The sequence below is a fragment of the Equus przewalskii genome, chromosome 1 (genome assembly GCF_037783145.1).
Source record: "Equus przewalskii isolate Varuska chromosome 1, EquPr2, whole genome shotgun sequence".
Classification (NCBI taxonomy): Eukaryota; Metazoa; Chordata; class Mammalia; order Perissodactyla; family Equidae; genus Equus; species Equus przewalskii.
The window spans coordinates 102,558,745-102,702,923 of NC_091831.1; the positions used below are offsets into that span (position 1 = coordinate 102,558,745).

The 144,179-nt window shown below is 38.2% G+C and overlaps 1 long non-coding RNA gene across 1 annotated transcript; it reads left to right on the forward strand.

Annotated features, from left to right (window-relative positions):
* The first annotated feature begins 13,765 nt into the window (after nt 1-13,765).
* On the forward strand, nt 13,766-78,530 carry LOC139076649 (uncharacterized). The gene is made up of 3 exons (XR_011528523.1): nt 13,766-13,981; nt 75,377-75,500; nt 77,113-78,530. It is a non-coding gene; the product is annotated as an uncharacterized lncRNA (long non-coding RNA).
* Nucleotides 78,531-144,179: the final 65,649 nt, after the last annotated feature.

The following is a 144,179-nucleotide window of genomic DNA, read 5'->3' on the forward strand; positions in this document are numbered from 1 at the left end:
AGTGTGTATGAGTATGTCTTTTCCAAAGCTCATTAATTGAAAGCAAATAAATCGTAAACTCATTACAAAGCAGGGTACTTTAATTAAAAATGGGTACGTGTGATATAATAAAAACAAGAGAATGAACTTTACTTAGAATTTGATAACCTTTTATAAAAATAGTTCCTAATCAGTAGCAGAAAGGAGCACAAGAACATTTGATTCTTTTTTGTAAATGTAGATGTCTTTTCAGTAACTGTCTTTATACATGAAGTCACAGAGGGAGATTCGCTCTTGAAGGCTTAGAATTCATGGACTGCATGTGAAAGTTACAGGCTGCATGTGGCATTCCAGCACGGTACTATTCAAGATTCTGAGAATCGAGTGTCTCCAAAGAGGTTTTCATTACTTCACTCAGGACCAACTCGATATCTCATGACACAGATGGTTTCAAATCAGGGGTTTTAAGTGCATCTTCTGATAACTACAGGCAAAGGAGAAATCAGTTGCTTTCCTCCAGCTCATAAAAATAGCACTGATTGTCAGATAAACGTAAAAGGAAGTGATCAGTGAACTTGACTTTGACAAATACGAAAGGTTCTTAAGCAGCACGTCCAACAATGATTACCTGTTACCTTGCATGTGTCTACTTCAATGGAATATTTCACCCACTTGATATTGAGTTCATTTAGTTATAAAACACAAAAAATGCAATTCTCAATGCTCTTTTATCATGAAAAATAGAAAATCAGTAGAGTTCTTTTTTAAAAGACTCATTTATTATTATAGACTTTACTGTTGCTAACAGGTCATGCATACCCTTCTGGATCATTCTGTGTGCACATATTTTTTTCAGCAAAATGAGATCATACTATACACATTGTTTTGCAATTTGCTTCTTCCAGTCAATGATCTACACATTTCTACTTGAGTAAATGTTCATGTAGTGATACTCAGGCTGTGCTTGGATTACACAACTGACCCCAAATATTGCTATATGTATTGCAGGACCACACATTGAACTTGGCTGTTAAGCCACTGAGTCACTTTCAATTTAGCACCTTCCCTTTCCTATGACTGTCACTTGCTAGAGAGAATGGGCCACTTGGTCTGCAGAATGCCCCACCTTTTAGATTTGTCAGCTTGTTTCCAATTCTGCTTTTTTTTTAATCCATGATAATAAGATTCTTCTATTACTTGGATGGTCTATTTTTATTTTTTGGGTAGAAATTGGTAGTTTAATTTAAATGTAACTACAGCAGCTAATAAAATGGTCAGAAGGCGGAGTTAGTTTTCACAGCACGGTTGTCTCTTTCACTTGGCGGCCCTTCTTGTAGAATCATAAACATTCTCCGTTTGGACACTGGATTAAAAAGCAGGCTTATTTCAACATTTCCTTCCCTATTCTCTTGCTTTCAATACTGTATGGATGAATATAAATTTTTATTCATAGCATCCTTTAATAAAAAATTATGAGATTGAAGATTCAGTTCTTAGTGCTTTGCTTTGTTTCCAAATAATGCTTCTGATAAGTGGTCAGCATGAATGTATGCTAATATATGATAATAATTTGAGATCATTTTCACTGTCCCCATTCCTATGGAAAGTTATGAGTTCTTCTTCTGTACTATACCTCTGATAATCGTTCCAAAATAATGATTAAAATGGGTTAGTAATCCAAGTGTCAATCATTTTTCCAGTCTCTCTGATTTTCACATAAGTATTTGCACACAAGTATGTGAAAATCAGAGAGTTTTTTCTGGGACGGAGTTTAATAAGCCTTTTTACCAATTTCAACTGCATATCATGCAATTATAATCATCTAAGAGCTTTAAATCTATGTAAAAATTACGTATTCTTTTAAAAACTAGCAAGAAATCTATATCAACGTTTTTGTCTATGATGGATTTATCAAACAAATATTACTCTCTGGAATTAGATACTTAAATTTACCATAATAAAACAGTAACATTTAAAAATAGAAAACATTTATAGAGTGCTTACTATGGGCTAGACACTGGAATTAGTAATTTGTAAAAATTATTTTATTTAAACTTCATGTAGATCCTTAAGGTATAGATACTATTATTATTATATTCATTTTGCATGTGATACAAAAAATAGAAATGTTAAAATGCATTTTTACTGGGCAGAGACAAATTTAAAAATGTACTGTTGTTAGAAGCAAAAGTAGAAATATGCCTAGTGACCTATACTTTTCAGGCTTGTCTATTTTAGAATAGTCCTCTGGAGAAATTGCCTGCAGTAGTTGTCTGCCATATGTCTGGGTGGAAAATACCTACCTAAGGCAGTAGCATTTTATTCCTCAAATAGGAGGAGCCAGGAAATCAATACCATGTGAGGATCGTGAACTTAGCTTCAGGAAGCATGAGGATAGCATTGTTCTAGCCTGTCACTGAGGATATTGTATATGAAGCAATTTAGATTAGAGGGCCTTTGGAGAGTTTTCATAGTAGACAGTGGTCCAAAGGATCTACACCCCTCAGGATCCCCCCCTAAAAAACCACACTCAACCTTACTTGTATTCGTTATATTGGGTATTTGGATTTACTCTACATATCTGCCTGTGCTAATGATGATGGACTCATTCATATAACAAGAGCGTTTGCTTAGAAAACAGACAGAAAAAGGACATGTAAATAATATTCTTTAAAGACTTTTTGTTTGGTGGTCTACTTTCTTTTTGGAATAAAAAATAATAAATATCTTACAGCAAGTTTAATCAAGTATCCAGAAATTAATAATCTGACTAGAAGAATGAATCTTAATTGTATAGTTTTACCCTTTATTGTGATGCATCCAGTGTTTCAGGGTTAAATGAAATTAATAATGAAAATATATGAATGTTAAATAAAAGAAGAGTTCAGAAAATAAACATTCTCCTTAATTTCTAGAGTAAAATATTGTTGGGCTATACTAATGGCCATAACATGTTGTGACTCAGACTGATTGGTTATATTCCTAGACGGACACTAAGTGTAATCTGGATGGAACAAAAGAGCGATGTTATTTCCAGAGCTCAGATTTGAGAAGGTTTTAATGAGATCTTCAAAGTCAAGAACATCTACTCAAACTCAGTGATCTCAAACAATATGGAAAATATTATTTAACAATGGTTACAGTAATAGTTACCATTACCTGGGCACTCATTTTATGCTGAGCACTTTACCTGAGCTAATTTAATCTTCATGATAATTACTATTATTCCCTGTTTGCAGATGAGGAAACTGAGGATTAGAGAGAGTAGCGTCAGTTCTCCTAACCTCAGGTCTCACAACCAGGACTGGCTATTTCCTGGGTTTCAAAGGAGGTCTGCTCAAAGTCCAAGACTTTGACCCCTACATTATAGTAGCTCCCATACTTTTTAGAGTTCAGCTCAATTTAGTACCAAATATTTGATAAAATGTGTTGAATTGTTGAAAATAGTCATGATGTTTCTACTAAAAGATCCCCCATTGTCATAGAACTGAGATCTAGAGACCATAAACACCATACTCAGCCCTCTATAAACTTCCAGACAAGTAGGGAGAGGTAAGACAATTATTAAGACCAAGTAACTATCGGTATGCATGAAAAGGGTGCATTTCTGATTTTAGCTCCCTTTCATGGAGAAAGGGTGACAATGGGAAGGTGCAAAAGTCACTAGTGTTTAAAGTACAAAAGTAACAAATGCTTCTTATGGGCCAAATGTGTCCCTGTCACGTAGAGAGCAAAATCAACAGAGTCAAATAAAAAAAAAAAGACAGTGCACAATGTCCATTGCACATCACTCTTTCTGGAGCTCTTATTGTGACTGAATGACTGGATTTGTAATATTTGTTTAGCTGCAAGTTTCCTAGATTTTATTTCCTTATTCCGTCATTAAATGGAGTATGCTTTTTTGTACATTGAAATACACATTTACTGCTCCAGCATGGTGATATGCAATTGTACATTTATCAAAATCCAGAGAAAAGGGTGTTAAATGTTATAATCAACATTTAAGACATGAAAAATTATCATTAAACTTTATAGGATAATGAAAAATCATGGGAAGCATTTAATATGTTTAGTGTCTGAAATTATTGCTTGGATAATACAGAAATGCAGCTTCTTTCTATATTATCCATCCCATCAAGTCTCTTCCTTTTGAAAAGTGTTAGCCACTATAATTTTTTCCATGATGATACTTTCTGCACAAATAAAAATCAGGTTCCCTACGACCTTTATTTCTACATAAATTCCTCATTTCTTCCAACATCAGAGGAAACCTCTTAATGGAGCCCAGGAAACCAAGTGATTATCTACCCATGAGCCTAAAATGTGAACGTTGGGGATTATCAAGTAGGTATCATTATGAGAAAACCACCTGCTTCAAGCCAGTTTCTTACTTACCACGTAATTTACCTTAATAGAAATTCTGTGTCAATTAACGCCATCCATACAAAGAGCATTGATGAGAAAATCCCACCATCCAGCATGGTCTCTAACACATAGTAGGTGCTCACCAAACAGTTTTTTTGTTTTTAACAAAAGGATGAATAATAGACATTTGAAAAATCCTAAAGTATACAGCATTACATTTATCATGAATTACATGTATTACTTTAAAAACTTTCTTATCTTGGGATGCTTTATCGTATCAAAAGAGCAAGAAGCACTGCCAAAAGCAAAACTGCTTGAGTTATTCAACTTTCATTTTGTGCTGGATGTTGTTCCAGATGCTGGAAGTTCCGGGGTAGATAACCACAGGGCCTGACTCAGTGAACTTCCAGTCATGCTCCTTTCACCAGGACCTTAAACAGAGCTTGAGCTGGGCTTTGCACTGGTAATCCACTAAATGATAAGACCACAGGATTTTATAGTGCAGATTTACATAGCTAAAATTCTTTCTAGACACTCTATAAACCCAAAGTGTAAGCAGCTACTAACCTGAAGAGAATTGCACTGTCAGTTTATGAAGGGTTGGTCTAACTTTCAAACTGGCCAACATATCAACTTCTGCAGGTTTAAGGTGGCTTTCATTTGGGCTTCCAATGGAACCAACAAAGGTAGATGAGAAAAGAGCCAAAACAAGTGGGAAGACAATTCCTGTACCTCTTTGCTTTCTTATGGATGCAGGCTGAAATTTGCTTGTGGTGTAGTCACCAAACGATGAGGAGCCTTCCAGTTTAGAGGAACCAAGAAAGCAAAGACTCAGCCCTTGCAGGGGCCAGGCCCAGGGCCAGGTCAGTATTGAAGGCTCTACCCTCTACCAGACATGGGAATTCTTTGGTCACACCTTGCTCTGTCCTGCTTCCTTTCCTTCCTTTGTCTTTGGGTCTAGGCATGGATTCTTTCCAGGTTTCTATTACTTCCATGATTCATTGTGTGACAAGATCAAGAAAAGTGGCAAAGAAGAAGATGTACTTCTAATGTAACAAAGATGTACTTCTTTGTTTCCAAAGAACTCTTGCCATGGAACATTCGGGGCGGGGGGTTGGGGGGTGGGGGAGGAACTTAAACTTTCTGTATCTGTAAAACGGAGCTAAAAGTACTTCCTTTCTTGTAAGACTGTTGTAAGAGTCAGAGAACATAATATATGTAAAGGGAGCCAGCAGGTGTGGTAATCAAATATCATTCTTCCTATTTTATAATTAGTCATCCATTGTAACGTGGATTCTGCTCCTCACTGCAACTGTTGACCGAACTTCGATGGCTGGAAGGATGCCTGAGGACTAGCCCAGCGTAACAATCCAGATGGGAGGTTTAGCATTCCATTTTTGTCCAATAGCAGTTGCTAACTGTAGTCTAAATTTTTATGCTATTGATTTCCTCTTCTTCGTTATTGGACTCTTTCAGTGGCTTTTATTAAAATGAACAGAAAAATGAATAGTATTTTATACTGTATGAGGCAGTCTTACATACAGTATCTCATTTCCCCCTCACAACAACCCCTGGCATCTTTATTCTCATTTCATAGATGAAAAACTGAAGCTGAGCGATAACAGGAAATTTACCCCACGTAAGTCGGACAACGGTATTGGACTATAGGCATGTGTTGCTTGACGATAGAGATAAATGTTCTGAAAAATGCATCGTTAGGCAATTTCCTCATTGTGCAAACATCATAGAGTATACCAATGCAAACCTAGTGGTATAGCCTACTATACATCTAGGATATATGGTGCTACTCTCATGAGACCACCATCGTATATGTAGTCTGTTGTTGACCGAAACATCATTACACAGCTTAAGACTGATTTTTCACTACTCCACTGTTTATTGCATCTCTGTCTGTTACATCTTTTGAAGTTGGTTGGTTTTACGTGAAAGCATAAATGAACTTGGGATAATTGACATAAAATGAGTAAGATTTTAGCATGGGAAAAGCGGAATGTGCACATATAATTGTGATCTACAGAAATACTCTCTAGACCCTAAAGGTCTGACTTGGCCTTAAAGTTCAAGGGGGTGTAAGAGCCCTCCTTTTGAATTTGTAACCTATGACGATAGAATTCAAGTTTACCAATTTTTATCCCCAACAGATACATTTCAACTTTTTTAATGATGAGAGCTTTCTTTGAAAATCAGCTAGGGGTCTGACATAGCCCTGTGTAGCCCACGGAAAAGGATAAACCAGAGGCTAGATTACTGCCTCATTCTTCTTTTACCTTCTTGTAATTGATCATACCGGATTAGGCGTCATTTTTCAAAATTCTCCTGACTGGCTAAAGCACTTGAAGGGTTAACACATAATGACCAATTCTTTCATTATAAGCCCAAGAACCACTAAAAAGTGTAGAGGGCCATTTGTCTGTTTTCTTTTTAAAATTTTGAATACATCCTACATCTGAATCCTTACACGTATTATGAAAGCCCTGAAATCAAACAATCATGGTTCATTCCTGGCCTTTGATTTTTATATCCATGCATGTGAAAAAAAAAGAGAGGGAAAACCAAACATGTGTGCTGCCTTTTAATAAAGATCATATTAAAAATTCAATAAATAGCAATATCTCTGATCTCTTAACAAAAGCTTCTGGTGTACAGGAAATTAAATGAAAAAAAAAACCCTGTTAATCCTTTTTGATTTCTGTACATTGTAGCTAGAAGCAGAATTCTTTAACTCACAGATTTCTCCCTTTTTTTCCTTTTTAACATTTTCTTTAAATCTTTTCTTGCACAAACGTTGTCTGGGCAACACAATAAATGCAGCTTGATTCTTGGAAACATTTAAAAATAAAGGGGGTGGGGAAGGGAGCAAGCAGTTGTGTCATTGTCTCATCCCTGTGGCCTTGAGGAGGAATCCACCTCGAACCAGGTGATAACCTGATAGACTTTATCTTGTCTTCTGCCGGCCTCCCTGAAGCCTGCCAACACTTCGGCTGGCTGTTAGGCATTTTAAATATCCCCCCTGAGCCCTAACCTCACCCCCTTTCTCTTCTTGTCAGCTGGAATGTCTCAGAGCTGTCAGAAGCTTGTTGCTTATTGATGTTTCCGTGTGTTTTATGTCTTTTCTGAGATATGACAGGCCCTGACACAGTGCTGATTTCAATCAGGCTGCTTCTGGAGAGGCCTAAGATTTTTAGTTGCACAATCCACGTCTTGAGCATACTTCAGAGGCCTCTGTCTAATGAAAATGTTTCGGGAGGCCGAAATAAAGGCCCTGTGCTCAGCAAACAGCGGCTGAGGAATTCACAAGGCTTGAAAAAAATGCATGTATGTATGTGTGCATGCACACACACACACACACAAATGCACACACCATAGTCCTCCCCCCACCTCCTTTTGTTATAAGAAAAGCAAGAAGAGAAAGTGACCTCGTGAGCCAAAGGTGCTGACACTGAATCAAATCCCTTTAGGCCTGAACTGACAGGCTAGGCCTGGCTTTAGATTACGTTATCACATCTTAGAGCAGGCTTGTAGGTACCTCAGGATTCCCTGCGTGTAAAGAGCTGGCGAGTTTACCCCTGCTGCCTAGTTAAAACCTATCACACAGAGGGCTGGAAGAAAGAGGGGAAAATCAACAACCAGAAATCGAAATAAAATGTGTAGCTGGTGGTGAATTCACTTGTTATTTACAAGGCTGGCCATGGGGAGATTAAGAATATTACAAAATTATTCTTGGTAAACCATATATGATTTCCTAAAACTTATATCAACAACTAATTTTATACCATGTTGGTCATATTTAAGCTGGGCCAATAAAGGGCTCTGGATACCACAGGCATTTTATTTAGCCTACATCATTCCATGTATTTGAAGGCCACCATTAAATCCTTTCCCAGAAACCTGAGCAAGAGCTTAGGACACTTAGTTTTGGGAGTGTGTCTGGCAAGTTGTACAAACTTGATCTGGTCAAATGACCTGACCTCTTTGTGTCTGTTCCTCCAATTTAAAATAGGAATGCTGAAGTCTTTTATTCCTCAGAAGAAGGGCATTTCATTATTGGTCTTTTGGACTTTAAAAGTCAAGCAATTGGCACAAGTTTCTAACAAGGCAATAAGGCGCCAATGATGAGGACCAGATTTAAAAAATTCTCAGTGCCAAGTGTTCTGCTTTCTACTTAACAATGCACCTCTTGCTGACCTGCAATTAATATTTGTGATATGATTAGGGATTTCTAGGGGGAAAAACCCACTTAAATTATAATATGCCAAGAGCATCTAGAATGAAAATGTGTCTTGAAGGAAAACTAGCCAAAATGAAACGGGTGTTAATCAAAGAATCTTAAAAATTTTTTTGGTGGGGATTGGTTTTCTTTGTCCGGTAAGTGTGGAGCAGTAGAGAGAATACATGCTTGAGAGCACAGGCTCCTGAATGTTGGCCCTCAGGTTAGACGTGGGCCACAGCCTGATTCGTTTATGCTCATGTGTAAAAAGTGAGATTTCACATTATAATCTGGATTTTTGGCTTCTTTGGAAAAAAATCAGCCGGTCTAGAAACGGTGACAGTTGGCTGGCTCTGAGCCACAGCAGCCTTCATTAGACGGGCCCAGCATTCTCTGGGGGCCACGGCCGACTCTCTCTTTTTGTCTCCTCTCTATTTAGGGTCTGGCCATGGCAGCCTCTGGTCTACAAATGCTAATTTGGAGTCAGGCTGCCTTGTCTCTGGATGTCAGCTCTGCCACCTACTAGTAGTGTCACTTCAGACAACTTACTTAACCGTTCTTGATTTTCTTAGTTCCAAAATGTGAAGAATAAGTCTACCCTCAGTTGGAATGTTGATTCTTTGACATCGCAAATACAAAACGCTTGGCTCACAAAACATCTTCACTAAGTTGTTGGTTCCATCTCCCATCCCCTCCTTGTAGAGGGTAGAAATGTGATCACTCTTGAACGTGTTCTGTTTCCAAGTCAGGGTCTTTACTGTGCTAAGTTAGAGTTTTAGTGGTTTTAGCTTAAAAAAAAAAAAAGATCCTCTGCCTCTAAGCCACATTGAGTGAAAATTAACACTAAAAAAAGTGTTCCTCCACCTTCATTCCATTTTTAAAATGTTATGATATTTTTAACAATATTAATATAATAACAGTAGCATGCGTTTATTGGGTTAGTCTGTATTTTATGACTTAGTCTCGAATTTATGGCTTGTTTCTACCAGTGCTGTCACTATTAATTTTTGTTCCCATTTTTTTCATGAGCTGGAACATTGTCATAGAACTATTGCCTGCCCATGATAAGCAGCCTCTGCTATTATTATTTCAGGTCTCCTTATCAACAGTCAACACATCTCCCCAAATTATTTTTTTTAGAACAACTATGTTATCAATTTAACCCCTTGGTCACCAAAGAGCCCCTTCCTTCCAGCCACTCATAAAAATTCTGGCATGCTGTGCTGTGAAGTCAGAGAATTAGGAGAGCAGTCAGAAAGAGAGCTGTCACTATGAAAATACCGCAGGGGGTAGGGAATGCCTTCACAGTATGACTTTAAGACAGAAATTTCTAGTGGTCCTGACTCCTGACCCAGCCCAGGCGAACTGCAGCCCGGGAGCCAGAGCTGCTACTGACCCTTGGAAGGGCTGGTTGAGAGAGAAACGCCGGCCGGGAACTCCCAGAGATCACGGGCCTGCCAGGCTCTCTGAAAATGACTGCCAATTTGGCCTAGTCTCAGCTGACTGCATGCCCAGGAGGGAGGGAATGGCAGTAATAAAGCAGTTTAGTGGAGAAAGATATTGCTTCAAGCTCCCAAGGCTTCCAGTCTATTTTATGACAACATTATTCACTCCACACGCATACACACACACACACACACACACACACACACACACCTACACACATGCACAGACGCGTGAACGCTCATATGATCATCAGGATACATATAATATTTTGGGCAGAGAACGATTTATTCCTAAACCAGAAATGCTATAGTTTAAAGCTAAGATAGAAATTATCTCAGGTGTGGTAGACTACTTTCATTTTCCTTCTATAATTAAATAATGAGAAAAAGCTGATATATAACACCAAGAGGCTAGTCTTGGACTGACGACTGACAGTTCTGTTGTCAGCCCCACTACTGATGCCCAGGGCAGTTCTCTGCACTCTAGCTTACCCTTTAATTGGGAGGGGCATTTGGTTCATGCAGATGCCCAGGGTTAGAATTCCAGGAATCCTTTGTAACTCTTCAGAAAGTGACGCGACTCACATAATGCAAGGTCGTATGTATATGAACTTACAATAATGATGTATAATATATATGTACAACCGTCATGTCGGGATGGCATCTTAAAGCTAACTATACTCTACTAAAATTTGCCATTTTAAGATATTCGTGCTTTTCTGAAAAAATAAAATACTACAATTCTGAAAATTCGTAGGAGAGGAAACTGGTAATGGCTAGGGAGAATTTTATATTTTTTATAGTAGCCCCCATTTCAGAAGCAAGTATCAAAACCCCATTTTACTGTTAGAGCGAGAAAGATGCTATGCTTTACAGTGAACATGAAGAACTGAGTTTTACTAGCTGCAGTCAGACCAAGAAATATTTATCAAGTACTTAGAATGTTCATGTGCTTTTTTTTGTGATTCTCACAACCACCCAGAGAGGGAGGGGAATCGCTGTTCCCACTTCATGGAGGACAATACTGAGGTCGGGGAAGTCATCGCCACAGTTAGCATGTGAGAGAGCTAACATTTTAATTCAGACTTTCAGATGTCCCCCTTCTAATTTTACAAAGCTTCGGAAGTTCACTGGATAAACAAACTTCCTAAATGTTGAGGCCCTTTGTAGCAGGATTTTGTTCTGTAAGCACATGGAGAAAACTTAAATATTTTACACATTTCTAGGAGGAGTACAAGTTTTTAAAATAAAAATAATAACGCCAGTTAACAATACGTAGACGAAAATAATAGATTTTATTTTAAAGCTGCCCTGCAGTAACTGCTTGGCATCTAGTCTGTGCGATATAGGTAGAGAAAGTAACGCTAATTCCAATCCGTTTTATGAGCAAAGTCATTCCTCTTCACATTTGCTGTAAATTGAGATTCAGATTTAAAGATCTGATCTAAAAATTTTTAAGGGAGACAAGCCAGTCTTTCCTCTCTTGTGAAAGTAACAGCATCTACGATTGACTAATTACAGGGAGAATTGGGCATTCCATGAAGATTAAGGGCAAGCAGCTAATTACACCCACAAGTGGCTAACAGCAGCTACAATTAGCTGTTTATAGGAGCAATTATTGGTGTAGCCAATTTGGTACCCCAAAATAATTACAGGTGCAAAGTCTCACATGCCGTCACAAGTGTTCTCTTTCAAGACACTGGCCCTGTGGATATAGATTTCTCCATTCACTAACCTAGACAGAAAAATAACCAGAGAGATATAGAACTTGAGATGCCAAAATGCTAACGACTTTAAAACTGTGTTTAAGAAATTTATTTTTATGCTGGAAAAAAATTGCAATTAATTTTACTTCACATGCTCTGTTAATACTTGAAGCATTAGAGAAATATAACATTAGAGAAAGCTTATAGAGAGAAGTTTCCTTTCTACTTTCTGAGGATAATACACTAAATAGTTGATAGGAAAATATGTTTTACAACATGTCTAAACCATGAAGTAAGATCTAGCCACAACATATACGAAAAGTGTTATAGTTCAACTTCTGGGTTTATTCCTTGACCTTGAGTCGAAATTCATTCATGTTCTCAATTAATAAGTGTTTCTGGAATTCCTAATAGATTTCAAGCCTTCAGTCTGGATGTGCATACTGGAAAGGAAAGACACCTGTGGGTGATTCTGAACTTTCCAAACTTCCTGAAATTTATTTCTTTCTCTGGGGAGCCTAGAAATATATGTATGATCAGAGTTATTTTTCAGCTCAGAATTGAAGCCAATAACATAATTATCTTACTATACCTCCCCCCAAAAAACACGTACACCTCCATCCCCACTAAACACAAACTACAGACAAACAATAAGCAGAAGTTCTATCTGGCTTCTAAATCATATGATAATATGATTTTAAAAATGGCTATATTTTTATCTTTTTATATATTGGCAATTTCTCACTAAAAAAATAAAAGTTCTGGTGATCATGTTGTTCCATTGTGGATTATTTCAATCATTATTTTCCTTGACGCCACAGTGCAGGCATCAAACAATCCACTCTGAGTCAGTCACGAGGCATTATTTTTAAGGGATAACGCCCCCTGATTTTGAAAAGCCAAGGTTGGAAGGCAAACATGAGACTTAATGAGATTGTGACCTATTTGTGGCTGTATATTTCCAGAAATGAATCAAATGTATGAAAAATTCCAAATCCTCTTGGTTGAATCATATAGAGACACTATTGCTTAATCAGCAAACAGCATTATTTACAAGTAGAGAAGGGAATTTAGGCTAAGAAAACAGAATGCTTGGTCTTCGCGGAACCACAGAGCTGTGATCTTGACACACACTACAGAACCTTTGCGCTCTGACTGTGCCTTTAATTCGGCTGTCTGACTTTCAGCAAGGTATTCCCAATCAGGAGCAGCAAGATCCTTTTCTGGAGGGACCAGAGATACCTAGCTTTGAAGCCCAACTCCACCACTTACTAGCTCCGTGACCTCATGAAAAATTCTGCAACCTCTTGGAGACACAGCTTCCTCACCATAAAACCCATAAAATAGGGATAATAATTCCCCTCCTCATGGGGTTGCTCTGAGAAATGAAGCAATGTACAGTATGCAGTGGGACTTCAGCTTCTGCCTGCGTTAAATGAGAGAGAGAAACTTCATAATTTCTAACCTTAAAAAAAAAATCAATAAACATCCTAAAGTATTCCTTGACTCACTCTCTCTTTACAAAATATTATTCATGACAGCTAACCCTACTTAGATCACAAAAAAGGACTCTACATTAGTTCGTTCATTAATTTTCCAAACAAATATTTATTTAGTAGAAAAAATATCTAATTTGTATAGCACTTATTGTATGCTAAGCACTCTTTCAAACCCTTTACATATGTTCATCTTTACAACCACCTCCGTGAGATAGGTACTATTATTAGTCTCATTTTGCAGATGTGGAAACTGAGTCACAGGGAAGTTAAGTAACTTCCACACAGCTGGAAAGTGGCAGAGTCAGGGTCTGAAGCCCCTGGTCTGATGCTATGCTATCTACTATGTCCAAATTTCTCAGGGCTGGGTCTAGACATACAAAATCCAAACAATTAGAAGGGCTCTCAGAATCTTTCTCTTTGTTGGAGAGAGGCCACAGCAGTTCTGCCCAATGGGGAGATGTCCTATTGTGAGGCGTGCCTTCCAAGCGTGACACTCATTGCACCGCCTTATTGTTATGACTTGCTTGTTGTCTGTCTTTCCAGACTGTGAGTTCCCTAAGGCTCTTTCTCTGCCTGTTGGCTGCCGCACACCAGTGCCTGGTACATGGTGCTTAATAAGCATGTGGTAAATGATAGAAACCATTCCAAGATGAAAAGCCTTCTTTCCTGCTGCAGAGGCTGGAAAAGTCCCTTGTTCTCGAGCACAGCAAAATGACCCAGCTGCACCGGAGACACAAGCGAGATCTACACGAGTGAGAGGTTTGTAAAATACTCAAACTGCCTTGTTCACTCCAAATAAACTAATTCAATACTTACTTAATTTGAAATATTGCTCACTTTTATGAGGAACTCTGTATGTGATTCATAAAAAAATGTTTCAAACCTGAAGAAAAAGTTCAGTGGGTTCTTTTGCCATAGAAAAACTATGAATGCAAATTGTAGCATCTTCATGAATATTGAAGCAGTCAGTATAGTAATAGACTGATTCCTGAGAAGCCAGGGAATCTGACACGACTCCCTTCATAGCTGGAGCTCCCACGGTGGAATTCAGCATGGCGAGGTCAGGGCTGGCAGGAGTTTCTCACTCCTGCTTTCATGTAATTTGGAACAAGTTTAGCTTATACGTGTCCGCTTCCCCACATTAAACGAACCTCGAAGGTACCAGAAACAGATCACTTTTGAAACCTTTTCTTTGGATGTAAAGTTAAGTAACTTCCAGAATCAGATTTGGGACTTTAGCCAGAAAACACTGGACTGTAAAATCAGAAGGGTCAAGCCATCAAAACAGAATCTAGTTACTAGAAATCCAGGAAACATTCTATTGCCTTTAAAAGAGAGGAATTGTCAAGTGAAGCTGGACACACTTTTAAATTCTAACTTGGATAGTAATCCCCCAAAATACATATCTGACCTAAAGAGAGGTAAGAATGGCAATGAGCTTGTTTAAACTGTGGAGTTCTTTACATAGCCATCTAATTATTACCTCCCTGCAAAATGGTATGTTAATTTGTATAGCAAAACCAGTGTAGGAGCATTAGAACTCAGAAAATACCTCTGCCTGGAAAACTAAATTTCATATTCATCAGTAACATAAAATTTGTACAATCGTATTCAGTCCTTTCTTTCTTTCTTTCTTTCTTTTTTTTTTTGATGAGGAAGATTGGCCCTGAGCTAACATCTGTGCCAATCGTCCTCTATTTTGTGTGTGGGATGCCTCCACAGCATGGCTTGTTGAGCAGTGTGTATGTCCATGCTGGGGATCTGAACCCGTGGACCCCCGGCCACTAAAGCAGAGCACAAGAACTTGACCACTGTGCCACCAGGCCAGCCCTTTGTATCCATTTTTTAAGAATAATATTTTTAAAAATTAGAATAGACATATCTACTGATTTGATCTGAGTTACTATTAGGGATTAGAGATGCTGAGAATTTTCTTTCTTCCTGTCGAATATCTTTTCCAAGAAATGTGGCTTCTGCTCGTTCCCCCTGATGTGCAAGGACCTCTGTTTACAGTTAGCCTTCCCTCCTCAGTAAAGCTAAACCCTGAACCCTCTTACACTCTTCTTTCCTCTCTGGCATCTTGGGAATCTGGGAAATGATGAACCTGGAGCCCTGGGCCACTGTTTGGGGCTCTTCCTCACCCAGAGTAAAGGCTGGCCCTCATTTTGTGATAAGACACGGTTTTGATCTTCAAGAGTGGGGTTCTTTATTAGTGACCATGGACCCCTTTGCCAAGGAGCCCAACAAAATCATGAGTGTTCCTCCCAAATTTTATTCTACTTTTAAAAGCATCCATGACCCACAGAATATGAAGACCCCATTTTAAGAGACTTATCTAAAAATAGGCACTAACCTCACCCTTAAGAGGAAAACACATTGCAATACTGACCTGAATGTGGATTTCAAGATTCTGATGATTTGTGAGATGAATTGGGCCATTTCGCGATGGAATGTGTTTCATGCAACGATGAGCTGCTCCCATTCCTGTGTTCGTTGCTGCTTTTCCATCCTAGCGCCCTGTTAATTTAGTGACTGAATTTCAGCTGATTCTCATTTTAGGCTGATGTATTTCTCTTGTTATGCCATGCTCCCGGTTCACCTCTCCCCACTGCCCGCAGCTGTTGGCCTAGAGAATGTCAACGTGTCACTATTAGCCTAAACCAGAGCAATCAGGAAAATTGTTGCCAAAAATGTATGGGAGTCTTTCCAAACCTTAGCAAAATTGGTTTTACAATTTTTGGTGGCACACGTTTTCATACTCTGGGAGAGGAGAATTTCCATCTAGGATGAGACACTTCCAACTTTTCCTCCAGATAAACAGAAATACAGGTCCCCTAGGTGGAAGGGAGCTCCTTGTTCCAGGCGGCTCTCAGCTGAATTTGACATAGGGGTTCCTATGTGGCTCGGAGTCTCTTTGCAGGGGTTGGTCAGAGCAGGTTTTCACCTTCTTCCTCCAGGAGATCATCCAAAATCTAGACAATCCTACAAGAGATACAATCATGTCACCCACTTGGCTGGTGCTTAAAAAATTTCATGGCTCCCCACTGCCCACACAGTCCATAGGGTGGAATACAAACAAGGTTGTTCTCAATCTTTCCTCTATCCGTGGTCAGCATACACTATCCCTGACCCCTTTTACCCACATCTCTGTCCCCTAGGCTACTTAATTTTCAGTACACAAATTGTATACAGGCGGGGGCCGGCCCTGTGTCCAAGTGGTTAAGTTTGTGCATTCCGCTTTGGTGGCCCTGGGTTCACCAGTTTAGATCCTGGGTGCAGACCTACACACTGCTCATCAAGCCGTGCTGTAGCCACACCCCACATAGAAGAACTAGAATGACCGACAGCGAGGGTATACAACTATGTGCTTGGGCTTTGGGGAGGAAAAAAAAAAGAGGAAGATTGGCAACAGATGTTAGCTCAGGGCCAACCTTCTTCACCAACAAGCATTAAAAAAATTGTATGCAGGACATTTTCTGCATTGCTCATGTTGTTACCACTTGGGTGTTTATAAACCCTCACTACCCACATCTGCTTGACAAATATCTGTTCACTCTGCTTGGCCAATGTTTTAAAAAATTGAGATATAATTTACATATAACATTGTGTAAGTTTAACGTGTACAACGTGTTGGTTTGATATATTTATATATTGCAATATAATTGCCACCATAGCTTTAGCTAAAACTTCTATCATGTCATGTAATTATCATTTCTTTTTTGTGATGAGAACATTGAAGATCTAGTCTCTTAGCAATGTTGAAGTATATAATAGAGTATTATTGACTATAATCACTATGCCATGCATTAGAACTCTGCTTGGCCCATTTTGAATATCCGTCTTTCTCTGTACGTTCTCTGACCTGGCCATTACAGATAAAGGGCATCCCCTCTCCTACAAAGAGAGAGACTAACTTGTTTATACTAGTCTTGCTACTTGGGAGTAGGTGTGTAGCTTAGCTTTACTGCTGTGGTGGAGATTGTCTGCCATCCATCCCAATCCATCCACCCTCCTTTTCCATAAGAGTATGGTTGTAGCTGGACATGCAGTTATTCAAGGAAGAACTGTATTTCTCAGCCCTCTTTGTGACTAGGGGTGCAGCGTGACCAGGTCCTGGGCAATGGCACACGAGTGGGAGTGTTCTGGGATGAGTGAGCCTACATCTGGGACAAGATAGGAAACCTCTCTCATGCCCCTTTCCCTTCACAAGCTTTAACCAAGCAGATGAGCACAGGGGAGGGCAGAGAGGCTGGATGGAAGACCAGGGGATCTGAGTGACCACGTGAAGCAGCAGCCCCCTTGTCTCCCAAGACTACCACCCAAGAGAAAGAAACCTCATTCCTTAAGCTGCTGTTTTGTTAGATTGCTTTCTGTTTCTCTCTTTCCTTCCTGCTGTCATTTTTTTATAACCACTTAACGTTTTACCTACCTGCCATCATCATTTATTGGTTTTGTGACCGTAGACAATTGACTTAACCTGTTTCTGAATCTGCAAAAATGGAGATAATAATGTCATATGGTTTTCTGAGGATTAAATGAATTGATCTATCTAAAGGGCCCTCTTGGTGTCTGGTCCGTAGTTAGTGCTCAATAAATATGAGATGTGATGGTGGTGCTCATTGTTATTAACATCTCCTAAATAATTTTTTTTCCATGAACTGGTCTCCTGGCCTCAGACCTTGCAGGTGGCATGTGACATTTATTTTTGTATTCCCGGTGCATGGGCTATAGCAGAGTCTCCAAAAATAAGTGTGGCATACATGCTTGTTGAATGGCTAATAGGGGACTGGAGTGTCTCCTCTCAAGCTCCTCCCATCCTCTGGGCTCCTGTCCAGACTCATGCAGGCCCTAATTCTCCAGCCTCTCCCTGCACCAGCACCTATTCAGAGGGCTTAGGAAACTCACCGGGTATCTGCCTGATCTGGTCCCCTGGTTCACTCACACCTTTGTGTATCACTTCATTCCTTCAGTGCACATCTATCAAGTGCCCACTATACCTAGCACAGTGCTAAGGGCTGAGGATAAGGCGGTGAACAGCACACATGAGGTCCCTCTTTTAATTACTCTTGTCATTTTTTTGAGGGGAAATAAATGATAAATGAATAACCAAATAAACAGACAAGAAAATGACAGTGGAGGGGAATGCCATTGGGGAAAACAGGGCGATGTGCTAGAAAGACTGAAAGAGGGTATTCCAGGAGGTGATGTCTGATCTGCTACCTGAACCCTGCATGGGGATTAGCCATGAGAAGAGTGTTTTACTCCATCAACTTGGGTTACCTCCTGAGCAGCCCCATGCAGCCCGTTCTCAAGAATGCCCACCTTCACTGCAATGGAAAACTGCTTCCCTCCAGGTCCCACATTTGGCCAGACCACCCACTGACGTGAGTTGCCAGAGTTCATCACTTTCACAAATGTCAAAGGAAGTGAGAATCTGGGAGCTGGAAGAGTGAGCTTGGGTTCTGGAGAGGCACAACAGAGTCAACCAATTTTTTGACTTTTAGTTTGTAAACATCTGGAGATTTTCAGATAGTATACCTTATTCTGTTCAAAATATGACACTAGACGAAATGAAAGATTCTGAGAACTTCTGAACAAAACTTGTCATAATTTTACCTAGAAGGAGAAAAACAAACAAAGATAAACCCCTATTACAACCGTAGTGCCACTGGGGACCAATGCAGGCTCTGATTTGGAGTTGAAGAGGTGGGTTTATTTTGTTCGCAGCCTGAGTTCTCCAGGAGCTACATGACTATGCCAAGGCAGCTTATTAGGTAGCACTTTTTTGTTTCTTGTTTCGTTTCAATCATCACTCTCTCCAAATCTTAACTATGCCTGAGTTGGGAGAGAGGAGGCATCAACCACTATTTACTGAGCACCTTTCCAAGGTGCCCAGCTAGCACAAATAGACTTGGCTGCTTTTGTTCCAACTTCTGTTTGTGGTCCTCCATTCCTTGGTAAGAACAGTCTTCCAACCTGATGTTTATCAATTAATGCAGGCAACTACCTGCAAATTCTAATATAGAAAACATATGAAGAGTGCTTTCTAAATGACTAGCGTTTGCTCCATTCTGCTTTCCATGATAATGGCGGGCGGATGGGGCAATGGGGGAGTTGCTGTTCAGAGAGAGAAAGATATGGCATTTGTTGAACTGAGCTGAGACTCTGCTTAGGTTCCCCTCTCCCTACCCCACCCCCAAAGATTCAAACTAAACCTGTGGATCCTTATATTTAAAACTGATCCCTAGAATAAACATCACTTAAACAAAAGTGCCCTTCTTTGCTATAGCTCAGAATCACCTCTTACCGTCTTACTGTCCAGTCTTTTGTTATTGGAACCTCACTCTGACACTTCAAGATGGCACAGAATTTGATATGATGCGTTGCCATGAGCCCCATTCAGGTGTTTAGCTATTGAGCTGCTTACCAAAAGGGCATCGTCTCAAAGGTGGTCTCACCTGCGAGGCAACCCTTCGGCATGACCTTTGATGTATTGGATAGCAATCTGATAGTGGCTCACAGCCATGGCTGCCCTAATATCCCTGAGGAGGCTTAAATGACCTGGTCAGCCCCAGGGAATTTGATTTCATGGTCTGGAGTGAGCTTGAAACTATTAACATTTCTAAAAATCATCCCAGATTATTCTAATATGCATTAGGTTGAGACTCTCTGCGTGAAGACTTTTTTAAAAACAGAAAGCATTAACAAGGCTTACTCCTCCTAGTCTCAGATTTCAATGACTTAAAATGGCATTTTTTATCAGTCACTGCAGATGAGGACTAGAAAAGGGCCCGTTATCTAATAAATTATTGCGGCAAGCATGCAATGTATAAACATTCGGAAGGGCATGGTAAAAACAATACCTTCCAGATACAATAAGTTGCTAATCTTAGTTGCCTCAAATACTTCTTTTTCCCCTTATTTAAGGCAAGTCTGTCATTTTAGCAGGACTTTGGGGCCTCTAATTCCATAACCTCTCAAATAAGCCAATGAAGAACCACCATTTGCAGTGCGTGCGCCAAAGGTTTTCTGAGATTGTAGACAGTTTACATAGGGCCATTGTAGAGGACACTGTATTTGACTGTCAGGTACATAAAAATCCCTCAGAGGCAGACATGATGCTCTTCTGCATTGGCACTAACAGCTGAACCCCTGGTAGATGTGTCTGTGCTTGTTTATCTAAAGTATCAAATAAAGAACAGTATGCATTTTAATCTCTTATCTATGAAGATTTGGGATTAAATTCAAATCCTACTTAAACACTGCATCACTATTTTCATTTTAAGGCCTGGTGAGTCTTTTTCAATTCTTTGGAAAATGAATTTAGGTGTGTGAAAGGAGATAAGCAACAGTGTGTGAACTTCTCTGCTTGACCAGTGAGCGGACAAACTATGGATAATTGACTATTGCGGGGCAAATTTTCCCATCACAGTATTTTATAAAAGTGTTTGGAGTTGCACAGAAGAGCAAACTGAAGGCATGAAATCCAATTGTTATGGAAGTCCAACCCTGGCCTCTCAATTAAGACAACTAGGTCCATCTAAATAGAAACTCTGAGTTCTACATACGTGGTTTATTTGTGACTCTCAGAGAAACTGCCAAGCATCATTTATTGCTATTGAAGTAGAGTCCCCAGCTTAGAAGGGGCCCCTGAGTAGTTCCTGAAATACATTACTTTCCTTCCCCTAGGATGATGTTCTTTAACTTTCATTCTCAGTTCACCTCATCTGGGGCACTTTTAAAAGCAGATCCTTAAATATATTGGGTTGGACTCTCAGGAGTGAGGCCTGGGGGTCTGCATTCTTAACAGTTGCCTCATCTGAATCTTAAGCAGACTGAAGAGAGAGAAGGACCACATTAGGCGCCATTCACAGGGGAAGTCTGAGACCAGAGGAGAGTCTCTCAACTCCCATGAGAATTGCTAGGACACTTTCCATATTGAGTGGCCTGGATATTTTCCTTAATAAACCTAAATAAAGAGATATGGAAACATCTCTGTCCGCATAAATGAATAAATAATAAGCGGCCAATGGTTTCTCGTTCTGTCCTCCTTTTGGAAGTTGGTCTGATTAGGATCTTGTGATTATTCTCTGAGGATCTCGGTTGTAGCATGCCAAGTGTCATGGTCCTGAAGAAGCTCTGTCATCACTGATCCTTAATTTTGTTGTCTAGAGGAACTACGTGCCTCCAGGAGCACTCATCAGGCTTTTCAACATGAGTGAAATCTTATGAAAAGAAATGCCCGATTTACAAACTCCATGAGTGTGGCAAAGTCCACCAGACCCTGTAATGGGGGAAGGACTTTGCAAAAAAACCCTAACTTAGAAACACCCGGCTCTGGACAAACGAGCCAGACATATAAAGACCGTTCACACCTCCCTCCTCTCCTTGTCCCCAGGCTTTCCCCTGGGGTTGGTGGAGTCACACTGTGGCAACTCTGAACTTTTAGATGATGTGAGAACTCAGAATTACAGGAAAGAAAGGACAAAGAAAAAAATTAGGGGAGGAGTCTCAAATTGGCAGCTAGCAGAGTGTTTTCATTATTGTGAAATTTCACATAAAAATCTGGAGTTCCAGCTTTTCTTGAAGAAGTGAAAAATATGGCAACACTGGGACTGCTCCCACGTGGCAAGAACTGGCCAGAGATGAGCTGGGTTAGGCACTGTCCAATTTGCTGTAAGTCTTTTCAACCCCGAATCCATTGTTCTAGACCAAGCCCACTTTCCTTGCTTCTGTCACCTGCCAGCTCCTCTAGTAATGTATTTTGTGACCCCCTAGCTTAGTGCAAGTTATTCCTACAAATAGCTCCTTCTCCACTCCAAAAATGCAGAAAGGTTTTACTTCGATTCCTGAAATTCCAGCTATCAAGCACATGTTAGTATAAATTACCCTGACCAGATTGCTTTTTTTCAGACCTTTTGAGTGTTGAAGGAATGAGTGTTTTTCTTGGGGCTAATGATCAAGAGAAAATTGAAAAAAGCTTGAATAGGGAGCATGTGAGGAAGGCTGAGATTTTCACGAGGCTGTGGTGAGGCAGACAGTGGCTTTGGAATGGGATGAGGGAAACGTATGTATGGATGGAGGGGTGCTGTGAAGATTTAATTTTACTTGTCAACTTGAGTAGACAACAGTGCCCAGGTGTTTGGTCAAGTATGAGTGTAGATGTTGCTGTGAAGGTATTCTGTGGATGTGATTAACACCTACCATCAGTTGACCTTGTGTAAAGGGGATTGCCCTCTGTAATGTGGGTGGGCCTCATCTAACCATTTCAAGGCCTTAAGAGCAAAGCCTGAGGTTTCCCAGAGAAGAAATTCTGACTCCAGACTGCAACCTAGAAACTCGGCCTAAGTCTCCAGCTCGCTTGTCTGTCCTACAGATTTTGGACTCAGGACTATAACATCAGCCCTTGCCTGTTTTTAGCCTATGGCCGTGCCCTATGGATATCAGATTTGCCAGCCTTACAGTCCTGTGAGCCAATGTCATAAAATAAACACACACACACACACACATACACACATATACACGTATCCTATTGTTTTGTTTCTCTGGAGAACCCTGACTGATATAGGTGTCTATTTTAATATTCGTTCTGGGGTCCTATATGATCAGAAAACAGATCCCTAGATGCACTATGTGGCCAGTCCTCTTAGCATCATGATTCCATAATGTATTCATCCAACAGCTTCCTGTGGTCTGTCCTGGGATCCCAACACATCCCCCACAGGAACAATATTATAAATTATAAACAACGATTTTAAAACCACCATTTGGAAATTATCTGTCCATGAACTGGGGAATGCCCATAAAGAATAAATGATGTGCAGACACAGAAACTAGAACTTCACCACTGCCTCAGGGTGACCCTCAACGCACACCCCTCCAGGGGCTGTGCACTTGCTCCATTGTTCAACACATTCTAAACAGGTATTCTTTCAGCTGTGATTTTGGTTTTCACGTGGTTATGTCATAAGAAAGTTGGCTTTGTTATTTCAAATTCATATTTGATGTTTTTTACTTGACATTATTTTGCCAAGCTTGAATATCAAATACTTATTTTCTAGCCCTGGCAGTAAATTATTTTTGTCTGATTCCAAAAATAAAACTTATCTTTTTACGCACTGATTCCCTGCCCCTGAGGATTTTCTCAGGCAGGTATGAAAGTTGATAACTCAAGAGAAGTTCCAAAATTCTTTAAACTATGCCACTAAGCAAATTAAAACAAAAAATGGTACTGGTTTGTAAGTAGGCGTCTCTGGAGTCTTTTTTATTTATCATCATATGCCCAAGCGCTATCATTATATCACTTTAGAGTTTACAAAGCACTTTACATTTTAAAAGGCAATTTGAGTGTCCTCCATGGGCCAAGAAGTGTGTAAGAAACTGGGCACTATGAAATGTGCAAGAGATATAAAGAAATTATGTATTGGTTGTTACCTTTACGAACACTCTGCTTACCCATCTAGCCATCCATCCATCTAGTTGTCACTCGGCATTATTTCTTAAATGCCTGCTATGTGTCAGAGACTTTGGTTGATGCCAAGAATACAAAAATAAACAAGATAGACATGGTATCATCCCTCCTGGGTTTGATAGTCTAGCAGGGGGAAAGGCAGTTAAAGAAGACATGATAATAACATATGATAAGTATGATGAAAGAGGATGAAGAGAGTCCTAAAGGAGCAAGGAGTAAGGGAACTGAGGCAGGGCTACTGATGTTGGGAGGACATCCTTGGAGACCAGCATCTCTATGCTGAGACCTGAAGTATTTGTAGGGAAAAGTGAGAAGAAACCTAATTACCTAGCAAAATAGAGCATTCGCATTTGATTCAACAAGAAGTAGAAAAGTGACTGAACAGATACATAAGAAAAATTTGGGAAGATAATCAAGGATCTCCCATTTTTAAATAGGTGCCACAGCCAAATGGTTTTTCAGTTGAGGGCAATGTAACTTTTAAAAAGTGTATAATCATGGTGTTATTTACACTAGTACTTTTCAAACTTCAATATACTTACATTCACCTGGGGATCTTGTAAATCTGAAGATTTTAATTCAGCAGTTCTGGGGAAGCATGAGATTTTGCAGTTTTAATAGGTACTCAGATGATGTTAATGCTACTGATCTAAAAACCACACTTTGAGGCACAAGCCTTTAGATTAATCCAAACCAAAGTTTCTCAGTTCAAGTTATGAACCTGGAAGAACCTTAATTTCAAGACCTGGTAAAACAGTGTAATTTTGCTTCAAGTATGAATTAAAAATGTATTAACAAGTTGAATTTGGCAATGTATTATAAAGATAGCATATCATGACTCATAGAAATTCAGAAAAGATTCAATATTTGGACTTTTACCAACATAATTAATTATATCAACAAATATAATCTATTTAATCAGTGGATAAAAAAGACATTTTCAAAAAATTCAGAAGCTATTACTAATAAAATCTTTATAGCAAAATATAACTACATATCATTAAAATCTATATCTCAAAACCAACGATCAACACCATATTAAACAGTGAGATACTGAAATCATTTTATTAAATTCAGATTCAATGCATAATTCTCACTATCATCACTATTATTTAACATTCTTTTGAAGGTTTTAACTAATTAAATAAAGCAGGAATATGTAATAAGTTGAATTACTTATTGAAAAAGAAGAGATAAAATTATATTTATTGGTAGAAGATATGATTGCATACTTGGTAAACCTACACTAAAGAAGCCACTAAAATCTATTAGAATTAATAAGATATTATGGATAATTAGAATTGATAAGGTAATATAGATATTCATAGCCCCTCATGTATAGTAATCATTAGCTGAAAGTGGAAAGAAAAAAAAAGTGCATTTACAATAATGAAATAGAAGGTAAAATTCCAAGAAAAAAGTAACAAGAAGTCATAAGATTTAAGTGAAGAAAATTGCAAAATCTTATTGAGGGTCAAAAACCTGCAACAAATTAGACAGAATAGTGAGTACTATTTTTATTTCACGATATCATAGAATGGCAACATTCTCAAGTTAATATAAAAATTTGATATGATTTTAATTAGGATTCCAATCAGTTTTTTTGAGGATGAGTAAGGAATGTGACAGAAGGAATTTGAAGTTCACATGGAAAAATAAATATTGAAACTAGCCAAGAAAATTTTCCAAAAGAAAAAGGAAGTATAAAAATAAACTAATTAAACATTCAGTGAATATTTGAATACAGTTAGCGTGGGAAAAGGCCTTCTCAAGAGACTTAAGAAAGTTTTCAGAGGGAAAACACACATAGCCTGGGAAGATATATTTGCAAGGCATGTGAGAGACAAAGAATGAGTCTATGAAATCCTACAAGTTATAAGAGATACAAACAATAGAAAAATGGAAAATGGACATCAGCACCCAGTTCAAGGAAGAGGAAATCGTGGCAGACAATAAACTTAGTCAAAGATGCTGAACTTCTCTCACAGGGAAGGGGCCACAAATGAAAATAAGACAACACTTTCATCGTTATTATTTGCAAAATGAAAACAGCAACAAAAATAATGTAAAAAGCAGTAAAATATTATCAAGGAGGTAGGCAAATGGCCCTCTCAGATATTGCTAATGAAAGTCTAGATTATTACAACCTTTTGGGAAACAATCTGGAAATATCTATCAAACTCAAAAGTGCATGGTGCCCTTAGACCCAGAAGTCCCACTTGAGAGAATCTATCCTTTTGAAATAAAGGCATCAGTATCTAAGGACTTACATACAGGACGATTATTCTCACTTGCAAAGAAAGAAAAATACAAGGAAAGAACACAGAAAGTAAGAAAGGAAAACATCCTGAATATTCAGTAATAGCAAAATAGTTTAGTAAATGATGGTGTATGGGCAGCACAGAATATCTTGCAGCATTGAAAAGAATGTTGCTGTATTTCTCTCTTTTGATCTAGATAAGGTCCCTGACATTGTTAAGGGACAAGAGCTAGCTGAAGAGTAACATGAATAATAGGATCCCAGGTCTGTAATAAAGACTTCATATGTATATGTATATATATGTTTGTAGAGGTTTGATGTGAGCATGGGGAAAGCTGTGGATAAATTTAGAGAAGGCTCTTTGGCCCGATTATCTCAAAGGAGTAAATAACGCAGAGTTTTAGGGGGACCAGATGAGATGATTACATTTTCTTTAAAATAATAACAATCATGCCAACAGATCCCAAGACAAACTCAAAAGAATGATTGGCTGTTAGCTAGGAGGAGGCGGAAGTGGGGAAATGTTCCAGGTAAGGGGGACAGCCCAGGAAACAGCCTGATACGAAAACTGAAACAACTCTAGAATGGAAAGAACATGGATTGGAAACAGCTTTGTAGAGCAGGTCGCTGAGTTTGGCTTGGGACTGAAACCACTGAGAAGAGGTTGGTTGCTTTTAAGCCAGGGAGAGACCTGATCAGATTTGACTTTTAGAAGTGATTTTGACTGTGGAGCCGAAGGTGGACTGAAGACAGCGGAGAGAGAGAAAAGAAACCAGCAGGAAGGCTGCTACCATCGTTCAGTTACAAGTGCTGAAGGCCTGGGCATGGCACATGGGGGATGAGGCGGCAAGAAAACATGTGAGGATCATTTTGGAGACAAAACTTAAAGGCCTTCATGAGTAGTTGGATGTATGTGATGAGGGATAAGAAGCAGCTGAAGTTCCATTGGCTGCATGGCTTGATGTTAATACCCTGACAGAGGCATGGAAAAGATGGGAAGGAAGGGTGGGTCGAGTGGGGAGAAGAATGAGTAGTTTGGGTTTGCTGAACCGGCTCTCCCAAGTTTTCTCATTTAATGCTTCAGTGCCTTGTCTCCTCTGACAGTGGCACCTTTGGAGGGCCTGATACTCATGTGGATGGTTCGGTTCTGAGGTGTTAGTTTACAAATAAGTTGCCTTGACACTCCCAAGTCTTGGAGGAAATGCCAGTTAGAGCAGCATGCCATAAGTCTGTTGGCTGTTACTTGCAACTTGCAGACTGGCAGCATGTCCATTGTTGGAGGCACTCCCACCTCAGGGTGGATCTGATAGCAGCTGTAGCTATTTCAGCTCCCCTAAAGCAGACACCCCCCCATACACCTCCCCCATTACTTCCAGAGAGGAGCCTTAGCCTCATCCTGTGGTGCCACAGGGATCCAGGCTGAATACTCACCGTGACTCAAAGAGGAAACCTGCGTTATCAGTGTCTGCCTAGCAACTGAAAGGTGACACGTGGGGCCTTCTTTTCAACCCATTTCCTCTTGATGAGAAGAAGGGATTCTCCTGCGAGTTATTACCTGAAATAATACCATATGGTAAAATGTAAACAACATCTGCATATTCATGTAATAATTTCATCTGTTTAATTAGTTCCAGCAAAGCAGTTTACCCTCTGAGGCCCTTGCTGTCAGCCCAGCGCTCATACATCCAGGGCTGGCTGTCGGGCTTGACAGCCTTCTATTGTTCATTCTCTGCTTGCACCTCAGCAGTTACTGTAAGTGAATCTTCCGAGGGGTGGGGCGTCTGTCCCCACTGATCCAGATACAGTGTGGGGAGCTGTCAGCTCGGCATAGGGCTCCTAAAGACAGACTTGACAGATCAGGTGATGCTGGAAAAAAAAAAAAAGACAGATAAGATTATTTCTTGTGGTTTCCTAATTTGGATGTGAGTTTAGATGAGCTCTTGTGGTAATGAGGGTTTAATTCTTTGACTGTGACCCAAGTGGAAAACTTTTGAGTCAGACCAACAACACAGCAGAACTAGGGTCCTCATCCCATTTGGCTCCATCTCAGGGCATTTGACAGCACGTTTGTTTAGCTGAACATGAAGCTAAACGGTGTGCCTTACAGGCTCAGGGCATCCATGTGGTAAAGAAGCTAAACATTTGAAAGTGAACACACACACACAATACAGAAGTGTGGAGTTGTTCGTTTCAATTCAAGCAATTTGTCTTCCCGTTTCCCCCAGAACAGAGTTGAAAGTGATCTTAAAGATCCTTCAGACCAGAGCTTCTCCCTGGGGAATCTTGTTAAAATGCAGATTCTGATTCAGTTGCTCTGATGGGGGGTCTAAGATTCTGCATTTCTAACAAGTCTCAGGGGATGCAGATGCTGCTGGTCCATGGACCATGCTATGAATACTAAGGATTTAAACATCATACTAATTTTATAGATGAGAAAGAAGACCAGAGAGTTGAAGTGACATGTCCAAAGTCAACCAGCTCATTAAAGGTCAAACCAAGACTAGAACATTCACTTTATTTGAAGCCCATGGCTTTTCACATTTGGTTGTTTTTTAAAAAAATTTTTGAAATCTCTTAAACACACACAAAAAAGTGCTGAGCTGGTTTTCTTGAGAAGCATATAATTAATATATAGATAGCAATAGACCTCAGCCTCTCAATGACCAACAATTTCTTTTTAACCTCTAAGGTCAGGTTGACATAAAAAACGGTGAAGTGGTAAACTTGGTCATTGTAGTTCCTTCACCTTCTAAGAAGAATTCCAGGATATTTTTATATTTCTGGAGATAAACAGTTCTTATGTTAGAGAATCTGAAATCAGCTAGAAGCCAAGAGCTATCTCGAATGAGGGCTGTGAAGAATCGCAGAGGTTTGCTCTTCTCTTTGACATCCCAGTCAAATCATTGTCTAGATTTGGTCTGAGCATCTTTTCTATAGGGAGGAAACTGATTCTTGGGACATAACTCTGCATTTGTGACAGCAAGCTAAATGTCATATATCTCTTTCTTATACTGACCCCAAATAGTCCCAACATATGGGCGTGCTACCACTCTCTGGAACCATCAGAACTATCTGAAGTTGGATGCAAAATTAGTGGATATGTGCTTTTGTTCTGGGAAAATCGTGACCCCCCCCCCCTCAAAAGATAAAACCGTATGGCTAGAGTTCAGTGATTTAACTCATCTGCGCTGTATCTACATATTCATCTCTAAAATAGCGTTATTTTTAAGGGTATTTCTACACCATACTACTTTATCACAGATCTGGTTAATTCCAACTTAAAAACTCCTCACTAAATATGAACCATATCAGGCCCTCCATTTGGCTTGTCAGCCATAAGGATTGGACATTCCCACCTTCAGACTAGCTAGAAGTTGTGACTTTGTTGTCACTTGGCTGTACATTTTCAGTGTGTTTTTTTTCCTATTCTAGAAAGAAATCATACAACTAATGGAAACATTTCCCCCCCGCAAAGTACAATAAAATCATTCTTTTAAGTTTCTCCTTCCATTAAGTGGCTCATATGTGGAGATTTTTATGCAGCTCTAAAGTGATGCCTAAATTAGCACTCAGAAAAGTCAATTATACTTTTAAGGCGACTGTCTATAATTGTTATGGTCTCCTTGTGCACGTATCCAAATTGTTTCTAATGGGCATCTCAGGGCATGGGGGTTAATGTATCTTGGTGAAGCAAAAATGCTGGCCAAAGCAGGGTTAATTTATCAAATAACTTTGCATGGTGTTGTTTCAAAGCAATTTTAGTGGTCTCCAAGTCTACTTAACTCACATCTGGGCTTTTACAGTGTTTTAAAGTAAAAATATAGCATTAAGTTGCTTTATATTAACTCAGTTGCTTTAGGTAATTTGGTTTAGAATCTACCCAGGTTGAAGATTTTACTTCTACTTTGAAAATGAAAAGAAACCATCTCAAAGATGAAAACATGCCTAATTAAGCTATTTTTGATCTCCTATTCTGTCAGTTCTTTGCTTTCTTTTCTCCCTCAGAAACTTGATGAGGGAAACTCCCATGTCCCAGTTTGCTGGTCTCTGACTAATCCAGTGGCGCTTGCTATGGCATTGACCATGATCAATAACTAATTATTAAACCAGCATTTCTTTCCAGGGCTCCTTGTTAAAAAATTGCTTTTGGCTGAGAGAGAAGGAAAAAGGTCATCACTTTGACATGGTCGCAAGTCTTTCAAAATCCAGTGGGCCGTCCAATTGAATTACTGTCCTAAACTAATTGATATAAATTTGAACAGAAGAATGCTTGTTACTGCAGAATCTCATAATGATATCCTTGGCAAGAAAATCTTGGGGAAGAAAAAAATCCCGGCACCAATTACAAAGCATCCACATACCACTTTAGAATTACAAATTGGAAAAAAATTAAAGTTGGGGTGGGGAGGTGGCTGGACAGAGTTTGATGGCATGTTCAGACTTATCATGTCCACAATATTATGAACACCGAGGTAGTCACTCTCTCCTATTTTTATAGTCATAAAAAGGCAGAGAATCCTTTGATACATTATTTAACTTCTGTACTGATTATAACTTGTAAAGAATTTGAGTGGCAGCTGTCATTTCATCATTGCCTAGGGCTCTTGGTTTGGGCCAATTTGTTAGGATGTTGCTTTCTGAATGACACAACTTTGAAAACTGGGATTGTAAAAAGAGCAGCAAAAAATATTGCAAGCATTAAAAAAATAAACTGTTTCTCCCAGTCACCAGCCCTCCTCCCCCCAATTGGCGAATGACAAGAGAGTGAATAATGTAGCTTCCCGCATGAACTCCTTTATGTTTGCCTATCGATTTAAACATAAGATTAGACTAAGACATCCAACACATAGGTTTGTTTTGATGAAAAGTTTAGATTTGGAGGAACTGATTTAATTGAGCTGTCGAGTGAGAAGTAGATCTACTCTACCAATTTGTGGAGAAAAATCTCTTATGCTGGTGTTTCTAATTGTGCTTCAGAAATGGGCATGCCCTCTAGGAATCGCACTTTCCCTTTTATTGTTGACTTTGTGGGACTGCTCCATCAGGCTAGGCCAGCCTTTTTCCAGCTTTAGCCAATCTCCAAGTATTTGTCCCATTTGAGGTTGAAGTTCTAGAAATTTCCTTTTCTCTGAAATGCTCTCTGCCTTGTCCTGATAGAGTATCTTGAACATTCATATATACTGGATTTATTTCCCATTTTATTAAACTGCTTAGAACTCATTGAATTATTCCCTGCCTCTTTTTCCGCTCAATTTTAAAAACAAATTTTCAAACAATAGCCTTTATAATATAAGCAAGCTCTAGAACTCAACCCTCTTTTGCAGTGTTTTAGTTGATTCTCTTTGTTGGTACTCTGCAATATGATAGAATGCTTAAAAATTTTACAGATTTTTAGTCAAATAACTTTGCTTTAAAAAATTTAAATCAACGTTTTTTTAAAATATCCTTTGTGTCAAGTTTGGTCAGATAGCACAGTCATTTGGTCACTATAGAAAATTGTATACCATTGAGTCATAATGACAATAACCATAATCATAGTCAACATTGAGTCAGGCAGGAGGCTGGGCCCTTTCCTTATATTTTTTCATTTTCCTTCAAAACAACCAAATCGGGCACATAATGTATTTTAATTTTATAGATGAAGAAAGTGAGATCTATAGCTCTTAAGTAATTGCTCAAGGTCCTGGAGATCAGAAATGGCAAAGTGGATTTGAATCCAAATCTGTATAAGTCTGGAGCCTGCAGTCCGTAGTGAAATTCTATCATAGTGATCATAAGCTGAGGACTTAGGAGGTTCAGTTACTGGGAGGGCCAGGTGTCAATGGACAAATGTTTTTTGAGCTGGACCCCTGGGATGGGACTAGTGTTCGCAATGTCTATCAGGAAGCATGAAGGTGCCAAATAAACAATAAATGCTGGAGTTCCCTCAACCTCCTTTAAATCAGAACTGGCCTGATGCCTAAAAGGAAGCATTTGTGGGGCAATCTTCAGGGAGAGAAATGGGCGGCTGGGATGCACAATGAGATATTCTAAGATCTTTGGGAAGAGTTTTTGAGCCCCCAAGACTATGGGTCCCAGCCTTGCTTTTTTTCCAGCAGAAAAGATCTTTTACTGAAAAACATCTGTCCCAAACCATCTGACATGTTCCACTTAATCAACGACCTGTTGTTACCCAGGAAGTTTAAGTGGGGGCTGGAGTAATTGACTCCTTGGTGAGAATTTACTTGCTTTCAAGATGAGTTCAGAGTAAGAGTGATGAGGAAGAGGGAAGGATGGAGTAAGACAGTGGGCAGTGTGTGGGGAAGTGAGTCAGCAGGAATGGGTCGTAGGGGAGGGTATGGGCAGCCGTAAGAGTCAGAGGAGCAGAGGAAAGAAGGAAAACCCCAAGAAACATCAAAGGGCCTCAGAGAAAGAGGGACTGGTTCCAAATGCTACCTTTACCTGATCCTAATTCTACATTATCATTTTTTGTTCTTCTCTTGGAAGTGGAATCCAACACAAAAGAATGGCTTGGAATTTTATCCTGAGAGCCAGCAGAGGTCCGTTAAGGTGAAGAACATTCCGAGTGATACGTGCGCCCATCCACTGATAGAAATATGATCAAACATACTAGTTATAATAGTCCACTTGCAAAAAAGATTGTAATTTCATATAGAAAATGGGCCTCAGATTAGAAACGAGATTCAACTATGAGCTGTTTACAAGAAATGCACAAACAACATAGTAACAACAATGAAAACTGGGAGGCAAAAATACATCTGGAAAAATACAAAAGGAAGAAGAATAAAGGTTTACAATCTTAATACCAAAGTACAACTCTTTGGTTGTGGGGGGTGGTGCCGGGGTGGGGAGGAGAGGAGAGAGGAGGCCATGATAACAGGAAAAAGCACAGTGAAGGCACAATAACATGAGCCTTCATACGTGGATAACATTATATTGAGAGAAAAAAAAGAAAAAAAAATATACTGGGAGACTTTAAGCCATCAAACAGATAAAAATGAGCACGGTTTGGGGAGATCAGAACAATATTGTAAGAGTGTGTAAAAGCAGCCTTTGCGTGCTAAAACCCCAATGTTCCCAAATGAAAATTTGAAGCTCAAGCATCTGAATGAAAGAATTTGGCCTCACCTCGACCTTAAATTAAAGTTAATTGCTTGTCTGACTCTCCTACTTGAAATGACAACTTAAAAAAGAGAGAAAGCAACCAAGTCATTTTTATTTCTGTTTTCTTGTGGCGTCTTGCTCTGAGCTTTGTACAGGAAAAGGAATCAGGAAGTCTTTTTCAAATAACAGAAATGTAAGCAACAATGAGCCCATTTGTCAGGAGTAGCACATAAGTGGTACTTCTGCTTCTTAGCCGCCTCCCCATGGCTGTCCTAGAATAAGGTCACACATTCCCCCAGTGAGTTGGCTTCTACTCTGTGTCCAAATTCACTGCTAGTCTCCTTCCCACTTGCTTCAGTTCAGTTAGGTCCTTGACTACAGTGGGGATATTGGCTTGTGGGGGTCTCTCTTTCTGGATCTCCTTGTTCCTTCTATCTCCCTTTCCTTCCAGGTGTTAGTGTACATATCACTTTTTCTGAGAAGCCTTCACTTGCATTTAAAAATGTTTCTGAAATTTGTTTTTATCAGCTTGGTAATATGTGCAAACACAGAAATGACTGTCACAAAGGAAGAAGTTTGTACTCCCAGATGCCTACAAACAGGAGGCACGCCGAGCCATGCAAGGCCACATAGGGACGTGCCGGGGTCAGACAGAAGGCAGAGGAAGTGAGAGGAAAATGTGGGTAGGGAAAGACAGGCTAACCAGGCCTGGGATTGGCTAATTTGAATAATTTCAGCACTCTGGGCCCTGGGGTTTTCTCTAGTTGTCTGATACCTGGCCCTTGGGTGGTTAGTATATATGGAGAGCAGCCCAGAGTGTGAGAGCTGGATAAAGAAGCGAGTTGAGGAATATGGGCTTTGCATGGTTGGTTTGCATATGTAAGCAGGAATTGGTTAGCCCTGAGAGGGACTGTCTCCCCAAGATTAGCAAGTCTCCAGATGTCAAGGCATCAGAAAACACAGAAAATAAAAGGCATAATTAATACACACCTATGACACTTCATCACATTATTGTTTTTGTTTTCTTCCTAGCACTTCTCATATGCTCTATGTTCAAAAACACTTCTACCTGCTTCTCCAAGATTTAGCTGGGCATGTTTTTTTGTAGTTTTCATCCCTGCCTACACATTAGGACCACCTGGGGAACTTTTCTAAAATACTGTTGCTGGAGACGCAAGCATGGATATTCTTATTTGATTTCTCTGGAGTGGAGAATGAATGGGGGTGTTTTAAATTAGGTAACTCTAAGGTGCTCCCCGAGTTGAGAATCACTGCCCAGCCAATGAATGCATTGCATGTAATGATCAGGAGAAACCCAGTTATGATAATTTCTAAATGTTGACATTAACTCAGAGACAAGCAAGAAGGTAGTGACTATTTACATAAATTATATGCATTTAAGAGCATTTATTTACTTAGAATTTTAAAATTAAACTAAGGGTGACATTGAAAAATCATCATCTATTTTGGATCTAATGCAATGCAATCCTATTTTTTCTGTATTTATGAGTTAATCTTCTTAATTGAAGAATTTTATTCATTGCAAGCACTTATTAGAGTTTTAAAAGTTTGAGATGTCATCTAAAAATTCCTGAATCATATGAGAGAACTCAGAACACCAGAGATGAAATGCTAATGAAAGTTAAGAGTAGAGTTCAAATAGACCCTGAGATGGAAATGAAATTCCTCGATGAAAATGGATGGAGAATACTGAAGGAAAAAAAAAGGGAAGAACAATTGGAAATGAGAAGGGGAGAAAAACACTGTTAGAATAATGAAGTGAAAGTACTGGATTCAAATAATGAACACAGTGAAATCAGTGCGGACTAGCAAGAGATAGGAAATATGAATTACAGCCGAGAGAGCTGCCAGATATTGGGGGCAAGAGTTAATCCCATCAAATAACATACCAACTGCTATCCTGACGGAGAGGTTTCACTCAACCTGCTGTTGGAGGCCCTGCTTCTGTTATGAGAACTGCTCATGGCTGAATACAGACTAACACACAAGAAACCTCACAGAGAAGTACAGCACAACCTAGAAACACTGTCCAGTTCAGTGAGGCTGAGCTGAAGTCCCCAGCTACATGTTCAGAAAATGATCGTTGGATTTATTCAATATTGTGTGTAAGAAAGAAGGGTACCATATGTTTGTTAATATTTTATTAATTACTATTGATATCTATTAGAACACTGCATGTTAGAACAGCTGGAACTAGTTGGTAATTATTGTATTTTTTTGTTTGTTTACTTGTTTTTGTCTGGTTCCTCCAATAAACTATAAGCTTCCTGAGAGCACAGACCGTATCAGTCATGATCCCTGTTCTCTCCTTGGTTCCTGCCAAATTATTTGGCACATGGTGGATGCTCAGTAAATGTGGCCTGTAATGTGATATAATGCCCATACTATAGGACACAACTATGGGAGCAACATAAAATAACACCAGGAGGAAAAAGAGGGTCCAGAGTTGGGAAGGAGAGCTTGAATAATCCCAACTGGAGACTATAAGTAAGGTTTTTGAAGAAGGTGGCAAGTGAAATGAGCCTGAGAAGCTTTCAAAAAGTAGCAAAAAAAGAGCAAGAATTGAGCTTACCACCGCAGCCCCAGGTGTGACCACAGGGTTCCCTGGAAACATATCAACAGACAAGTGTCAGTACTCCTGTCTCCTCAGTCTCTGCTGGAATCATCCCCTCTTGCTCTTTCTGTTCCTTGAATCTCAGCCACCCAGAGGATGCCATGATTGCCAACCTCTTAGGTGAAGGGTATATTATTTTATCTGTGATCCACCTTGCCAATTCCAGTGCAATACTTTTTTTTTTTTTTTTTTGCTGAGGAAGATTTGCCCTGAGCTAACCTCTGTGCCAATCTTCCTCTATTTTGTATGTGGGTTGCCAGCACAGCACGACCACTGACGAGTGGTGTAGCTCCACACCTGGGAACTGAACCCGGGCCGCCAAAGCACAGTGTGCCAAATTTAACCACTAGGCAACCGGGCTGGCCCCCTCCAGTGCAATACTTCTCTTATCTGCCTTTCAAAAATGTAAAAGAGGCTGCCCTAGAGCTTGACAATCCTGTGATACAACCAGTGGGTTAATTTTTTTGTGGGTTAAATTTTTTGCACTTTATCCTCTCCATTCCATCGTGTCTCAGGCACAAGAGCCTCCAGGATTCTGCTAGAAAACAGAAAGTAGCTATATGCCACATGCATATAAATAGTCTATATGTTGTCATTCTGGGAATTGTCCAGGCTTACCTCTCATGCAGCAGGTCAAAGGGAGGAAAGCACTAAATAATGAGTGAGGAGAGAAATGATAACTTAATTAGCAATCTTACCTATTACTAAAGGTTTTGAAAAATGATTTTTGACATAGTTACTGACTTATCTAAGGACACTGTCTTACTTTCACAATTGTTTGAATGTTTCTTATTTCCTAAAAAAATTCTAGTTCTAGTTTATTATAGAAATCAAAGTGAAACAGACCAAGTAGCTCTGAGGCAGGTTGACAAAGGAAAAGCAGTTTGAACATCCTCAGTGTGGACCAAGGAAAACAACACATAAACACTTCTGTTTCGCATTTTTCCAGTGACATAAATATGAAGGTATGGAAAACCTATAATTAACTTTAAAAAATTCCTCTTCCCACTCCCACCCCCCCCAAATTCATCACACTCTATCTGCAGAGACAGCTCAATGAAGAAAGAAAGGTCTCTTTTGGGATTTACAATATATATTGGCCCTTAAAATTATAACTTGGAAGTAGGTGGGCTCTACCTTGGTCCTCACCGAGCTGTGTTTTTCACGACCAGTGAAAGAAAGCTAAAAGTGCAAAAAAAAGCATGTAAACCAGCCTCCCCACATGAAAACAGAGTCAGCCTATTGCCATTTCCACTTCAAGGGTGACCTTGTTTTTGGGCTCTGCTACTTGAATTTAGATCTGAAAGACAATTCTCAGCTTCTATTTGCCCTTTCTCAATCAATCAAAAAGAGTCATGGAAATAATTATTAGGCTAGATAATTATTTTACAAAATGGAAGGTGCTTTCCTTGTTCATTTACATTTCAGTGTCACTCATTACTTCTCTGAATACTAATCATGGTGTTCAGCCTTGATCACTTATTTTAAGGCAAAGGGTCAGCTGAAGAGACCAACCAAGGAGGACTCTGAGCATTTGCAATGTAAAAGAAACTTTTCACAGAGGAGTGTTAAATAATAAATGCAATCCCAGAGATGCCACCTTGCATTTCTGTCAAACATGGAGAAGAGACCACGGAAGCACCACCATCGGCTGTCTAGTCCTGGAAGTGCTAAATTAATAGCGAGTTGTCCATTGGTTCTCGTCAAGGTGGGAATTGTTCTGTAGCTGTGATGTGAGTAGAGAGAAGACTACATTTGATCAGGATTTGGAAGTGTCACAAGATTTCTTACCATCTCATATTTTTTCATTCTCACGCGAGCAAAAGTCAGAGTGCTGAAGCAAAGTGTTTTCCTTGCTATTATTATGTCTGTCTTCATCCAAAGTAAGCTTTTTAGGAGACTTCCCTTCCTTTTCTAGTCCAGTTTAGCTGGCTTCTGGAGGCATTCAGCTCAAATTCTCCTTACAGCTGAGGTCTGCTTATCACTGCTGACTCTCATTTTTGGAATGTCTTGTCTTGAATGGTGACCTGGCTCAGTCTAATAGCCTGTCTACGAGCTGAACCCTGGCCTGACCTGGTACTAAGCAAGGCTTCCTTAGTTCTTGGAAGATAAAACAAATGTGCAATTGCTGCAACAATCTGGTCTGAGATATAAGATACGTGGCAGGCCCGCACTTCCTCTTTATTTATTTATTTTTAATTGACAAATAATTGACATACATCTATGTCACCTATTAGTTTCAGGTGTACATCATAGTGATTTGATATTTATATGCATTTTGAGATGATCACCATGATAAGTCTAGCTACCATCTGTTACTGTACAAAGTTATTACAATATTATTGACTATGTTCCCTGTGCTGCAGATTACGTCCCCGTGACTTATTTGTTTTATACCTGGAAGATTGTACCTCTTAATTCCCTTCACCTATTTCACCTGTTCTCCCGACTATTTCCTACTCTGGTAACCACCGATTTGTTTCCTGTGTCTATGAGTATGTTTCTGCTTTGTTTTTTTTGCTCATTTGTCTTGGTTTTTAGATTTCACACATAAGTAAAATCAAATGGTATTTGTCTTTCTCTGTGTGACATTTCACTTAGCATAATACCCTCTAGGTCCCTCCATATTGTTGCAAATGGCAAGATTCATTCTTTTTTATGGCTGAGTACTATTCCATTGTAAATATATTCCACATCTTCTTTATCCACTCATCTATCCAAGGACACTTCACTTGCTTCCGTATCTTGGCTATTGTAAATAATGCTGCAGTGAACATAGGGGTGCATATATCCCTTCAAATTAGTGTTTTCATTTTTTTAGATAAATACCCAGAGGTGCAATTGCTGGATTTACGGTTGTTCTATTTTTAATTTTCTGAGGAACCCCCATGCTCTTTTCCATGTTAGCTGCACCAATTTACATTCCCACCCACAGTGTACGAGGGTTCCCTTTTCTCCACATCCTTGCCAACGCTTGTTATTCTTTGTTTTTTTGATAATCTCCATTCTGACAGGTGTGAAGTGGTATCTTATTGTGATTTTGGTTTGCATTGCCCTGAGGATTAGTGATGTTGAGTACTCCATCTTTAGTTAGGTTGTCCGAGGACTAGGGTTTTCCTCTAAGTTCTGAAATTCAGTACCATGAAACATTGACAGTTACAAATCTAAGGTGATTTTGAACTTAACATTTACCTTCTGGGTCATGACAAGGGAAACTGTGGAAGAGAGGGAATTAGTATGCTTAAAAAGTTGTCATGTGTTTTCCCATCAGTCTTCTCATTTCTTCTATTCAATAACCTTGCTATATACGGATTCTCATAATGTCCATTTTTCAGTTGTGAAAACAGAGACCTGGTGGCAATTTGAGCCTATGACTTCTTGACCCCAGTCCCCGTCCCTGTGCTCTGCATCACGGTGTTTCTCCCGTCTTCTGCCCAACAAGGCCCAACAAGCATCACGGCCTCCTTCCCTTCTCATGCCCCTCAAGGTACCCTTTTATTAATTTTTCTATTTTGAAGTCATGGCATGTGTTACTGGTTGTCTACTTATAATCCATCCTTTGCAGGATTCCCCAATTTAGCTTAGGGTAGCAATGTACCCACTTAAGAAAATTAATTTCTCATTCTTCTTTGCAACCAAGAGAGGCCTTGTCTACTTTGGTCAAGAAGATATGAGCTGAATTCTACTGGTGGTGTTCCCATGAAAGTTATTATTGCCCAGATATAAAGGGACAGATGCTGTCTGCCTTTTGCCTTTGATCCTTTACCTTTCTGCCTTGATTGAGACTGTACCCACACTCACATGTTGCAGTAGTGGTCTTACAAACACAAGGATGAAAGAGACACAGTAAGGATTGCTGAATGGAAAGAAAGAAGGTGCCTGGGTCTGATGGTATATTACAGCTACCTTGCCATCCTTGGAATCACCTAGTTTTGGACTTCTTAGTACAAAGGAAAATCATTTTATTTGGGTTTCTGTTACATGCAGCCAAATGCAATTCTGAGACACAAGACTATCTTTGTAATTAAATTAAATGTACCCTCTAATAGCTTATTGCTGAGGGGTAGTAACAAAGAGGGTTGTTAGGGCTGGAACAGTAGGAATCTTAAATATTATGAAAAAACGTTGTGAAGTCAGTGTTCCAGTTATCAACTGCTATGTAACGAATCACCCCAAACTTTGGGGCAGAAGGAATAATTTTTTATGATGTTGACAGATTCTGTGGGTTAGAGATATAGAAAGGACAAGGTAGGGGATGCCCACCATGAGGTAGGGGACATGATGTCTGGGCTTAGCTTGGATGACTCAAAGGCAGGAGGTGTCTTGAGGACTGAGGTGGAATCAGCTGAGGGCCTGCTTACATACATTCCAGAGCTGGATGCTGGCTGCGGGCTTGGGCCTGAGTTGGGGAATCAGCTAGAATACCTACAAGTGGTCCCTCCATGTTTTGTCTATACTTTGTTGCAACATGGTGTCTGGGTTCCAAGTGCAAGCAACCCAAGAGCTGTACCACTTTAGTAGCCTAGCCTCAGAAGTCACAAAGCATCACTTGCCCCATAGTCACAAACCTGCCCACACGTGGGGGCGGGGGCACATAGACTCCTCCTCTTCTTGGGAGGAGTGCCAATGTCACAAAAGAAGACCACGTGAGATGGGAGATTACGTCATGGCCATCTTGGAAAATACAATCCGTTGAGGCATTCATTGGAATTTGCCAGGCACCCGCAGGAATACTAAATTCTCTTTAGGCTGCTTTGGACAAGAACAGAAAGAAAAGGCATAAAAAACCAGTAAACACAACTTTTATCTTTTCAGTTCCTTTCAGTTTTATATGTTTGTCAAAAAGATTTAAGATACCAATGAGCAACAGCTTCCACTGATTGAGATGTTCCTGTGGGCCAGGCATGATATTAAACTCTTTACACACGTCGCCACTTTTAATCTTCACAATACCCATGAGGTAAGAATTACTATCCCCGGATTACAGATGAGGATCAAAGAACTTTCCCAGTCTCTATAAGAGTCACATTGTTATTCAAACACAAGTCTGCCAGTCTCCAATCTTTCTACAGCTTTCTATAACTTTCCATTCATATAAGCTAGGAACTGCCTTTCCTGTCCCGTCCTTTTAGCTCAGGCAGCTCATGGCTGACTCCCTTGTCCCACCTTATTTGGTCCCAACTCATGTATTCTTATTCTTCCAGCAATGCCCCGGCTCTTACTGCCTCAGTTGCCTGCCTGAGGGCCCCTTTGTTTTGGATCTATGAATGGAGATTTCCAGCTCTGGCTCTTCCCTGGTATTCAGTGTCCACATTTGCCTCATGTGGGAATTTTCTACTCCAGCTTTTCCAGCTTGGAGGTCCCTGCCTCTCCCTTTCTCCTCTTGGGAAGAATTTAGACATAGGTAATTGGCTCAAAAAGGAACCTTTGTTTGAGGATTGCCAACTTGTATTTTCTTGTTCACGTATAAAGAAGACAACTCTATTCCATGCAATGATGTGGCTTTAGTATCAAGCAGTGGAAACAAGTCTTAGAAACAGTTGGATGTATTGGTTTAAAACTATCAGAAAATTTGTGTAGGGCAATCCTTCTCAAACTTTTAAACGCATGTAAGTCACCTGGAGATTGTGTTAAATTGCAGACTGAGGCGCATTAGGTCTGGATGGAGCCTGAGATTCCGCATTTCTGACCAGCTAGTGCTGCTGGTCCTTGGATGACACCTTCAGCAGAGAGGCTCGGGCAGCGATTCTCAGGCTTGGCTGCACATTGGAACCACCTGGGGAGCTTGAAAAAAGGCTGACAACTGAGTCACACCCAGAGATTCTGAACCAACCCAAATATGATGTGGCCTGGATGTTAGGATTTTGACAGCATCTCAAGGCCATTCTAATGTGTAGCCGAGGTTGAGAACCGCTGCTCTAGAGGGTTGTACTTATTCACTCACCAGACAATTTATTGTGCAACTACTGTGTTCCAGGCTCAGTAGGGAGATGCTAGGGACAAAACAATATACAAAAAAGACTTAGACTCTAAAAGAGAAAACAAATAAATAGGAAAACAAACTCCTAATAAGATGTGTTAATTCGATTTAAAAACAACAATGAGATTTCATGTATGAAGTATAATACCACTTGAAAGAAAACCAATTCTGGAAGTGTTAATGGCAGTCTTCTATAGATTTTGGTGAACTTGTCAATTGTCCTAGTAAATAAAGAGATATAAAATTGTCCAAATCCTTGGATGCAATAGCTTCCCTCTTAAGAATTTGTCTTGAGTGGAGAAGGAAGATAGACCCGGGAAAACTCTATGCCTTGACATCTAATTGAGAAGATTTTAATAGTGAAATAGAAAATTAGTTATGACCCCCAAACTCATTGAAGTCTTGTGTAACTATCAGTGTGTAAGCTCCATGCAGGCAAACACCATGTCTGACTTGCCATTTGCTGCAGACCCAGAAGCCCAGGGCCTGGCACATGCTGGGGTCTTAGGGAGTATGCACTGAAGGAATTACTTAAAAGCCATGATTGTAAAGAGGAGGAAAATATGTGGAGACATTTGAACTATGATATTGGGTTACAAATGGAATTATAACATTGTATGTTTAGTGTGATTGCAATTACATCAATATTAAATAATTTCCAGAACAAGCTGAGAGAATAAATGCATAATAATATTTTCTTCAAACCAATGGAAAGTGGTAAACCGTGAAAATAGAAATAACTGTGTCAGACAAAGGAGTTTATAGATGATTTTTATAGTTTTCAAAAATTTTTTCTTAATATTTTCATAGAGTTTAACAATTTACAAAATGGGGTTGGGATCCACCCAGGTGTTTAACAAGGCCACAAAAAGATTCTTTTGATCCCTGATCTAATTGTAATCCACTGTTAGAATGCTCATAGTGTGCTTTACATTTTAGTTCTAATCACACTTTGTAATTGTATACTTAACACGTGAGATTGTTTAAGTCGGCCTTGGTTTCCAGATGGAAACCAGCATAGGAGAGCAAGGACCATGTGTTGTGTTGAGGACAAATGAGATCTGGCATGATTCAAAAAGTCAATAACATTTGTGATGTGAATGAATAGTTAATGAGGCCCATTAGGAATACCTGATCTTAAATTCTCTCTTCCAGATACGATGCTGAGCCTTGGAATCCCAACCTGCTATTTGTTGAAGTACTTGGTTGGAATTAAAATGACTTTTAAAGGAGAAATAATATGGCTTATCTTTTTTTTGGGGGGGGGGCGGTGAGGAAGATTGGCTCTGAGCCAACATCTGTTGCTAATCTCCCTCTTTTTTACTTGAAGAAGATTTGCTCTGAGCTAACATCTATGCCCATCTTCCTTTATTTTGTATGTGGGTTGCCACCACAGCATGGCTTGATGAGCAGTGTAGGTCCACGCCTGGGATCCAAACCCGTGAACCTGAGCCACCAAAGAGGAGCATTCCAAACTTAACCACTATGCCACTGGGCTGGCCCCAATATGGCCTATCTTTAGGTGAATGAGAACTGGCTGGTACCTGGGCAGCAATACCAGCCAGATAAATTTTCACAACAGGTTAGCCCTACACTGACAGATGTGATATCAAAAATATGAGACCGCTCCATAATTAATAATGAAAAAGTTCTTCAGATAACAAAACCTCTACTATAAACTGACAATACTCCCAAACCACATGCACTTTTTTTGTTTTTTTTTTGGTGAGGAAGATTGGCCCTGAGCTAACATCTGTGCCAATCTTCCTCTATTTTTTTGTATGCAGGATGCCACCACATCATGGCTTGATGAGTGGTGTGTAGGTCCATGCCTGGGATCTGACCCATGAACCCTGGGCCACTGAAGCAGTGTACCTGAACTTCACCAGTATGCCTCTGGGCTGGCCCCAACATGGACTTATTTAATATTGAGACTTTCTCAGTTATCTAAGTTCTGCTTGGAAAGATCAGCAGAAAGTGGGGATGTGCCATTCCTACGCCCAAGTGGCCTGGAATTATTCCTCTCCCTTCTCCTTGCTCTTTTTGGTATCTCAGGCTGCATGTTCCCCACCCTCAGGTCAGATGACTTCTAGATTGGGTTCCGCCAGCAGCAGGCAGCGGCAGGAGACTAGAGGAAGGGTACAGCTAGGGTATTTCTCTCTTTCTTTCTCTGCTTTGGCTGGCAGCTCCAGAGAAGCTGTGATCTGTGGCTCCAGCTTCTCCTGAGTGACTTCCTCTGTCTGTCCGGTCCTACGACAACAATGACTTCCTGCCCATGCTGCTTTACCTTTCCTGGCTGGGCTTCTAGGTTCTTCCATAATCTGTGAACCAATCTCCCATATTATTTGTTTTAATTAACCATAGTGTTTCCATCTTCCAGGTTGGACCCTGATTGATTCATGCATGATTTTAGCTCATTGTGAAATGCATGGTTTTAGTGGGGTTAAGATCATGTTATAAGAACTGTTCTAGAGAGGCAATCTAAAACTCCTTAAAGTTCCAATAAAATTTATGTCATTTAGAAAATCTTGTTTGAAGATTCTATCCAATGTCTTTCTAAGATAGATCCCTCTAATCAATTCATCCTAGAATTCAGAGTCAAGAATGTGTTTTCCTGCAGACTGCAAGCTCCTTGCAGACGTAAACTGGACTTTATTCTTCATACCAACGGCACTCAGCACAGTGTGGAGCATATGGTGAGCGAGGAACAAACACTTTTAAATAAGTGATTGATGAAATGGAGAGACTTGCGTGGTTCCTTTCATCAGACATAAGAATGCACACCATAAGATTTCTTTTCACTTCACGTCTGCCAGGAAGCTCTGAGGCCACTTTCACAAATAACCTTAGGTTCTTGGGGTATGTCTGTTTCCTTTACATATCTTTGTTCTGTTCTAAAATTTTTCAGGTTCCTTTTTCTTTTTTTGGTTTATAAGCTTCCTTACATCTTTCATAAATACTTCATAACTGAGGATGTTGAAGAATCTGGAAAACTGACTGGGAAAATGGCAAGGAATGAAAGAAGATATTATTAAAAGGAATGAAATCATGTTCATTATTATTATTTTTATTTGTGTTTCCTTTCTCCATGTGCTCCATAATGCTTATTGACTTATAGAATGTAGATAAAATTATCCTATTCACCCATTTTCATTTTTCCAGGTAAGGCTTTGTATCATTTTAACTGTTGACCATTCTGTTTTTATAGCAAAGAGGGAGGTTTGCAACTTGATTATACAAGGTAGAGATCCAAGCATTTTCATTTCTTTTCTTTTTTTTTTTTGGCTCCTCAGCTAACAACTATTGCCAATCTTCTTTTTTTTCTTTTTTTTTTTTTCTGCTTTATCTCCTGAAACCCCCCCGTACACAGTTGTATATCTTAGTTACAGGTCCTTCCAGTTGTGGGATGTGAGACTCTGCCTCAATGTGGCCTGACGAGCAGTGCCATGTCCGCGCCCAGGATCCGAACCCTGGCCTGCTGTGGCGGAGCATGCAAACTTAACCATTCAGCCACGGAGCCGGCCCCAGGCATGTTCATTTCTAATGAAAGGAGCATTTTCCATGTGTCTTGACTCAAGGAACAGGAAGGTTTTCTCTGGGAACTTTAGCAAAATCTGTCACTCTTCAATTCTTCAAGAATGGAATCGAATTGATAAATAACAGTGAGTCAACCCTTCCTGAGTCCCCACTATGTGCCCTCACTCTCTTTAAAGCACGTTTCATGCATTAGTTCACTGAAGCTTCATGCTGACCTATGAAGTAAACCTGTTAAGGTGCCCATTTTATAGATAAGGAAACAGAGAGAGTTTCAGTACCTTGTCTAGTTCCCACTGCTTAATGGCAAAGCAAGTTTTAAATCAAGAAGATCTGATTTTTGAATGCTCTCAATCACAGTTATACACCGCCTAATAGAACTACTAGAAATCTTAGACAGATATGGTTGGCCTCAAATAGATATATATTTGCAGAGAGAACAAGTCTGACACATGCCTAATATAGGACAACGTAGATCAAATTTATCCCATTAATTATGACATAAACCATAGAGAAAGAAACCAGTATTCTTTTCACTTGGTAAAATAAGAGAGCTGAGGCTCAGAGACATTCAGGGCCTGCCTCAAGTCACACAGCTATTTAGCAGGAGACTCAAGAGACCAGAGCACTATGGTCTAGTGCTTGGCCTCAACTCATTGGAAACACCTGTAAATTAAGAGCCATAGTGCAGGAGATAAGCTCACTGTCTTGACTCAGTCTTGAGCTCTTTCTGCTCCTCTTACACTTTCCTGCTTTGCATACAAAAGATCACCAGCCTGAGCCAATTGAATGTCTCTTCTGAAAAAAAATGAATAATTTATATTTCTTTATACATAATGCCTATATATTTCCCTTACAATGAAGTACATATGTGGTGGTAAAGAGTTAAACAAAAAAAGCATGCATTAAAAAAAAAATCCGACCATCCATATAGGGCCTTCTCATCGCTATAATGATATCAGTTGCAACAAGTCCAAGGCCCGACCTCATTACAAGGGTTTAATTGCATTGTTACACAGTCTCACTTCTCCTCTCTGGCCTCTTTCTCTTTATGACAGCTTTAGAAAGGAATTTCAGCTCAAGGTCAAAGGAAATTAATTACTGCTTTCTTAATCTGTGCTCATCTACATTTAGAAAACTTTAGGCTTTCTACCAACATATTTCTTGTCTCCTATTTGTATAGACCCAAACTTATAAAAGTAACACCTCAGACCTTTGTGGAAAAAAAAAGTGCACAAAAGCACTCCAACAGCACGTACTTAATAAGTGTGGATCATATCCCAAGAAAGCACCAGGTGTAGAAGAGAAATTCCTGCCATTTAGCAAAAATAGCAATGCTTTAAAAGTTGAGAATTATCTTACATAGAAAATTGCATCCAATAATGAGACTGAAAGCTATTAAACTGGAGTGTTAATAATGTTAATCTAGTAATGCCAGTAAAAAAGAATGATCTAAGATAAAAGGGCCACGAGTGGGTATATTGATTGGCAATAGAATGACATAGCTATAGATTTAAACATGGCTTTCTGTGGAGCATCCCTATCTGTAGTTGGTGTAAGCTTTAGGAAGAACTTATCATTTTCGTTGTTACACTAATATTCTAAAATGTCCTTTCCTTTCTCATTTCTTCATTGGCCAGGGAGATGCCAAGTCAAAGGATGCAAGTCAATGAATGCAAAGATTGAAGGATTGGAAGTCTGGGTTTTATAGCTTATCAATAAATATAAATGTAAATCAAGGATGAATAACTCCAAACACCTCTACCTGGGTGTGTCTCTTGCCTATCAAGGGTGCTTTTTAAGGCCTGGTAATAGCAGGAGGTTCTACTGGACATCAGGAGATGTGCATTTCAGTGGCAATTCAGACAATAAGGAAAAGAACAAACTGATATAATAATGACAGGGAGTGATAGATGCTAGGTAGAAAAATAAAGCAGTATAAAGGAAAGAGAATGGAGGTGGGCAGTGCTCCTCTCTGTGAATGTGACACTTTAATGGTAGTCTGAGTGAAGCGATGGAATGAACTTAAGATCTGGAGGAAGAGTATTCTGGTTAGAGGGAACAAGAGTTTGAACTGTTGGAGGAACCACAAGAAGTTTCCCACATGAGGCTGTAACATGAAAAAGTGAAGCAGAGAATGGTAATGGATGGAGTTGGAGTTGTAGTCAAGTTCAGAAGATGTAGGGTTTGGTAGCTTATGGTAAGAACTTTATTTTATACATAATGGAAAGACAGTAGAGAGTTTTGAGCAGTAGAGTGAGGTGAACTGATTTAGGTTTTTAAAACATCATTTGGGCTGCTGTTTGGAGAATAGACTGTAATGGGCGAAAGAGGAAGCAGAGAAAACTTTTTGGAGTCTGTGCCCATGATCCAGGTTGCACTAAGCTGTTAGTAGTGGAGGTTGAAAAGAAGTGGATGGATGAAAATCAGACTGAAAGCACTGAGAAGGACTGGAATTGGAACATGAGAAGAAAGAAGTCTTAGTGATTTTTATATTTTTTGCCTGAAAACCAAATGAATACATACTAAGGTGTGGAAGTTTGAGGGCAGAGTGGGTTTAGGGTAAGGGTGTGAGATACCTTTTATACATCCAAATGGAAATCTCAAGTCAGCAAATTGATATACAAATCTGGGAGAGAGAAGAGGACAGGAATGAGGACATGAATTTTAGAATATATCTTCATAGTATTTAAACCAGTGGACAGAATGAAAGAATCTAGGAGACGGCGAAGGTCAAAAAGGAAAGAAGGGAAAGAGGGACTACTGTTTGTTTCATTTCTGCTAACTGTTAAGCTTTATGCTAGTATAGATGCTTTTACTTATATCATATCATATCATGAGGTAGATACAATGGGCCCTCACTTAGTGTTGAGGATATGAGGACTCAAAGATATTAAGGAGTTCAAAGTCATGCAGAAAGTAAATGGAATAATTGGGACTCAGTCCCTAATCTTGAGTTCTAATTTACATGACAACTTAGGTCACAGGTAAAATAGCTTTGAATCAGTAGAGATAGGAGTTTGGGTGGGGCAAGGCACATTGTGGAAGCAGTTACAGATAACACAGATTTGAAGCTTAAGCACCCAACAAAATGGTGAAAACTCTACAGAATTGGAGAAGTCAATGCTTTGCCTGAAGTCAAAGAGGAGAGCTTCATGTTTAGCCTTAAACCAACTTGGCAAGATATGAACCGATGCAGTCATAGTAAGATGGGAAAGCAGTGCTGTGTATGAAATGTACACATGGTGATGATGTGTCATGAAGGTGAATTAGGACCTGTGATAACTGATGCTTGGCTTCACTGATTCTCATCTTATATACGATCCTTGAAATTGCTCATTTTGAAGACAGAGGCTAAATTCCTACAGTTGAGTCTCCCATGGTTCAATGATAACTTTTTAAGGTTTGTAAGGAGATACAAGACTTTGAAGAAAATTCCATCTAGCTTGGCTTCAGAGGACATTCCAACATTTTAGAGTACTCCTGATAAACCCCAGATAAAATGACTTACTTGTTGGTATCCTACTCTTTCTATGTTAGCATCAGACTCCTCAATGTTTAACCACACTATGATTCACTACATTCTATTCATCTGCTGAGTTCCTTGTGCTCACATTTGCTCTAGTGCCCTGGTGGCACCTAAGTTTAATGGTCTTCCATCCCGCTAATGGGGTCTCCCTAGCTGACATTGCAAGCTGACATTTTTATATTATTTGCTTGATTATTTAAAGCTGAACTTTCCAATATGGTAGCTCCTAGCCACTTGTGGTTATTTAAAGTTAAATTAATTAAATTAATTAAAATTTAAAATTCTTTCCTTTGGTCACACTACCCCCATTTCAGTTCTCAATAGCAACATGTAACTAGTGCCTACTGTTTTGGATAGAACATATAGAGAATATTTCTGTTATCACAGAAGGTTCTATTGGATAGCATTGGGTTTTTTTTTTTTTGAGGAAGATTAGCCCTGAGCTAACTACTGCCAGTCCTCCTCTTTTTGCTGAGGAAGCCTGGCCCTGAGCTAACATTGTGCCCATCTTCCTCTACTTTATATGTGGGACGCCTACCACAGCATGGCGTGCCAAGCAGTGCCATGTCCACACCCAGGATCCGAACCAGTGAACCCCGGGCCACTGAGAAGCCCAATGTGTGAACTTAACTGCTGCACCACTGGGCCGGCCCCTGGATAGCATTGTTTTAAGCTGCAGTGTTCTGCTTATCTACAGATCCTCTGTTTTTCAAATATATCAACTCTTTAAGAACTTTGTTCTTTGTAGCAATTGATCCAAAGACCCCCTCCCAATCCCCAGCTAGACACACACACCTGCCCCAATGACCAAAGTTCAGTTGATAATGTCATTGAGAACAACTGGGGATGGGAAAGTAGCAGCCAATGGTGAATGAAGACTGTGCAAGGGTTAAGTGTCTTACCAGTGGAATGCTCCAGCTAAATGAGCATGCAGAGGCAGAATGATAGCTCAGAAGGTAGGAAAGTAAGTAACAGTCATGAGGTAATCATTACATTGGCATAAGCAATAGAATCTTCTATTTTATTCTTAACTGAATACTTTGAAGTAGATCAAGAAAATGTGGATCTGGCAAAGGAGAGTGCAAAGGAATCACTTAAATCTTTGAAATTCAGGAGTGGTTAAAACAAGTCAATGAATTTTGAGGCTAATTTGCCTGGAATAGGGTCTCAAACTCTGTAACACCACCCCCTTCCCTGCCCCACCTCTCACCTTTCCACTCATGTAAATGCTGTCCTAACAAACACCTGGATGCCAGCCCCTCTGAACCTGCTCTTTCTCACACTCTACGCACAGTCATTTGCATAATGATGTTAAAGTAAGGCATTGGCTGTAAGTCCCAGCCTATCTTCAGTTCTCGTAAATTTGAAGTCAATTATAAACCACTCTAAACCACAAGCCTAAACTTAAAACTTTAAGATTCTTATCCTTGGAAGAACCAAAATATGAAATGAAATCGATCAATTTAGAAGTTGAGTTTCATGGTGGTGAACAGGGAATTCTTAAATTTTTTTTTTGCAAAAACTCCACTTTCTACAATGAAATTAGTAGATTCTGAACTAGGAGATTTTTTAAAAGTATAAATTAAATTTTGGACCAAAACTTCCTTCAGGGCAACTCTTTTTACCTGGGCTTATCACATTACTTAAGATTGTGGAATCATTTTATCTCAGCTGTCACTATTCTTGTTGTTGGTCACAGTTATTGTCACTTGTTCTGTGCTAGATGAGGAACCTTAGCCTGGAGAAGTCACTACCTCACAGTCACATCCCCGGTAAATGGCAGAGCTGGGATTCGATGAAGGCAGTTCTCTGCCTCTCTGATAGAATATTTTTCCGTATCTTGTAGAAACTTAAAATCAGGATAAAGGTAGACTGACCTTAAGTTCACTCAGAGAAGATCACGTTTATGAACATGAATCTTAATGTGTCAGGATGAAATTGTTAAAGTGTCACGAGAGAAGTAGAACTGTAAAGCAAGTTAGCGTTTCCTATACCTGCCAGAAAACAAAACCCATTTACCAAAAATGTATTAAAAACATTTCAGTAGAAAGTATTGCAGCAGTGAATGCCTAGCTGGATATCCTTGCAGCTTTTTTTTGGTGTTCTAAATTGGTAATCTGAAAACTTGTATTGGTCACACTGAGCAGTTGTGTATTGATAATACAAGAGCAGGAAATAATTAGGAAGGAGAGGGAAGGATAAGAAGTTTAAACTTACAGAAGTAGTCGTCCCAGGACCTTTTCATTGTGTTTTCCCTAATGCCACTGCTCTGGCCCTGTCTGCACTCCTCCTCAGGCTGGGTTCATGGATGGCCCAATAACTGGTCTCCTGGTCCCCTGTGTTTCCTTCTCTTGAAGCTCTTGTCACATTGTATTCTCATTTTCCCTCGTCTGGGGCCACCACTTGTCTGTGCACTCCTCCATGGCATCTTTGTGTCTCCATGTGTGTCATCCTGCCAGGCCCATAGTAGAATCTCAACAATTACTTGATGAGTAAATAGATAATTCAACATCACTTAGTGTCATCAGTTATAGATAAATACCTCTCTCCAAAGGTGGTTTGATCCTCTAGGCAGCAATAGATCATCTGACCTACCCAGGAATCGTGAAAATTTCCCACCCATGGAGGGGAGTGTCTGATATCTGGAGTCAGGGCTTTGAGGTGCTTCTGGTGCTGGCCATGCAGGAAGCAAGTCTCTTTGCAAGGCTTACTTAACAAACACTTGGCACGGATGTCAGAATTCAGTCGTCAGGATATATAACAAAATGCTTTGACACAGAGTCCCTTTCTCTCCTCTTTCCCTCTCTCTCTCTCCATCTCTCTTTCTCTGAATATATATATATTTTTTAAGTCTTATCTGAAAGGTCCTGCAGTGCAAAATGAAAAACTATTCATCAAACAAGGGTCTGGCCAGGTTAGACACTTCGGTCAAGCAAAGTAATTCCACCTACCTGCAGTGTAATTGACTGCAAAACTAATGCTATAGTATGTAAGGCCATTGTCACATAAAATTGTTAACCTAAAGAAAAAGCAGAATTTTCTTTTTGCTAACATGACGGGATTAAATGTTTTTAGTAAGTGAGGTTCACATATAATTGACTTTGATGATTGAAAAAAGAATCTTGAATGGGCTTGGCTGTATTTTTTGATCATTGGCCAAATTTGAATATACTTAAAAGCAATAAAAAGGAGGAAAGTTATTCGTTTTGTTAAAAAGTCCTTTTGACTCATGGGAACTGAATAAAATGAAATTGGTAGCTTTCTAAAATAAGGCTGCTGGTTCTTCCAGGAAGTTCCTCTTATTTCACTTCTATATTAAAAATATGCCTTTTTATAAACTCACCATTAAATTTGGCACTCAGACTCCTACTTAGCTCCGATAGAAAACATCTCAAGCGTTTTCTGCTTTGAGGTAGCCTCTACGTACCTTCCAATTTAAAGGGGGCTTAGATCCCTTTTATCAGATTCCTACTCCTTCCAATCAAATTTCTTGATTTTGTAGTCATTTCTCATTGCTACTTAATTCTTTAACTCCACCCATTCTCGTTGATGCCTTATATCCTTGAGCTATTCCAGAGACAGGTATGAAGAAGGGAGTTGTGTTGATTCAGAAGAACAAGGTAAAATCCCACGATCTCTAAAGGATTACTCAGGCCCTTTTTGTACATTCCCAAATTCTGTTGACATCAAGGTGATAGGCTAAGATGACAAAAAAATACCACTCTCAAAGGCCCCTAGGGGCCAGCCCAGTGGCATAGTGGTTAACTTTGCATACTCTGCTTTAGCGGCCCAGGGTTCACAGATTCAGATTGTGGGTTCAGATCATGGGCATGGACCTACGTATCACTTATCAAGCCATGCTGTGGCAGCATCCCACATACAAAATAAAGGAAGATTGGCACAGATGTTAGGTCAGGGACAATCTGCCTCACCAAAAAAACGAAAAAGACCTTTCCCTGGAATGGTCTAGGTTAACTCCTTCATATTTTTTTAGGTCCTTATTTTGAAGCTCCATTCTCAATGAATCTTTTCCTCACCAAGTCTTACTCTGCGTCTGTACTCTTAACTACTATGAAATAGTGAAATATTGATAATGTATATATATACACACATATATATAAATAATAAATAATCCATATGTTGATTATAGTGTGATATGACTATAACTAACAATGCTAAGTGGAAGAATTGCCACATACAATAGGATATATAATGTATAATTCCATTCATATAAAGCACAAAACTGGGCAAAACTAATCTTTGCCATTAAAAATCAGGAGACTGTTTCCCCTTGGGGAGGGCAGTGGCTAAAAGAGAGTAATGGGTCCTGATAATACTCTGTTCTGTTAAATTTGGTTGGCAGTTACATGGGTGTGTTCAGTTTGTGAATATTCATCGATGAGCTTTTCTGTATGTATATCATATTTCAATAAAATACAAAATTCAAAAAGAAATGACCATATTAACATAGTAAAATTTTGAAAAGTGGGAATACAAATGGTTGATAATATAAAAATATTCAATCTCATTAATAACCAGGAGAATGCAAATTAACACAATAACAAAATGCCATCTTAAACTTATCAAAAAACAAAACATTAAAGAAAAGATAGATGATGTCCTGTCTTGTCTGGTAGGGAAAGAGACCCCTTATTCAGCATTGGGGAGAAGTTGAATTAGCAAGGCCCTTTTGGAGGGCACCTTAATAATATCTGTCAACATTTTAATTATATGTACTTTATGAGTACAATTTCTATTACTAGATATTCATCCTAAAGAAATATTCACATTTATACACAAATGTGTACATACCAAGGGTCTGTATAATAATGTTGATTGTACAAATTAAGAAACAGAAACAAGTCCATTGTGAATGACAGCTCCTTTGATGGCCCTCACTGGTGGCCACCCCCTGACGTTTATTGTTTTAAACTGCTAAGTTTTGGAGTAATTCATTACTCAACCACAGATAATCAATAAATCAATTAATAGAATAATGCTTAAATAAATTATGGTAATTCTATATTGTGCATTTTAAAAGAATGCAGTATCTCTATATGTATTGATATGGGAAGATTCTTAAGATGTATTGTTAAGTAAAAATAATAAAGTTGCAAAACCTCATGTACAATAGGCTTCCATATAATTAAGAAAGTGAATCTCTGCATAAGTAATGATATATGCTTCTAAATCCAAAGAAAAAGTTTTAAAAGGAAAATAATGAAATTGATTTGTGAAGGGAATTGTGTGTGTGTGTGTGTGTGTGTGAGTGAGATTGGCCCCAAGCTAACATCTGTTGCCAATTCTCCTCTTTTCGCTTGAGGAAGATTGTCGCTGAGCTAACATCTGTATGAATCTTCCTCTATTTTATGTGAGATGCCACCACAGCACAGCTTGATGAGTGGTCCATGCCCAGAATCTGAATATGTGAACCCCAGGCTGCCAAAGAGAAGAGTACACACTCAACAACTACGTGACCTGGCTGGCCTTGGGAAATTTTTACATAATACTCTATTGCGTATAATCAGTTGAAATTTTTAAAGTGAGAATGTATTCACACATTACTTACATAAAAATTATTTTAAAGTACATTTGGAAATGGAGTTGTCAAAAAGAAAAACCTAAAAATAAACTGGCAGCTCATTATCCACTTATAACTTTTCCTATTTCCATTCTTTTCTATTTCTCTCCCTTGCCATGCAGAGATAAATATAGATATAGATATAAAATATGTGTTAACAACATTGAGATGGACTGTACATGTTATTTTGGAAACTTTTTACTTAATATATAGTAAATATTTACTAGGTCACTAAATATTTTCCAGTAACACGCATACTGAATATCTGCAGATTATTTCAACATATGGTTGTACCTTAAATTACTTAACCTGCTATTGTTGTATATTTGGCAGTTTTCAATTTTTCGCTGTTACAAATAATACTGTGCTTAATATCTTTCTGGCTTAAACTTTGCACAGTTCATGTTTATTGCCCTTAGCATTAATTTTATAAGGGAAATTGTGGGATCAAAATTAGGGACTGGCCCCATGGCTGAATGGTTAAGTTAGAGTGCTCCATTTTGGGGGCCTGGGGCTTGCTGTTTCAGATCCTGGGCATGGACCTAGACACTGCTCATCAAGCTATGTTGCGGCAGCATCCCACATAGAAGAAATAGAATGACTTACAACTAGGATACACAACTATGTGCTGAGGCTTTGGGGAGAAAAATAAAGAGGAAGGTTTGCAACAGATGCTAGCTCAGGGCCAATCCTCCTCCCCTCCCTGTCCCCAAAAATTAGAGAGAAGAAAAGTCTGTTTCTTTTCTTAAAAAAAAATGTATGTAATGAAAATTTGGGGCTTTTTATACACTTTGCAAAAAGATCACAGGCACAGTAGTGATGAATAGAAAAGAAAAACTGAAACTAATGGTGCAATATCATGCTGCCCAACTTAAATATTGGCCCCTTTCTTCACTGCTGTTTGCTGCAGAAAATAATGGTGATGATGATGGTAAATGGTGATGATAACGATTATGTTTACTCAGTAGGCTAGCTAAATACACATCTAAAAGAAGGAGGAGAAAGAAAACACAACCTAGCCATTCTTTTCTCCCTAACTTCAGTACAAACAATATTTAAAAAGAACTCTGCTGATGAATGTCTTTCAAATATATAAGAATCATGGTGGCGTTTGTTTTCAAAGAGACTTTTGACTTAGAACATATTTGTAGCCCTTGCTATGTTTTTATAGTGTTCTTGACAAAGTCCTCCAGTGTCCCAACAGATTCATACACTAACATCTACAAGTATTTATGACAGTCAAATTAACTATTTAAGGACAATTTTAGTTTGCTGAAATAAGACTTTGTGAGCAATAGTCTAGCTATTGAGAATGGTTCTGGGAAGTAAATGATGAGTAACTTCTGATTTCTTGATCCCTGAAATTAAATCTCTTTTGAAGCAAGAGTTTATAAATAAATATATAATGAAAGCAACAGCATGCTCTTTTTTTCCATTTTACTTGGAGAAAGCAGCCTGGACTACATTAGGAATACAGGAGAATAACCTGAAAATGGTTGAGGCATTGATCTTGTTCTGACAAAGCTTACTTCTAACAGCAGTTAAAGATGATGGCTTAGAAGAGCCAAAGTCTTTTTCAATATCATAGATAAGCTTAATAGACATCAGTATATGTTAAAGCCAATACTTTAAGAGAGGATAATGTATTTATTTTGTTCTTGTTGTATAAAAAAGACCTCCCTTTCTGGGATTCTATATAATCCAAAAAAGCATAATTTTTATTAAACTCTCCAAAGGATCTAGTGAATATTAGGGAGGTAAAACTAAACAGTCAATTTTTTTTTTTTTAAAGTAAAGGGCTGAGTGGCAAAAATAGCATGTGAAAATCATTAGTAAAATCAGTACCCCACATCTTACAGAGGAAAAAAATAAGGCCCAGAGAAATTTGATGTCTTACCCAAGATCACAAAACCAGTTCATACCAGTGTCAAAACTAGAATTTTTCTCTTCATCTCATTCTCCAAATTGGGTCTCATCAACTAACATAATTGCTTCCCATTGTTCCACAAACTTTGTTTCTCCTCAGTAACATTATATGACCTTCTGGTTGCAAGGTATAAGAATTTCCTAGTCTAGCTAAAGCTCAAGGCTAGATTCATATTACCCTTTCAAATGTTATCAAACTTTAACTCTGCCCTGCTCTCAAGCCAATGGGAATGCCAGCACTTGCTTCCCAATAGAAGAAAATTAGGAAATACTCTTCTAATGAGCATTCTACCACCCAGGCATAGGTAAGACAGGCTGCAGGTTCTGCTCAATTTCCAGCTTACACTGATGCACGATATCAATTGTTTCATGGAGGTCTTTGACCTAGGAAGAAACTCCAATGTTCGAATGAATTTTGGACCCAAAAGCTTGTACTAAATAATTATAAGGAGCCAATAAAAATAGTTTCAGGTTAGAGGAGTGATGTCCTCAACATGCTGGAGCGAACTGTTCCCTTTATCTCTCCCTCTTTGAACTACGACTAAATGGACATTCATTGATCAATGCAGGATATCCACACAGCACAACAGGACACCTGAGAGACCCATACAACTATATATCTGAAGGTGGATAGACTGACCCCTAGGAGGTGGTGGAGCAACGTGAGCACTCCTTTGCCCCCAAGCAGCCCTGTGCATGTGCACAAATACTCTCCTGATTGGTGTGAACACCCAAAGTACTGCTGTGGCTCCAAGAGTGGGAGCTCACCTCAGAGCAACTGAGGGAGCAGGTGGAAGCAGCCCTGAACGCATGTGTGATTGCTTCCCTATCAAGTAGGAGAGCCCACAACAGCACTGCCATCCCAAGGCATGGCCCAGGCTTGGATTCTGTGATGAAGCCCTGCCCACCAAGCACAGTGGCCAGTGCAACTGTAAGAAGAGGTGGTGGTAGATCTAAACACCCAGGTGAACATTTTCCCTGCTGGCACAAGTGCCCAAAGTACCCTGCAGCTTCCAGCAGATGGGATGGGATCAGAAACACAGCTCCTGCTTCCCCACAGTGGTAGCAGGTGGAATCAGCAACCTGATACTACCACAAATGCCCGGGCAAAAGATTAGTTCATCAAACACCCTGAGAAACTACAGCAACAATTGAGAGCAGAAGGAGAATAACCATTCTCCAGAAACCAATCCTGAAGTCACAGAAATTTACAATCTAAATGACAGAGAATTCAAAATAGCTGTCAGTGAGTTACAAAAAAGCACAGAAAAACTTTTCAATGGGCTCAGGAATAAAATTAACGAAAAGAAGGAATACTTCACCAAAGAGATTGAAACTATAAAAAAAAAAAACATGAAGCAGAAGTTCTGGATGTGAAGAACACAATTAAAGAAATAAAAAAAAATCTAGAATCCTTAAAAAATGGAGCTGATATTATAGAGGAAAGAATTAGTGATTTAGAGGATAGAAACATAGAAATACTTCAAGTGGAGGATGAGAGAGAACTACAATTTTTTTAAAAAATGAAGTAATTCTTTGAGAAACATCTGACTCAATTAGGAAAAGCAACGTAAGGATTATAGATATTCCAGAGGGAGAAGAATGGGAGAAGGAGTAGAGAGTTTGTTCAAAGAAATAATAGCCGAGAATTTCCCAAACCTTTGGAAGGAACCAGACTTCTAAATACATGAAGTCCTAATTACATCAATGCTAATAGAACTTCTCCAAGGCATATAGTAGTAAAACTGACAAAAGTTAATGAAAAAGAAAAAAATATTAAGGGCAGCAAGGCAGAAGAAAATAACCTGCCAAGGAACCTCTATCAGGCTTTCAGCGGATTTGTCAGCAGAAACCTTACAAGCTAGGAGAGAATGGAATGATATATTCAGAATGCTGAAAGACAAAAACTTTCAGCCAAGAATACTCTCCAGTGAAACTATCCCTCAGGTAATATGAAGAAATAAAACCTTTCACAGATAAACAAAAACTGAGGGAGTTTTTTGCCACCAGACGTCCCCTACAAGAAATTGTTAAGTTATCCCTCACACCTGAAACAAAACGGCAAAGGTCTACAAAGCTTTGATCAAGGAGATAAATAGACAAAATCAGAAAACCACAGCTCTCTTTCAGAACAGGGAAGCAAATATTAATTATAACTTAAAAGATGTAGGAAAGGAAAGCATCAAAAGTAACTACAAAGACTTCAACTTAGTCACAAACTCACAACACAAAACAGAATAATTTGTAACAATGACTCAGAAGGGGAAGAGGAGTGGGATGGAATCTAATTAGGCTAATGGAGATAAGAGGCTATCAGAAAATGGAATACCTCATCTACGAGACCTTGTATTCAAACCTCAAGGTAACCACTAAGCGAAAAATCAGAGCAGAGCCACAATTCATAAAAAAGGAGAAAACTGAGCAGACCTCCACAGAAAACTACCAAAATGAAATATGGGCAATCGGAAATACAAAGGAAGAGAAACAACGGAAGCATAGAACAACCAGGAAGCAAGAGAGAAAATGGCAGTATTAAGCCCTCATATATGAATAATAACTCTAAATGTAAATGGATTGAGTTCTCCAATAAAAAGACACAGAGTGGCTGGATGGATTAAAAAACAAGATCCAACAATATCCTGCCTCCAGGAAACACATCTCAGCTCTAAAGACAAACAGGCTCAGAGTGAAGGGATGGAAGATGATATTTCAAATAAATGGCAAATAAAAGAAAGCAGATCTTGCTATACTTATATCAGGCAAAGGAAATTTCAAGATAAAAAAGGCAATGAGAAACAAAGAGGGGCAATATATAATGATAAAAGGAGATTTTCCACCAAAAGGATATAACACTTATGCATATATACGCACATGACACAGGAGCAGCAAATTATATAAAATAAGTATTAACAGACCTAATGGGAGAAATTTACAGCAATACAATAATAGTAAGGGACCTCAACATCCCACTTATATTAATGCTTATATCAATCAGACAGAAAGTCAACAAGGAAATAGTAGATTTAAATGAAACTCTTGATCAGATGGACTTAAAAGATACATAGAGAGTATTCCATCCAAACCCAGCAGAACACACATACTTCTCAAGTGCACACGAAACATTCTCTAAGAAAGACCATATGTTGGGAAACAAGTACAGCCTCAACAAATTTAAGAAGACTGAAATCACATCTTTTCTGACCACAATCCTCTGAAACTAGAAATCAACTACAAGAAAAAAGCTAGGAAACTCGCAAATATTTGGAGACTAAACAACATGCTAATGAACAACAATTGGATCAATGAAAAAATCTAAGGAAAAATTAAAAAATACCTGGAGACAAATGAAAATGAAGATACAGCATACCAACTCTTATGGGATGCAAGCAAAATCAGTCATAAGAGGGAAATTCATAGCCATACAGGCCCACCTCAACAACAAGAAAAGTCTCAAACAGGTAATGTTAAACTACACCTAACAGAACTATAAAAAGAAGAACAAACAAAGCCTAAAGTCAGCAGAAGGAGGGAAATAATAAAAATTAGAGCAGAAATAAATGAAATAGAGACTAAAAAGCAGTAGACAGGATCAGTGAAATTAAGAGCTGGTTCTTTGCCAGATTCACCAAGATAAAGAGAGAGAAGGCTCAAAATACTAAAATTAGAAATGAAAGAGGAGAAATTACTATGGATACTGCAGAAATACAGAGGACTAAAAGAGAATACTATGAAAAATGGTGTGCTCACAAATTGGATAACCTAGATGAAATGGATAAATTTTTAGACTCATACAACCTCCCAAAACTGAATCAGTAAGAAATAGAGACTCTGAATAGACCAATCACAAGTAAAGAAACTGAAACAGTATCAAAAACCTACCCCAAATTAAAAGTCCAGGATGATCACTGGTGAACGTAGATGCAAAAATCTGCAACAAAATATTGGCAAACTGAATACAGCAATACATCAAAAGGATCATATACCAGGATCAAGTGGTATTTATATTAGAGAAGCAAGGATTGTTCAACATCCACAAATTAATCTATGTGATGCACTGGATTAACAGAATGAGGAATAAAAATCATATGATCATTTCAATAGATGCAGAGAAAGCATTTGACAAAGACCCAACATCCATTTAGGACAAAAAAACTCTCAGTAAAATGGATATAGAAGGAAAGTACCTCAATGTAGCAAAGGCCGTTTGTGACAAACCCACAGCCAACACCATACTTAATGGAGAAAAACTAAAAGCCTTCCCTCTGGGAACAGAAACAAGACAAGGGTACCCACTCTCACCACTCCTGTTCAACATCATACTGGAGGTTTTGGCTAGAGCAATTAGGCAAGAAAAAGAAATACAAGAAATCCAAATTGGAAAGGAAGAAATGAAACTCTTGCTCTTTGCAGAGGACATGATTCTATGTATAGAAAATCCTCAAGAAACCATCAGAAAACTATTAGAAATAATCAACAACTACAGCAAAGTTGCAGGGAACAAAATCAACTTATAAAAATCAGTTGCATTTCTATACACTAATAATGAATTAGCAGAAAAAGAAGTCAAGAATACAATCTAATTTACAAAAGCAACACAAAGAATAAAATATCTAGGAATTAATTTAACTAAAGAAGTGAAAGACCTATACACTGAAAACTGTAAGACATCATTGAAAGAAATGGAAGAAGATAGAAAGAAATGGAAGAAGATAGAAAGAAATGGAAAGATATTCTATGCTCACAGATTGGAAGAATAAACATAGTTAAAATGTCCATATTACTTAAAGCAATCTACAGATTCAATGCAATCCCTTTCAGAATCTCAATGACATTCTTAATGGAAATAGAACAAAGAATCCTAAAATGTATATGAAATAACAAAAGACTTCAAATAGCCAAAGCAATCCTGAGAAAAAAGAACAAAGCTGGAGGCATCACAATATCTGACTTCAACATATGCTACAAAGCTATAGTAATCAAAACAGCATGATACTGGCACAAAAACAGACACACAGATCAATGACACAGAATTGAAAGTCCAGAAATAAAACCCCACATCTATGGACAGTTAATCTTTGACAAAGGAGCCAAGAATTTGTAATGGAAAAAAGAAAGTCTCTTCAATAAACGGTGTTGGGAAAACTGGACAGCCACATGCAAAAGAATGAACGTAGCCCATTATCTTTCACTATACACAAAAATTAACTCAAAATGTATTAAAGACTTGAATGTAAGACCCTAAACCAGAAAATTCCTAGGAGAAAATATGGGCAGTACACTTTTTCACATTGATCTTAGCAGCCTGTTTTTAAATACTATGTCTATTAAGGCAAGAGAAACAAAAGAAAAAATTAACAAATGGGACTACATCAAACTAAAAATAGACAACCCACCAACTGGGAGAAAATATTTGCAAATTATATATCCAACAAGGGGTTAATATCCAAAAGATATAAAGAACTCATACAACTCAACAACAAAAAGCAACCCAATCAAAAAATGAGCAGAGGATATGAACAGACATTTTTCCAAAGCAGGTATACAGATGATCAACAGGCATGTGAAAAAACGTTCAACATCACTAATTATTAGGGGAATGCAAATTAAAACTACAATTAGATGTTACCTTATACCTGTCAGAATGGCTATAGTTACCAAGAGAAAAAAATAAGAAATGTTGGAGAGGATGTGGAGAAAAGACAATCCACATACACCGCTAGTGGGAATGCAAACTGGTGCAGTCACTATGGAAGACAGTGTGGAGATTTCTCAAAAAAATTAAAAATAGAAATAGCATATGATCCAGCTATCCCACTACTGGGTATTTATACAAAGAACTTGAAATCAACAATACAAAGAGATTCATGCACCCCTATGTTCAATGCAGCATTATTCACAATTCCCAAGATGTAGAAGCAAACCAAGTGCCCATCCACTGATGAATGGATAAAGAAGATGTGGTATATTTACACAGTGGAGTACTGCTCAGCCCGAAAAAATATGAAATCATCTCATTTGCAGCAACATGGATGGACCTTGAGGGTATTATGTTAATCGAAATAAGCCAGACAGAGAAAGATGAACACCACATGATTTCACTCATATGTGGAAGACAAATACACACATGGACAAAGAGAACAGATTAGTGGTTGTCAGAGGGGAATGGGGTTGAGGAGTGGGCAAAAGGGGTAAAGGGGTCCATATATGTGGTGATGGATAAAAATTAAACTATTGGTGATGAGCACAATGCAGTCTACACAGATAGATAACAATGTACACCTGAAATTTCACAATGTTATAAACTATTACACCCTCAATAAAATTTAAAAATAGAAATACTTTCAGATTAGAAAAGAGAAATTTGAATGACAACATTTGGCTTTAAAATAATGGAAAGAGCTAGTAAATCAAAACTGTAGGATTACAGAACTGGAGACTGCCTTACAGTTAAACTTTACAAATGAAAGACTGAGACTACTTAGGATCAGCCTTAGAAATTGAATCCAGTTCTTTTGACTTCACTTGTAGTGCATTTTCTACTCCCTACATACAGGACTTAAGGGTTTTTCTCTTTTTCAAGCCAGTTTTGGATAATTCCTCTTTATAATATAGCCAATTTCATCCAGAAATCTCTCTTGGATTTAATAAAAGGTGAATACAATCTCTTCTACTGATGAAAATCAATTATGCTTAAATTAGAGTTTCTCTTAAGGCTTTCTCTATGTTTGCAATATATAATTTGAAACCTTTGTCTCTTTTGGGTTTCTACCTTGAGGCACATTTGAAGTTAGATGTTCCAAAACTGGAGCCAGTGAAGGGATACCCTTTATTTGTGAAGACAGACCCACCAAATTCAGTGAGGGTTTGAGTGACTGAGCCAAACGAGGTGCAGTTTCTGAGAGCTGATATTCTAAGACGTCATTTTTGGTATCCTCCAGAATTATTCTAGGTGATCAAACTATGATTCCAAAAAGTTCTGCTTCAGTAATTTAAAGAATTATTTAGACCTAAAGAGTTAGTACATGGTCTTCACTATATACAGAAAACTGAAAATAGTGGACTGGAGGGCAGGAAAAAGAAAACGTGTGACTAGATTTAGGAAATTATGAGTCGTCTACAGAATATTGAATATTGATGCTGTAGAATTGCTGGGTCCCCTTAGAAAGACTATATAGAAACACGATTAACTAAGGGTTAATACCTACACATAAAGTAATACATCAAACTGTCATGAATAACTCACAAAGAAAGAAAAAAGAAGATAGGCTTTTCAACACTGAATTGCTTATGCTATTAAGTGTTAAAAATGTAAAAGTTCTGGAAACCTACAAATTAGTTGAGGGGGGAAAAAAAACAGAAAGAAGTATCTTGCAGGTGAGTTCCAAAGTTAAACGCAAAAGAATGATTTTTATTTTCTCACATTTTAAAATGCTTGAAATCAGGATGTACCTTATAATTTTAAAATTAATTACCAGCACATTTTCTTTGTTGGTGATAGATAAAATAAGGGCTCACCTTATAATCAATATTCTCTTAGATTCACTTTAAGGAGATGTTTTTGTTTTTATTTTTACATAGGAAAGGAAGGAAACCACAGTCAATTATAAACTGTATTTAAGAAAGAAAAGGAAATAGAGAAAATTATATATTTATTTTTGTACTCAAAGATTGGAGAATACAGAGTCTTTTAAAATCATACAAGATAGGGGCTGGCCCCGTGGCCAAGTGGTTAAGTTCACGCGCTCCGCTGCAGGCGGCCCAGTGTTTCGTTGGTTCGAATCCTGGGCGCGGACATGGCACTGCTCATCGAACCACGCTGAGGCAGTGTCCCACATACCACAACTAGAAGGACCCACAATGAAGAATATACAACTATGTACCAGAGGGGCTTTGGGGAGAAAAAGGAAAAAAATAAAGAAAAATCTTTAAAAAAAAAATCATACAAGATATATTTATCAAAATTGCCCATGTTCTGAGCAAGAGAGGAACTACTAGTAAATAGTAAATAATTGATATCACAAAGAACATGCTCTGTGACTACAACACTATAAATTAGATATGAATAAGAAAAAAATAGTCAAAGAACCGAACATATTTAGATATGTAAAGTACTCCTTTAATAATTCGTGGGGCAAAGAAGAAAACATAGAGAAAGATAAAATATATTTAGATGTCAAAACTAAAATAGTAAAGATCAAATTACATGGACTGTAGATAAGGCAGTACCTAGAGGAAAATATATAGCCCTAAATGTTACATCATAAATAATAAATGCTGAAAATTCTTTAGCTAAGCATTCAGCATAACAATTTAGAAAAAGAACAAAGTAAAAAAATAGAAGGAAGGAAAGAGATTTAGAAATTAATGAAATAGCAATCCAGAAAAACACAATTAATAAAAAAAAAACCTTTGATAATATTGATTGAGAAAAAAAAGTGAACCTATAATAGGAAAGACAGTATAGAATTAATGTAGAGATGGACAAAAAAACACCCTGGAATAGGGTATAGAGCTGAGCAACAGGCTCACACATGTTCATGTGAAAACATGACATCTAACAAAGTTGATATTGGAAATTAGTGGAGGAAAAATGGATAATGCAAAAATGAGACTGGATTAATTAGTGATCCTTGTGAAAAAAATTAAACAGCATCCTCATATTCAAAAAATCAGTTCTTGGTAGGTTAAGGATCTAAATCTGAAAAGTGAAACTTTAAGTATCTGGAAGAAAAAATATTTTAAGATATTCAGATAGAGAAGGATTTCCTAAATGACAAGATAAAAAGATAAAGGAAAACGCTGATAAATTTGACCATGTTAAAATTAAAACAAACAAACAATGTAAAGAAAAACAGCATTAAAAAGTAAAAGGTTTTGTTACTTACTGGGAGAAGATATTTGCAGCTTATATGACCAAACAAAGGCTTAATATCTAGTACAATCATAAAGCCCTACAAATCAATAGAAAGTCAACAACTTAATAGAAAAACTGAATGAATTTATACAATAAAATATGAATGGCTAATAAATGTATGAAAAGATGCTTAACCTTACATACTGATCAAGGAAATGCTAATTAAAATCACAAGGAGATAACTATTGTGCAACCAGCAAATGTGCAAAACTTGAAAGGCTGATGCAAAGTTTGATGAGAATGTGCAGCAAAAACAACTTCTTTGAAAAATAATTTGGCAATACTTAGTAAAACCAAAGACACATATACTTCATTTCCAACCACTTCAAGCTCCGGGCTTAGAGCAGTAGTTCTCAAACTTTAGCCTGCATCATAATCACCTGGAGGGCTTACTAAAATCTGCTGCAACGAAAGAATTTGCATGGACAATAAGTTCCCAGATAATGTCAGTGCTGGTGGTCTCAGGAGCGTGCCTCAAGAACCACTGTCCTAGAGAACTTGCCTGCATGTACCCGGGGAGACAAACATAAGAATATTCATTGCACTGTTTGTAACAGCAAGCAATTGAAAGCAACTTCAATGTCCCTCACTGGGAGAATGGACAGAGAAGTAAATTGTGAGGCACACTTAAACAGCACTTACAATTAATGAGTTTGATTTTTACAAAGAAGTTAATTGGAAAAGAGGAAAATATATACAATATGATACAATTTTAATGAAGTTTAAATGCATGCAAAATCATCCTGCATATTGTTTGTACATTTATATAGAAATTTAAAGTACAAGTAAAAATATAAAAGGATTAGTAGGAAAAATATAAAAACTTGTACCGTAATAAAAGACCAACTTCAGAACTGTGGTTACCTCTGGGGAGGGAAGAGGACAATGGAATCCGGAGGAAGCACACGAGGGGCATCAACTCTACCTGTGATGTTTTATTTATTTATTTTTGTTGAAGAAAAGACCTGAAGCAAAATGGAAAAATGATAAGATTTGATGGGTACACAGATGTTTGTATATTATTTTCTAATTTTTATTATATTTGATGATAATCCTAATTTAAATGGAGATAGAGATACTAAGTGAATTCAGAAGCCTGAAGGCTCTGTCACAGACACAATATTGGGTTGGATGGAGTTTTCCTCTGACTTTGATTTTGAGTTTCTTTAATCCCAAAATTTATGCAAAAGCAAGAAAACGGAACAAAACTAGGTATTTCTGAGAACTGGGAATCTAATCAGTTCAGAGTACATAATGATGACAATAGTCATATTTTTAATTAATGTTCTATATATTTATACTCTACTTTCATATGGATATTTAAGCTTATTTAATCCTCTCAACAACTCAGAAATAAGCAGAAATGAAGTTATCATCTCCATTTTACATATGAGGAAACTGAGGCTCGAGAGGCTACGGTATCCAATAGCTAAGTAAAAGCCTGAACCTGGGCAGCCCCCTTGGTCTGCTAACTTTGATCTCTATCCTTGTATGTAGGCATCCAGGAGAGGTAGAGGTTTTGCTGGTAAGTGTTCAAGTCAATCTTATTCCAGCCTGGTAGGGGATAAAAGTTTTTACTTCAGGGGCCAACCCGGTGGCATAGTGGTTATGTTCGCAAGCTCTGCTTCAGCGGCTGGGGTTTGTGGGTTCAGATCCCCAGTGTGGACATACACACCTCTCATCAAGCTATGCTGTGGTGGCATCCCACATACAAAAAGTAGAGGAAGATTGACACAGATGTTAGCTCACCGACAATCTTCCTCTCACACACAAAAGCATTTTTTCCTCCAAATTTGTTTTGACGCTGACTAACAAGAACTCAAGGGATTTCTGCCATATTAAATTGCTTTCTGCCAGTGAGCTGTTCTGCTGACATAAAGCTTTCAGTTTTTCTAGGAGAAGCTCCTGGAAGCAGCGATGTGGTTGATGGGTGAAGCCTGGGTTTTGAAGTTTGTGTGGACGGTTTTCAAGTCCTCATGCCATCACTCACTAGCTGTATGAAGCGGGCAATTTTATCAGCATTGAGGAGCCTCAGTTGCCTCATCTGTCAAGTAGGACCCCCTCGCTGGTGAGGTTTGCAGGGTCTACTGTGTGTGCAGGGTGTAATCAGTGCCTGGCGTGTAATAACAGCTCAGTAAGTGGGTGCTACTCATTGAACAATTGTTACATTTATTAGTTGAGATACTGCCAACTTGTGAAATTTATTCCCTCTTTCTCACTTCCTCCCCCATGAGCTTTATCGAATTCAATATGGAATACACTGAAAGGTAAACATGGAAGTCCATGCCTGTCTCACCAGTCGATTTCTGTCAATTTAGAATGGAGGAGGGGCATGGGGAGAGAAGAAGGAGGGAAGGAGGGAGAGAGAGAAAGAAAGAGAAATTTCATTTCCAAGATTTCTAAAATTTCTGAAAATTTTCAATTCAGCAAAATACTTGAACAATTACAGAGCGGAAGAAGTCGCAAAACATAAATGCAAGCTGTTCATGAATATTTATTGAAAAATCTGACCTATGTTTAGACTATTTCTTCAAAAGCAGCAATGGAATAAAAAACAAAACTAGCCTGGTATTTTTGTGTAATCATCACTGCAATTGTGGTGTAATAGACAAATTACTTGTGAATTGCTGCAAACAGTGAGAATTTACTGGTTTATTAAGTATTGATATTTTGTTTAAAACTGTCATATAGGTAAAAACACTTGAGAAGTAGTGCTTCTAGAAAGTGTCAGTAAGCATAGTCATCCTAGCAACTCACTAAACTTTTTGCTTAAGGCTTCTCCTGGAAATAATAAATTTGGAAAGAGGTGCTGTAATAAATAATGGCTAGATTTAACTTGAAGCATCACTACCAGATAGTATTTAATAATGGCCTTTGGGTAGTGTTGCTGTGAACTAAGCTAACTTCTTCACTAGGAGACCTTTGAGAAAGAGGAGGGCAAGGAAATGCTCCGTGTCATGGTTGACACCCATTCCAACCTCCCTTTAATTTTAGGAGAGGTTGTGAGCATTATTCTGCTGCATACTCATTTCTAAACGAATGGGCCCATGCTTTCCTGCTGGTTTAAGGCTGTAGATCTTTCTTTATGCTGTTTCCTCTGCCTGGTGTGCTCTCGTCCTGCCACCTCTGTCCCTTCCACCTGGAGAATCGAAGTCAACAGTTAAGGAACTAATTTAGGAATTTCTTGAAGAAACACCAGCCCCCAATAGTACTGCTGAGTCTCTGCTCTGTTCCGATAATAATAACAATCAGATAATGATAATAAACTTTTATTAAATATTTTTGTATGCCAAACATTCATCCAAGCACTTTATATAACTTATTTCATCTTCACGACAATGTCATGAGAAAGGTATTATTATTGAAAGAGTCAGGGCCTGACTTCTGACTATTTGGCTTCATCACTCATTTACTATGTGCATACTCATCATTATCTCTCCAGTGTAGGGTTTCTTCAACTATTCATTTTCCTAAGATGACAGCAGTTAAACATGAAAAATATAAGGGATAAAAATAAGCTTATTTTTTTTGCAAATAATCTCTTGGAGATTCACAATACATAGTCATAATTTAAAGGCTCAGAGAAGTCCTATAATAAAGAAAGCTGTGTAATTTTGCCTCTCCCAGCATTTCCCAAAGAAAACCATGCCCAGATTCAGACTATTTTGTTTTTTCGTCCTTTTTCTTCTCCTTATGCTCCTCTTCCAACTCTTTCACTTCCATCCCCCTTCTAACAGATACTGGGTAAACTTGCTCTAATGCCCACATGTAGTTTTATGCTTATCAATCTATCTTGTAATTATTTATTTTTACATTTATTTCTTGTATTGGCCTGTGAACTTCTTGAGGGTGAAACTGTGTCATTCGTTGTTATGTTTTTAGCTCTGTTCACTGTGACGTGAAAGTGGTGTGCAGGTTTCTTGTTTGGCTGTGTTCAGGAATGTATCTGAGATGCTACCTCCTCTGAGAAGGGAGAAGTAGGCACCGAGATGACTGACACATTGGACCTTGGTGATTAGTAGGTCAATTGTGCCCCCAACAAGCCCAAAATATGAAAGACAGCTAGGTAGACTCGCCCAACACCAGGATGTTGATAATTAGCGTGAGAGCCCTCCAGTAAGTATACATCCAATTCCGCAGATGCCTGGGAGAACCCTACGGGTCAGGAAAAAGAGCCATTGATTGACTGGCCTATAGAATGCCCATTTGGCAATCTAAAGGTGTAAGGCCATTTGGCGCTTTATTAGCTTATGATGCAGATGTGGACACAATGGGCCTGGAAATCCCTTGAGACCCAGGGCATCAGGCTACATGATGGAATTTGCTAGAAGAAGCTTTTCTAAAAATAATCTTTTTATGAGCAAAGGCAGTACAGTATCCTAGGCCAAAGTGGCTTTATTATCTCTTACTCAAAGACTGCAAGTAAAACTACAAACGCTTATCGTAAATTAAAGCCATATGTTCTCAAATATGAAACAATCGTTAACATTGGTTAAGCAATTTCTATATTCCAAGCGTTTTATTTATGTTAACTCACTGAATGTGCACAGTAACTTCATGAGGTAGCTATGATTACTATCCCCATTTTACAGATGGAAACTGAGATATAGAGAATTAAGTAACCAGCCCAGAGTCATATAGCTAGCAGTTATGGAGCCAGGATGAAATACTGCTGGTTTTGTTTCTACCATTTATTGCACATTTCCTATACTATAAAAACTTCTTATATTGTGCTCAACATTTTAGTATCTTATAGCTGATTTACATAAGTAGTTTGAGACTGTCATACTGTTCCACGCTGAAGTTTGAGCAATAAAAAGGTGACCATTGTGAAGGATGACTAGGAGATTCATAGCCATGGTGAAGTTGACATAGGTGTTAGAAAAGTACACATGAGCCTTGGAGGAACAGGAGGAAGAGAAAAATCTACGCATCTCTTGGACTTGTAAATCTTACCTCTGGTGGAGTAAAATGGTGTTATGCAGGAAAAAGACAATGGGATTTATGAGATCATGGAAACTCATTCTTTCATCAAGGTCTCCCCTGCCCCCTTTGAGAGATCACCTACTATGTGCAAAGTGCATACAAGCCTTAGGGAATGTGACTGGCATCAATTCATCTCTCCGTTGGTTTATCATCCAGCACTTCATACCCTCAAATAAACACAAAAGTAGTAAAACAAAATGGAGTTCAGAGAAAGGAGAATTTACATCCACATTAGGGATTTTGGGGCCTGGTCTTGAAAGAATGGGTCTTTTGGCGGCTATTTGAGGAGCAGGAACTTTGATTTATGGCAAAAGATATTCCTCATGTGCTAAGCAGAGTGAATCAAGCTCCAGAGTTGAGATAGCAATGCCATATTTAGAGAATGAGGAGCAGCCCTGCTCAGAGACAGGGCTTGGAAAACAGATGGAGAAGTGGTCTGCTAAGTGTCTGCCTGAGCAGAGGATGCTGGCATCCTGAGCAAAGATCTTGGGAAGCCACTTTCAAAGCCATTTTCATATCTCTATGAGGCAGGTTTCAAATGCCTGGCACATAGTAGGTGTTCAATTAGTATTTGTTGACAAAATGAGTGAATTGCACAATGTAGAAAGGCAAAGTGATTGCACAGCATCTCAGCATTGCCTACCAACCAATTAGCCTGAGGCCAAATAGTAAACCAAGCTATAGAACATGTTGCCAATTCCTGGAACAACTTCCAGACATTAAACTGCTGGACTTGCTCTTTGGGAGTGCCCAAAGGTGACCAGGGCACTTGTAGCATGCTCTTCTCTGTCTAGCCTATATCTGCTGATATGAGCTATCTTCCTCTGGGCTGTATAGAGTTTTTTCTTGTTTAAGACAACAATGAGAACTAGAAACTCCAGGACCTTAGATTTATCCATATATCTGTAAAAGCCTAGCAACCAAAGGTATTATCTTTATTCGGAAGAAGTAGAGCACTTTCAAGGTTCAGAAATATATATATAAAAATTGAGTTCTGAAATGGTCATTTTTTTCCCCCTCAGCTATGCCATTATAGTGATCAGCCAAGCTTCGGTAAGGTAAATACTTTTGGAAAATAAGTGGAAATTTGCTGCAAATCAGTCCCTTTTGTGCATGGCCGCGGGAGCATGTTGAAATGTTTGGACACTAATACCCATTCATTTTCTTGGCTCCATAAATAAAAGCCGCCAGCTCTGTGGCGGCCGTGAAATGGTATTCTTCAGGGCTCAGCAGGAACCCCCATCCTTATTACCACTGCAGGGGGCAGGACAGGCCCAAAATAGCAAGACAACTAAATCAAGACATTTTCAATGTCTAACAAAATGACTGTGTTTTAGAAAGAACCAAAAGGTTGGAAAAAATTGGACAGCTTTTGTACTTAGTGTAATACCTTTGTTAAAAGAGTTCAGACGGGAAAAAGGAATCTTTTAAAAATGCATAAGCATATTTCTGAATATCATTTAAAATCTTCAAAGATCTTATGAAACTGTAAATCGGATGCACTGATGTAGTCATCAGAGGATTCAGGCTGAAGATATATTCCATTTGGGGACCCCAGACCGTGGATTGTCGTGTGGGCTGTCAGAAGAACTGGGCTGGTCTTATTATGTGTGTAGGTTACATGGGGGAGTAACTTTAAAAGGAGGTCAGAGAAGCCTTTGAAGGAAACTGAGCGGCTATTCTGGCCTGCAAATCTTTCTCAAATTAAGTTTTTTTTTTTCTAAATAGGCTAGTAGACCTGAGCATGTTTTCACTATTACCCTTTCTTTTATCAAGGGAAAAATTATCAAAAGTATTTCCTAAGAATCCTAAAGGCATGGCAATAACTGGGCAGGGAGGGGAGCCTTGGAGAAAAGTGTTCAGAAGATATTATTGGATTTTCTTCTTCTCACTGCCACCCCGCCCTGACAGTTAAGAAGGACTGTTCACCCATTTTGAATAAACAATTAATTCCTTTTGTTGTCATATTATAGCCCACAAGTAAGTATCCTGTCCAATAACAATTAGGACTGAATTCTTTTGCGTGGTGCAATACTACACGTCGTCTGACATTATTTTAATGAAGCATGTAAATGTAACTCATAATTCTGACATAAACCAGTCATTTTATGTAGTATAACTCGAAAGGTTTCCTCAAAGTGTAAACACCATAAGATTCTTGCCAAATCCTTCAAAGTTAACATGCCACTCAAACCTAAAATATAGGTCTTTGGGATTTTTGAAAGTTGATAAACAAAGACAAAACTACCCCCACCCCCTCCGATCTCATCTTCAGTCTTTTATGACTCAGACTTTAATGAGAGCCATAAACATTACCTTGCCTAATAAAAATTCCAGTATTTCAGAGCTGGCTCAGAGAATGTGATCCACATCTGGTGACAACTGGAGCTAATTAATATCTTTATAGGTGTCTTCCATCCGCTAGAGTTTAAACAGAAATAGTCAGGGGTGCTTACATCAAAGCCCGAGGCATCGAGGGCTGTTGCTTGCTTTCCAGTCTGAACTGATAACAAGTAGACCAATTTTTATAGGATTGTAAAAGCTAAGTGTAGAGATGGTTCACGCAGAGAAGCACTTTGCTCCACTCTTCTTGCCATTCTGTGCTCGTGTTCTGGTTTTGTCTGCTTTAGGCTAGCCTGGCTAGTTAGTTAGACATATGGACAGGCAACAGGAGAAAAAAAATACTAAAAAGAGGCAGGGAAGCTAACAAATAGCTATGCTTAGGTTTAGACAAAGCACACAGTGACCCATACATACCAGATCTTCTTACAAAGATCTTTAAAAATCAGCTCTGTGAAGCATTTGCTTGTGGCACAGATAAGGTTTATCTAACGAGACCAAGTGAAAATTAGAAGGCAAGATGAACTAGCACAACTGGTGCTAATATGTGTTTTGAAGCGTACCAATTGGCCTAGTGCAATGTCACAGCTCTAGGCTAAACATGCAGGTGGTCGAGGGCTTCTTTTTCAAAGGTTACCCTACAAAGAGCATGCCAGCCCTTCTCTGTCAATATGGGCCAGTACCCCGGGAGCTCCTGGACAATCGGAAAATAATGACATCAACCTGACCATGGTTAAGTACATAACATGCTGAAGGTTCACGGATGTGTAGCCTGGAACAATAAAGGAAAAATAAAGACGCTTGCTTGGCGGGCCCCAGCTGTTATTAGCCATGCTGTGGGATCAAGGAAAGGTATGATATGGACTGCCATTTCAATTGGGACCAGGTTAATCTCTCAATTGGAGGAGAAGAAAAACAACAACAGGAAAGCAGCCATCAGAATGAACGGAGGGGACCAACGACAATATCTTTATTTGCATAATCTGTGTTTAACCCTTTACTAATAGAGACCACGTTTCCTTCAAATAAGCTTAATTTTCTTTAGACTGGTGGGCAGAGAGCCCAAACACCTCAAAGTTCAACCAATGAGCACACTATCTAATATTCATTTAATATGTATGGCTCAGACTTACGGCTTAGGGGGGAAAACTCTAACCGTGCAGATTAAAAGTGACAGGCATCTCTGAAGGGAAACACTATTGGAATTTATTCTGGCCCGGCCTCCACTGCTGACTTGGTGATCTTCAGAAAGTGGTTTAATCTCTCTGCTTTAGCTTCCTTACTTGGAGTCTTACTTACTTGAAATTAAGTAAGAGAGTTGGTAATTAAGTAAGCCTCACAGACCAATATTGTTCGAGAAATTTCTTTAAAAACACAAAGAGCTATCTGCATGCTTATTAAAGGAAACCTGAATTGCTGATTGCATACTCAAATACAGAGGCAATTCTGTGTGAACGAGCGAGTTTGTGGATGAAGTGTGCACTCTAGAAGGTGAGGGGCATCATGGGGGATGCAGGCAGCAAAGAAAGATGTGAACTAAAATTTTGCCAGAAAGTGGTAAGAGAAACTGGAATTTCTCAGGAAGAAGGACTGAGGTTTTAGCCCTTGTTTGTTCTGTTTCTTTGTTTTTGAATTTGTTTTCATCTTTTCCTGAACCATCTATTTCTACTTACATTTTTTACTTCCCAAATAAAATAGGAGGACAAGGAACTTTGTAAATTTAAAATGATCACTTAGAGAAGGAAGATAAAGATGGCCCCAAATTGTTTCTAGTTCAGCAAAGGAAAATGTTCTTAGGTTCCAATGCTCCCGTTGACTTGGTTCAGTGAGTCTCAGGTTATTTTGAACTTTTAAAGAGGTGGTGGGCTGAAGACAGGTGCATATATATGTTGTACCAGTTTTTATATAATTAACCGTGGCCGCATCTCCACAAAAAGACTGTTTTGAACAATCATTGTGAAGAATTCTTTTTTCCCCAATTACTTACGTTTTTTAAATTATAAAAGTACATCCTACAGAGCTATGTATACTAGAGTAGGAAAAAAGTTTACATAATCTTAGTTTCCAGCTCAAACAGAATAACTGTTTTGACACAGTTCATTCTCTTTTAATTATACTTGTATTTTTCTTCCTTACAGAGTCAAGATCATGTCATATATAAATTGTGTTTTACTTTTTTCTCAGTCAATATTACAGCACACTACTAGAATCTTCATAAACATGCTTTTTATCTGCCTGCATGACATTTCCTCTTCTGAATTGAATATTTTGGGTTGTATCAAATCTCTTATTTAATATTAAAATAATATTACTCTAAATAATGATACAATTAAATCATTTTGTTTGTCTTCCCTCATTTGTAATTTATTTCTTAATATAAATTTCAGCTAGAGAGGCAGAGTAAACTCTTCAAAAGCAACAGATTATAAAGAGCCTCTTTACTATAAATCCTATTTAAAAAAAATCACTCAAGTATTTTTAGCTTTAGCTCCAAGGATAAACAGGAAAATGTTGTAAGACTTTAGAAACATGTTTGAATAGACCTTTCATGCCTAGTGGTCAGAATAGGCGGTGTATCACACACAGATAGAGATTAGAGTGTGTGAGAACTCTTCACTCCTTATTGGAAATGATCTTAGCCAAACTGCTAGCCCAGCCCAGTCTCTGGACATTAGTTTATTGGCATAATTGACTGAATATTTAATGAAGCTTGTGGTGTAGGGATCTCTTCTACTAGATGCATGGTTGGACATGTCCCAGAAAACTTCTGGGATTGTGAGGGGCTTTCCATGGATTGACTCTAACCCAAAGAATCATCGATAAGAGTATGTTTGGTTTTGATCCCATGATCATCATAAGGCTTTCTCTTAATATATACTGTTTCCCTCCTTCAGGCTTTACCCTGGATTAGCATCTACTGTCCTGCTAAGGTTTCAAGTCCGGCGTGTTTCCAGTGGATGAAAACTAACCCTGTGTTACACAAAGAACCTAAGCTACAGCAATCTAGATAACTTAAGGGTAAGTGCAGCGTTAAGCCAACTTTTTCTTGATAAACTGATGCTACATTTTATAAGTGGTGTGTTTGTGAAAACTTATGCATAGCACTTTTGTATTCAAATCCAGTACCATGGTTTTTATGAATTCCTTCTTAAGAAAACAAATATTTTTTGTTTGGGTTTTCCAACACTTTCTTATCAGAGGTAGCTTTGGATCTTTAAAAACTCTGTGTACCAAGGCCAGTTAGCTAGTAAAAGTAAATTACACACTCATTAAACATTTGGAAAGTTTATTCAAGATGGAAGTTGATTGCAGGTCATTGGAGTTATGAAGACTCCAAAACAAAAAGAACTGAACCCCAGGAACCGTAAGATTCAACATGATAGGAAAGTAACCCATAAAGAACACATTTTTCTTTGAACAAAAGTTTCATGGCTCGTCTGTTTGAATAGTTTCCATTAAAGCTCCTTTTTAACAGTGTCTGTGAATAGATTAAAATGTCACAGATTAGATCAAAGAAAAGGAAGAAGGATGAGGAGAATACGTAGGAAATGGAGAATCAGAAGTACCATTACGTTTTTGGAGACTAAAATATAAACCAATAAAAATCGTAGGTTTGTTAAAATAATAAGTTAAGGCATGAACAATTAATTTTTAGACTATTTGTCTAAGAACTTAAGAAAGAGAAACATGTTGAAATGAAATGGTAGAAATATCTATCATTAGTCAGACTCTCAGTTTCTTTAATTAAAGAATGGATGACCAGTCTTTGGCTTCTGCCCTTGTTAAGTCTCATGGAAAACCAAAGCTTGCATTTCTGAAATCCTTGGCCAAGTCTTCTGTTAGAGTAAACATTCACCTTGGTAATTATGGAATCACTTTTGGGGGAGACTCTAAAGACCAATCTTCAGCTCAGTTTAGCTCTAATCAAGGATCAGTCAATAAATGATTTCTAATATGACGCATATGACTGAAACCTATGTCATTTCATATGGAACTATTATTTCATAGAACTACCATTAAATTGTTCCATTAAAAATGACAATCACTCTAAATTAGGAAACACTTTGTATTGTGAAGAACATAAAATAAATCACATAGGCTAAAATATCCTTTCTTAGCTTTCTTCTATCTCATTCTTCACCAGTTGTCCCTTGCCAATATGGTTTCCCTTTAAATGGGAAATTGGATAAAGTTTAGCAGTTAAGCCATCATTTTGTTTCCCTGGCAAATAAGCTAGTTTTGGAAATATATTAAATCCTGTCTCATTTCATGCAAAACTTATATATAACCACAGTTTGGTGTTGAGTGATAGGTAGAACCTCATAGCATCCAGAGAAGTGTGTGGAATTCCAGTTAGCAATCTGAAATGGCTCCAAATCATTCTGGCCTGGAAGCTTCACAAATATGTTTCGTCGTGAAGCCTCTAGTATAATATATATATTACAAGCATCTACCATAATCATGTGCATACTTAAAGCTACCAGCTGCTTTTAAGTCTGAGTGGGAAGGAGTAGGGGATTAATATTAAATAATATTGGCAACTGTTATTCCCATCAAATTTGTTATTGTTCCAGATGCAATCTTAAAACATTGTCTGATTTTGTTTCTCATTCATTTGTTCTTTCCACAGGTATTTATTATAGAGGAGTGCTATTGTCCAGTTCTGCATTGGAAGAACAGAAGTAATTATACTACTGTAGCTTCTAATATCCAAGCGGGAATTTTGCTTCATTAAGTAAATGAAGAGATGAGATTAGAGGTGAACAAAACTAGGAAGAGAATCAGAAGGAGAATTAACATTTCTTAGTGCATACCATGTTTTAGAAACTTAGGCGTTGCCATGTAATTCTCACAGCATCATTTACATATTTGTGTTGTCATCCCATTTTAGAGATGAAGAAACAGGTACTCAAAACGATGAGGTCACTTGCTAAAGATCATAGTTCCAGGACCTGAACTGGGATCCACATGTGTCTGCCTGACTTCAGAATCCTTTTTACCATCAATATATTACCTATTAAGAAATGACTGTGATACTACTCGGATTTCTAGAGAATATTAAGCGAAACACATACTCTTTCTTTTCTGCTCATAAGATCATCAAGACTTGAATTTATCTTTCTAACTGGATTGACAATGATGTTCAACATAGCAAATACCCACTGCCTTTCTACTTTCCAAAACTTTCTTCCATTGTCACTACCTTGAACAAGGAAACCTGTGTCCCCTGCCATCGCCCACAAAATAAATAATACCTTTCCTGAAAAACATTTCTAAAGTTTTGAAAGGTTAATACAAATGATAAGAAGAAATTGAAACACTTTTTTTCATCATTCAGTTTTTTATGTTGGTAAATTTCTATCTAAACACAATTTCCAAGATTTTTAAAGGAAAAAGTATGAAGAAAAAAAAGATAATGGATTTATTTATTACTTTTCATTTCAAATCATCATTTGCAACCTATTTTCTTTTCTTTGGAAAGGAAATTTTTGAGGGTCATCCATGGTATTTGAATGGATCTGGAAAACCTAATGAAAAGAGTTGAAATGAACGAAGAACACTGAGAATAGAAAATTCTCTGTTTATCCAGAGAGGACTGCATCTGTAGGATTCCACAGCTTCCTGGACAAAGTCCCCACAGGAGGCCACCTGTAAGAGTACAAGACCTTCAGCCTCTGGGGGCTGTTTTGCCTCCATCCTTTCCATACAAACAGCCCGCACACATTCTGTGCTGTGCTAAATCTGGTGATGGCTTTTCTTAAGTGTGCACCTGTCCATTAGGAATGGCAACGAGATTCCCAACTCGTTTTACATAGGCTACTGCACAGCAGTGGATGTTAATGACTTTGGAGTGTTTTGTCTTTGACAATAAGCCGGAATCTTGACTATGCAATTGACTGCAACTACATAAATTGCTATTTGGAATGAATCTTAATATATACACTTGTGTATATGAATACAGCTAGCTGCACTTTCCCCATACGATCATGGTTGTTAACATTCTACCCATTTTAAGTGAGCAAATTTGAATAAAATGCCTTCGTAATACATTCTGTGTTAACATCAGCTATTTAAAAAGCCCAAGGATTAAAAGTTAATTCCATCCTTTTAATTCAAGGGACATATAAATGGCATTATGGGTAGAGCCAACTCCTCTTTTATCAGTCCTTTCATGCTGCCACCTCACTAATTCTTGGTTGTTCAAATGCTACCTACATAATAAAAGCCTTGAGTTAATTTACTAAGATTTTACACCAGTGCAAATGAAAGAAAGGAAAGTGCTAAACAAGGCAATTAGCACTCTGTTTAGTGCACTCCCAAAATAAATGTAGGCAATTTACAATTTGGCAAATGGCACTCTATCCAGATCCAACTCATTTATGCCTAAGGGGGTGGTACAGTTCATTAGGGGGAAAAAGTGTTTATATATATTATGCTATTGAGGCCCAACCCATTTTGTACTCCAGCAACAGATGCGACTCCTCCTGAGGTTTATTAGTGTTTCTTGCAGAAAAATGCCAAACTATTACGCTTTCAAATAAATGGTCCAAAAAGAATGCCTTTTACTGTGGCGTATTGGTAGCTAGCTTTACGAGATGGGGGAGTGTACAAGTGTGTGTAGGGGATGGTTTGCAAAACTTATAGTCATAGGTTGGAGCCGCTTTTGTAGCTCCCGGAGTGTGCATTTCCACTCTGATTCCAGTTGCTGAGATCCGCTGGAACTGTTCATTTGAAGTACTACTGACTGTCTCTTAATTGACAGGAAGGTTGCTCCAAGCCTTTTATGTTTATTCTTGTAAGCCTCTTATTAGTGCAAAAATAATAGATGTTGTTAATGCAGAATCACAACCAACATTAATATTTAAGATGCTTGAATGATAAAGGTTAAACATGTGTTTATATTGCTTTTGAACAAAGAGCTTCACAAAATAGTTCAGAAATGTAACGATGGGCCAGGCTTGGAAGAATTGTGCCCAGTCTGAGTCTCTCATTCTTTGGGATGTACTCTTTATTTTAGGGAGGTGAAGTTTCTCTAGTTCAGTTTCACAGATGACTGTTGTCTGGAATTTGGATTCCCGAGGTAAAGAAAATATGAAATATTGACATCTGAGGAAGGAAGTTGCAATAAAATCCACCAGCTTTCCCTGTATTTTTGTTTATTTCTGAGTCTATATAGTTCCACTCAGTGATTAAAAAAACAAAAAGACAAGGCAAGGTAAAAGCATTCTTTTGTGCCCTCTAGCTGCTGGAAGCACAAATGGAAAATAAAATTCTCTGATGATTAAATTCACCTAATCTGGCTTGGAGGGGGAAAAAACACTATTTCGATGAGCTAGAGTTCTTTTTTCTTTATACAAATATACCCAAATAAATAAAAGTTTACCTTCTTGAATTAATTGCATTTTCATTTTCAGAAGACAGAGCAGAATAATAATTCAAGAAGACCTCTTAGAAAATCAAACTGTTGTAACACTTCTCTCAAGCAGATGATTAATGTGACACAAAAATTTTGGACTCTGCATTGCTTTGACTATTGATCACTGATTTTAATTCTGTTTCTAAAGGAAGTTGAATAAGGATTGCGACCTAGAGTGACTTTGACTTGTTTGTTTGTTTCAGGAATACTGTGATGGTTTTTAGAACTGATGACAAAGCTAGGAAGCATATGTATGTTTATGAAAATGAATGAGGCATGTATACTTCATTTATATGTAACCTTCTACTTTAAGGTCACTCTGCATGGAAATATTATCTAAATCAGTCCTTAAGAAAACGTTGAATTTGTGGATGACAGTCCTGATACGAGTTTCGGTTACAACCCTTTAAATCTAGGCTACATTTCAAATATAAAAATCAGTACCCCACGTGGTTCCCTTGCCACTGAAGAGAAGAACGTTTGTGAAGGTAGAATAAATGGCTTACTTGTGGGATGGTTCCACAAAGGAAAGACCCAAATGCCCAATTCATCATGTGGTTCTTTTCTGGGGAGGAAATGTCTTGCAGCTTGGCACATGCATGCTGCTCAGAATTGTGAAAAAGTGAAATAGTCTGAAATTTGCAGAATTGTTAAAAAGAAAAAAATTTCTCCGGGTTTCTTAAGAAAACGGTTTCCTAAATGCCCTATGTTTTGCAGTGTATCTTGGTGAGTGTGTGAGTATGGGGGAGGGGGTGGATGGGGTGGGAAGGGAGTTGAGCTGTTTAATGATTCAAGGAAATCTACAAGAAATGTTTTTCTCCCCCTGAAGTGAATGCACAGCTCAGAGGACTTAGTTGACGAGTCTCACAGCCATACCCAGTAATTCCCGATACAGTGGAGAGTTCACCATAAAGGGCTCAGTCTCAACAGATGTTCTAAGTGGCGCCTCCTGAGTCGCTCTTGTGTGGTGGAGAAATACAGAAATCAAGCTAAATCAAATTAGTCAGCAGAGTAAGAAAATAAAGGTCAGGTCCACCAGCATCTGAGTAAACAGCCTATGCCAATATGGCCATCTTCAGTCAGGAACTAATTAAGGGCTGATTGTCCTTCTCGGTGAAACCTCAAAAATGCATGGTGCTGAATTATTAAAAACAATAACAAAAAAATAATACAAAAACCCCACACACTCTGCAGTATGCCAGATGAAAAGATAGGGAACCATAATATCCACCGGAATTGTGTCTCTTGGATAGAGATAGTCCCTAAGTCCCCAGCTCTCTTTGTTTTGATTACAATTTTTCTTCCTTGAAGGGAACAGAAAGTACGCTCGAAGCCTGAAGCCTGTCTTATGTTACAGCTCCTTTACCTTTGTCTGCCTATCTCAGCTGGTATTTAATTGGTCAGCAATAGGAGGGAAGTCTCCTTTGAGGTAATGAATATTGACTGTTTATGTTGAAATGTCACTGTGAAAAGAAAGCCCAGCACCAAAGAGGGAGAACCCAGTGTGAGAGTCTCAGACACAAAGGAGACACCAGTGAAACGGAGGCATTGAAAAGCAAAGCAGCTGAAATTCAAAGAATAGATGAAACAGACATGGCCTACATGTGTGGGAATTTTAAGCTAGCCGTTGACAGGTGAAAAAGTCATTATTTTACCTGTTATAACCAAATGCCATTGTGTGTTTTTCCTAAAATGACACGGAGGCCGTGACTCATAGAAGTCTTTTAATTGAGAAACCATCCTCATCTTTTAATGAATAACTTTCGTTTCATGAAGATAAATGAGGCAAACCTAATGGTTAATAATTATCTGGATTCGAAACCGCAGAAAAGGGGAAAGAGAGGAGCTACTTGGGAGGGTAGCCCTCTCTTAAATTGGTTAGGTCCAGCATTTTCGAACAAACCTGCTGAATCTGAAGTTTGGGCTGTGGTAGTTAGAGATTTCAAGGTAAAAAGGAAAGGGAGAAGGGTATCTCAAGTCAAGCAGAGTCTGCCAATTAGTTTAGATGGATTGAAAACTTATCATTTCATAATTTGGGACATTATTTTTGGTGTACCTTTGTAATTTAAAGGTGGCCCTGGCTGACAGCTGAGCTGGTGTCTCTCACCCTTTCAGCCCTGGTCAAGCACTTCCACATTTAAGTTGGGTTTGCTGGGAGGTTTGGCTTTTTTTTACCCACAATGGATTTTATGTCATTGTGTGAATCGGATTTTCCATTCTTATATTTCCCCCAAATGGTGACAAGCCGGATGAGTAATATCAGAAAAGTTCAGCAAACAGAGAATTTCCAAATGATTTAAATGCGTAGGAAGTTTTAACGATGCCAAGTTTTTAAATCTGGGAGGACCCCTCTCCAACCCTCTTTGGGCTTCATGACCATTTTGCAAATTAATGATAGCCCCAAGTATTGTATTTCTTGCCTTTTTATTGTGGAAAAGAAGGGAAATGAAACAAAGAGATAGCTATGTAACTATTGAGTCACACTCATGGGAAAAATAAAAAGACTGAAGAACCGAAATAAACAAAAACTTGAGTTTCTGGTCCCCATGAATAGGCAGTTGTATTTACAGTGTGGCTTTACTGTTCACATATTTAAAGTTCACATATTTGAACTTTATCATAATTGAGACCCCATCATTGCAAATTTCTGAGGCAAGAGCTCATTACCTTTCTCTTTGGATCGCTCCCAAATGCAGAAAGGATTCCCTGTTTTTATTGCCCAACCATTCAATTATGTTTTTTAAAAGCCCAATAAATAAAAGACGACATCTTGAATCACATCCTGTGTCACACTTGAACCCTAGCCTGTGACACTCACCTCACTCGGACTAACAAGCTGCACGCCCCAAGAAGAGTGATACCGCTTCATTAGCAAGATCTGTTTCACCTTTAAAAACCCTTGGCTTCCCGTTTGCGTTAAGCGAGATTGAGACGTCTTGGGCCTCTCCTTGACATTTAGGAATCCTCCAAGACAAAAAAGGAAGTCATTACATCTCCAGTTCACCTGCAAAGAAGATGTCATTAAAAGAGGAAGCAAAATGAAACCCTGTCAACTTGTTAGGGCCCAAAAGGTAATTCTGCCATCAAATATGGAGTGAGGGAATGATACGGAATCCTATTATTACTGACACGAAAGAACTTACTGGGTCAAAGGTGTCCAGTGCCAGAAAAGTTCAGGTGTTGCTAAATTCATTAACATGTCAGTTTGAAAAGATGTGATGTCATTCCTGTTGTCTGTAGGGATGAAAACGGAATCTGCTTGCTCCTGTCAACAAAGTATCATCTTAATTTCATTTGCTCTGCACCTGATTTGCCATCTGTAAAGGGTTAAGGGCCATGGGCGATGGCTTCTTAAAAGGCTACTAATATTTGACGTATATCATTCTAATCTGCCCTTTTCATCACCACTCCCTACCACCAAAAAAAAAAAAATGTTGCTAAGTCAACACTACTTGTAATAGTTTGCTTGCCAGATTTCTGTTAATGAAAGTCATAGAGGGACTGTGAATCTCTGCTGCTCTTTTATTTATTTGTATTATTAAAGATAAACGTACTCACTTTTCTTTATAAGATTATGTGGCTTTATATAATCATGAGAAATTTTGATATGAATTTGACATTTAAATCTCCAGACATTGGCTAAGTTCTCTCCTTCTTCATTTGTGGACATTTTCTTCAAATTTTATTTCAATAGGTTCTTTCGAAAATGTGAGGGACTTCATAAAGCGTGTCTTGATAAACAGGATGCAAACACATGCTATGCATTTGAGTTGATAAAGAATATTTATTTGGCAACTTGTATCAGAAAATATTAAGGTTGATATAGCATAGAAAGCAAATATAGACTAAAATAAATCACTTTGTGAATAAAACAAATCACAATTTAATATATCATCAGATGGTATCACATTTATTTTTCTAAAGATGTGTTATGGATGGTTTCAAAGACAGACCACATGGTAATAATTTAATTTTTAAAATTTGAAGTATCATGCCAGTATAATCAAATGTCAATTAACTGTATGGATGATTTCGAAAAAGTGAAATAGCCAATTTTCATACCTTGATTCAAGGCAACATTTATTTGCTTAATTTGTTATTCAAAGGATGATTTGGAGGTTTTTGCCATTTTCTTCTAGAAAACTGTAGTAGTCAGTTGCTAATGAGGAAATGACCAATGCCCTTCCTAGCTAAGATCATAGTGTAGTTTCTATTAAAATAACGTGAGTGCCTTTCCAGTTTGTGTCTTTCTAATCATTACTATTTATTTTATTTGTATAGAGGTAGAGCTTAGGAAACATAACATATTGTTACTCTTAAATCTGTGATATTAATAAACAACATAACATTATTTCACGCACGCTCTTTAAATAAGTTTGTAGGTCCACATTACTGGTAAATGTGGAATCTGGTTGGTCTACTTCACATGTGTTCATATTATCTCTTTACCTCCACTGCCTTGTCCTACCATCAATCTCCTCTGCGTAAAATGGAAAAGTACTTTCTTAAAGCGCAGAACGTAATCCCTCTGCAAAGAGATGTATTGTTGAGGCTCATTAAACTTTGCCCTTCCCTTTCCCCAACTATTTCAATTAAAAATTCAAATATGTTCCTGAGACTCTTAAGCCTGCTTTAAAAGGGGAATTTTCCCAGTTCTGAAATATGAAAACTTTTATTTTTAAGCAATCTATTAACACATTGAGGCAGTTTGAGTGTTAAAAACAACCATAAATAACATTGGTAAGGTGCACATAGATGTATGGCCACATTCATGATTTCCTAACCAATCAGATACCTTGTTATTTTTAATGCAACCCTAGACCAAGATGTGATCTTCAGGCCCCCATTTCAAAATTCCATTCTGAATGATCACGCATGCCCTGAAATGCTGTGTGCAGACTTTCTGTGCAGGAGCCATGGAGGGTTACAAAAATTCAGAAACAGATAACTACGGCACGCAGCTGTTGTGGGAACTCGGGTTAGCGGGGCTCGCCTTCATTGATATATGGAGCACTTAACCTAGTAAGAAGCACAGAGGTGGTGGGAAGGCTCCCCCTGGACGAGTTTTTCAAGTTGATCCTGGTGGTTGTATTGTCTGTCCCTCTGGGTAGGAGGCGGGGGGCACACACTCTGGACTTTTGCCTTGTAGGAAGAAAGAAAATCAATCTTCGTGCCCCAAAGATGGAACTGCTGATGCAGAAAGTCACTGAAGCATTGGAGTCTTGTAAGGAAGACTCTGAGGAAACGGCTGCAGGCTTCAAGCAAGATGCTGGACTACATCAGTGCTCTCTGGAGATGCAGGGAGCCTCAAACAAAGATAGGAAGTGTGTGTATTGGCATTGGCCCCAAGCTGGTGTGGTTTTGATTGAGAAAGAGGAAAAAAACAGCTGAAATTTGGGATGGGTCTGTATATTGGAATAATAAATACAACGGAAATACTTTGTTCCTTATTCACTAAAGTGTGGCCCGTACCCTGCTCAAGAAAAATCGTGCTCAGATTACCATCAATCATTTTCTAGAAGGGCTTTTGTAACTCTTTTGATATGTATCAAGGTTTGCATATAGTGCTTTTTGTCTAAACTTATTATTTGGCATTAGTGATTTCTCACAGTGATGTAACACCCTTCAACCTGAAGATTACCAAAGCATTCTGCAGCTAAAATCGTTAAAAAAAATTCCAGATTACAAATGCTAGTAAAGTCAGTGACTGAATTGCTGTTACTGCTTGGAAGGCAATGCGTTTATTGAAAAGAGCCATTTGAATGAAGTGATTATTTTAAGATCAAGAATAAAGGGTGCAAGAGCTTTTCACGGTGGCATTCAATGTAAACACTGGCCTTGTTGCTGAATTCTGCTGCCCTTTGAAAGTCCAACCATTGTTTTGGGAGCACCCATTTGTGACACAGGACAAGCAAGAATTGCAAGACCCAGATGAGGGTACCTGGCTGCACTACGTCCTACATTTTCAGATTTAGACTTTATTTTTGGTTCCTACAAAACCATTCACAATTATACAATTTCATTGGCCCCATCTCTTCAACGTAACAGAAAAGAAAATTGTTTGTGCAGTCAGTAAGAATAACGGTGATAATTTCTTTGACTTTTTACTATGCTTAGAATTTCCAAAATTCTTTTGCTTTCCCATTCTTTTGCCTTAGGAAGGGCAGGTAATCAAAAACAAAAAATGAGGAAGATACAAAAACAATGTTTTTCTGATGGTGCAAGGAGGAAATTTTTTTGGTTCCTAAAGAAGATAGGTGAATTAATTGTGGCAGCTTTTGAAAACCGTTTTTCTGTCACTGCAGCAATGCTCCTGGCAAACGGCCTAAGAAGAGAGCCCTGTAGTTGCTGATCTTTTCACAGTAGGGAAATCTGAGCTTTTGGGAGCATGAAAGGAGTGACGCAGATGATATTTGATATTGGCAGGGCATTCTCTGATTTGACCCCCTCTCTCTTCTAAACCTCTTCTTCAGACTTGTCCCCAGCAAACCAAAGGCAGGAAATGGTTCTCCAGAAAGCTGTGAAGTGTAAGCAGGGCCCCCCACAACCAGGCTTTCTAGGAACCTTCATTGCTCGCTTACTGTGGGTTCATGGGATTGAATGCAAATTCTACTTACTCCAAATTCTGCTATTTAGAACCATGATCCTGAGTGGCTGCATTTCTGTTCTTATTCAGGGGGTTAGGGCGACCAGTTTCTCTGTTTATTCCTATAAAATTCAGCCACTTGGCAGAACGTAGTAGGTCAGTAATGAGGTGTTTTGGAGTGGCAGAAATCCACAGTGTTTCAAGCTGCCCTGATGCTAAAGGATGGAGAAAATAGGGCATGTGCCTCAAGTGGCGCTCATTTATTGCCAGTACTAAGCTGTGCTTCTGACATTGACTTTGAGGAGGAAATTATGACATTTAAAAGAATCTCCCAAGCTTTATAAAAAGCATGTGAATATCTATAAATATTGATCCAAAATGAGTGCAATGAATAATTTATAGTGAAATATACTTTCTTTGTCTTTCAGTTTTTAAAGCAGCTTGGTTTTTTTCTCTAAAAAAAATATGGTTAGACGAGCATATTTTTCCTCTATCGTTTTAGAACCATCTCTTATTTTTAGAAAAAAGTGTGTTATTTTCAAAGGATGTTTGAAGCTGGGGGAAAAATTCCAACAATACACAAATTACCAAAATGGAAACATATTGTAGGTGTTCTAGTTTTAGGGAGAAATATAATTTGAGATTTAAAAAAAGGTTTACATAATTTGTTGTCATAATTTTGTTGTCTTTGATGCATGTTCTGATTTTGAAGAATCATTTAAACATTTCTTATGTTTACTTGAATAAAAACAGGGATTTCATTTGTTGGAACTAATGATTCCAACCCAAAATATACTCTTGTGTAATGAGAGCAAAATAAACAGGTGCACTCAGCATCTTTCACAGTATGCCTGAGAAGGGGCAGCCCGTTTGGAAGATGCACTAAATATTCTCAAACCTCACCAGGAGTTGGGCTTTAATTGATCACAATTCTGGGTCTTTTTTGGAATGTCTATCAATATTTTCGCAAAGGGTCAAAGCGTCTTTCTCTTTCTTCTTTTCTCTCTATACCCCTAGACACAGATTTGTGGAAATTAATGCCTCACAGTTTTCTTGGAGAAGCATTGTTTGTTAGTTCATTAGGCTTTCAAAATGGCTCTAAATCCACTTAGATAAAAGGGTTTTATTTTTTTTTTTGTTTTTTCCTTGTCGAGCTTGCCGTCTCAGATATATTGATTTTTGTTGTTATTGATTTTAAATTTTGTTAGTTTTTTGTTTGACTCATGTAATGGAGAGGAAGGCAAGAAAGAAGGAATTTATTGAGTGCAGAAGTTGTCATTTTGGGGAGCTTTTGAGGACTGGGTTTTTATACCACATCCCGGCGCTTTTAGTCCGTTTGGTCTCTTGGACTCACCAGATGTCTTGTAGACGCCCGAGACTTGTGAAATATTGTTGAGAACCACGTCGGATTCATGTGACTCCGAAAATCTAGCAACTGCGCATGACTATTTTTCTGAAGTCTCCTTGCAAATCTTTAGGTAAACTTTATTTCTTCTGAAGAAAATCAGAAAGTTGTCCTGTTAAATTTGATAGACTATAAAACTAAAGTGCTATGCAGTGTTTTCCTGAAATACCAAAACAGGAATTCTATTTGGATACCTGAAAATGCATGCTAGTTCGAAGTTTGCCTCTCTTCTCCAGAGACAGTTTGGTGCTGTACCAGAGTGAGCAAGGGTTTTAGAGTCAGCAGAATTGGGTTCAAATTCACGCTCTGTACCGGTTGCCTGCGAACCCAGGCAACTAACGTAACCTCCTTAACGCTCGCTCTTCATTTGTGAAAGAATACCAACAACAACAATAATAATAATGCCTGCCTCATAAAGTTGTTCTGAAGATTGAATGAAAGTGCATATTTGACTTGGTATGGAAAAGCTTCTAAATTAAGATGTTTCTCTTCTCACCCTGGTCTGTAGCAGTAGCCTCCAAACCATTCTCTACTATTTCCTCCTGCTATATTTGTTCTGGGAAGAGATATCTTCCTGAAATAGATATCTGATTATGAAATTTCCCTGCTGAAAATCTCTCAGACTCCTAGTCACTCATGGACTAAGTTTAAATTCCTTAATCGGTGTTCAAAGTCCCCACCACATGCCCCAGCCCTCCTGTCCTGGTCTTTCTTTCCCTCACGTGCCTCATGTTCCAGGACAATCAGTGCTGTTTCTTCCACATCCCAGTTTTATTTTACTGCTTCAGCTCTTTTGTAATTTCCCCTAATTGGGATTAATTTCTTTTTCCTCTCTGCTCTCATGGCATTTTGCACCTGAAACATTCTCCTCTGTCTCTCCCACCCACTGTATATACAAATTCCTTTGGTCCAGGGTAGACTCTTAGTCCTTTGAACAGAGCCCCTCAGCACCTAGCATGTATGTCACTGCCTTCACACTGTGACTACTCAGACGTATCTCTCGGTAGAATGACCATGTAATTTTTCATCTAACCTGGGACACTTGTCCGAGAAAAATGTTCCACTTGATGAATCCTTGGACCACAGGAAAACCAGGTGGTCCATAACTCAGAGGTGGGAATAAGAATAGCAACATTGCCCATCAGAAGTGCAACAGGTTTCAAAACCAGTGAATTTACTTCCAAACAAATCCACCTACAAAATATCTGTTGGCTGTAGAAGAGTCACATATTTCTTGGTCTAGTTCTGCCTCTTTGTAGGATGCTGCTTCCAGGACTACAATGTGGTTCTAGCTCTGTATATGGTGAGTGATTTTTCTTATTTTTCTCAGTCCCACAGACTTGCTAGGGGAATGCTGACAAAAACCTGCTTCCCAACAGTAGGTTGAGCTTAAATCTATATTTGAGGAATGGAGTAACCACTTCAAGGGTTTAAAAAATTGAATCAGAAGCATCAGCATGTTCATAGCTGGTTTAAATCTAAGCCAATCCACTATAGATATCTGTTGGGAGGGGATTGACTTTGAAAAGCATTTGGTGACATTTTTGATATATGATTGGATTTCAGAAATGATTATAGCACACATACAAGATATTTAGTGAGGATCATTGCTCCCAGAATGCTTCAATTTATGACATAAGAGACCACTGGGGGGAAGCTCCCATATTCCCTTTAATAATGTTAGTGGCAGCATGGAGTAAGCTGTCTTTGTCCATGTTATTTAAGTCTTGACAATAAATTTGGAGTTGACTACCTGGTAGAGTGATTGGTATGTTAAGCAAAATTATGTTTGAGATCCAAGCATTAGGCTTTCTTAAAATTTGTAGTCTTTCCTATATTAATCTTGCTGTTACTAAGAAAGAAATTTTCTAATGTCATATGTTAATCTCATTATCTTTAATGGATTGATTATTTCTAAATGTCATGGAGGGGGGATGAATCTTACATTAAGACTCTCTGTTACTTGGATACACTTGTGACAATTGAACAATGCTATTTGCACCATATTTATTTAATGTCTACATCCCGTGCATGGATGTATTGTTTGCACAGAAAGTTTGGACATCAAAAAACATTCCCATTTTATCTTAGCTGTCTGTTCTAACAGAGGCAAGCCTAAAGGACATAAATGCCACATCCCTCAGACAATTGTGTGAATAACTCTCCCCGGGTCCTTTCCTTCTGGGTTTTGGCCTTGGCTCCCGGTGTTCACAGCATTAAGAGGGTTAAAGGTTCTGGCATGGTGAATTTATTGTTGACATCTCACAGTCCTTAAAGGCAGGATCACTAATGGGTGACCTTGGGGTTCGACCGTTCCAGACCCGAGAAGATCAAGTCTCACCCCCCTCCTGCAAGTGCGATGACCCCTCTATTCTCACTCTCCCTGGCCTAACCTTTAACACACTGATCTTTGACCAAAATACTAAGCAAACACCTGCTTGGATCTGTGGTCAAAGACTGTGGACTTGACGATCTCTCATAATTTCATGTGAATAAGCTATGGCAACAATAATGAAATGTAGAGCAGGTCTGCGGACACGCTTAGAGTAAGTAATTATATTATTACTGACCACATACAGCGTGGATTCTGTAACAACCCGTGTATATGGTGAATCAATGTTAATCAAGCTGACTGGAGTATTAATGAATTGTCAGTGGATACACTAAGGCTTCTGTTAGTATTTGCGTTAAGCCTGACAATAGGGCAACAATATTTATTCCCTATTACTGAAAGAGACTAATCCTAAAATTAATTTTACAATACCTTAGATTTACCATTGACAGTAATGCAAAAATACATTAGTGTTTAACAAAGGAATCAGGAGTCATTTAAGACTAGATAAAAAAATACATGGTGAGGTCAGCTGAGACGAATTTTGTGCTTTGAGGGAAGGAGGGAGGAATTTTGTGTTGAAAACGACTCTGAATAGTTAAAGATAAAAAGAAGCAGAGCACTTTGAGTTGCCCTGAATTGTTCCACTGATATTTTGTAAAAACAAGTTCACCCGATATATTATCGTCCTAAATATGAAACCACACTAACAAAAGTTTCTACGAAAGACTGAGGGTTTCTTTCACTATGCAGAGTAAAGTATTATTGAAAACAGAGATATTTTCTAGTCTTCATCAGTCTAGTGTAAATTGTTAGAGCCTGTTATTATAAATCAAAATAAAATTTAAAAATTAAAAAATAAATTAAACCGAATGGTTAAGACTCAACTGTTGCTTATCCAAATATTTTAGAAATAAATTATGTGTTTATGAAACATGATTATTATTCCCTACTTAGAAACCTTTCATTAGTTTCCAGTTCTGTTTTAGAAAGTGAATATGCCTTCTTCTATTCCCAGAGAGCACCAACTGAGAGCACCCAGATCTTCAACACCAGAATGGAATTATGTAATGTATAGAAGAAAAGTCATACTTCATCACATATTTGCAACTTTTTTCTGTGTAGTATAGTGTTCACATCTTTGAATGAAATAATTAATAGGACTGCAGAATCATACTACATCAAATCCAGATTTTTTTCTCTAAATTAAAATTGGTAGTGTTTTTATCAATATATTGGAATCTATTTTGTCCTATTTCCTCTTTGATTTGGGCAGAGTTTGTCATTTTCTTCTGAGTTAATATATGTCATGAAGCGAAGCCACAATTTAGAGTCTTGGGTGTCTCACCTGTCTCTACTCCATCTTCTTGGTGTTATTCAGAGGTTCCCTTTGTCATTCTCATGGCACCCCTCTAATTCAGACTCATTACTCCTTGGCTAGACAAGGCGAGCTGGGAACTATTTGCATCTCCATTTTACAGATGAGGAAGCTGACACAGAAGTCACACAGGTAGTAACTGGCAAAGTTCAGATTTAAACTGAGGCAATCTGACCCAAGAAGCTTTTTCCTGACCACTATGCAAACTGCCTTAAAACCCAAGTAATAAATAAGTCCATAGAGAAGGCCAGCAACTTGGTTTCTACCTCTGCCGTGAAACCTTGTTTTACATTGCAATAGATTCAACTGAGTATATGTCAGCTCCTTCTCTAACTTCCTGAGACCTAAAACTCAGCCTTACTCATCTTCACTTTCCCCAAGCACTTAGCATAGTGTTGGGCACTCAGCCGACATCTAAAATATATATGAATAAGTAAAATAACAATGGAAGTGTACATAAATTATAAAAATGAATTTTTCTTACCCAATGTAAATCACGTATGACAAGTATCTTTCCTTATTGTTTTGGTATCTGGGTCGATAGAAGAAATTTAATTAAAAGTCCTTCTCCTAATGAAACATCATGATTGCCTTGACCAAAAAGTCATGGAGATGCAAAATCTTGATCTTGATTAATTTGGACATATCCTTTGGGCATGCATATGCGTCCTCTTCTGGCAATGATATTGTCTACCACAACCAGGATAAAGATGTTTATATGGATCTTTTTGCTTCTGAATTACATGGCCTAAGAATGAAGTAATCTGAAAGCTGTGAGTTCTCATGCATAAAACATAAATGCCAAATAAGTTAACTTGCTTAATTAAAAAGAGAATGCACATGGGTGTGATTAGATGGCACAGTAAGGAATGGTTTTCTGATAAATTTTAAGATAACTCTGGGAATAAAGTTTCAACTTGCTTACTTTATTTCATACACTCAACCAACAGGCCCTAAATTTCCAATTAAAAAAATAGATCTTAGAACTGATATGGAAATGATTGGAGGCTTGAGCAAGGGGAGAATAGGGACGAAAAAGTCATTGATCCATTCAGTTCCCTTTGTTGTAGGCGGTGGTTAAACCACGGTGTCTGTTTCATCATAGTGACTCATTATAAACTGATGGTCTGGCAAAACCAAGAGCCTGAGGAGGGACATGATGAGTTACACGGCCAAAGCTTAAAAACACTTATGCTTCAACCTGCTCTGGCCTCCACGAGAAAAATTTCATAAGCAAATTTCTGCATCAATATTATATTGTGGAGCCACTTTTCCTCAAATATGTTTCTTAGCGAAATGACTCAAACTACTTTAAAAAAGTTGTGAATAAAATAAAAGTGTCTGCTACTGGTATTATAGGAGGCACCTAAAATATCTTTAGCTAGAATTCATCATGGTTCAACACAAACACAGTCTCTTTTCTGAAAGAAAAGGATTTTAGGTCCATGCTTATGGAGGGGAGAAAAAATATAGGGAATCATTGTTTATTACAAATGGCTTCAGCAGCATAAAGGGTTCTGAATTTTCAAACTAGAAATTGTTAAAAGAAACCAATAATTGAAAGCTTTCTTGATGGCTACTCATGTATATGCGTGAACGGACATATATATGAACATCATTTAAAGGACTGTGGCTTTGAGTTTTCAAAGAAAAATTCAATGGTATATAATGATTTGAAAAGAGCATTCCTGAATGAAAAATGTGCATCAGTCAAAAGCATCAATAAATACGTCTTTTTCATATGCAAATTAAAATTTCTTTAAAGTAAAGAAGGCATTGTTTTATAAATAGTGAGATAATATTCTTGAAAAAGGTTACCAGTGATTACATAAGTTATCTCCTTCATAAAGAAATTTTGAGCTCACAGTTGCTCTTTTCATTAAAGCCGGCTTCGCATCTAGACTCATGCTGAAAGCCAAACTCTGAATTTTAATTAGAGATAATAAATAATTACATCACTTAGGAAACAAACTATTAAAGACTGCTCGTACCATACTACTGTATCTGAAGGGTGGCTAGCAATACATAAATCACATTAAAGGCAATAAGTGGTAGGTGGAAAATTGGCAACAAATGGGGATAAATTGAAAATTAACCAGATAAAAAAGTAAATATGGATTGGGCCAGTCACTATCTTGAGTCCCTAAGAGCTCAACTTCTTGCTTTGAGAAGATTATAACATTCTCCACTCCCCAAATAAGAGGGTGACTCTATTTATTTTTGATAGGGGCTTGGGGGGAAGGGCAGAGTAAGCTGTAACTTCTATTTCTTCCAACCAGAAAGATTAAACATTTTTTTTCTCCCCCTTGCTTTTTTCTTTTCTTTTTTTAAGAAAGGACATTGACATCTCAAGAGAAATTACTACCCCAGAGTCAAGGGCAGAAGAAATGGAGAGACAGACTTCCCCAACCTATACAGCCCAGAGGGACCAGCTGACGTGGAGAAAGCAGAGATTTGAGCCATTAGAGTCGGGACTGGGGCTGACACTGACCTGCGCCGACACTGGCATTGTCCCGCCATCTGCACAAATCTGAACTTTGCCTCCAAAACTTGGCTTCTCAATTAACATGTCCAGCTGGGGGAGAATTCCGTCATTTCCCTAATATCCTTATTGCCACTGGCCTGACATATTAATATTAAAAATATATGTGCACAGATCAAGGATTTTCTTAAGCACTTCTGTTTTTATTGCAGATAATAGGCAGGAGGTGAAAGCAGACACAATATAATTTGAAAAGCATAACCCTGATTAGAAACTGATTGGAATGCTGTTATACCTTACATTTAAAACCTTTTTATTATTAGAACTAGCTGTCAAAACCAGGTTCTGACTCTCCTGCAAGATAGATGCAAGGGCATACAATGCTTCGCTACTTCTGTGCAAATAAATTTATAGTTCAAAGTGCCATTTTCTTTGACTATGTCCTTAAGTATCAGAGATCTGTCATGTGCATTGCGGAGGTGTTGGTAAAGATGTGTCGTCTAGCTTTAATTTGTTCTTTTTTAATGGATGCTGATCATTATTCTGAGGTATTGTTCATTTTAATGTGTTATTCATTGACGTGGTAAATAAATAAGACCATAGTATCACTATTTGATGATAAATGGGCAATATTTGTGAGCGTGGGGAGATGGAGAAGTTATTACCTCTAATTTTGAAAGAGGGAGGTTTTCATATAATCTCAAAGTTAGCAGGGGCTTCTGAAGTCTCTCGGATAAAGGCATGGCTTCTGAAGCCTGACTACTTGGGCTCAAATCCCAGCTCTTCTCAACTAGCTGCATAACCTTAGCAACTTACTTACCTACCGCAACCATCAGTTTTCTCATCTTTAAAATGGGGTAGTACCCAGCTTTGGATGTCGTTGGGAAGATTAATTGAGATGATATGTGAAAAGTGCCCAGAAGAATACCTGGCTCGTCATAAGCACTCAGTAACATTAGTGATCATTTAGGTGTTCCGTCGTGTTCTAATAATATCACTAAATGGTTTTTGAAGCCTCTGCTTAAAATATACGTTGTGATAAGGAGCTCACCAGCTCCTCCTGGCCACCTTTTGCCCAGTTTTACTTGTTAGGAAGCTCTTTCAAGATTCTTATGTGATTTTTGTCTATTTCAGCCTTTCACCCTGTTTTGTCCTTGTCATCACAGGGAACAAAGCTAATGCTGCTTCTGGCAGAATACCTGTGAAAAGTGGTAGGAGATCAAAGCAGGAGCGCTATCACTCGGAGTCCTGCTCCTTTTCATGCTTTCTTCTCTAGGCCCTCAATCCTCACACCATCCAGACTAAAATTCCCTGCTCTTCAGAACTGCCCAGCCCAACCATCCTCCTCAATGTCCCAGAATTTCTCTTCAAACTTAGCTGCCTTTAGCAGAAGAGCCTGAACAGTGTAGTGGTCCAGGCTTTGCAGCCAATTAGAGCTGGTTTCAAATCTCACGCCCACCACTTCCTAGCTGTGTGACTTAGGCATGAGCACTCAGTCTCATCATCTGTAAAGTGGGGATGATGTTTCCATCCTTGCTGGCTTGCTGTGAGGATGACTGGCAGAATCCCCTAGAAAAGTAGTAGGAGATGAATGTGCGAGAACTTCTACTCTTAGTCGCATGTTTTTTCATCATTTAGGGCTAGATTCTCTTCTCCATCACTTTTAAACAGTGATACCGTTAATCCTCTTTGTGTCTCAATGCTGGCAGGACACCTAGAACCTAAATTAACTCAGCTCTAAAGGAGATGTTGCCCTTGAAATACAGCACATGGGGGAACGGTAAGAAAGAACAGTAGAAACTCTGGTAGGTGGGCTTTCATTCAAAGTAGATTCTACACAATGTATTGCTGGGCCTGACCCAAATAAAGGAGGGAAGCCTCCTGGGATTGCTGACTGAAGCCATACAAAGGCAGTGTTTTATGGAGAAAATGAAATCAAAGCTAAGTTGACTATCCAGTTAAATTGTCAGCCAGAGATCTGAAAATCTGGGTATAAGTGACTTAGTGGGGGAGAAACCTGGACAAGCAGATGCTAATGGGTGGGTTGAGACCAGAAGTATATGCAGCCTGGAGACATTTTTTTGAGGTTAGGAGTGTAAGTGCAAAAGCCGTTTACAGTGATTCCAGGCGGGAGGTGGAGAGAAAGCTCCTGGGGTCACTGACCAGGGCGTTGTGTCATGTGAATCATCACAGGCCTGCTTGGGCCTCCTCTCATTCTCTGTTGATTGACTGACCCTACTGCTTCCCCACCAGAGGCAATGTGACACAGGAAAATGAAACTCAACTGAAAACTGAAAAGATAAACCTGCTTGAGCTGATTCCAGACCGCCAGCCACTTCAGTTCACCGGTCTCAGTGTTGTGGACACTTGTCCAGTTGAACTATTTGGAATAGCCTGAAGATTCCTGTTTCAAGATGCAAGCTAGCTATCATACCATTCTTTGGTTAAAAAAAGCAATCACAAATGTTACTTGAAAGAAGATTACTTTTTTATGGATTTTGACTCAGTGCAATTCTGCTATATTAGAGCAGTTATTATTGTTGTAGTTTTGTTCCTAATGGTGGTTGCGTCTATTTTACTATCTGAGATAATTTGGGGTGCTTCTCCTAGTTTATATTGAAATGTTGATAAAGTTTACATCTTAGTACTTAATTTTACCATTGTTCTGTTGGTGACCAGACCCTATTTGCATATATGGATATATTGATCAAGCATAATATATATGCATGCATTTATTTATAGGTATAAGCTATTCAATTTTGCACATATATGCATCTATTTATCTATCTCTCTACCTACCTATGTTTCAGACAGAAATTCTGTTATTCACGTTTCAGGAGTAGCTGTGGAAGGGAGAGACAAGTTGTCCCCAAATAGCTTGAATCAGTTTGTACTACAGTTGAGGAAAGGAAAAGAAGAGTGTAGGAAGCAAATATTGGTCAAACACCTACCATGTGCCATGTATCATGCTGGACAATTTTATGTATATTATCTCTACATAATTCTTACAACAACCTTAAGATGCAGATATTATCTTCAGGATCGGAATGAGGAAACAGTGTCTTGGAAGTGCCTAACTCTGTAAAGGTTATTCAGCTTGTATGGCAGACCAGGCTTTGAACTCAAGCCTGTCTGATTCCAAATCTTACGTATTTCCACTACAACTTACTGCGTCCTTAGAAAACAAAACTGGCTGGGAATATACAAAACTCCAACACATAGTAATAAACCCTAACTAATGTCTGTAGCAGGCAAGAAATAAATACATACGTGGCAGGTGTATCATCTCTAACTCAGACTGTCTTTATCCAGCTAAGTGACCTTGAGCAGGTTAATGCCCTTGTGGAGCCCCAATTTCTTTATCTGTAAAATGTGGGGTTTGTGTTAAATTATCTCTAATATCCCTTCATCTCTAATCCTCGATAGCTTTTTCATTACGTCCCGCCATCCCAGCCCTGGCGTGTGTGCCCCTTGCACCCTGAATCTCTCTGAACATGATGTGTGGGTCTGCCTCTGTGTGACGTGCAGCGTCCTGAAATGTAAACCTGACTGAGTTAGCTATACACAGAGAGTTTCGTTCCACAATGGCCACTAATGATCCCTAATCAAGACACAATCTGAAAGGTAAACAATCCAACAGCTCCTTTGTTTTTGTGAAGTGAGAACTAAGGGTTATTGATTATTCTTCTGACCCAGGACGGATCTGTATAGATCTGGGGAAGATTGATGGCTCTTTTGATGCGAGGTTCAGCCAAGCCTGACAACACAATGCCACATTAGAACTGTACTGTCAGTACAGCACCTGACCACGCTCCGCTAGCTTCCTCTTCCTCTTCTTCGTTCCCTTGAAAAAACTCTGGTCAATGATATTCACTTCATCACAAGGTACATCATAATGAAGAGCTCTGCATTAGTTCATGGTTTTTAGCCTGGGCTCCTCTGACCATTAGGGATTGAAAAAAATGAGACGTATTTTCATGCTGTAACATTCACATTTTCAAAGCCACATGGAAACTGTGCGTTTATTCACAGTAATGCGGTCTGGGCTATTTGCTCAACTGTGGGTTGATTCATCTGCACCATATTAAAATAACAAACAACAGAGTTAGGATGATATGGTCTTTGCCACCTATTTTAGAGATCCTGGGTTTCATGCAAAGTCTTGACATTTCCTCCACTTGACTGCTGGGAGTGCTGCTGCCGGGCAAGACATAGACCCACAATTGTCACTGTGGGTTTGAAGTTCATCCTGGGTATTAAAGCCAGGTCTTGGTGACACTAAGGGTCTCTAAGAGGTCTGCTTATTGCCTCATCACCCCTGGAGTTTACTGACTTCTCTGAAGTGCTTCACAGCCTGTCCGTCACTGAGCAAGAGAGTCTTTGGGACCACAAAACTTCTACATGGATTTGCCTGGTTTGTAAAAGAAGGGTTTTGAGATGGAACATAAGTCATTACAAAAATGCAGGTCTGAGGTCCTAAACATTTACCTGGAGTAATTTGGAGATGTTGGAAGTTAAGGCCATCAGCCACTTATTTGTTTGTAAAAAGTGCCTAATTGAGTCCAACTACTAAATATTTAAACAAGCATTTATGTATATGTATTAGTAAATCTATCTATCTATCTATCTATCTATCTATCATCTATCTATCTATCTATCTATCTATCTATCTATCTATCTATCTATCTATCTGTTGTTAGTGTCATTGAGTCAATTCCGACTCCTGGAGACCCTCTGTACAGCAGAGTGGAACCCTGACCATTCTTTCTTGCTCCATCCTCTCCCCTTCTGGCGCTATATCAGACGATGCTCCACTGCTATTTATAGGGTTTTCATGGCCAATGTTTTTGGTCCTTCTTCCTAGTGTGTCTTGGTCTGGAAGCTCCGCTGAAACCTGTCCACCATGAGTGACCCACTTGATATTTGAAATACTGGTGGCATAGCTTTCAGCATTGCAGCAACATGCAGCCACCACAGTATGACAACTAACAGGTAGGTGGTATGGTTCCCTGACCAGATACAAACCTGGGCCATGGAAGTGAGAGTGCTGAATTTTAACCACTAGACCACCAGGGCTGGCTCTCTCTCTCTCTCTATATATTTGTAAACGCTATTCATATTTTTATCCACAATTTTCCCCCAGTGTAGTTGTACTTACCTAAGGAGAGACTTTACACTGCAATACCATGCAAAAAAGTTGATCACAGGTTAGCTCAGCTGTGTAACTAGGGCGTGAGAGGAGAAGGACGCAGGAATAGAGAGGGAAGGGAGGTGAGATTCATCCACTCATTTGAGAAATATTCCTCTACTGCTGAGTGTTTTTGTGTGTGTGGCGGGGCAGGATGCTTTGGTTAAGGTTTTAAATCACCCTTGATTTCATAATGGTTGAATCAATGAACATGTTATAGACAGAGGCCAGGCTACATACAAATCTTCTAGCTGCTGGTCCACTGCCTTTCCCAGCTTGCCATGCTTCCTTCTGGTCTTTGAGATAAGGTAGAAGGGGCTAGCCTAGCTCCATGTTAAGGGCATTATTCAGACAGTTCAGCAATGGTTCCTGCTGTTCTTATCCCCCTTGCCCTGCTCCACTTCTCTCATCCCAACTCATTGGCTGCCATCAGAAGATCCTCAGAGTTTATTTTAATGATCCCAGGAAGCAGCAAGCCTGTGCCCCGGAGCTACAGACCTTCAAAGCAGCTTCCAGGATGGAGGAAGAGCCCCACCCCCGCCAGTCAGCTTGCCCGTGGAGGTCAAATGTGATCGCTGAGCGGTCAGAGTTAGGTCACTTACAAACATAGAATGTGATACACCTTCCATAAGGTGTCTGGACTAGCAGACTGTTTTGTCTGTCTGCACAATTGTAGGGAAATGTTTTCAACCCTGCAATATGGTCAAACATGCTCATCTGAAGCATATGTTTGCCTGACATGGTTTACGAAGTGGCTCTAGTTTCATCAGCAAAAATCCCGTTCTTTCTTCCAAATATCTCTCATGTACTTCTCTTCAGTCTATATTTTACTTCTCACTCCTTCCCAAAAGAATTAGAGCTGACTTCAGTGACTATAATATGATAGCAATACATCATTAACAACAAATTAAGGAAAAAATGTCAGATCAAACGGGAAGAAGAAGAGAAAGTTTTATCAAGGCTGAGGAAAACTACAGCAATAGAGCTCAAAACTTTTTTGTGAGTTTCCTAATGACCAAGGCAAAGAGAGAAGCTTGATAGACTTTCTTCAATGAAACAATGAAAGGAAGCATGTCTGCTCATGAAAGAAACACTGCTTCTATGGCTCAGTTCCATTAAAAAAAAAAGAGAGAGAGAGAGGCTGGCCCGGTAGCGTAGTGGTTAAGTTTGTACACTCTGCTTCAGTGGCCTGGGGTTCATGGGTTCGGATCCTGGGCATGGACCTACACACCTCTTGTCAAGCTATGCCGTGCTGGCATCTTACAGACAACATAGAGGAGGACTGGCAACAGATGTTAACTCTGGGCCAATCTTCCTCACTGAAAAAAAAGAACAGGAGGTAGGAGGAAAATTACATAGGGACACTGGACATTTAATACTTTCAATATAACTTAATTGCTGCTAGAAACTGGCTGGATCCATTAGCATCTCACTTATTCAAGGAAGACTTTTCAGTGAGCGTAATTAGCTATGTGGTATGGATTTATGGGGGTTGAAAGGCCTCTGTGTCCTCTCCCCTCCCAACCTCCCCCAATTATTTGAATAATCTAGAGATTGTTGGCAAACTACGGCCTCCAGGCTAATTCCAGCCCACCTCTTGTTTTTGTAAATAAAGTCTTATGGAAACACAGCCTGCCTATTTTTTTATTAATAGCTTGGCTGCTTTTGAGCTAAAATGGCAGAGTTGAGCAACAGTGACCATATAACCTGCAAAATCTAAGATATTTATGACCTGGCCTTTTACAGAAAAAATTTGCCAAGCCCTGGTTTAGAGAAAGACCTGAAAAACCTGTCATTAAAACTAACAACTACCTGCTTAAATTTAGTTACTCTGGGAGAGGTAACCCACTAAATCATTATCCGCCATTAAGAACTTTGTGTAAATGAATCTTTAACTAAGTAGCTATGTATGCCAGCAAGCTAATGAAGAGAAGGGAGGAAATGGGACCCAGGACAAATAAATTTTGTTTAGGAAGACAATAAAAAGAAACAACTGGGAGCATGCGGTATTTTCAGGGTAGATAAGCCAGGCTGAGGTTTCATAGTAGAGGGATCAGGAAGACCAGCAGGTAGAATGATGGCAATAGATGGCCTTGGGGGTGAAAGGAAACGGGGAAGTAAGACATGGTTTGCAGGGAAAAGGGCTGTGAAAGGGAGATTGAAGATACAGTTCTTTTCTAAATTTTACCTAAGAACAACTGCGGACGTGCAGAACGTGGCCTCTACTACTTTTTTCAGTTCTCCAAGTAGCACAATATATCACACGAGTGGTCCATTTAAAGGAAGTGTCCAAAAAGAGAGAATCTGGACTAACAAATATAGGGAACTAATAATGAATGTGGTGGCTTTACGATTTCACATGGACTCGTAGATCGCAGCATGCTCATTTTTAAAACATATGTATAAATGTCACCCCCAAATGTCAGTGGAACTGGGACATTTTTATCTATTTTTATTCCATGTTAGGTCTAGCCCCCTTACCTGTGCTGTATTTGTAAGATTAACTGAAGAAGCAAATGAAAATATAAGATGAGACCTAAAGGTCTTTTCTACTTACATTTTTATCTACCTTAAACTTGGAAAATTTGGGGCCTGATCTTCTTCTTAAAAGAGAAAGGTAGAAAAGTTGACATACTTTTTAGAAAAAATATATCTGAACTTTGTCTTCACATTAGAAATCTTTTTGACCTCCATACTCAGTTGATTTAAAATGTGTGAAATATACAGGATCACTTTCTATATTTAATTAGGGAAGTAGGAAAGTTTCAATTCAAAGATGTATATTTTGAATATCATGGGCATATTACGTTTTGCTTAACAAAACTTCCTAATGAAATGTTTTTTTCCCTAATATGAAAATCTTTCTTTTTAAAAATTATCATCTTTTTTAAGCTCTTATTATCAAAAATCTGTCTGCAGCTTTAATGAATCTAGAATTGAGTAATTAAAAGAAAAAGAAGAAGACCCTGACATAGAACTTAATAGAAAGGAAATGTGTTTATTGGGCTCCTCCTGCCTGCATTGTGGAAGCTTCTGAGGGAAATGGAAGTATAAGAAATTAATCATTCTTTCTGGGTTTTTCAAAGCAGTAGGGGAAACCAGGCCAACGGAACTAAAACCAGAAAATCAGTGGTTGCAGAATTGTGCAACGCCTACTGTAAGTTCAGTAGAAGACCTAGATGGTAGAAATTGATTTGCCACAAGCCAGTTGGAAAAAATCTATGGGATACTCAAGGCTAAGCATCGTGATTAATAATAAAAATGCATCATAAAAGGTGAATATTAATGATTCGTATAATCTACCCCTTGTAGAAAAATGGATAACCCTTCTTAGAAATAAATTAAAAAATAAATATTATATTTCTCAAAAATGTTTTCTTAATGAAGACAATTGGAAATATGGTAAAGAGCAAAATTCTGAATATTCTTTTATATGTTCAATTTTTAAACAAAAGAGATCTTTTTCATTCTTTAAAATATGATGAAATTATGATGACATGAAAAATAGGGTCGTTTCTTGGAGAATATGCTAAGATAATGCTGTGCTCATAGGTAGCTGATGTCATTTTATAGTATTATCATTTCTGTAGTCTTGAGGCAGGAATTTTATTGTTGTTGTTTTATTCTGTTTTGCTTACTTCTGTATACTCAGGGCCTGGAACAGTCCCTGGAAAAGAGTAAGCGCTCAATAAATATTTGTTGAATGAATCAAGGTGGGAGAGGGTATAAGCAGAAAGTTCTGTGAAGTACAAGGTGCCATAGGAATGCAGACTAACAATGAAGGCAGATGAGCAGAACTGGTCCTTTGATGAAAACGTCCTTCTTTCCAATAATACCATTTTTCTAGGCAAGTAGCATATATTGGTGTAGACTGGAGAAGGTAGTACCAACTACCTTGGAAACACTTTAAAAAATTGTAGACTAATGAGCATAAATTACCTGTTTTTAATTTGATGCTTAATACCAAGGTCTATATATTATTCAACAAAAGAGCTGTGCTGAGTTGTGAGTTTTCATGCTCTGAAATTTTGCCTTCAAAAAGAATTTTTCTTTTTGAAATCTGAGACTTTTGTGACTCCATTAACAGTGAAAGGTAAAAATAATTAATAGGGTCAAGTTTTGAAATCACATTCACTCCATTTTTAATCTCCATTTTCAAAAATATGAAGTAAAAGCTTTCAAGCTTCACTTTTTAATAAGGAGTTTGGGAAATATTGTTCAGAAGGAGTATCAAGGATTATGCTTTTGAACAACAGGACATCGATGAACCAAAGTGGGACAGTATGGACTGTAAAATACCATACACAGGGACAAAGGGAGAACAGAGCCCAAAGCTGAAAATGTGTTTAAGGCAAGTAATACAATTTACTCAGCGTACCTCCTACCTACGTCCTGATGACTTGACTAGGCATTTTTACTTGGTCTTAGGGATGGAAGACACGTAGCAACTATTACTAACTAGAGAAGAAAGAACTAGAAAAGCAACTTGGATACCCAAATGTTACTTATACCATTTTATGATTTGATTTTTACAAATGCATTTCTTTAAAAAGTACAGAAATTCATTTTTCATTGTTTAAGGGCAAGAAAACGAAAGCCTTCATTCTAGGAGTAATTTTCCTCAGTGGAAGAAAAATAGAAAATGAAAATTATTGTAAAGAAATAATATTTTGCATGGTTCCCTTTTAAGATAAACCATTCATTCAAAAATAACTGGCACACTGAATGGTGAATAAGATATATTTAATGAGTTGAAATCACTTTGGAATTTTCCTAACTATTTACAATACACAGGAATGTCTAGTATCATTCACTTAAACCCTGTGTCATAAAAATCTTATCCCTTTGGCAAGTTATCTGATTAAGAAATGTGAATTTTACTATATGTAAAGTTCTTCTGATGATATCAACTATGATTCTTGCGCCAAACTCCCAAATGTGTCAAAGTTAAGCATTTCTATTTCATGAAAAACATACAAAACTGAGTGTCAAAATATTCAGGTCAATTGGGTGCAGTACAAGCTGTATCTTATGCCACAGACATTTCATTAAAATGTCTCAATAGCAGGACCCATTTTTACCATTTGTCTATTCCAGTTTTAAAATAGAGATTCAATTAGCACATTTCACTAAATCATGGAAATAATACTTATTCGTATTAAGATGGAAGTTTCAAAAGCTATAGCTTATCTCTTTATTTTTCCTATACTGTTTTTCTTTTTTCCTTCTAAATGAAGTGTTATGTAATCAAAATAAGTAGACTTCCATGAACTTTGTCCAGAAATATTAGCCAGCTAAAATGGCTGTCTGACCATTTTGGAAATATGCAGATAATGAAGACGTCACTTGAAATTGCACATGCATTTAGGATATGCAAGGAAAAGTAATATACAGCAACGATATCTTTGATCATGGAAAGGACTCAGAAATACGAGAACTGTGTCAAGGGTGGTTATCATCAGCCCATTTTCTATTCCCTGTGCACAAATCATTTCATGCATTCTACAAACCAAGCCCCGATGTTGGGCTTCAAAAGCAATTTCAGCAGCAAAATAAGGTGCTTTTCTTCAATTTTCAAGCCATTTGTACAAGGTTAGTGTTGTTTACCCACCTGGTACACTGATATTTACATACCCCTTTAAAGAAAATTGGTAGGTATGATTTATGGAGTACTGTAAGAGCACAATTTTCCATGTAGTGCACCTAATCTGAAAGGGCACTTGCAAAGGTCACTCTGGCCATACAAATACCAAGTCTTCTCTTTGGAATAAGTTAGGATATTCATTTTTCTTGGAAAATGTCAGCAGTACCCTACTCCAGGGGTTAGTTTATGCAGATAAATGCGTAAGCCTTTAATCTTAGAGCAAAAATACTCTACACAAATGTAAAAGCAGTCCATCTATCACTGTTAAGACCTGTAATTTGTTTTTATTTAAATCTTGAGCCAGGGCAAAGTGAGCAACCGGACCGTTAACATGGTATCTCACACATAAGCCGCGATCAAGACACATCAACAAGCTGAGACTCTCAACCCAGGTGGCTGGCACAACGCGTGGCTCGCACCGCCAGGGCTGCTGTTCTCAGCTCCCCTGCACTTGCTCCTTCTGCAGCTAGAGGCTTCCTGGCCAAGTCAGTGCGTCGGAAATTGTCCAGTTTGTTTCCTCTCTCAGTCGGCATTTTCTCTGCCTGTGAAAAAGCACTAGCCCAAATTCAGGTGAACGAAACATCATGACTTTTTTTTTTAACTTGAGGATTGACTTCAACTCAACTAACAAATTATATCCTCTGTGAGTTTATTTTCTTTTCCCAAAGGAACAGTCATGTTTAGAAAAAATCTCACTTTTCTCATAGGTTATCATCCCAAATCCTGATATTTTTACGTTTGCAACTGACAAGAGAGACAGTGAGCGGTCAATTCTATTTAATACGCATTGGCATGTTTTATACTCTTGTCTTCTTTTCTTCTTGTATAAAAGCTATTCTTGAAACTTAAGCTTCATCCAAAATCATTGTTCTCTGAAAAAAATTTTTAATATTAAATTTAAAAGACATGAGTAAAAGGGAAAAATATGATTAGGAGATGTGTGCATGTATTTCCATAAAGTGAGACATGAAGGTGAGAATGCGGGAAGAGGTACTCTGTCTGTTTCCTCCATGTGCTTTTGCAAATGAGCATGTGGAGTTTATGAGAGGCGAATGGACAACCCAGTGTGATCCCTTGAATTTGGACCAACAGGGGACATTGATCTTGCCATCTCAATACCGTCAGACTGAAAGGAAATTATAACCATCCCTGCAATAGATTTCCTTTGGAAAATGTGGATATCTACGTGGAGATGCAAAGCAACATGCTAATAACAGCTGACACCAGTTTATGGTTTTCATGGAGAGAAAATGCAAAAATATACTACCTGAATTGGATTCTGGCACCATCCTAAAACTATTTTTTCTTTCAAAGTATTTAAGTGGGTTTGGTGATTTGATCAATATATGTAGTACTTCTTGTGCTAAGCTGAGCTCAATGCTATTGAATAGATTTTAAATATCAAGATTGAAAAAAAGACCACCACTGAGTTTAGCAACCTAGGAGAAAATTGTAATGTGTCAATAGTAGAAAATCTTTAATCTCCAAGTGACCAAATTTAGCACAAGTTCTCCATCTCATCAGGTCAAACATTTTAGTCAAAGGAGTGCAGATGATTTCTGAACAGTGTTGTACTCAAATCAGCGGATCTGGCCAAACTTCTAAATTGTTGAAGAAAATGGTATGCTAACAGATGTAAAGGAGATTGTACAGGATTCATTCCCAGTCTGCAAGGTGCACTAGGACAGAAGGTTAGTCTTTCTTCCTTCCTCCGCTATTCTCCCTGAACCCATGGTACACACTGCAGGTCTGAGCTTTGGTGTCTAATAGACAACTCAAACTTGTCATATCCAAAAACAAACTCCTTGATCTTCCATTTGCAAACTTACTCATGCACTGTCTTCCCCATCTCAGTTACCCGTGACTCCATCCTTCCTGTTGCTTGGGCCAAGACCCTGGGGTCGTCCCTGATTCCTTCTTCCTCTCATATTCCGTATCCCATGGCCAGCAAATCTTGTTGCCTTGGACTTCAATCTGATCCCTTCTTACCATCTGCAGTAGACTGAATGTTTATATCCCCCCTCCCCAAAGTCATATTTTGAAATTCTGACCCCCAAGGTGATGGTATTAGGAGGTGGGAACTTTGGGAGGAGATTAGGACATGAAGGTGGAGCCTCATGAATGGGATTAATGCCCTTCTAAAAGAAACTCCAGAGAGACCCATATATGAGTCCGGAAGAGTGCTCTTATCAGACACTGAATATGCCAGTACCATGATCTTGAACTTCACGGCCTCCAGGACTGTGAGAAATAAATGTGCATTGTTTATAAGCCACCCAGTCTAAGATATTTTGTTATAGCAGCCTGAACTGTCTGAGACACTACCTTTATAGCCACCACCCTGATCCAAGTCCCACCATTGTTCCCTAAACAATTACTGTAATTTCTACCCTTGCTTTCTACAACTTCTTCTTAACACAGCTTCTGGAATGTCCCTATTACATTATCAATTAGATTAGATTATGCCACTCCTTTGCTAAAAATGCTTCAACGGTTCTCTCAAAATTTTTCCATTGGGCACCCAATCTCTGAGTGATCTGCCTGCCAGTTCTCAAACCTCACCTCCACCCCCACCTCATCGCCTGTTCCTCTTCTCCTTGCTCACTCATCCCTGTTACCCTGTCTCCTTGAAGTTCCCCAAATGGGCCTCCAGGGCTTTTCTCTTGCTGTTCCTTCTGCCTACAATTCCCTTTCCTTAGAAGGAAATATGACTGGGTCCCTCGTCTCCTTCAGGTCTTTCCTCAAACACCACCTCCTCACTGACGCTTCTATAAAATCACGTCCCTGTCTCTTGCTGTCCCACTCCCATACCCATTCTGGCACTCCCAATCACCCTTCGCTGCTTATTTTATTCCCACAGCACTTATCACCATCTGACAGAGCATATGTTTTGCCTATTTTATTGTTTGCTGCCTGTCTCCCCCCAGTAAAACATAAATCTCCGAGTTTACTGCTGCATCCTCAGTGCCTAGAAAAATGTTTAGCACGGGGCAGATCTTCAAATATAAATATTTGACAGTTCGACTGACAAATGCCTTTAACTACGTGTGAGATGCCAATAATTTTATAGCTGTATGCCTCTACTTACGATGTTTCTTCCAGAATGTGTAAGCTTCAGGCCTCACACAACTGCCTCTATACATTAATATTTCATAAATGAAACATATGAACTATGTGTGAAATTAGAGACCACAAGTAGCCTCACATGAGTTCAGGCTAAGTTCGGTCACAGTCATGACTGATTGAATTAAGGTCTTGACCTTGAGTATGGGAGACCTGAATGGATGAGAACCCTTAGGAGAGAGGACAGGACAGTGTGGGTTCACATTCCAGCTCCACTACCTACATGTTGAGTGGTCTTATGTAAATGATTGGGTTTTATGTCCCTCAGCTGTTTCATCTGTGAAATGGAGCTGTGCGAGAACACCCTTTCACAGAGTTGTAGTTTGGATTATATGAGATAATGTCAAATCCTATGTAAACTCCAAAAGGTTGCACCTGTCATGATTACCACTTAAATCACAGTAAGACCATGCCATATCTTGCACGTCATATATGATTTAGGAACATGTACGCATTATTTTGCACAGTGCCTGCCATGTCACAGGCAGCAGATGGACAGTGACCATAATTACTGCACGTATTTAAACATCACCTGCATCTCACAGCCCAATTCTAAGAAACAGTCTCTATTCAGTATCAATATTTAGGATAAAAAAATTAAATTTTACTGTCATCACACTTGCTGCAGTCTTAAATGTTCAAACCCAGATTACAAAAATAGTTAGGAAACGATTCTATTGGCTCAATATAACCTAAGACCAGAGTTAACAAATTTCAGCCCATGGGTCTTATCCCACTCTCCACTTGTTTCTGCACAGCCCAAGAGTTACGAGTGTTTTTTTGCATCGGTAAGTGGTTGAAAAAATCAAAAGAATAGTAATATTTTGTGACACATAAAAATTTTATGAAACACAAGTTTCAGAGTCCATTAATAAAGTGTTATTAGAATCCAGCCAGGCTATTTTGTTCATATATTGTCTCTGGCTACTTTTGTGCTACAGAGGTAGAATTGAGGAGTTGAAACAGAGAATGAGTAGTCCACAAAGCCTAAAATTTTTCGTCTCTCTCCCTTTACAAAAAAAGTTTGCCAAGCCCTGGTCTTACAAAACCTAGTGCCTCAATTTAACAGTAAACCTAGTTTTGTTTTCTTGCTTGAGTAGCAAAGAGCACTTGAGGTGGGCAGAGTCCCATAAAAGTATGTTCCTGAATTACTGCTGAGTATGTTACGTGTGTCCAGGCAGAAAGATGTTCAGAGAAACACAGTTCATGCTTTTCGTCTTTCAGATGCTATTTTCTCCCTTGTCTCCTGAACAAAATGGTAGACCACATTTTACGTCTTCTGTAAGAAAGCCCGATAAACAATTAATTCTTTTTCTCACATTGCCTTCAAGTGTGGTCCTGTGCTCCAGGTCTAGGTAGAATTTGGCCTCAGAACTTCATGCTTCTTCAGAATTATTTCTTTGAATTAGTTTCCCTTCCTTCAGAATTTTGCATACTGTCCCACAAACATGCTTTTCCAGAGTTGTCAAGATCTACTAAATTTAGGAAAAGTAGATTGTCTTATTCTGGCTTAACTTTTTTCTTTTCTTTTCACCTCCCCTAATTTAAAGCCAGCATTTCCTTGCCCCATTCTCTTTAAAGCTCATCAATGGATAATTCATTAAAACAGAAGAGCACAGTGTTTTTGTTTGTGCAAAAGGTGTGGGTGGGTGAAAGATGGCTTTTGGGGAGAGCTTGGGAACTTCAACATATGGACAGGACTGACTTCAGAGCCCTTAACTGCACAGTGTTCTTTCTATTCCCTGTCGGTGGGCAATTCCCATGGATACAGCTGCCAGGCTACCGGTCTGGGGTCCACTCCTCTGCTCAAAGGCTCTTGATGGGGAGACAGCGCAGTTTCTGAGGCCCCATGAAGCTTACTGCCCTCTATTAGGAGCCCTGTGACAGAAAGGAAATATCAGACCTACTTTCCCAGCTTCTCCCTGAAAAGGGCCCTTGCAGCCAGAGGACTGACATTTCACTGCATTTCTGCTTTAATTAATGTCTAGGAGATGAACTTTGGTTCCCACCCACAGCAGCATAAATTAGATGGAATTAAATGCAGTGCTTCTTTTCAGTTCTGCTACTTCACCTGCTGGCCATCATTTTCTCCATTAAACAATACAACCATGTAGTAGAATTCTGGATGGCATCCTAGAATGAAACATGTGAGCCCACAAAAATCTGTTCCTTGATACCAGTCTTCTGAAATCCGGCAGGTCTTGGTGGTCATTGGGTACCTCCATTACTGTCTGACTGCACAGTGAAGTGGAGAGCATTGGGATCTGGGAGGCAGGGTTCTCTGGTGTTTCTGCATGGGTCCTTCAAGTTCGGGGAGCAATGAGAGGCTCCTGGTTAAAGACTGCCAGCTCTGTGATATGCAAAGGAACTAGGCAGACGCATGTCATGCGTGGTCTCCCACTGATGGCAAGGGCACCTTTTCCACTCACCATAACCCCTCTCACTTTTCCACTGGTGCCATTGCAGAACGGAGAGTACCATGTGGAGCTTGCAGATCCTTATGAGCCTCCATACTGCTGTCATCTTAGGGGTTGGATTCTTCCCCTAGTCCAGTAAGAAAGCACACATGTAACATAAAAGAAATCATTTAGCTTAGGGTCGCAAACAGGTTCTGAATTTCTGCTAGGGAGGCCATTGTCACCACTGGTTAATGAGAGCACTGGGGTCAGACTCACCATTTACTAGCTCTGTGGATTTAGGCAAGTTACTTAACTTCTCTGGATCTCACTTTCCTCCTCTACGAAAGGGGGATAATAATTGTCCCTACTTCACAGGCTCATGATGAAATCTAAGTGAGATAAACCCTATAAACAGCCATAAAGTGTTATAGACCTTTGCTATTGAGGAATGTACATGATAATGGTCAGATTTTGTTATTGCTGCTGTGATGATGATCAAGACATGCCAGCATTTTGGTAGGTCCAGGGCAAAGAAGAGTCCCTCTTTTTGCCTCTCAGAACCTCTTAAGACTATAGACTCTTTAGCTTCATAAATAACCCAAGAAGGTATGGCATAAAAGTAGTGAATCAAACTGGTTTCAGTTGAAGGAGTAAGACTGATTATGGACTTCTTAAGCACCAACAAGGGCACTCCTGCCGCTAAAAGTGCTAGCGTGTTCTCAGACTGCTTTCATAGAACTGTAACATCCAAATTCTCAGCAGTAATGGTCCCACTGGGAGTACCAGGTCTAGTCCTGAGACAGTTCTGGGTGTTTTTTGTTTTTCATTTATGTATTTTTTTTTTTTTTTGAGGAAGATTAGCCCTGAGCTAACATCTGCTGCCAATCCTCCTCTTTGTGCTGAGCAAGACTGGCCCTGAGCTAACATCCATGCCCATCTTCCTCTACTTTATATGTGGGACGCCTACCACAGCATGGCTTGACAAGCAATATGTAGGTCCGAACCTGGGATCCGAACCAGTGAACCCTGGGCTGCTGAAGAGGAATGTGCAAACCTAACTGCTGCACCACCGGGCTGGCCCCAGTTCTGGGTGTTTTAAAAGTGCTACTGATGAAGCAGGGAGTGCCCAGGGAAAGCTGACCAGGAGAGCAAGGGGGCATCTGGGAGCCACATCTCATGAGAAGTGAAAGACTGAGTGAGACTATGTTTTCCCTGGGCCAAGAAGACCAAGCGGTGAAGTGATTACTGTTGAGAAAAGGGGCATTTGTTTGCTTTCCAAAATTCAAGTTTCGAAATTAATTTTTCCATCAACAAATTGGTCTCTTGGTGAAATTTCCTTTCCTGGGCAACGGTGGAATTCTATTCATTGAAAAGACTGTCTTTCTGGGAGGTCTTTGAAGGGCATCCTCATGATAGGGAGGTTAAACTAGCCGGTTTCTGAGACTCTTCCAAATCTAAATTCTGAGAGGGATTTTGTTTGTTTGTTTTTTGCAAGAAGAAGCTTGTTTACATGGGCTTTGAGCACTAAACTTTTCTCTCTTTTCTGTAAGATCTAGATTTACTCAATGGGTCTGAAATATAAATGTATGTGTCATGCCTATCAAAGAGGCAGTTTTTCCACTAGGGGATGTTCTTTGGAGAATTAGTGGCATTAAAAATGCATATTTCTCCATCTAAGAAAAACACTTCCCTTACATTCTTCAAAAGCAAAACAGGCGAAAGGATTCATATGGAAATCCTCGTCTTTGAACGTGAAGTGTGACAGCCACTTCACACTGTTGCCACACAGGCATCCAAAGTAGTGCAAACTGGATGAGCTTCCAAACAGGCGGTTAGTTTGCCATTGAAGCATGACCAATGCCTCAGCTACAACAAGCAAACAAGCGGCTGAACATGTTAACATAATTTTCTATCATTTCTATTTGATGTGGATTGGGTGGAAAATCTGGGATGCAAGCCATGATGTAGATTTTCAAAATTGATTAGCATTTTCTGGACATTGGCAGCCATTTCTATGGCATTTCAATGTGAGTTAAAGTTGATTAGTGCTTTTGGAAAAATGTGTACCAAATTGCTGTGCAAATTGAAGTGGCTCCAAACATGGGATGGTGACAGGATAAAGGCATACAATAGAATACGAGATCCATGTGACTAAGGCCACCCTGGTGAACTGAGATCTTGGAGGAGAGGGTGTAAATGGTTCTGTGCAGTTTTAGATTAGCTGTTGGTACGTGTCGAACACTTAGACTCTATTTGTGACAATGTGTAAAATGGGTTGCATGCTGGTAGGAGAAAGGTTGTTTGGGTTTTCGTCATAACATTAATCGTGGATAAACTCATTTTAGTTGTTAATGTGGAGGCACTATATAATTTTGCAGAAATTCCATGTTGATGTCCACTCTTTTGAAAGTCTCTGTGGTTTTAAAAATTATCATTGCAAATATTCGACCGACCCCAGATGACTATTAGTAGAAATGATAAATTGGTTGCAGTTTTGCAATTTCTTGATTTCTTCCTAGTTTACCGTACACAACCACAATTTTTAGAGCCACTGTGTCCCTTCTCTGTTATCAAACACAAACAGAAAGTTAAGGAGTGAGTCATAGCAGGGCACATCTCAGAAGAATGAGAACCTTCAAAGGTCAGCTTTTCTTGCTTGTCAATAGCTGACATTTAAGCATTTATTTCAGACGTTGCTGATAATGTTTTTTGAGATAGTCAAGAAGAATTGCTGTGTTGGTATGCAATTATGTTCATAATGAGATGCAAAAATGCAAATATGGTGGTACGTGCCAGTTCTTTGGAGTGCTTTTTGTCAGAATTGCAGGCACCATGAGACTTTGATAGATACCATGTCACTACCCAGAGTTAGAGAGCTGATAGCTTTTAAAGGAGCATCTATAACATGATATCTCTAGATGCTAATTAGCAGGAACCTTTAGCAATGATAAATGTAGAGGTCATTTGTTTTTTCTTGGTAAATTTTGACAACTTCATTGAACCAATTGTATCAATAGGATTTGTTGCTAGTTGCAACAAACATCTTTATCCTTTTATTTAATGTGCCATGTAAAATGCATTGTATATTCATAAGTGTATCCACTAGAAGACTTCCTTGCATGACTGATTTTTTTAAAGTTCATTTAAGATGTAAATAAGGGTATAACCCATTAACTGACTCCATCAAGTACTTGAAAAATATATGGTATCTTTTCAATATATTATTTCATCTTTGCAATTTGTGCTTTTGTAAAAAAAATCAAAGAGGCTATGTAGATGAAGGCTATGAATATTACTGCATATTATATGTTATTCTAATTGTTAATCTGATATAATTTTCAGGAATCACAAATTACTTACAGTATGGAAATGGCATTATGAAGAGGCCATAAAGCAAACTCTTATTTCCTGAGCTTGCTTCTCCACAAGCAAAGCATTTGTACTGAATTCTCACAATGGCAACAGGAAGTGATAATTTGGAACAATGAATGATCTTGGCCAAGAAACTACATAGAGAGAGATGAGAGCTGAGGCATGTGTTTAAGAAACATTCCATGAACGTCTACTGAGTGCCATGCTCAGGCTAGATATGGATGAAAGCAAAACAGCCATTCCCCTCAAGAGACTTAGGGTGTAACAGGGAAATTGGATATGAAAACAAACAACTACTTTACAAAATGACAAGGGCCACATAGAGATACCTATGAGGTGCAAAGAAATTCTCAAGAAGGGGTCTCAATTCCCAGGTAGCCTGGCTCCCTTCATGAATGTCTCTGCCCATGGACAGTATACTCTTTTGTCAACTTCCCACTTCCTGCCTCAATCATTGACTCTGGAAAAGGAGGATGGTCTCCCACTTTCTGTCTGCATTGTTGTGAGGCAATCAAGCAGCACATGCAAGTGCTCATGGGCATGCTGAGACCAGGAGGGGTAACAGCTTTTGTAGAGGAGCCACCTCTTTCACCAGTCTTTCCTTATTCCTAGGATGTGGAGGCCACAACTGCCAGAGAATTGGTCTGGGTCGATGACCTAACCAGAAGTGACAGCTCCATGAGGGCAGGGATAATATTTTGTCATCAACTACAAGCTTTGTGCCAATCTATTACAATGCCTGGCACAGAGTAGATGCTTAAAAGTATAAGGCAAGGGAGTGAAGAATCAAAATGCTGTTGAGTGTCCTTATGTGTATAACTAGTAAGGTCCAGCAGCGAAAAAGAAAAGTCATAATTACAAATTATTTTTTAGAAGTAGAAGTGGAAGTCAGAGAAATCCAGTCCAAGATAATTTCCCAATTTATCTAATAAGCAGTGGGTTGCACAAGGCTCCTGGTTAGCTGGTACTAGATAGGAGAGTATGAACTACTTTCCAGGGTAGAGTTATTCTGTCAAGCATAGGTCAAGAAGCCACATCATATACAGAGCAAGTGAAGGAAGTGAGGTTGTTTGACCAGGAAATGAAAAGATTTTGAAGCTCGTGAGTGCTGTCTTCAGCTGTTTGAGGAAAGCCCATATAGTCGTCGTGTAAATGAGAAATTTATTTTATTTTGTATGTCTTCAACAGCTCAGATTTAGGCCAATGTGTGCAAACTTAAAAGGGAAAGATTCAACATAGGAAAGATATTTCTAAGGGTTCTCTGTTATAAGAGGTGCAGAACTATAGAATGGATGACCTTTTGTTGACCTATAATATATGGGGCTCAGGTAATAGTTAATTAGTCACCGGTCATTAACGGAACTGCAAGGTCCATTCCAACCCACAAGTGAAAACAGATGATACTAACTTAGTAGCCAGGTACACTGGTGATTTTAGCTCTGCTCTTAGAAGAGTTCCCAGGAAAGGACAAACCAAGGAACGAATTCATTGGAAATAACATAATTTTGCTTACACTTTGTAGACTATTTAGCTGGAACTGAGGGATTGCAATGCATCATGTACTGCTATGTCCTTTGGCCAGGTTTCTGCCATCAAAGTATTGGCTAAGTCTCTTTTCTCCTTCCACGTCCTTCTAACCTTGTTCCTTCCCCTTGCATAGTCCATTCAAAATTACAATGTTGCTGAAACAGACACATACTACTAATTTTGAACATCTTTCATTTTGGTGAACCGAGGTTGAGTCCCTAAGTGTCTTTATTGCTGGTCCTGAGTTCTTGGGTTTAAAATTCACTTGGTGTTATGCACCCTTCAGATGTTAGTTAGAGTTTCATTCATGCCATGGCTATCTATTTAGGTAATGGGCCAGCATGCTGGAGAAGAATCAATACGCAAAATGTGGAATGGAGAATAAATGTGCACCTTACATTCATTAGATTTCATGTAAATGACTTATCCTAACACTTATGGTCAGAACCAAGATGATGGTAAGGGCAACAATTGTCATCAACAATATAAATAGCTTTGGTGAAGAGTGAGTGGGAAATAATCATCTTATGAGAAAGCAAAAGAGTGGGTCTGTTTTTTTTCTTTTTAAAATGCTCCAAGTTTCACTGTTAATTATGACTTAGTTTTCACATTCTGGACACACGTATTTCTGACTGCCTGTCAGAGATGTTATAGCAATAAATTGTATGCCTAGGTTTCTACTTGGATATAAAATTTCCATTTCAGGAAAAAAATGATACCTCAGACATTGCATTTCAGGGTGATAATTGTACTTCTCAGGTGGTTAAGAAAAAGATGATCTACAAATAGTAATTAAAAAGTTGTGCCCCAAGGGAATGGGGATGTCAGATATGGAACTGAAACATATGAAATATTAGACTTGTGACTTGACCCTGTTCCACTGTATTCAGTATTATAAATTCCAAGCACATTTACGCTTCAATATTTGGAGGTGACAATTTGAGGGTGCACTAGGTGGAGAAAAGGCGACATTTAGACTAGTGTATTAAACCACCCCTTAGATAGCATAGCTTCTTCTCCTCAATGCTTTAAAAATGTCAGGCTATTAACATTCGTAATTAATCAGCTCCAAGATCTCTTCTGCACTTTAGAAACACTTGATTGGCAGAGATGGCGACTGACTTAGTTCCCCTGCCTTACCCTGGAACAAGATTAAAAGAGGTTTGGTAAGGCCGAGGTTGAAGTGCCAAAGATGCATTACACTTGGTCTACACATCATTTTAGAAGTTTTAAGATTAGTTTCTCTCGCTTCACAATCAGAAAAATTCGAACAAAAAATTTGGATTTCTGGAGTCTCTTGTTTGAGAGGGTGAGGATTGGGGGGGGACTCAAAAGATCTAGCAATACTGAGTCCATAGTCCTGCATAGCCATAGCTTGGCTGGAGCTGAGTCGTGACGGCTTCCTTAGAACAAGCCAAGAGTGCTTCAAGCCATGAGCACTTCAGTTTATCACAGTCTCCACCGGGCATACACTATTCATTTCATTTCTGCTGCTCATCTCGCTCCTGCACGGATTTGAGTTTGTGTTCAACTTTGATTCTGAAGGGAGTCCTAGCCCTGCCTGTGATTTACAGATCTAAACAATGCTAAAGTTTACAACATGATGATAGAGGGTCTACTACATTCCACACTTTGCTAGGGACCAGAGTCAAGATTAGAAAGATGTGATTTTTCTCTCAAGGAAGTAGACTAGCTCGAGAATCAGATACAGAGCTAAATAATGAGGTAGCAGAAGCTATGCTGCAATAGAAGCACGTTCAGAGGAGGAGTGACTCACTGTGCAGGAGGAGGCAGCATCTAAACTGGGCCTTGAAGACCAAACAGATGTTATCTACATAGAAGGAGGAAGAATGACATTGCAAGGGAGGAAGCATCCTAAGTAGAAGCATAGAGGGACACAAACGAACAGAGTGTTTGGGGATTGATGAATACCTCCTCATGGAGGGAGAATGGGAAGATAATGGGAGATTACTCATGTGCCAGGTCACACCATGGAGTTTGGCCATTAACATTTATGAAATGAGAGGGGGGAACCTCGAAGACGTTAAAGAGAGAAGTAACTCATCAGGTTTATCTTTAGAAAGAAGACTTTGCACAATTGTTGAAACATAGGTTCCTCGGAAGGCAAGCTGTGCTAACAACATGAAGGAAATCTTGTCTGTGGGTTAGCAGTAAGGCATCGGCATGGTATCCCATGCGACTTAGGAGGATTTGGTTCCATACAGCAGAGGCGTGCGTTGTTTTGCTGACTGCTATGGTATTTCGCCGTGTTGCATCCGTATATAGCCATCAGAGTGTATCAGATGACTGCCAATGATGGCAAATCATAGCGTCAGTGCATAGGTACTTTCTTTGCCATCACCATATGCTGCCACTTGAACAATAGGAATAAACAGATTATGTGGAGTTCATGTGCTGCTGCCAAGAGAATCATTTGGGTTCCAAAGAGTGTCTGGGAATCTCATTACTGTTAGTAGAGTGCTTTGAAATTTAGCTAAAGGTGATTGTTTCAAATGAAAAATCACACAAGTGGAGATGGCATAAGACAGGATAACCTTGTCCATAAGCATGTCCATCTAGAAAAACGGCTGCCAGTTGGTGGGGGAATAATGCGGCTGGGAAGGATCAAAGATGGTATGATAGCCCCCATGTGGAAAGGGAGAGTCAAACTGCTGGTAGTTTTGCCATGGAGACAAACTTGACTGGGTGAGGCAAAGATGAGTGCAGAGCACATATTGTCTGACTCTGTGCCAGTCTGAGGGCGTGGGCAACCACACTCTGGATGGAGGCAGATGGCAAACAGCACCTGAAAGTGGTCCTGAGCAGTGCTGTAATGTTCAAAACTAAGTGCCATATGTACAACTTTCTGAAATGATATGATACATTGTCATTGTGGATCTTAGTTTGTTTTCAACTTCTCTGGCAGGTGCTTAGTTAGGTCATATGATCCTCTGATTGTGTGCTAAAAATCACAAAGGAAAAGAAGACCATAGCTCCGATTTCCTGTCCATAGGCCCTGTGCACACTGCTCTCATAATTTTGATCACACTCTACTGTTGTTTCCTCACTTGTCATCCCTGCTAGATTGTTGGGTACTTGAAGGTGGCAATTTTACTTTTCATCTCTTTTCCAAGGACCATATTTCTCAAAATGGGGTACAGTGGGTCTAGTGGTATGTAGTTTTTGAGGCAAAGTGCGAGTGCCATCTTAAGCAAAGATTTTGGAAACCAAGCATTTTACATTAAAATGTTTGCATGTATGAAGGGGCACAGAGTGATATTTAATGGCATGCTGAGATTAAACAGACATTGCTAAAATTTTTTAGCTTGAGTTGGGCTGCTTTGGGCTAATCCCTTAGATCTGGCTGGGGCAGGGAAAGAGCCATTCATGCCCTCTGTTATTGGGAGTTCTTTCACAGGTCTAGAAGCAGTCATCAGTTGTTTCGTACTTGCATGTGGGAAAGGAGGAAGAAGGAGGGAAGAGGCTGGTCACACCCAGTGCTTTTCACGTAGTCATTACTACGTTATACGTGGAGCCTATGCCTAGTTAGGCAAAGTCAATCATCGAGTCAGTAGTCAATGTCTGGATGGGCCAGTTGGCTAGTTATGCTGCAGTGTTAGAAAGTCCATCCTAATGATGGCAAATTAACTCCAAGTATATTGGCTTCAGAGGAGGCTGGGTAAGAAGCATGAGAGGGGAAGTGCAAATTCATCTCTCCTACGGATAAATGAAGCCAGAGATATGCTTTTGGAGGTCACTTTGCCTCCCAAATACAGGGTATCAAATTCCATTTGATGAAAAGTTCAGGAATAACTTCATTGATTATGCACACTTCCAGGCTGAAAATTGATGCTCCTGTATCTTCTCACACTATTTAATTCTCCCCTACTGGCCTTTCCCTTCTAATGTAGATTTTCCACTTATTCCCTAGAAATAGCAAATTCTTGGCCATCCACTCACTCCTCATCCTGCCCCCTCCTGTGGGGACTGAGAGTAGACAGCAATATAATGCTAACAAACTGTCCACTGGACACTTTAATTACTAATCTTAATTTTTTCCCAGCCTAAATCCATAGTTTAAGCCCAGGAGTGTACAAATTTGGTTAGACTTTTTGTACATTAACTCATTCATTCAATAAAGATTTATTGAGCACCTCCTGTATTTTATCCAGTAGGAACACAAATGGCATCTTGAAAATACAGATGCGTCAAGAGTGATAGTAAAAGATGTGTAACTATGAAGATTTCCTCATTTTGCACATCTCTTTTTATATTATTCTCTAGAGAAAGCTAAATAGCTCTTTATTGGTGAGGGTAGGATAGTTTCATTCATCCATTCTTATCTATGAGATAAAAGCAGGTGTGTCACCTGTTTTGAGGGGAGGAAACTAAAGCACAGAGAAGGAAAATATTTTCATGTCCTAAATGCCACCAATTTTCCTACAACTGAGGTTTCCTCTTGTCTTCTCTCTCTCTTTCCCCTCGTGCCTGCCTCTTCCTGCTTTAAAGTTAGGTAGACCTAATTTTGACACTTACTGGTCATGTAGGAATAAGAGAGAGGCTTACATGGTGACTGTGGATATTCACTGAGATAAAGAAATGCATGTGCAAGCCCTTAGCTCAATGCTTGCACTGAGGAAATAGTCAATGAGCATCAGTGTGCCATCCTCCTCCCTCCAGCAGGGGGTCTCCCGTGGAACTGGTTTTGATCCTTTTTGCCTGATGGCCTCACCAAGGATCCAAGTTTCAACTACCATGCCAGTGCAGATTGCTCAAGACCTGTGTCCTCTATCATGGCCACTCTTTAGGGCTCTAACTCCACTCTTTCATCAGCTATGGACCAGAACATGTACTACTGACACTATTTGACGGAAAACAGTTATCTTTGCCAAATCTACTCATTCCTTTTCTCCACATCACCCTTTTTAATGGTGCCCAGGCTCAAGGCTTAAAACCATCTTCTATGCCTTTCTTTTTGTCATCCACCACATCAAATCAAAGGACAAATACACTTAATTCCACTTATCCTTCCTTCTCTCCATCCCTGCTTTCCCAACCATAGCACAACACCTTGTCATTACGGGTTGTCTTGGATTATTGTTAAAGCCATCTTGCTGGTCTCTCCGTTCTCAGTTAATTTCTTCTCCTTACACAATTTCTATCAGGTTCACCTCCTTGAAGCACAGCTCTTAGCCCCAGCCTCTTTGGTGGTGTATCATCTCTCACAGGTTAAGTCCAATCTTGTTGATAAGGCACTAAAGGAGTCCATCCCTTTCTAACCATGTTTCCACAACTTGGCCTCCTCGAGTAGATAGCCCTCATTCCTAATCCACTGTGTCTTTTTCTCCATATTTTTGCTCCTGCTCTTCCCTCCGCATGAAATTCCTGTCCTTCCCCACTTCTCCGGGCATCTTACTAGTCTTCAAAGACTCCTGGATGCCACCACCTCCACACATCTTCCCCTGATCCCTACTCCTTTGCAAGCTTTTTCTGTCTTATTAATGTACTTCAAGGGTGCTTAGGAAACATTAGGTAATCAAACAAATAAGTGAATTAGTGAATGAACAAGTGAATAAGTGGAGGAATATCTCATCACACATCACAGTCTCTGAATGAAATCAACATGTTATCACTCTAGACATCTCTAGGTGGAAAAAAAATATGGAACGATTCGGAAAAAAAGCAGAAAATCAACATTCAGCAACAACAATAATAAAAATCCATTTTCCTGATATTTGATCTCTTAGAATTATGTTTTTAATGACTGGAAATTCATTCATGAAGTTATTTCCTTTATTTTATGTTAAGATTTTATTCTGTTCCACTGATCTGAATGCTTGTCCTTATATGAATACTGCATTGTCTTGATTATTATAGCTTTCTGGCAAGTTTTGAAATCAGATACTTTGATTTGTTTGTCTGTTTCAAAATTATTGTGGTTCTATACATATTGCTTTTATTTTAATTTTTAATGCTTGAAGATATTACACTCTTGGAGTATAAGAATGATAGGTTAGTAGATTTAGTTAACTATCAGAAGGATGGCCCTGGAAGGAGGCTCTAAATTCATGGGTTTGTTGACAAAAGCTGCTACTTTTCTATCATATATACATAAATATATTGCATGTATAAATGTTTGTAAAAATTGTGTGCATGAATGTACACACAGCCTATACTGCATATGTGAATATCTGTGTATATTGTATGTATGTATATACTTTAAAACAAATTAATTCTCTACCTCCCTGTGCATTGGTGGTCATTGGTGCTCAGGATTCTGTTCAATGCCTGTTTTGTCTCCACCCGGGCTGCTCTCTGCGAGCCGGCCTCCATCACTGCTGGTAGGTAACTATGTGATATATAACTTGCAAGCAGCCCTGCTGTTTGTTACTGGCAATTAATCTCTCTGGTGCCTTTCTTCCATTCAGACTAAGCCTTTATGTTCTAAATCCAGCTATTCTAACGCTCCCCACTTGTGCTGTGTAGAAAAGACTCAGACTGGCAGATTATCGCAGGGCAGTTAAGCATGTAATTGCTCAAATGAGTTAAAATCCCTTCAAATATCTGTCTTTGTACCTCATCACACCACTTCACGGACTCAAATATTTGACAATTGATGAAGATAAACTAAAGGGGCCTTCATTAGCTACCAACCACCGTGACAAGCTTCTTTCAGCGAAAGGCTGGTGAATTTTGGAACTTATTATCTACTTAAAAACTGCAGGAAAGCAGAAAAATACTTCAGTGAACTTTAGAATAGAGAAAGCTAGAAGCTTTACGGGGGGGTGGGGTCAGAAAAAACTGTGGTTTGCTAATCTAAGGCTGCACTTAAAAATGTGGGGTAAGATGGACAGATGCACTTATCCAATAAAGGAAGGGAAATATTATCACATTCTCATGGCACCATCGTTAATGACTGTGTGTTAAATTTAGAGGTAATTACAGAAATGGAGAGAGGGTGGCAGAAATCCAGTGCTATGCAGAGGCTGATCTTGGTGTGGGGTTGTGTGGCTGCCAGGAGTGATAGCCCTCTGCTCCAGGATAAAGTCAGGTGCTGTGCTGAGCAAATATCATGGGAAATGCATGGAACTTTACTCTGGCACGAACCCCGGCCAATCCTCTGACTTTCAGGGACCTCAGTGCTCTGTGTTAAGCTGTTAAGACCGGATGCCAAGGAAAACAGGTGCTAACATGACCAATGGGCATTTGGGTAGAGTAGATGCCGGATTTGAAGTGTGATGGCTTTGCATCTCACCATTGTGAGATGTAGGGCAAACTATAGCTTTGATTTCTTTATGTATAAAATGGACCTACTAATTCATATTGCAAATGATTTTTCTGTGAGGATGAAATGAGAGGAGTGCTTGATATAAATATCAGTCATTGCTTTATAAAATGAGGATAAATAGAATTTTGCACCATGTGTTTCTGGTTAAGTGAACTTGCAAACTCTATTCCTTACATAATAAAAATAGCTGAAAAGAACAAATACTCCAAACAATAAACATACAAAAATGGTAGAAGGAAATTTATGAAGAATCACATTTTCTTCTTTGGGATTGGTTTCCATTAGCTTATCATGGTTGGGCTGTCCTGATTGCTGTAACTGAATGAAGGCTATCAGTTTCTCACGACTGTCTGTGGAGCAGACTCACCCAAACAGGTTGTTGGCTATCCTGGCCCTGGCCAGACATTTCTCTCCTGGCTGGTTAAATAACATGGCTGGTTAACCAACAATGGTGAGTGGACATCTTTGAATGAGTCTTGACTTTATTGAGAATTCATTTGGTGTTTTATTTTTGAACCTGATGTTGGCTTTTGTTTAGACATAATAACTCTAATTAAATGTTTAAGCGGATGTTCAAAGAAGGAAATGACTATTAAACCATTACATATTAGCTTTTATATGCTATTCAGTTTGCCAAGGGCCTATCTGTTGCCATATATATAGACACACATATGTATACATTCGGGTTGCACGAAAGTCAGCCATGGTTTTGATATTCTGCCCATATTGACAGTTTGGTTATGATTTGACCCTGGCATCTGAAAGGCTGGAGCCTTTGGAATAGCTACTTCCTGGCCTTAGTGTGTAGTCAATGATCAAATGTTCATGTCTAGTAAGTGTAAGTAGTACAGTGTAATACAGTATAAGTAATACAAACAAGATATATCTTTTGAATATACTGTGGTATCTTAATATTCACTTTTTGTAGAGATAAGTGTTCTGCATGTAACTCTAAGTGAACATGTTTTCATGTTTTTTAATTTTGTATTTAATATGTGGAAATGCCATTAGCAGCATATAAAATATGATTTAAATGCTATAATTATTTTGCAAGTTATCACTTGTATGTGCAAAAATGAGTTTGACAAAATAGATTGATAGTGGATATAAATATGAAGAAATTAGATTAGATAGGTAAATTAGAATATTTTGGAGTCAAAAATTATAAAATTTTAATAAAAATACCACAGAAATAAGAGTAATAGGGATAAGGTTATGTGATAATTCTAAACTTCACAGAATTCTTTATGGTTGGCATTTGTAGCATTAAACACAATAACCTTTAGAAACTGTATTTATCTTTAGATATTTAATTCGATTTAGAGCAAGTCTTCCAAATAAAAGCATATTTAGAGAATTTTGTCATGTTGCGTGAGGATGAATTTAAAGCAGAATGTCAGCTTCGCCAATTCAAAATTTTTCTGTAAAGAAAAGCTTAAAATTCAAGCACTGTTTCCTAGTGGTTAAGTTCGGTGCGTTCTGCTTCAGTGGCCCAGGTTTGCAAGTTTGCATCCCGGGTGTGGATCTACGCTATTCATCAGCCTTGCTGTGGTGGCAAACCACATATAAAGTAGAGGAAGACCGGCATGGATGTTAGCTCAGGGTGAATCTTCCTCAGCCAAAAATTTAAAAAAATCAGATACAATAACATCCACGATGAATCTTCATTTCGAATATAAAAATGAACATAGGAGATCAAAGAAAAAATTAGAGAAATCAAGATGCTGACCCGGGGACTTCTAACAACCTAATGACTGTTCTCACACCTTAATGTCATACTTGAAATTTGACCCCAGCAGTTTTTAATAACAGAACTGAAATAAACGTTTTAAAGTTAATTTCCATAATTATTCTGTAATCCAGAAGAGTATTCTCTGTTGGTGACATGTAGCATCAGACTTGACTTTGACCAGTCCATATATTAACTATGTATGTACAAATACAGAATGATGCTATGGAATGTACACCTGTTCCTTTTCTTTTCTTCTTTTTTCTTTTTGGCACCTGAGCTAACATCTGTTGCTAATCATTTTTTTTTTCTTCTTCTCCCTGAACCCCCCAGTACATAGTTGCATATTCTAGTTGTATGTCCTTCTGGTTGTGCTATGTGGGGCGCTGCCCCAGCATGGCCTGCTGAGTGGTGCCATGTCCATGCCCAGGATCTGAAGTGGTGAAGCCCTGGGTCACTGAAGTGGAGCCGGTGACCTTAACCGCTCCGCCACAGGGCCGGCCCCCACCAGTTCCCTTTCTACCAAGTTTTATTCCTTTGCTTTAGATCACAAAGGAATCTGAATTTTTAAATTGCTTCTTTGGGCATTTAGGTCTTTATACAGTTTTTCTTTATCCTTTGATTTCTAAATATACTCTTGAGGTCTGTACTCCAGGCTTAATTGCTGAGAGTGGTTCTTTAAAAAATTCTATTAATACAGCCTTAATTTGTATTATTTTTATTATTTGTGAGATTGGTCCTTAATTTGCTTTTCAAAGATTTTATTGTTTTCCTTTCTTTCCCCCAAAGCCCCCCAGTACATAGTTGTATATTATTCTTTGTGGGTCCGTCTAGTTGTGGCATGTGGGACGCTGCCTCAGCGTGGTTTGATGAGCAGTGCCATGTCTGCACCCAGGATTGGAACCAAAGAAACACTGGGCCGCCTGCAGTGGAGCCTGCGAACCCAACCACTCAGCCACGGGGCCAGCCCCCTTAATTTGCTTTTCTCTGCTAGCTTGTCAGTTATTTGAATCAAGGCTGTTCTAGGTTCCGAAAATGATATTGAACATTTTCCCCTTCTAGAAGAGTGTGAAGTGTCATCATTTTCCAGAAGGTTTGTTACTGTTACTTCATAAAGTCATTCACATCCCTGGCCAAGGCCATACTGCTTACTTTTTACTCTCTAGGCATTTTGCCTTTCCAAGTGCTGGGCAGAAGTGCCCATCTTCTCCACCACAGCTCCTGCTCCCCACATTGCTTTTCCTATTTCATGGAAATGTCATCAAAGTCCATACATGCCTTTCATGTTATTTCCTATGTGTGGGAAGCCTTTGGCTTCCGTATCTACCATCACTATTCCAGTTACTCTTCAACATCCAAAGTCAATTTTCCCCACTCTGTGAAAGTCTGATGTCCCTATCCTGTCTGAGACATCAGGAAGAGAAAAGTTAGATACTCTTGTTATAAACTACCCCACTTCCAGTAAGGCACATTGTTAACTTCAGGTGACATCATAGTAGAAATTTCAGGCTATGTCAGCATCTTTCACATCTGCCATTTATAAAGCACAGAACAAAATGTGGAACCGAGTCTTTAGCAAAATGATAAGCACACAAGAGCAAGGTCAGTGTTTATTGGGTTCATTGCTATATCCCCTGGACATGGAACAAAGTTAGCCACTCAGACAATATTTGTTATATAAAAAATAGATGTGAAATACACTCATGAGTGAATTATGGAAATGATTGGCATGGGTCTAAGCAGCCTATTAAATAAGATCAGAGCTAAAGTTTGTGGATATTGTACTGTATTAGCAAATACACACATGCACATACACACTACTTTTTTTCAGGCGATATTAGCCAATACTTTTTCCTTACGATTCCTTTTAGTATTTCTTTACTGTGTATAACAGTATAAATTGTTCTCTGGAATATATTTAAATACAGGCATAAAATTATGTTTTGAATTAGATATTATGCTTCTGTTTATAGTCTAAACACAAGTATATTACTTATGTAATTAAAAAGCTATTAAATTAAAAGCCATCTAAATGAAATATTATAAAATTGAAAAGAAAATAGAGAGAAACATGTATGAATCTCTGATCTTAGGTTGGGAATACGTCTTCAAGTATAAAAGCAAAAGAAGAGATCATGATTTGACTACATTTAAAAGTATCAATTTCTCTCTCTTTATCACATATACATAATATATGCATATTTTATATATACACATATATTTAAAATGAAAAGGTAAATTTAAATAAAAAATGATTATTTGCAATAAAATACAAATATATATATTTATGTATTTCTTATCAGAAACCGTGGATATTAGGAGGAAATGGTATGTTTCAATTGCTAAAAGAAAAGAATTGTTGACCTAAAATCCTATAATCCAGAAGAAATATTCTTCAGGTATGAAGGGGAAATCAAAACATTTTCAGATGAAGGAAAAGTAATAAACTTGTCTCCAGCAGACCCACTCTAATAGAATGGCTAGAGTAGATTCTAGACATGGAAAAGAAATGATGAAAGAAAGACTCTATCAACATCAGGTAGGAAAAAAGACATGGTAAGCAAAAAATGGGTAAATACAATAAATTTGCATTCTTCTCTTGAGTTTTCTAAATTATGTTTTACCACTGAAGCAAAAAATAACACTGTCTGATGTGGCTCTAAATGCATATAGAAGAATTAAGAGAAGTGCATTTTAAGCAAAGAAGGGAAAAGAGGAGTTAAGATGTCTGCATTTCACTCAAACTGGTAAAATGATGACGCCAGTAGACAGTGATGTTGTGTAAACGTAACAAAATATCTGTAGCAATCACTAAAATAGTTGTATAAAGTGATACAGGAAGGCAGAGGAAATAAACAGAGAGACAGAAAACAAAGAAAATAAACAGAAAACAAGGAAGAACATGACATACTTAAGGCCTAACATGTCAGTAATTCCATTATGTGTAAATTAGAAGACATAGATTGTCACAATGGATTAAAAGCCATAACTATATTTTTCTATAAGAAACTAACTTCAAATATTATGCCATGGACAGTTTAAATTAAAAATATTTAAAAATATATATATTGCAAACATTAATCAAAAGAAAGCAGTAATGGCCATATTAACATCAGACAAAGCCAACTTCAGAGCAACAAAATTGCCATAGATGAAGAAGGACATTGTATACTAAAAGAGGGATAAATCCATCAAGAAGATACAATAATCCTAAATGTATGTACCAAACAGGAAATTTAAAAAATGTGAAAAAACTATGAGTGTGAATTATAGGAGTGTGGAATACTTGCAGATTTCAACGCCTCTCTCAACAGTTGATAGCACAACTAGACAGGCAATCGGCAAGGATGTAGAAAAACTCGAATATCATCAACCATCAGAACTGAATCCACATTTATAGAACGTTCTACCCCAAACCACCAGAATACACTTCCTGTTCAAGAGCTCATGAAATATATACCAAGATAGATCATATTGTAGGCCATAAAACAAACTCTACCTATTTTATAAGAAATGAAATCATACACGCTATAGTGAAATCAAGCTAGAAATCAACAACAGAAGATAACAGGAAACTCTGAAAACACTTGGCAACTGAACAACACATTTCTTAAAAAAAGCATAAATGAAAAAGGAAGTTGCAAGGGATATTAAAAAAATTTGATCAGGATGAAAATGAAAATACAACCTATCAAAATTTGCAGAACAGAGCTAAAGCAGTGCTAAGAGGAAAATTTGTAACACTAAATGCATATGTTTATAAAGTCTCAAATTAATAATCTAAGTTTCTGGCTCAAGAACCTATAGAAACAAGAACAAAACATCATGACCAAATGGGATTTATTCCAGGGATGCCAGGCTGATTCAATATTTAAAAATCAATCAATACATTCCATCATATTAACAGGTTAAAGAAGAAATCATGTGGTCATATCAATCAATGCAGAAAAAGCATTTGACAAAATTTGACATCCATTCATGATAAAATCTCCCAGAAAAACAGGAATAAAAGGGAATCTCTTTGATCTGATAAAGAGCTTCTACCAAAAAATCCTACAGCTGATATTATATTTGTGTGATGGTGAAAGATTGAATGCTTAATTTGTAAGACTGGGAAATAGGCAAGAATGTCCACTCTTACTGCTCTCATTCAATATAGTGCTGGCATCCTATTCAATGCAACAAAGCAATAAAAGGAAATAAAAAGGCATAGAGATCAGAAAGGAAAAAATAACACTGCCTGTATTTGTAGGTGACATGATTGTGTATATAGAAAAGGACACAATCTACCAAAAAATATAGAAAAACTTCCAGAACTAATAAGTGAGTTTAGCATGGTCATAGTATCTAGAAGCAATTATATGTCTATATAAATACATACAAAATAATTGTATCTCTATATGATAGCAATAACGTGTGGACATTTGAATTAAAAGTAAAATACCATTTACAATGAATGAAAAACAAAAATAAGTATTTAGATGTAAATCTAACAAAACATACACATGGCCTGTATGCTGAAAATTGCAAAATGTTGATGAAAGAAATTAAAGAATATCTAAATAAAGGGAGAGACATACCCTGTTCATGCATAAGACTCAATGTAGTAAAAATGTCAATTTTTCCCAAATTGATACACAAGTTTAACACAATTCTTGTTAAAATCACAAGATTTTTTTGTAGATGTGCACAAGATTCTTTTAAAATTCATAGGTAAATAAAAGGCACTAGAATAAGTAATAAAATTTTGCAAAAGAATAATAAAATTGGACGAAGTAGTCTACCTGATTTCAAGACTTATTATGTAGCTACAGTAGTCAAGAGAGTGTGGCACTGCCATAAGCTAGACACATAGATAAATGGAACGGAGTAGAGAACACCAAAACAGACCCACACAAATATGGACAAGTATTTTTTGACAAAGGTACAAAAGCAATTTAATAGAGGAAAGAGAGCCTTTTCAACAAATAGTGCTGGGGCAAGTGGGCACTCATAGGTAAAAAAGAAAACATAGTAAACAAATAAAAAGCCTTCTACCTAAATTTTATACTTTATATAAAAATTAACTCAAAAGAGATCACCGACTGGGGCTGGCCCCGTGGCCCAGTGGTTAAGTTTGCGCCCTCCGCTGCAGGCGGCCCAGTGTTTCGTTAGTTCGAATCCTGGGCGCAGACATGGCACTGCTCATCAGACCACGCTGAGGCAGCGTCCCACATGCCACAACTAGAAGAACCCACAACGAAGAATACACAACTATGTACCGGGGGGCTTTGGGGAGAAAAAGGAAAAAATAAAATCTTTAAAAAAAAAAAAAAAGAGATCACCGACTTAAATATAAAATAGAAAACCATAAAACTTCTAGTAAAAAAGAAAAATATTTGAGATCGGGGTTAGGTAGAGATCTTAGACTTGAAAACAAAATTACAATCTATAACAGGAAAAATTGACAAATTGGACTTCAACAATAAAAACTTTTGCTCTCTCAATAATCCACTTAACAGAATGGAAAGACAAGCTACTGGCTGGGATTGAATATTTTCAAAACATGTATCTCAGTATGGACTAGTATTTAGAATATATAAAAAACTCCCAAAACTCAAAAGTTAAAAATAAGCATCCAATTAGATAGAATATGGGCAAAAGGTATTTTTCACCAAAGAGGATATATAGATAGCAAATGAGCACATGAAAAGTTATTTAACATTATTAGAGAAAGACACATTAAATCTGTGATGAGATATCACTACACTGCTATCTGAATGGTTAAAATGAAAAAAAATAGTGACAACACCAAATACTGGAAAGAATACAGAGAAACTGGATCACTAATAGGTGGTGGAAATGTAAAATGGTATGCCCACTTTGGAAAACAGTTTGACACTTTCTCAAAAATCTAAACATGCAGTTACCATATGACCTAGGAATTGTACTCCTAGGCATTTATTCCCGAGGAGAAAAAGTATATATTTTCACACAAAACCTGTATCTGAATGTTTATAGTAATTTTTTCATAATACCCCAAATTTGAACAACCTGACTGGCAAATGTTTCACCAAACTGTGCTACATTCATACCATAGAATACTGCTCAGCAATTAAAGGGACATACTACTGATACACACCACAACCTGAACGAATATCCAGGGAATTATGCCAAGGAAAGAATGCCAGCCCCAAAAGATAACATATGTGTTTCTATTTATATAACATTATTAAAATAGCAAAATAATAGAAAGGGAGAAGAGATTAGTAGTTTCCAGGAGTTAGGGAGGGGTTTGCTGCTGGAGGGAAGTGGGTGTGCCTATAAAAGAGCAACATGAAGGATCTGTATGGCGATGGATCTGTATCTTGACTGTAACAATGTTGATATCCTGGTAGTGGTACCACACTACAGCTTTGCAAGATGCTAACAATGAGAGAAACTGTATAAAGTTTCCACACAATCTTTATTATTTCTCACAACTGCATGTAAATCTACAATTATCTACAAATAACCAGTTTAATTATATAAAAGATAATTGACTGTCTAAAACAAAAATAGTAATGTATTGTATGCAAAATAAAATGCATGACAAAAATAGCAGAAGAATGGGAAAGAGGAATTGGAAGTACATTATACTATGATTCTTATGATATAATATTATTTGAAGGTAAACTGACAGAAATATGTGTATTATAAATCTTAGACCCACTAACAATGCAGTGTTTGAAAAATAAAGTAAAAATTGTTAAATTAATTCTAAACTAGGCAGAAGAATATGAAAAAAAGGAATGAATAACAAGTAAGCAAGCAGAAAGCAACAGAAAGATTAGATAGATTTAAAACCATCCATTTCATTAATTATATTAAATATAAATGATTTAGACACTCCAATTAAAAGAAAGAGGTTGTCACATTGTGTAAAGAAGCAAGACAACTCCGAGTTGTCTGAAGAAAACCCACCTTAGGTATAGAAATGTAGGCTAAAAATAAAAGTTTGGGAAAACATAGTATACAAACACTAATCAAAAGAAAGCTGAAGTAGTTATGTTAATACCAAAGCCAATTTCTGATAAGGGACTCTTACCAGGGATAAAGAAGGAATTTACATACTAATGGGATAGATTCATCAAGAAGATACAACAATCTGAACAAACAAAGCTTCAAAATACATGAAACAAAAACTGATAGAACTAACAAGAGAAATATACCACATTCTGGGTCGTAAAACAAGCTTCAACAAATTTAAAGTAACTGAAATACAAAATATTTTCTCTCACCATAATATAATTAAACTAGAAATCGGTAATAGAATGATGTTTGGAAAATTTCCAAATGATTGAAATTAAACACCATGATTATAAATAACCTATGTGTGAAAGAGAACGTAACAAGAAAAAATAGAAAATGTTGTGACTGAAAACATAAACACAAATTCAACAATAAGAGACCAAACAATCAAGTCATAAAATGGACAAAATATATGAACAGATACCTCACCAAAGAAGATATACAGATCACAAATAAGCATAGGAAAAGACGCTCAACATCCTATGTCATTAAGTAATTACCAATTTTAAAAGTCTATAAAATCTTGCTATATAACTACTAGAATGATGAAAACCCCAAATACTGGTAATACCAAAGGCTGGTGAGGATGGGAAGCAGCAGGAACTCTCATTCAATGCTACTGGGAATGCCTAGTGGTACAGCCACTTTGGAAAAGTTTGGCAGCTGCTTATAGAACATACTCTTACCATATGATCCAGCAATTACACTCCGTGGTATTTACTCAAATGAGTTGAAAACTAATGCCCACACAAAAACCTGAACACATATGTTTATAGCAGATTTATTCATAATTGCCAAACCTTGGAAGCCACCAATATGTTGTTCAGTAGGTGAATGGATAAGTAGCCTGTGGTACATCCATACAATGGAGGGTTATTTAGTGATAAAAAGAAACGATCAAGTTATGAAAAGACATGGAAACTCCTTAAATGAGTACTGCTTAGGTAAAATAGCCAAATTGAAAAGGCTACATACTGTATGATTCCAACTATATGATATTTTGGAAAAAACAAAACTATGGAGACAATAAAAAGATTAGGGATTGCCAAAGATTCAGGGGGAGAGAGAGAAAGATGAAACACAGGGAATTTTTAGGAGGGTGAAAGTATTCTGTATGATAATATAATGGTGGATACACATCATTCTACTTTTGTCCAAACCCATAGAATGTGAAACACCAAGAGTGAACCCTGGTGTACACTATGTGCTTTACTTCATACTAATGTATTGATATTGACTCACGGATTTAGCAAAAGTACATCACTAATGCAAGATTTTAAAAACAGGGGAAACTGAGGAGAGGAAATGAGAAAGTATTTGGGAATTCTCTCTACTTTCCACTCAATTTTTCTGTAAACCCCAAATTGCTAAAAAATTACCTATTAATTTATAAAAGTATAGTATGCAATTAAAGCATTTTTACAGGCAAATTTATAGAATTAAATGCTTATATTAGAAACAAGCATTCCAATCAATCATCTAACCTTATATCTTAATAAACTAGCAAAGTAGAGGCAATTATATAATTATTAGCATACTGAACCCAGCAACATATAAAAAGTATAATGCGTCACAACAGATCAAATTTATGACAGCAATACATAGTTTATTCAGCATTCAAAAATTGATCAACGTAATTCACCATATAAATAGACTAAAAGAGAGCTATATAAACATTCTAACAGATGCAAAAGAAAGCCATTAAACAAAATTCAGTATATTTTCATGATAAAAACTCTCAGTAAACTAATATTAGAAGGGAACTTCCTCAACCTGATAAATGACATCTAGGAAAAACCTACAGCTAGCGTTACTACCATGCTTAATGGTGAAGGACTGAATACCTTCCCCCTAAGATGGAGAAGGCAGCAGGATGGACACTCCCACCATTTCAGTTTAGTATTACTGGAGGTTCTAGTCCTAGACAGTGCGTTAAAGCAAGGGAAAAAAATAATAAAGACATACAAATTGAAACAGAAGAAATAAACTGTCTTTACTTGCAGATCAACATGATTGACATAGAAATCCCCGAAGTATCTGCAAGCAAGCTACTGGAATAATGTCTTCAGTTAGATGTCAAGATATAAGGTAAATATATCAAAATCAATTTCATTTCTAAAACCTAACAATGAACAAGTAGAAATTGAAATTTACAACTCAGGACCACTTAGAATACAATAAAAACATATCGAATTCTTAGGGAAAATCTAATAAAATATGGTCTTTCATATCCTGAAAGTATAATCCATTGATGACAAAAATCAAGTAGATCTAATTGGAAAGATATGCTATTTTCACAAATCAGCACTCTCAATTTTGTCAAGATGTTAATTCGCCCTGAATTGATCTATAAATTCAATGCGATCCCCAAATCTTAGCAAACCTTTTAGCAGAAATTGACAAATTGACTTTAAAAGTTTATATGGAAAAGCAACGGGCCTCGAGTTTTAAAATATTTTTGAAAAAGAAAAATAAAGTCGGGGGACTCATGCTGCCTGATTTCGAGATTTACTATAAAGTTACCATAACCAAGACTGTGTGGATGTTGGTGAAGGGATTGACATAATCATCAGTGAAATAGAATAGAGAGCCCAGAAATAAAAATATGTATGCTTTCCAACCAAGGTCCCAAGGTAATTTAATGGAGAGAGGGTCATCTTTTCAAGGAAGATGCTAAAACATTGGATATCCATGTGTAAATATATGAACTTTAACACACACCTCATAGCATATACAAAAAGATCAGCTCAAAATGGATCACATCCTCAGATGTAAAACTTAAAACTGTAAAACCTGAGGTACAAATATGGAAAAAAATCTTTGCAATCCATTAGACAAAATTCTTAAATGTAACACCACCAGCACAAATCATAAAAGAAAAAAAAGATAAATTGCACTTCATTAAATATAAAACGTTTGTTCTTTGAAATACACTGTTATGAAAACATAAGCCACAGAATGGAAAAAATGTGTTTACAAATACCTTTCTGAAAGACCTCTATCCAGACTATATAAAGAACTCTTAAAACTCAATAATAAGAAAAAGATCTCTAATGAAAATTGAATGGACACTTCACTGGTCTCTTTTCTTCACCAAAGAAAAGATATGGATAGCATGAAAGGCATATGAAAAGTTGCTGAACACCATTAATCATTGAAAACAGATTAAAACCATCTTGAGATACCACTGCACATCTATTAGAATGACTAAAATGACAAATAAAAATCCTGAAAATACCAAGTGCTGACAAGTAGCAAATAATGGCACTCTTATAAATGCTTCATTCATGTGATATTGCAATGCAACTTTATAAGAAACTCCCTTTTCCACCATCATTGCGTTCTACCAGTAATGATGGTGCAAAAGGCGGTTTCTGAGAAAGTTAAACATTATGATTATCAATTTCATTCCTGGGATTTATCCTGGAGCAAATGAAAGCATATGTCCATATTTGAAGGGTTATGGCAAATTTATTCATAGTCACCAAATCTGGAAACAGACTAGATGTCCATTAATCACTGAATGAGTCATGGTATGCAAATACACACAATGGAATACTATTCAGCAATAAAAAACGAAGAATTGACCAATACTTATAATAACATGGATCAATCTCAAAAGTACTGTAATAAGTGAAAATCAGACCGATAAGGCAAAGTAGCAGCCACACAAGCACATCATGCTATCTCTTTCAGGAGACTGCTGTGAGGATCATATTCGACTGCCTCCATGTGGCCCTCTTCGATTTACCCTCATATTCCTGTTTATAACTTGAGAAAAACACTTAAAACTTACTTTGGAGTAAATTAATAAAACTAAAGGAGATTCATCATCCTGTGTTTAGAAATGGAATAAAATATTCTGCAAAGAAAGAACCGGTGACTATTTCCCTCTACTCAGAATAATTTGAACTTTTAGCCTCTTACTGAAGTTAATCACACTTGATCTCTTGAGTAAAAATGTTTTTAACGTGAAACAATACTCCACTGAGATTTAACAAACTCTATTTTAATTGTAATTGATTTATACCAGAAGATAAAATGAGTTAATTAGGGCAAGCTATTAGAATTGTTGGCAAGGGAATACATATGATACAACTAGCAATGAACGGCTGTGAGATGGAAGATTATTTTAAAGTTGGAACAAAATAAATTTTAAATACTGAGATTATTCACTTAAAAAAACACTTAGGTCAATATGGATTAAAATTTAATTTTTTCACAAAATATGTTTTCATATCTAGAATGTATAAAATAATTTTCTATAACAACTAATACAGTCCCACCTGTTTGGTCAAGACCAATCGTGTTCATTTTACACAGGCAATTCTGCCTTGGTTTAAACCACTAAAGCCTCTACATATATGAGAGATTGTTTATTCATAATTGCTACCCAAATACTACGGCAGCAGGAAGAGCGTCTCTCCATCTGTTGTCATCTTTATTTGCTGGGTTTTTCTCTCTTCCTGTGTCCCACAATTGTTTCCTATAAACTCATTTTTATGCCCTGAGCACCTTGCACCGCCAGGAGTGGAGTAAGTAAGGGCTTCATTGAGGCAGAAAAATTCTGGTATAGCAATCTGGACTCTGCTACTTATGCTTTTCCATCACAGGCATAATAAACACCCTGAGATAAATAAGGGAGTGTTATTAGAAATATGATTCTTGGGGCCAGAGGGTAAGTTCTTACATTCTGCTTTGGTGGCCCAGGGGTTCATGGGTCCAGATCCCGGGTGCGGACCTACACACTGCTTATCAAGCCATGTTGTGGCAGGTGTCCCACATATAAAACAGAGGAAGATGGGCATGGATGTTAGCACAGGGCCAGCCTCCCTCAGCAAAAAGAGGGGGATTGGCGGCAGATGTTAGCTCAGGGCTAATCTTCCTCAAAAAACAAAAAAGGAAATATGATTCCTGAAAAGTAGTAGCAAAGAAGAACCAGTTGGGGATATTGGTTATTAAAAAAAAATAATAATTCTGAACAGAAACATTAAATGTTTAAATAACAAAACAGACACAATCAAAAAATCAATTAGAGATCTGGATGATTTGGTCAAGGTCCTCTCCCAAAATGCAGTAGACAGAGTTAAGCATACAGAAAAAGAGAAATGTTAAGAGAAAACAAGGATAGAGGTAGAAATGGCAAAAAAGAGAAGAAGACAAGGAGGAAATATTTAGAAATAATGAACAAGATTTAACCCGAGACACAGACATCAGAATAAATATGTCCATATTTGGAAATATTCGAGTGAAATTTAATGACTTCAAAGACAGAGAAAATTGTAAAATCATCTGGAGAGAGAAAAGTGAAATGTCTGCAAAGGAATAAAGAAGAGGTTGATATCAGACATCTCAACAGCTATCTTGGAGGCAACAGCAGAAGAGAGTGATAGCAAAAGATTGAAACTCCAAATTTTAAATTCAATTTAAATATCCATTTGTAACATTTCAATGTAAGGATGAAAGAAATCAAAGATTTTATAAAGTTTGTCACACACCAATTCTCTTTGTAAGAATTCTTGGGGATGTAGTCTGCAAGAAAAGACATGGGTCAAAAGAAAAGACATGAAAAATAGAGTAAAGGATGTAACAAATTGTATTGCTGTCCAATAACAAATGAAACAAATTGTCCTTAACAATATGGAATGAAAAGCCCACAAAATATCAGTCTAGAAGATGAAGGTTGAGTGGAAGGATTGGAGAAAGACAAAAATGGAAAAAGCTTTTTTTTCTTTTCCTTAATGTAGGAAAACAGATATTGATAAGATTTAAAAATTAATAAAGAAAACTTGTCAGTGTGTGTTTCAATATCTCAGGGAGCAGTAATAGAAGAATAAAATATAACTTAAAACAAGGCTTAGAGATTTTCAGAAAATAGATAAGCTTACCCTATACATGTCCTTACATAATAGAAAAAGTGAAATATCTGTTCAGCTCATTATTGGGAAACTGGTATATCTAAAACTGAGTAAGGTCAGTATAACAAAAGACATTGCAGGCCCAATAAAGTATTATCGCAATGTACCATGAGTGGTAGATTTATCCCAGAAACTTGAGAATAGTTGAACATAAGATAATCTTACAGTGTAACTCATCATTAATGGCCTAAGGAAGAGAAAGCATATGATTAACTCTAAAAATGCAGGAAGAGTATGTGCTGATAAAGTCTATTTTACAAAACCTATAGAAAATTTCATATTTAAGAAACTTTAGAAATGTTCTGTTAACAGTCTGAATCAAGGGGACAGCCTGGTGGCTTAGTGCTTAAGTTTGCATGCTCTGCTTCCATGGCCAGGAGTTCAAGGGTTTAGATCCCAGGTGCCGATCTATGCAGCATTCCTCAAGCCATGCTGTGGCAGCATTCCACACACAAAAAATAGAGGAAGATTGGCACAGATGTTAACTCAGGGCCAATCTTCCTCACACACACACACACACACACAAAATCTGAAATAAGACAAAGATTTCCACGCTAATCACTTTTTCGCCTTAGTACTCGAGATTTTAATATGAAAATAAGAACAGAAATAAAAAGAAGCTATATTAAAGCATGAACGGCAAGAAACAAAATTTTCATTTTTGCAATGATATCTACATATGAAGTCCAAAAGGATCAACTGATAAAATACAGGAATGAACTATCATTTAGCTGTATAGCTTGATTCAAGGTCTATATACAATACTCAACATTTATCCATTATCTAGAAATAATAAATTAGAAAAAGTAATAGTAAATAAGATAACATTTTAAGTAGCAAAAAAAAATTTGTAAATGATCTAGAAGTTACTTATACAAACCATGCACAAAACTTCCATGGAGAGAAATTTAAAACTGCATTCAAGGACTTGGAAAAAGCACCATATAAACAGACTTATTGTTATGATCTGGAAGAGATGACAATGTTGTAAAGGTGTATTTTTCCAAAACAAGCGTATAAATTTCAACACAGCCCAGAAAGGGATTTTTAGGAAGCTTTTAACATTTGTGTAAGATGTATATAAAATAATCAAATTTTATGAAAATACAAAAAAAATTTGGAGAAAGAAAAGCAAGGATGGGGGCCGGTGTTACATGGAGTAGAGTTAGCTGCACTGGGTATAGTAGCATAGCACAAAGCCGTAGTAATTAAGGTAGTGTAAAAAGGATGGTGTATTCAAAACTAAGTAGTGGAACAGTTTAGTGTAGAAACAAATCCATGTTCATGGGAATTTTATATATGATGGAGTTGTCAGGGTTCACAAGTCAGTGAAATCATTGAGGCAATGTAAAGAGCACTTTACAAATGATGTTGGGATAATCAGTTTATTATAGATAACTACTTTACATCATACACAGAAATGAATTCCAGGTGGATTAAAGGCCTAAAAACTAAGACTATACAATAGATAGATAGAAATGCAGGGTAATATTATATTACCTCGTCTTTTAAACAAGGTTCAAACAAAATATAAACCGTAAAGGGAAAAGTAATGGATTTGACCATATCACAATTAAAGACTTTTATTTAACGAAGGCCATTGCAGACAAAGGTAACAGATAAATGACTGGGAATAATACTTTTTATGTCTACATCTGTCAAACAATTAATATCTATTATATGTAAGTATAAGTACTGTAACTCATAAAGGGAAAACGGGTCAAGAGCATGAATGGACAATTTACAGAAATGGAAATCCAAACAATGAGTGTGTGAGAGACATATCTAAACTCACTTGTAACTAGAGAAGTGGACTCAGAGCGACAGATAGCACTTGTTAAAAGTGGATATTGTTATAAGTTGGATATTATCTAGTGTTGGTGGAGTGTGGCTAAACAATGCTGCTGGTGGGAGTAGAAACTGACGCAGTCATTTTAGAGGACACTCAACAGTATTTAGTGAAACAATGTGGAAATATTTTACGATTCATTTGTCTCATTTTTGGTTATATACTCCTGGGAAACTCTCAAATATGCGCAAAGAGACATGTATGGGGATGCCCTCTCAGCATTTATTTTTACAAGGGAAAGAGTTGGAAGTTGTCTAGATGTTAATAAGAGAAATGATAAGAGAAATGTGGGATATGCATATGATGCAACAGTATACTGCAGAAAGAATGAAATTGACATAACAACATGGATAGATTTCAAAAGCGTAACTATATGAAAAAGTAGGAAACAGAACAAAATGTCATTTGTATAATTTTACAATATGGAAAATACCTTTTCTTCAAGAACATGCATATGAGAAAGGAGGTGTGTAAGGAGATATATTAAATACATAAGAGAGTAAGCTCATGGGTGATGTTTGATCGAGTTGGAATGTGCTTGAGAGCCCTTGTGCTGTTACTAATCCTGCAGACACCAAACTTATGGACTTCATTACTATTCTTGCTTTCTTTCTGGACCTTAAACCTCTTCCATGCAACAGCTTAATGTCTTTGGCTTATTCTATGAGCAAAATAAGGAAAACAGGAGAAGCAGTTTTGTTTATCACAAGAAAACATAGGCATTGAATATGCTTAGCAAGTGACGTGACTGTGTAATTGTCAACTTTTATTTTCTTTAGAAAGGGCATGCATCACCATGTGGGTAAATGCTATTTCAGCTATAGATTTATCTTTTTTATATCCTTAGACCTCCTTCTTAACCTACAGACATATATCCTCAAAATGGCCAGCAAATAAAAATCTACTCTTCTAATTCTTGACACAGATGAAACTCAGCACAATTCTTTGACTATGGAGAGAAAAAATAACAGTTGATTCAGATTAAGATTCTCAAGTGGAATATGCCTCCAAAATTTCGAATTTAAGGGTTTTTTGTCTTTATGGAAACACTTTTCTTAGGAAAATAGAAAACTGTAAATATTGATATTGCAATTAAAGGAATAAAATGATAGCTACTCCCTGAAAAAGGAAGCCTATAATTTATACAAGGTTTCACAAATTTTAGATCTATTATCTACATACAATGAAGAGTTAAGCATATTAATTCATGTACTGCAAGATAAAATTTAAACCTTTATGGTATTCATCATGAGGCGAAGTCTCATTACTAAGTTGCATATTTTTGTACTTAAGGAATAGCAAGAGGTTTCCACTAAATCATTTATTATTTTGTTAAGGATGATTGGGCTCTTTATGCTTTATGTATTTTATTAGAATTTTCTATTTTGGTGCTAATGCTGTTTTCACCTTGTTTGGCACCAACATATGTAAACCTGACCCTTGTATTTAGAAACGAACAGAGCATAGAAATGGGAATGGCAGTGCTGTGCTTCTGATTAACAAAGGCACAACCTGACCTTACAATTTAGCACTCATCCAGTTCCATGGTAAATATAATCATATTACATAGTGTGACTCAATCCCCAGGGTCCTTAGGTGACAACCATTTTAAGGGTTTTTGGACCAGCACTGTTGTGCTCTCAATAGTGTGTTGTTCCCACCTGAACATTCGAAATGGGGTCATCAACAGTGAGTGTATTTATGATTATAGTGAGTTTTGAGATGGAAAAATTTGAAAATGTCAACCTCTTAATTAGTTTCATGGCTCTCTACGTACATTTTCCTTAAGTATCTTGAGCAAGAATTTGTCTCAATAAAGATGGAATTTTGCATCTTTACCAGATTGAGTAATGTAAGTTTTCCAAGGATACAGCATCTCTATCAGTTTTCCCTGTTGTGCACTTAGCTGATAACATTTTCTATTTTACCCTTTTTCCTTCAAAGAAGCCAGACTAGAATGAACAAGAGGATAAAGAGTGGGAATTAATATCAGTTGAGCATCCCTAATGTTTTCAGATGAATTCATATTCTTTGATTTAATTTTAACCAGAAAGGTAGCACTCTGTTTTGCGGATGATAAAATGGAAGGCCCAAAAGTCAACAAAAGTTGTCAATATCACACAGTCATCAAAAGGTGGAGTCGAGATTTGATCTAGATTTGTCACTCTTCTATTCTTAGAATAGAGGTGGAAGAAGAAAGGAAAACAGATTCTCGTGTCCTAAAATTTCTAGTTTCGAGAATAAAATATACACTCTTAGGTTCCATTTTATGCAGTGCACCCTTCTCTCTCCTTCTGACAGAAGAACACAAGGCTTTGGAGAGAGCAGAGTATCCGGTCCTGAGTGCTGGGATATCATCAAAGTGCCACACTCTCAGGAAGTGCACTTCTGTCTGAATGAGACATGAGAAAAAGGCACTGAATTTGGACTCCTGACACCCAAAGAGAATTCCACAAGTCTCACTTGTTGCAAAACCTTTCCAGAATAGCTCTGAACAGTTTAAAATTGTATAAACTGACTGATATGGTTGCAATTTTTTCTATAGATTATCAAGGAGAAAACTGTATTTCTTATTCATCTCTTGGTTTGTACATCTTTTCACTCTTAGAGAAATACAGGGTCAGAATCTAACACATCTTCCTGACATTTCTGACATTACATGAGGGCCATACCTTTGTGCATAGCAGGTACCAGCGAATCATATGCATCTGCGTTAGTCTTGGGGATGACTAATATATTAATTAAATATAGATTAATTATAATTATAGATTAATTAATATAACATATCAAGAAGACATATATTAGACACTTGATAGGTTTTAAACACATTTTTCTCTTTCAAAAATGAAACACATTTCTCACATGAAATAGAAAGTGTTTTATGTAATATAATTTCAGACCAACACTTACAAAGTATTTATAAGACAGTGCTTGACACACACTAAAAATAACAATAATAGTTACCATTTATTGAATGTCTTATGTGTGCCAGGTACTTCGTTCGTACTATCTCATTCCATGAGGTGGGTATTACCATATCCATTTTACTGATGACACAATTGAGGCTCCTGCAGTTTACGTGGCTAAGTGGCAAAGCTGGGAGTTTTCATTTATTCAACAAATATTTTTGAATGCCTAGCTCTAAGGATATGAATATCTGGACACTGTGTGCTATGTTTCTGTGACATAAAGTTTTATATATATGAATTATGCATTCAGTTCTGTGTCAAAATATTTTATCCTGAAATATGATTGGAAGTGAGAAAAATGTGGTTTAGATCAAGTAATTTACTCAAGCAAATTTGGAGGCCTATTTTTATTCCCAAATAATACGTTCATAGTTTTTTACAAGACTCTTCTACACCCATTCTCCCCCTAAAATCTTTACAGTTATGACCTCTCTCCAGGACTCTCTCCAATTTTCTTCGGTTGCATTAGGATTGGCTCCCAGCCCTCCCTCTGTGCGATGCCTCCCTTCTTGGTTATTCCACATCCATGCTGTTTTTTCCACCTTCATCTCAGAGCCTCAACTTCCTTGGCCCTAAAGACTTGCTACTGGCCTCCACTGCTTCCGGGCCTGGTTAGACCCAACTTTAAGCTTCCACGAATTTTTCTGACTTCTAAATCTTAAATCCAGGGCTTTCCCTTTCTGACAACATCTTTGTATGTTATTTTCCCTATTGTCTTCTACCAACTGAGACCACTTTTCTTTTGTTATTACAATTGAACAACAGCTGGCATTCGATTAATCAGTGCTTCCTACATGCCAGAGACTGGTCTAAGCTCTTTGCAAACTATCTTATGGCACCTTCACAACAACTCTATCCTGTCCAGTTCAGAGATGGACAGAGGCTGAGACTTGAACCCAGGTTTCTATAACCGCAAATACACATCTTTTATCAATGTTTTAGTGCCTCATACCCTCCAAATTCAGAGTCACACTTCTTATTTACCTGCCTCCCTCCCCACAGTTAAGCACTTCAGTTCTCTTCCTGCTGGCACTGCCGAGTTCCTTTATTTGACTTCCAGTGACTATCCTGCCCATCTTCAGTTCTGAGTAAATCTGCCTTCTGCTTTCTCCACTTGCATCTGGAAAACGTTTCTGTAGGATGGTGATTTTCAGATTGCGTTTCAAGCCTCTGGTCATAAAATCAATTTACTGGGTTGGAAGATGCATTCAAAATATCAATAGAACATGGGTTACACTGCATGTAATAGGGCTGAATGATCTTTTGGGAAATTTTTGTTAGACGCAACCATTATTGCTACACGATGGGAAACATATGTATGAATAAGTAGTGATGTAAAAGGAATTTACGGGGTTAAAAAATATGTTTAAAAGCAATTGCTGTAGAAACCCTGTGTCTGAGACCATGGGTTCCACTGTGACTTCATCACATCACACTTCCACTTGACAACTCTTTTTTTTTTATAGCTAATTGACTAGCCCAATACCTATCATAGCTGGTCCTACTATTCTCCATTTTCTTCAAATCATATTTGGCCCTGTTACACCTAGCAGGAGGCCTTTCTCTTACCTTGTTAAGATACTCCCACTACTTTTCAGCTCTGTCTCATGGTTTATTGGTATCTTCTTTCTCCCCGAGTAATTGTACGCCACTTCAGAGACTAGCAGTTTTTTATTATTCATGTAATAAAATCCCGGTCAATGGCTTGGTAACCCTGGCCCTCCATGCTCTGCCGTCCCATCTGTCACACCCATCCTCTCACTTCCTCCCCACAGCTTCAGTTCATTGGCCTTCTTGCTTCTGCTCAGTGCAACCTCTGTTTGGAATGCTTTGCCATCCCCAAGCATGCCATTCCTACATGGCTTAAATGCTATCCTATGAAAGATGTCTTATCTCTTCCCTTAAGCTGGATGCCATTTCTCTCCTGTTTGTGGTCCTATAGCCCTTTTTTGGTTTGTTTTAGCTCCCTAATAGCACTTTCTGCATGTCCTGCAGTTACCTGTGTGCACACCATGACTTCATCACTAGAAAACAAACCCTA